This window comes from Lynx rufus, unplaced genomic scaffold (assembly GCF_022079265.1).
Source record: "Lynx rufus isolate CCGP_SWC_20201006 ecotype Redwood Valley unplaced genomic scaffold, mLynRuf1.p SCAF_7, whole genome shotgun sequence".
NCBI classification, from domain to species: domain Eukaryota; kingdom Metazoa; phylum Chordata; class Mammalia; order Carnivora; family Felidae; genus Lynx; species Lynx rufus.
The window spans coordinates 20,715,919-20,860,097 of record NW_025814889.1 but is presented as its reverse complement, the minus strand read 5'-3'; the positions used below and the strand labels follow the sequence as shown (position 1 = coordinate 20,860,097).

Here is a 144,179-nt window from a genome sequence, read left to right as displayed (position 1 = left end):
CCTCGTCCTCAGATTACATTGGGCAAGTCCGACAAAAGAAAACACAAGTTTTGATGCATAATGTTTAAGTTTTAGAAGATATTTATCAGAAAAAACAGCTCGGGCCATGTCAAGTTGAAGATACAGATAATAAAATATTCTTCCTACGTAACCCGTAGGGTGCAAACTGATTAAGCTTATGTTTTTTGGTTTTTGTTTTTCAAAAGCCCTGCTTGTGTGGGTATCACCACACCTTGTTTAACCACACCGATAAGCACCCTTGGAAACTCACTGTTTAACTCATCGAACTTTGGACTTTGCAGAAATGAACAAACTTCAGAATCTACTTCTTACTAACCCTGCTGGTGACTGTGTTTGGAAGCCATTTTCCCAAATTTGCTTTGTACCTAAACGCTGTCTGCAACTGGTAAGAAGAGTAAAATACTTCAGCTTATTAGTTGATAGATTCAACTAGTTACTAGTATACATGTCCCTTCGAAAAAACACGTGTTTCTAACAATTGGCTAAGAAAGGGAACGTCTAAATACAAAGACTGTTTTTCTAATGGGTTGTACTTATTTTTATTTATCTTAAAAAAGTTTTTAATGCGTATTTTTTTTTAATGCGTATTTATTTTTAAGAGAGGGAGAGAGAGAGAGAGCACAAGCAAGGGAGAGACAGAGAGAGAGAGAGGGAGACACAGAATCTGAAGCAAGTTCCAGACTCTTGAGCTGTCAGCGCAGAGCCTGACGCGGGACCCAAACTCACAGACTGCGAGATCATGACCTGAGCCGAAGTTGGACACTTAACCAACTAAGCCACCCAGGCGCTCCTATTTTTATTTACATAAAGATGTTCCTTTGGACAATATTCTGGCACAAATAAATAATAAAAGCGCACACATGCACGCATTAAATTTTAAACTTTTTCACATTGAGGTGAGGAATCATCGTTCTAATTGTTATTAACATAGTTATTGTAACATACGATGTGAATGTGAAACATTAAAGGTTTTAAAGCATTTTGTGTTATTTTTAAACAATGCAATAAAAATTCAAGCATACAGGGGCACCTGGGTGGCTCAGTCGGTTAAGTGGCCGACTTCGGCTCAGATCATGATCTCGGGGTCCGTGAGTTCGAGCCCCGCGTCGGGCTCTGTGCTGACAGCTCAGAGCCTGGAGCCTGCTTCGGATTCTGTGTCTCCCTCTCTCTCTCACCCTCCCCCGATCATGCTCTGTCTCTACCTGTCTCAAAAATAAATAAACGTTAAAAAAAAAATAAAAAAACATTCAAGCATACATAAAAAGAGGTATATGGGTGACTCTTCCTGCGTCCATCACTCAGCCTCAGCCACCACCAACCCCGTGGCGACCCCTGCCCATTCACACTCTCATCCACTTCCTCCGTCCTGTAGCATTTTGAAGCAAATCCCAGACATTATATAACCTCACCTATAAGCATCTCAGTGCTTATCTCTAAAGTAGAATGTCTACTCTCCTTGCAAGTAAACACACTATCATTATCACGTCTAAAACAATTAATAATCAGCCCTTAAAGTCATCGAATATCCCATCAATGATCAGATTTCCAAAGTTTCATATCTTTCATAATTTAATATTTAAAAAATCAAGATCTAAACGAAGTCCGTGCTTTGCAAGTGACCTGCTAGATCTTTTAAGTCTCTTATAAATTATTGGTCCTCCTCCATCTCCTTCTTCCCCCCCCCCTCCACCGCCCCCTTGCAATTTATTTTTCAAGAAACCGGGCTTTTTGTCCTAAAGAGTTTCCTCTCTCAGAATTTTGCTGATTATATCCAGGTGGGGGCCGGGGGGGGGGGGGGCGCGCATTTGGCATCTTTTTCTGCCCTCGATTTTCTGTAAATTGGTACTTGGAAGCTTGATCCATATGTATGATTTTTTTAAGTGGTTTCTTTGGTTTTCATCCCCTTTTATTCATTCAGTTGTTACTGAATACCTACTATGTGTCCATCATCACTGGTTGTCATGGAAACAAAGATGCCTCAGGAATTTAGATGAGAATGGAGGAAATGCATGCAAACAGAATTTGAATCAATGTGTTCCGTGTTTTTTAAAAAGTGTGAAATAGCTGCTCAAGAAGCCCCAAAGAGGTAACAAGTAGCTCATTCAGGAAGGCTTCTTGAGGAGGTGACTTTTGAACTAGGTTTTGAAAGATGAGTAGGAGTTTTCCAGGTAAAAAAACGTAGCAAAAGAGGAAGAGGAGGAAATTTCTAATCTAACACATCAGCACCGGTGAAGGTAGAAAATTGTATAAGAAAATAAGTACAACTCAAAGATCTACCTGGCCAAGGTAGGAACACTGAGGGCCGTGTTCCTGAACTGGATAAAATATCTTTAACTCGCTCCCCCTATTTCTACTTCAGGAAAATCAGCTGCTAGTTCCCGCCTCCTCAGTCTCTGGAGAAGTTTGTGGCTTTTACAGAGTTGATCTTGCCCAAGGGGAGAAGGAGCAGTGTATGCAAAAGATGCCAAGAGCAGCAGAGAGGAGATAAGAGATGAGAGGTCAGGGGATCTGAGCACTCACAGAAAACTCTGGGTGGTGCCCAGCCAGCCTGGCCTGTGGCTGGGGCCTTTGGCGTGAAGTGATGGCATAATATTTTGTACACGCGTTCTGAGTCAGTCTTTGGGAAGACGGTCAGGTGGGTGAAGTTTACTCTTGTCATTTCCTCAGCCCCCTTAGCACACTGTTCTCATCTCTTCTCGCTCCCTCCATCACCCAGCCCCATTAATATAAGAGCAGAGTCTGATTCACACCCGAATTAAAATAACAAATAGAAAAAATAAAACACCTACAAAAAAAAGATATGCGTATTCGAAAAACGGGGAAATAACAACCCCAAACTAAAATGAAGAAAAACCCAAGCTTCAGAAATCTATCAGAGTGATGTTCTCTTGAAAAAAACTTCTGTTGCTGAATCATTCGTGTGTGTGTGTGTGTGTGTGTGTGTGTGTGTGTGTGTGTTTTGGTAACTAATTGCAAATGTGACTTTATGTGAGCGAGAAGTCTGGATTCCATCCACAGTGGAAGTCCACAGTTCTCTGTGTAAATGCTCGAGATCAGCAGGGTATTACTTAATAATACAGGGCATTATTGGATAAGCATATCTGATAAATGTCTGGGACACTTTGGACAAGGTTTAAAGTCATTTTTTTCTGGGGAAAGACAGTCTACTAAAGATAGACAATGGACTGTATTCACTTTTTCAAATTTTCTAGTTATGTTTTGACTTTTGCATATGACTATAGGTTGCAATACTATGCATTACTATTTCAAGTCTATCTTACTCTACGGAGCACTTTATGAAAGCCAGCAATAATTTTCACTTCAGCCTGAAAGGTGGGTTTGTTAATTTAGAAAAAACCTAAGTAAATAATGTTTCATTTTGTGCCATAGCTCTCCTTGTCCTTGTCGTTTCCCACCAATACCCCCCTAGATAACCCAAAGATACTATGCGGACAACAGATGCTGTGACATAGCTCTTTTCTTTTTTCCCCTATGGTGTTCTGTTCTATTTATAAATATTGCTTCATCTACCTTTATTTTAGACAGTGACTTATGGAATAGTCATAGGAACTTGTCTATAGTCCCTCAGAACTAGAAACAGAGCACAGAACTCTCGCTCTTGACTTTTGACGCTGACTACTGGACCCTAGAACCTTCTGGAGTGCTAAGGGATGCTGATAGCTCTCATGGTCCAGCTGTCATTTCCAGACATACTCACATGTGAGTCTCAGGGAAACAGAGGCCCAGGGCATCCTTTACCCCAAACTTCTAAGAGGCTGTGGGACAAGCGATAGGAAGACTCTGGTCAGAAGTCTGGGTTCCGATCCTGGTTTTGTCACTAATTAGCAGAGAATCCTTCGGCAAGTTCCTCTTTCCGGGCCTTGCTGGGCCATGGACCCGATGGTCTTCAAAGGTTCTATCAGATCTCAGATCTCAGTTGTCAGGTACAGCAGACTGTTTCTCAAGATAATCGCTAAGTCTCTTCTACTTCCCGTTTCCTGACCTTTTAAAACAATAATTTACCTAATAATTATACTAAAATGCACACATTTTGACAAATGTATACACCTATGTGTAAACCACCACAAAGTATGAAACATTTCTCTCATCCCCAAAAGTTCCCTCATGCCCTTTTGTTGTCAGTCACCACCCTCCAGCCCCACGCAACCAGCGATGGCTTTCTGTCACTCTAGATCAGTTTGCCTTTTCTAGAATTTCACATAAAAAGAATCATGCATAATGTACTCTTTTGTGTCAGTTTTCTTTCACTCAGCATAACCACATCCTTTTTGCAATGCGCCTGGACCATTCTCGCATCAAGAGTGAAGTCTACTTCCCAGTCTCTTGAATCCATGCTGGCCCTCTGACTTGCCTTGACCGATAGCATACAGTGAAAGTAACGCTGTGTGGTCCCTTTCGCACCCTTGAAAGACAGCCGCCATGCGAAAATGCTTGCGCGAGGCCACTGAATTATGTGAGACCACATGGAGAGAGAGAGAGAGAGAGAGGCATGTGGAGAAGAACCGGACACGTGGATGAGGCCACCTTGGATCGCCAGCACCAGTTGGTGCCCCAGTAAAGACCACATGGAGCAGAGAAGAGCCGTCCTCACTGAATTCTCAACCCACAGAATCATGGGCAAATAAAATGGTCTTTGTTTAAGCCACTACATTTGGGGGCTGGCTTGAAACACAGCGATAGTTAATGGAAATGATGGAGACTGCTGCCCTGTTTTCTTTAAAGGTGCATCAGATTTCTTTCAGACTCTAGGACTATTTGCTAGCTATGCAAATATTTTACCTTTAATCGTTTCTACTTCTCTTCCCCCTTTTCTTTTTTTAAAATGTTTGTTTGTTTGTTTATGAGAAAGACAGCGCATGCACATGGGAGAGAGAGTGTGGGAAAGGGGCAGAGAGAGAGGGAGACAGAGAATCCCAAGCAGGCTCCATGCTGCAGAGCCCAACATGAGCACAGAGCCCAACATGGGGCTCCAACCCACAAACCATGAAATCATGACCTGAGCCAAAATCAAGAGTCAGATGCTTAACTGACTGAGCCACCCAGAAACCTTCTTTTATTCTTTTTTTTTTTAACTGGGGTATAATTGACATACAACGTTGTATTCGTTTCAGGTGTAGAACGTAATGATTCAATATTGGTGTATACTGTGAAATAAAATGATCACCATAATAAGCCTAGTTAACATCCATCACTACACACAGTTACAGATTTGTGTGTGTGTGTGTGTGTGTGTGTGTGTGTGATAAAAACTTCTAACATTTACTCTCTTAGCAAGTTTCAAATACCCCATACAGTATTATTAACTATAGTTGCTATGATGTACATTACATCCCCAGGACTTACTTATTTTATAGCTGGATGTTTGTACCTTTTGACCCCCTTCATCCCTTGCCCCCCACCCCCAACCTCTGGCAACTACCACTTTGTTCTCTATTATGAACTTGGGTTTTTTGGGTTTTGTTTTGTTTTTAGATTCCACAGATGAGCGCATACAATATTTGTTTTTCTCTGCGTGACCTATTTCACTTAGCATAATGTCCTCGAGGTCCATCCATGTTGCTGTCTTGCTCCCTTTTCGTGTTATTCTTCCCTCAAGTATCATAAACTGCACTAAATTCTAACTACCTAACCCTGTTACTTCGATGGACTGGAAAACTGTAGGGTGTTTTGTTGTTGGTGGTGTTTTAGATTTCACTTCTGCGGTGTTAAAAAAAATCTCAAATTCCTTCCCTCTTCCCTTCGGATCCACTGTCTGGCATTTGATTTACAGCATGTTCTAGAGAAAAGAATGCAGAGTTTGGGAGCTGAGAGCACTCACCTCATACCTAATGAGCTGTATGGTTCGGGGCAAGTTTGCAAGCTTCCTGCACCTGATTTTCTCCATGTAAAATATTTCATGGGCTGGTAGAGAGAAGATAAACTGCCAAAACAGATGGGAAAGTTATTTGAAAGCAAAAGGATTTTTCATTTCCATAACTCTGACAAGGCCCTCTGCAATGGTATTTGTATGCCCTCCAAGTGTCACGTTCTCTGTTATAGGATTAAACGTGCAAGATACATTCACCTACCTATCACCTGGAAGACAAGATCAACACTCTGCCTTACGGCTTCTTGTCAGGAGAAGCGAGAGATGTGCCCGTGTGTGTGTGTGTGTGTGTGTGTGTGTGTGTGTGTTTTACTTTGCTATTCGTCATATAATGTTCTGTCGTGGGCCACTATGACTTGTCAGGCAAAATCTGGTGAAGGAAACATTCTCCTGAAAGGGTGAAAGCTGAGGTTTACAGGAAGAGATGTATTGGTTTGTGGGGGACTTAACTATAAGGCTTAAGACTTTTAGAAGCCACCCCTAGCAAAGAAAGAATTAGGGGAGTCCCATCTCTCTCCCCAAATACAATTCTAAATCAAAAATCATATAAACCATAAAATAAAGGGAAAGAAGCCCCCAAAGTTTCTGATTTGCACCATGACAGTGAAGTTCGTAGTTTTGTTTGAAATAAATTCAATCTTTCTGGTTTTTCTTCTTTGTTTCATGGTGCCCTTGTTTTGGGGGCTGTATCAGCAGCAGCGGTATCACCTGTGACCTTGTTAGAAGGGCTCATTCTTGGGCCTTCCCCCTAATCCACTGGATCAGAAACTCAGGGTGTAGGACCTAGCAACCTGTGTTTTTTTTTAACAAGCTCTTGCGGGTGATTGCGAAGTGTTACAGTTTGAGAATCACTGCCTTATATACTTGAGTTGCCCACTGCACTGTATCTCACACTGGCTTTCATTCACACTTCCTGAGAGCTTTATAAAAATGCAAGTGTTGGAACTCTCCTCCCACTGATTCTAATTCATTGGTCAGGGGTAGGCCCGAGAAGCCAGTATTTGTTTAAGCCTCCCAGATGATTCTACCATGCTAACCAGGGTTGAGAGTCACTAGCATGTTGGGGACAGTTCCAACCCCTAGATTTGAGCAACCGGTAGAGGAAGGTGAGGAAAGATGGGGAGGACGGAGAGCTCTGCTTCCTCTGTTTAGGCTGAAGAGAATGAACAGGAATATAGGATAGCTCAGAAGAATGTTTAAGCGTGTTTGAACTACAACACATTTAAGTGCGAAGTAGGGAAGGCCATAGTTAGTAGTTAAGGCATAGTCTTCAGGGAACCTTTGGGCCAGTAAGCATTTTAGTCTGAATGAAAGGAAGAACATTTAGAGAAGATTGCTGCAAAAAAGCCGAGCTAGTACAAGTATGATAATATAGGCTTGAAATTCCTGCTGGTACTCGGTTACGCACTTAGAACCTTGTTATACGTTCATGTTCTGAGTCTCTATATTAACATTCAGTTTACTCCTTAAAAAACACAATTTGGGAAAGGAACGCCTGTGTTCTTAAAATTTTAATATTGCTATTCTCCATATCATGTTTTATTATATGCTACCATAAGACTGGTCTGGTCAGGTGCAGGCAGGCTAGGTGAAGGAAACATTCTCATAGAAGGGTGAAAGCTGATTGGATAGTAATTATCTTCACTTGTATAATAGCCGATTGAAGGAATCCAGGAAAGTCATTTTTAAACTATTAAAAAACGATAGCCATAAAAGGAAAATTTGAGAGACGGATTTTTTTTTCCTTTGGCCAAAAGTTAGGTTTTTAAAAGGACTTGATTTTTAAAAGATGTAGTGAAAGGATGGAAGGGGCTTGGAAGTGGAACAACATATAACAGGGGAGAGAAATTGGTCTGTTTTTTCCCCCACTGCTGTATCTGCAGCACCTGGAACAATGCCTGATACATAACATTCAAAAAATGTAGTATACTTGAACGAATGCATGAATGATCTCCCAGGATACTTCCAGTCTTGCTCACCAGGATGCCATGATTAGTTGATGCCTGAGGCACCGAAATTAGAAGATCCCAAACTTACTCTTTATGAAGAACTTTCCAACCCGTCCGCTATACTCTGACAGGTATTATAAACTTTCCTAGCCAAGGTGTGGTCCTTTCCTAATCAAAGTTCCAAAGAAAGGAGGTTGAGACGGTCTATTTCCTTAAAGGAACTGGCTATTCTTCTTCTCTTCACTCTCAAGCACTCCATTTTCATTTCCTTCAAAAAGAATCCATCAGTTATGAATCAGCAGCCTGGGGGGCCATTTTCTGAAAGGATGTTCAGGTACAAAAAGGATTTAGTCCAGGTATAAAAAGGATGTTCAGGTATAAAAAAGGGATTTAATTTTCATGTGAAACATATTCCCCACATGTGTACTGTACATGACCTAGACACTCCGGAACAGAAAAATATTTACGGAACGTTGACACGTATCTCCTGTTCTGAATGTCCCAAAGCCCCGTGTCGTGCTCAGCAGACAGGTGAGCATGTGCCGAGGGTTATGTAGGAAAAGAAAAGGACTTCCATGTTCCCCACAGATTTTCGGGAGGCTCCCCTCACTCGCACAACCAATCCCCAGAATGGAGGGAGAGCGCCCTGGAAGCGCGAGCTCAATTATTTTCTTGTTCTTCTTTGGAAAATGGAACGGCGGTATGACTCTCTCTTGGCTGTCCTTATCAATTGTCGTTCCACAACGGAAAGAGCGGGTTTGAAGACATGGATGCTCCTTGCGTGTCGGGCGGCTTTTGGTTTCGTGTTCCTCTTCCCGGTGTCTTTAAAAAAATGTGTCACGTCTGCTTCTTAATCACCGATGTCAGTAAATATTTACAAAGCCTCCAGTACTTTGCCAGGTACTGTACTAGGCTCTAGGGAAGAACAGGACACAGCAACCCCCAGCTCTCCTAGGTTTGTATCCGGTGGGGAGAGAACCCAATAAATATGTGAAATACACATTATCAGGTGGTTATAAATGCTGTGAGGAGAAAGAAAAGGAGGGGTATGGGAGATAAGCAGAAGTTGTAAATTTCTGGTGCTATCAAAAAATACTCTTACTTCCTTCCCTCTTTTGTCCTTGCAGGTGGCGGACCGGAAGCCCCTTTCTTGGGTCTAGTCGCCTCTCGCCTTCTCCCACCTGGCATTTGCAGTGGATGTTCATAAAAATCACACGATTATGGGATCCCCCCCCCCACAAAACTTTAACCTCCCACAGCCCTGCCCCCCCCCCCGCCCCGCCTCCCTCCACACCCTCACCCGGGGCTGTTTCTGGTCGGAGGCACCAGGGTGGGTTCAACAAAACAAACCATCCGTCCGTCCGTGTGAGCATCGCCCACCTCCACAGCTTTCCAATTCCATTATTTCTGAGACAGCAGAGGCCGTTTAAGGATTCAAAAAGCACTCGATTACATTAAAAAAACAAAACAAAACAATTAGAATAGCTAAAAAATAAAATATTAAAGGAGATCAAGTAAGTTAAGGCGGCCGGCAGCTCTTTCCTGCGGCCGACACTCAGGCTCCAATTCGAATGAAAAAGGTGGGGAGGAAAATGCAGATTTTTTCCTTTCTTTAATTGATATGGGGGGGAAAAATCGCCAGCGGTCCCCTGCGCGGTCCCCGCTGAGGGCGGCCGGGCGGCCATTCAGGAGAGGCCGTTTCGCAACAGCTCTTTTACTGCAGACAAAGCCTCCTTGTAAGTCCCTCTGCTGCCCCCGAATAACCACGTTCGGAGTAAGAAAAATAGAGCTGCTGCGCGCGTCAGGCAGCCAGACAATAGCGGCGGGCGGGCCGCTCCACGCCACAGGGCAAAACACCATCATCTTTGTTTCCACTGCGTCCCTAAGATGAAGTCTCCAGATACTATCGTAGCGACGCGGCCGCGGAGGGGGAAACGACCGCGGCCCGCCGACCTCATCCGTTCCCTTCTGGGGGCTGGGCCGCGGCGGCCACCTCTGGAAGCGGAGGCCCGCGCGCTTCGCCGTCGCTCCTCGGGGGCGGAGGAGGCAGCGCGGCGGCGTCGCTCGGCGCCGCGCCCACGCCGACGACCCGGCTCCCGCGCCCGGTGGCCGAGGCGGGAAGTAGCGCCGTCCGCGCGCGGAGGGAAACGCCGGGGCGGCGCGGGGTGAAGCGCCCAGGCACGCGACCCGATCGGCGGCCCGCGCGGTGACGCGGTCGTGGCGGTAGCTGCGGCCGCCCCTCCGCGCCCCCGGAACTCCGCGGCGGTCCCGCCTCCGCTCGTGGAAGTGGCCGCGGCGGGCCGCTCAGCGGCGGCCGGCTGCTCCCCCGAGGCCGGCGGCTGCGCCGGGGGCTCCGACCTCGGGGAGCCTCCGCGCGGCCTGAGTCCCGAGCTGTCCGGCCCCAGCCTGTGCGAGGCCAGGCCCCATCCGCCCCCTGGAGCTGGACGGCAGGTGCCGCAGGTCGGGCTCCGGAGCGTGCTGTGCGGAGCCGCCGGGCTGACCGACTGGCGGGAGTCGGCCTGGGGCCCCTCCCCAGACTCCACGGCTGGGCTCCCTGAGCCTTGGGCCCCTCCACGGTGAAGCAGGATGGTTGTGAGCATTCCAGGTGAGATAATGCAGGTAAACATACCCGACCCCTAGCACACATGGGAAGTTCTCCAAAACAGAGGCAAGAGGGACGTACCGTTAATACATGCAGCAACATGGATGGAGCTGAAAAACCTTGTGCAGTGGGGGGAAAGGTAAACACGAATGGCCTCAGTCTGTATAATTCTGTATGTGACATTCTAGAAGAGGCAAAACTGTGGCGACGGAAAGCAGTTGCCTGGGATGGAACAGAGGAGCGGATGGGAACTTTTGGGGGTGATGGAACAATCCCACATCTTCATAGGAATGAATGGTGGGTGTAAGACAGGTAGTTGGCGTTTATCGCGCCGTAGCCTCCAAATGGGTGAATTGTATTATATTCAAATTACACCTCAAGAGAGGGGGAGAAAAGAGTTAAAGTAGTGTCTAGGGAGAGTGGAGGAATAAGGGACACGTTGGCTTACAAAATCTGAGACCTAAAATGTGTGCTCTCTCTGAATTGAGGGACTCCTCCTCCCCTAAGAATCAGTGAACACCACCACTAGGAATAGGGTACCAGACCCAGTTTCTGCAACTCCCCAGATTTGCTCAGTACCCCCCGCCCCCGGCCCCCTTAGCCTCTTGCTCAAATGCAAAGGCCTGGCCTATGCTTCTGTGGCTTCTTGGGACAGCAGCCCTCTAGTTGAGAGTCAGGCTTCAGCACTGCCTCTCTCATGCCCGGGTTCTGATGGTAGGAAGTTCTGGCTCCTCCCATCAGTCCTAGATTCCGGTGAAAAACCTTGAGGTTCAGCATGCTCTTGCTTCCCAGGCAATAGCCTGCAGAGGTCATGTGGCATACCCAGGAGAGTGGGGGCATTAGAGCCCCATGAGGCAAACTTGCACCAAAAAGGACAGAAAGCAAGAAATAGGCAGCATGTAAACTCCTATTTTTCCATAGAAGATCTCAAGATAGGATGGCTTTGTATGGTTTGTCTGGAAGCCCTCCTTTGGGACTGAGCAGTCAACTGTACTTTCCTGTGAAGTTGTTTTCAGCCCAGTGATGTGCTGCCTTGTATTTGCTTTCTTTGCATTTCCCCCAGCCCTTGCTGCCCTGGGATTGTACCTCCTAATAAAATCTTAGCACTTAAACTTGGCCTCAGGCTCTGCTTTCTAGGTAATCCTTCAGCAGCATTTAGGCTTTAGGTCTGTGCTTTACTGAAAATTTCACAGCCACAGTAACAAACAAAATTGAGGTTATTTTTGGCTCTGGCTTACTGTCCTGTTAACCCTAAATTGCTTTAAAAGGCAACCAGTTAAGACCAATACTGAATACATAAATTTATATATACACGCCTCTGTTTGAAGTCCATAGAGATAAAAGTTTGCTTTTTCATTTAGTGGTTCCTTAATGTCTCAAGAGCAAATTCCTAGAGTACAGTCACTTATATGTTTTAAACATTTGGAGGCTTAAAAAACTTAAAATGCACGTAGGTGCAAAAGAAATATATATATATATATATATACACACACATACATACATGTATGTATATGTATATATGTATACACGTATGTATACACGTGTATATATATACCTACGTGTATGTGTATGTGTACATATATATAAACATGTTTTCCATCATGATCATAAAATTGTTCACTGGGGGTGTGTCTAGTTATATGTTTTTGGTTTATTCGTAAAGCCATGTTCTGTCTTTCCTAAAATTTTATGTAAAAGCCTTTAAAGCAGTTTTTTCAGGAATGCTTTCAAAACAGCTTTTCTTTGCATTATTTTAAATATTGAAGACTTCAATAAGTTTGCATTTTTAATGATAACAGCCACTTGCTTTTGGCCTGTTTATTGCAACTCTGTCAGACCTTTCTGTTTCCTCCGACCTGCCTTGCCAACCATCTGTAACTTGGTCAACAGTTATTTGAGATGGGACTGGCCAGGTTCATCCTTTAAAAAGGACATTTCTACCTTCTTGACCACAAAATTCTTACTTTCCTGGCCATTTAAATACTGTTACATAATCTACAAACACGTGGATCTGATGATCTGCTACCTATGTTGGCAAAGGTCATACCTGCAAATCTACGTTTCTCTAGGCACATTATTTTTTATTACTTCTTTTCATTGCTTATAATCTGGCCTATCAGAGTGTTAAAAGTTGTTTTAAAAAAATGTTCTGCCTTCATCTACATCATCATAGTGGATTGATTTTTGCAGAGAACACTTTGTCATCCTTTCACGTGAACACTTTTTAACCTTTGCATTTGAAAAATCTACAGTTTTATTTGACACTAACTTCAATGACAAGCAAGTAGGAGACCAGGCTGACGCGGAAGGCGTTTAAACACATTTTCACAAAACGAAAAATCATTTAAAAATACCTTTGGTTACAGATTGCAGTGTGAGAGGACATCCCATTAAGCAAATGGTGAGAGCTACTCTTTAAATCCTGTCACTTGATTCTTTTCAAATTTATGAGGGTAGATAATGTTCTAGCAAAAGCAAATGTACTGGCTTTATATGTACAAAGAGGTGTTGGCCCCTTCAGAATGGGCCACAAGCTTGCTGCAATTGCATTTCCATTAGTCAAACATTTAAAAAATTCTTTAGAAATTTGCCACAAGGGACGGAGTCACATTTTTTTAAATGACATCATCACATCAGTGATAGAAAAACTTCCTCCTCTAAGAGTAGATTTAATTGTTAGAAATACCCAAAAGTCATTTGAAACTATACCAACCTTATTAACGCTGTTTAGCAGGGGGAAATCCAACAAGAACGAATAGAAATAAGTGAACTTAGTAATACTTATAAAAAATTAAACTTTGAGAAAAGGAGAATTAAGGAAGGATTGAAGGAGAAATCAGTGAATTAGAAAACAACAAAAAACAATTATGGAATCAATTCTAAAAGTAATTTCTTAGGAAAAAAATAGGAAGAAAGAGAAATATCTGGCAAATCTATTTAATAAAGAGAAGATACAAATTTTTAAAAAGAGAAAGGAGATATAATAGCTATGGAAAAATGTTTGGTTTTGCTTTTTAATTATATGAGAATACTATGTATAGTTAGCTATGAGCTAATACATTTTTTTCTGGAAAAACATAAATCACCCAAACTGAATCAAGAAATAGAAGAAAATAAGTAGATCAGAATTGGAGAAGAAATCAAAAAAGGCTCAGCCCTGTAGGCAAATCATTGCAAATTTCGAAGGACTTTCTAAATGCATAAAGATGTAAAAATTTAACCCATTTTATGAAGCAAATATAATTATTGTAAAGCCTATCAAATATTACAAAAACACTCAAAAAATACAAACTCATATGAAATTCAATACCAAATTCTCCTTGAATATATGAGCAAATTAGGGGCACCTACCTGGCTGGTTCAGTTGGTAGAGTGTGCAACTCTTGATCTCAGGCTTGTGAGCTCAAGCCCCAGGTTGGGTGTAGAGATTACTTAAAAAAAATAAAATCTTAGGAAAAAAAAAGAAAGTTAAATAAATTCAATGAAGTTCATTTTTAACATGATCAGGTAGCTTTTATTCTAGAAATGCGAGGAATTTTAATAATAGGAAAATAATAGAAATAACATCATACATTTAGGTCACAGATGAAAAACATCCTATCTTAATAGATGATAAAAGTCTTAACACTTCTGATTAAAACAACAACAAAATTTTTAAAAACGTCTTAGTAAATACTAAATCGATAGCCAACATCATATCCTTTAATAAGGTTTTATAAAAATAATAAAGCTAATGGTAAGACATCCAAATTGTAAGGAAGAGGGGAAAATGTAGAGTTAACTCCTCAACCTCCCATTCCCACTCTTCATTCTCCCTCCCCGAGGTGACCTCTATTAACAGTTTCTTACATATCCTTCCAGAAAGTTTCCTGGCACATAAAAGTATCTGACCATCCCCTTTGAAAAAAAAAAACAGAATCATACTCTACATATTGTTCTGCACTTGCTATTTTCATTGTATAAAGTACCTTGGATATTTTTCCACATCAGCATATAGGTCTACCAAAATTTTTCATAAAGCTGGGCATTATTATGTGAATATGCCATAATTTTTCATTCACCTATTGGGGAACATTTTGTCTATTTTCTAGTTTTTCACAATTATATACAGTTACAGTGAGCGTTCTTAAATATCTATACCTGGGACGCCTGGGTGGCTCATTCGGTTAAGCGTCCGACTTGGGCTCAGGTCATGATCTCGCGGCTTGTGAGGTCGAGCCCCACATTGGTTTCTGCGCTGGCAGCTCAGAGCCTGGAGCCTGCTTTGGATTCTGTGTCTCCCTCTCTCTGCCTCTTCCCCAGCACGCGCTCTGTCTCTCTCTCTCTCTCTCTCTCTCTGTCTCTCAAAAATAAATAAACGTTAAAAAAAAAATCTGTGTCCATTGGTGATATAGGATTAATGCTTAGCAGTGGAATTGCTGGACCCATTTTTGGATAGATATCTCCAAATTAGCATCCAGAAAGGCTAGATTAATTTATAATTGCACTAAAAGTGTATGCAAAAATGTTGATAATTGTTGAAGCTAGGTAATGGGCACATGAGAGTTCATTTTAGTATTCAGTCTACTTTTATGTGTCTTTTAAATTTTCAGTACTTAATGATATGACAAGAGGTATGAAGATACCTGCTATTAATACTGTTCTTTAAAATTATGCTAAAATAGTTCTATAATAAGACATGAGACAGAAATAATAGGTAAAATATTGAAAAGCAGAAGAAAATTTACTTTTATTTGCAGATGATACTTTTGCCTAGAAAACTCAAGAGACTTGATTGAAAAGTTCTTATTAAAAATAGCTATTACCAGAGCGCTCGGGGGGCTCAGTCAGTTAAGCATCAGACTTTGGCTCAGGTCATGATCTTGGGGTTCGTCGGTTCAAGCCCTGTGTCGGGCGCTGTGCTGACAGCTCAGAGCCTGGAGCCTGCTTTGGATTCTATGTCTCCCTCTCTCTCTGCTCCTCCCCCACTCACGCTGTCTCTCTCTCAAAAAATAAGCATTAAAAAAATTTTTTTAAATAACTTTTAAAAGTTACAAATCAGTAACTTTTCCAGTGATCCAGCAATAACCTGTTGGGATATATGTACATTTTTTTAAAGACCCCATTTACATATAAATAGTATAGACAAGAACTAGAAGGGATCTATACCAAAAAAGAGAAAAAAAACCACAAAAACAAAAATATTTGAGTATATTGAGAAATCTATTATGCTTCTAGATAAATGTATCTATTCCTTGGGAGAAAAAAAATATCGATTAGATGGTCACTTCCTACTAAACAAATACATCCTAGATGGATTAAAGAGACAAATGTGAAATGAAGCTATAAATGAACTAAAAATCTAAGTGGATATTTAAGTGATTTTTTTTTTGATGGAAAAAGCTAACCACAAAACAATGAAGATATCATATAGATACATTTGCTTAAGCATTGAGAACTTCTATATGTCAAAAATGATAAAAGTACTAAATAATAAGTTGAGAAGTAGAAAGGTATTTGTCATAAACATCATAAAGTAGCAGTTAGTATTTGCACAAAGGTCCTTAAAAGCCTTTTCAAAGAAGAAAATCCCAACACTTTAGGCGACAGTAGCATCATTGTATTATGAGTTATGTGCTATGTATTACAGATTCAGATGGAACCACTTTGAGGAAGAAAGTTCATTTGAAAGAATCATCCCATTTTCAGAAAGCCAGGTTTTTGTTGTTTGTATGTTTTGTTTGTTTCCACGTCATTTCATGTGATGATAGTTGGATTACAAATGCTTTTTGCTCCAGTTTCTTTTTCAAAAGCATCCCTGTCTCCTCTGATAGATACTTTTACTGTCCCCATTTTCTAGAGTAGGAAGGGTTTATCTTTGTGGCTTTAAGTACAAATAGGCAGCAACTGAAATAGCAAGATAAACAAATCATTCAAAATAACGTCATCAGAGGAGAAGCCAAGGCGAGTGAACAGGACTTAAGAAAGGGGCAAAAGTTAAAAGTGCCTGCCAGTTACACGTGTGCTCAGGATTCTTACGTCCTGCCCCATCCTTAGCTGTCTCGGACCATGCCCAAGGGATATAGCCTGGCTTTCCGCAGTGCCTAAATGAGGACAGGTCCCGAAGGCCCAGGGCTGGAGAGAGACGAAGCCGTGTGGAATTAGCTGATGCCTGCATTTGTGCTAACACTTTACTGGGGCTTAAAACCGGGACTGTTCCAAGCATGTTCTGACCTCGTAATATGCAGGAGTTGTCTCCTGTAACCATCACCGAACAACCCCAGGATTTAGGTACTTCTATGATGTCCGGTTTTCACATTAAGAAACTGGAGTGCAGGAAAGTTAAGTAGCTTGCTAAAGTTCTCATAGCTAGAAAATGGTATTTGAACCCGGCAGTTGGAGCTGGAGCCCAAGCTCCGTGGCCAATGTAACCATGTAGAAAGCCCTTTCATCCACAGGAGCTCATTTGACCCTCACAACTTTGTGAGCTCAAGAAAAATTCTCCCCAGTTTACACTAAGGCCGTGGGAAGCCAGAAATGGGTTATTGGAATTAGTAATTTTTTTTTTTTTCCAGTGATCTTAAAGAAGCTGACAGCAGAGCTTGGATGGGCATGAGATAAGAAATGACTGCAGGGGAAACAAGCCTTAGAAGGCTTGGATCAGGGAAAGAAATGGCCTGAACTTTTAGAGGAAGCACAATCTGCATGGATGGGAAGGGGGCTGGGGACAGGCCAGGGGAGGTTATCCTGAGCCCAGCTAGCTCCGGAGCCATCAGGTTCATAAGGATTCGAGGTGATAAACTGGGAAAGAAATCACATCCATCATGTGGAACTCATCTACCCTTCCTGCAAGACTAGCTCCCTACTCCACGTCACCGTTTGTCTAAGAATCCTGTTGTTAATTTAGGTCTCTGTTTATGTACCTGGCCTTTGCCAGTTCAGGTAACAAGCTAGGAGTTGTGGAAATCGCCAAACAAAGCGTCCGTTGCACGATAGGATTTTCACCTAGGTTTTAAGTACAATCATGACCACAAAGTGTAGACAGATAGTTTTAGAATTTCCTTATATAAGCAAAATAGTATTGGTTAACTTCTGAACTTGTTGCTTGCTTTTTGATTACATTATTTTCTTTTTCCTGCAATGTTGTGAATACAAAGGAACTTGACAAGAAACATGCATGTTCTGAGAAACTTTAATGAAATAATCCAGTTAAATGCCCTGGAAGTCTATTTAAAAGCAGAAAAATAAAGAATTATTTTGCTATATGACTGTCACCTACTCACTTATCTGCCGGGGAGGCAGGGCAGGGGCAGGGGCACCTGGGTGATTCAGTCGGTTAAGCATCTGACTTCGGCTCAGGTCATGATCTCACAGTTCTTGAGTTCAAGACCTGTGTTGGGATCTGTGCTGACAGCTCAGAGCCTGGAGCCTGCTTCAGATTCTGTGTCTCCCTCTCTCTCTCTGCCCCTTCTGTGCCCTCTCTCTGTCTCTCTCTGTTTTAAAAAAGTAAACATTAAAAAAAATTTTTTTTAAGTATTTATCTGCTTGTGTTCAAGTCTGAATTGATAGGTATCAAAAAAGAGAAATACATACTCATTTCACAATATTCTTAAAGGCAATATGCACCATCACCTACAATGGAAATTCTTTTACCTACTGTAAATTACAGCATTAACCTAAAATTTAATGTAATGTTATATCAGTATCATAAGATTCATCATAAGAACATTGTCATTACATTTTCTTAAATAAATCTGCATCTAAATCGTCTCTCAAAAGTGAGTAAATTCCATGCGATAATTCCTTCTAACTTCTCTCTCCGACTCCAAACACACATTCTTGTATAATTTTTTGGCCATCAAAATCTTTCGGTGACCTATAGCAACCAAACAGGTTTCCAGTATTTGATCTCAAATAGTTAAAAATAAAAAATGGGGGATTGTTCAGGCTGAAATATTTGGCTATGCCTCAGGGGGGAAAAATAAAAGGTGCTCTTAATCCATGGTTCTAACAACATTGTTCTGATTTTTTTTTTTTTTTTTTTTTTTTATTGCTGGTGCTGGCATGAATGAAATGTAGGCTGATTCATCTAATGGGAATTTGAATGCTGGTGGAAAACTGTACAGAAAATCCAGGTGAGTTGAAGGAGAAAGAGAGCAGGGATCTGCGAGGAAAATTCAGTCAGAAAATGGGGACAGGCTCTGTGAATGCAGGAAACAAACGCAACCAGTTTGGACTCTAGTATTTGAAGCCTGCGAAAGGCCAGTGACCTAGGACACCAGGATGGGAGAAAAGCCGAGGGTGAAAAGTTTCTGAGCTGACTATTAAATAGATGTAACTCACAGGCTAGTGTGCCCATGTGGGATTTTAATTACTCAGACATCTGTTTAGCGAAGTGTACTACTAAATGGGGATCAAATACAGAGATCAAATTACGTGGGGAGGAGAGTGGAGATGAGAATCCACACTCAGAAAGGAGAGCTGTCGGCCAGGGAAAGACCAGTCCCGGCTTTACATCTCCCCAACAGAGAAGCGATTATTTTAGATGTGGGGCTGGTTAGCATCTTAGGTCATGAATTTAATTAAATAACCCTCGAGTGGCAGAAAACAGAACAAACCACCGTATTTAACTGTCAGTAAGACATGCTGCAAATAAATGGGCCAGATTCCTCTTCCTTCCCTCCTCCCACATTAGATTTGGTGTAGTTTCTTAAATTCACAACTCACCTCCCTTTCCCAATCTAGCCCTTCCTTCCCAGTGGCATCCAGTAAGCTCATCTAAGTAGATGGCTTGGGCCAGAGACAAGATTTGACTTCTAACGTTTTCATGATGAGATACTTGGGAAGGTGGAGAGGAGGGACGAGGATTAAGTCACCATTTGAGTTCCTTTCTTGGGCTCCCTGAAAATGGCTGATACTTCAGAGAAATATCCTGGAATCAAAAGACTCCACGGCCCTTTTGTTGGCAGTTAGCACCTTGGAAAGAAAAGAAGTTGAGGGAGGGAGACTCAAAACAAGTGGTTGGAGCAAGCAGAGAAGAGAGGAAGAGGAGGCATTCAGCTTTTAAAATGAATATTTAGGGGCGCCTGGGTGGCTCAGTCAGTTAAGCATCTGACTCTTGATTTCAGCTCCGGTCAAGGTCTCAGGTTCATGAGATTGAGCCCCATATCGGGCTCTCCCATCCTCTCTCTCTGCCCCTCCCCTGCTCTCTCTCTCTCTCAAAATAAATAAGCTTTTTTTTAAAAAATGAGTATTTAAAACCCACCCTTACTCAGCACTGCCCCTTGCAGTCCTCTGCACGGCTCCATCAGCAGCCCCCTTGCCTGTAGCTGAAGAAAGGGGATTATTTTTAGAGCCTTCACCCGAACTCTCCACTCAGCTGTCCTTCCCACCTCCCACCACTTTCTTCAGCGACGCCATAATTCTCCACGCAGCCAACTTAGAGACGCTGGTTTCCTCTAACGTGCATTTCTTCTGTTTGCAAATAACAGAAACCAGCTGGAGGGAACCTAAGTAAAAGTGTAAATTTACTGGAAGGATACTTAGGATCTCGTGGAATCCAGGGAAGAGTGGAACAACCACGCCTTCCTCTGGGAAGGTTGGCCCAGGAAGTCCACTGGTTCCTGCAAAGCACTGCCATCAGTGACTCAGCTGCCACCTGCCACTCACTGTCTCTCTGTCAAATCCGAAATTCCCTGGAGAGTTGGGGACACACACATACACACACACACACACACACACACACACACACACCGTATGTTTTCAGTCTTGGGCAGTTTAATAAACTCTGAAAATTATTCATTCCTTTGAAACCGGCCCTTTTTACTATCATTTTAAAGTCCTAAGAAGAGGGGTACCTGGGTGGTTCAGCCGGTGGAGCATCTGATTCAGGATTTCGGCTCAGGCCATGATCTCATCGTTCACGGGATCAAGCCCCACATTGGCAGCACGGAGCCTACTCGGGATTCTCTCTCTCTGCCCCTCCCCTGCTTGTTGTCTCTCTTTCTCTCCCTCTCTCGAAGTAAATAAAGATGAAAAAAAATAAATACATAAAGTTCCAGGAAGAACTAGTTGAGGCAGTGCTAACTTGAGTGACTGGACTACAGCCAGATTCCGATGCCCAGTGTGAGTGAAGTGACAGCCAGCAGCCCTGACAGGACCGAGCTCGAAGGGAGTCTATTCTTGCTCGGGCAGGCTACTTTTAAAGTGTCCTGGCCCAAGTCCCTGGTGCCAGCATCCAGGATGGCTCAAGGAACTCTGCAATAACTATTTATTGACCTCCTACTGGGTGCCAGGCAGCCGTGCTAAGTGATACGCTGGATACAAAGATGAGTGGTTCCTGCCTGACCTGATGGTGCTGAAACCCAGACCTGTATCTCTTGTGTGAACAGCCATCTAAAGACTGCTAAGAATAATTTACCCCATGAACAATGTTTTTTTTTAACTCCCTCCTTCCCTCACCCCACTCCCACCCCCAACGGTGTATGAGAAACCCAAAGATTTTGCCCAAGCAGTGAGGCCATCTCATTGTAAATGAGGTTAAGATTTCAATGCTCATGTTCAGAGCCTCCATTGGGCTAAATCCTATGAGAACTGAGGTGACTTTACAGGTGAGCACAGCCACGTGTCCTGTATTTGTATGATGGGATTCGGAGGGTATGTTGTCGGGCGGGTGTGGAATTACTTTTGGGAAATAGAGGACTGATGTTTTCTTCCCCATCTGAGTAGAAGCTTCTGATTAGCAGGAGCTGTTGAGGCCAAAGAGAAGCTAACCGTGGTTGTCTGTGCCAAGCGTCTGAAACGTTGGTTTGGGTTTAGACCTGAGAAAATTGGATGTTCTGCTTTGGTTCGATTCCAGTTTAAACCAGTTGCCTGAGTGTTCTTAAATTTGGTGGGGGGAGGGGGTTCAACTTAAGGTGTTAATTTTAAGATTCAGCAAATTATTAAGGCTCATTCTGGTTGCGGGTTGAGGATTTAACTCGGTCGTATTTGTGGTAAGGACATGAAAGGTCTGACCGGAAAATGGCGGCAGCTGGAGAAGGGAGGCCCTTGGCCTTGAAGAGGGAGCAATATATAGGTGGAACGCTAGAGTCCGTTATAGTTCATCCCTTGTGCTGTTCAGATCCAGTTGCTTCTTTTTTCTTTTTTATTGTTGACCCACAGTGTTACATTAGTTTCAGGTGTACAACATAGTGATTCGATCCCTGTATATATTATGCTGTGCTCACCATACCCCGCGATTACAATACCATTGCTACTACCTGTCACCATACCCCGCGATTACAATACCATTGGCTATATTCCGTATGCCCTGCCATTCGTCCCTGTGACTTCTTCATGCCATGACTGGAAGCCTGTATCTCCCACTCCCCTTCACCCATTTTGCCCATCCCCTCACCCTTCTCCCTTCTGGAGGCCATCAGTTTGTTCTCTGCATCTATAGGTCTGTTTCTGCTTCCTGTATGTTGCTTTGTTCATTTGTTTTTTAGATTCCACATGTAAGTGAAATTGTATGGTATTTGTCTTTCTCTGACTTATTTCATTTGTCGTAATACTCTACAGGGGGACCTGTAGGTTAAGCATCAGTCAGTTAAGCATCCAACTCTTAATCTCAGCCCGGGTCTTGATCTCTGGGTTGTGAACTCAAACTCTGCCTTGAGCTCCACACTGGTCATGGAGCCCACCTTTAAAAAAAAAAAAAAAAAAAAAGCATAATACTCTCTAGGTCCATCCATGTTGTCGTAATTGGCAAGACTTCATTCTTTTTAAGTTTAAAAAAATTTTTTTAAAGTTTATTTCAAAAGAGACAGGGGAAGAGGCAGAGAGAGACAGAGAGAGGGAGGGAGGAAGAGAACCCCAGGCATGCTCTACACTGACAGCAGAGAGCCGAATGTGGGACTTGAACTCATGAGCCATGAGATCATGACTTGAGCCAAAAATGCTTAACCGACTGAGCCACTCAGGTGCCCCAAGACTTCATTCTTTTTCACGACCAAATAATATTCCTCTGTGTGTGTGTGTGTGTGTGTGTGTGTGTGTGTACGTACACAATACCATATCTTTACCCATTCATATACTGATGGACACTTGGGCTGATTCCATATCTTGGCTGTTGTAAATAATGTTGTTATAAACATGGGATGCATATATCTTTTCAAATTAGTGTTCTCATTTTCTTTGGGTAAATACCTAGTGGAATTACTGGATCATATGGTAATTCTGTTTTTCATTTTTTGATCATGCTCTGTACCATTTTCCACAGTGGCTGCACCAGTTTATGTTCCCACCACAGTTCACGAGGGTTACTTTTCTCCACATCCTCACCAGTATTTGTTATTTTTTTGTCTTCTTGCTTCTGCTCATTCTGACAGACATAAGGTGGCATCTTATTGTGGTTTTGATTTGTATTTCCCTGATGATGAATGATGCTAAGTATCTTTTCATGTGCCACCAACTGCTTCTTAGAGCAAGTCCACCCACCTAATAACCAGGATTATAACCCAACTCCAAGGATTCTGGTTGGCCTGTATTGCCGGGGAAGCTTATAAAAAGGTTTGTGGGGAAACTACAGTTGCTACAGCGGCAGCGGGTCTCAAGCCTCCACTAATCGATACTTTATCTCCTTCTCCACCGCCCGTTCTAGATTTGCCTCAGTCAGGGCCCATGCTGGTCCAGGCATATTGCCTGAGTGACCCAGACCCTCATCTCCCAGTGGCTTCGGACCTGGTCACTATGCCCATCTTAGATCATGGCCTCTGTTCTTGTCTGTTTGCTGTTAAAACTGGGCACAGGAGCCTCGGGAGACTGCATTGGGTCATTTGTGTGCCAGACATTCTTCCCTCTCTGCATTCTGTGAGAGAGCTCCACTTCTGCTGATGATCACGACCAATGATCCGTGCTAGTGTAGTGATTCCTTTCCTGCTGGTTTCTTGGCATAAGGAGACTGAAGCGCTTTGAGCAGTAGCTGTATTGTAAAGTACAGTGGGACTCTGTGTCCACGATGAAGTATTACCCCTCTGGGAACAAGACCTTTTGTCCCACAGAGCCTAAGATGTGGGGGACAGAAAGCACAAACTTTCCAAGGGTACCACTGGGAATGCCACCTACTTTTCCCCATAGTTCCTGGACCCAGTCCACCTATTGGGAACTACATAATGGTTATTGATTTAGGGTGGCATCTCAACTTCAAGATGTATCATCTCCAAACTGGTGCCTCCCCTGTCTTTAGGAGGCCATTCCACCATTCTGTAATGCCAGTGGCTTAACAGTGATGCAGTATGGGACTAGACTAGTGTACTCTTTGGCCCAAGGCAGTATTGTATGGGATCTTGTGTCAGTAAATCAAACATTCTTAATTCCCAGTTGGTGATGTTGGCTGGGTCCTGTGGAGAGGAAAGGAAAACTCAGAATATATAATAACCCTAGTCAAGATGAATTCCTGCTTCCTCCAGGGTAGAACAGATCCATCATAGTCAGTTTACCTCCAAATGGTTGGTTGGTCACCTTGAGGGATTGTGCTGTATTGGGGAGTCAGCACTCGTTTCTGCAGTTGACAGGTTGGACATTTGTTAGTAGCAGCGGCCGGACCAAGCCCGGTGAGCCAAAGCCCTATTCGTAGCCACCACCCCCACCACGATGACTGCTCCACTGAAGTATCCGTTGTGCCAGAAATACAGCAGCTGATTATAGAGAGACTGGCAGATGGCCATGGCTGACTCACGGATGTTGTTTAATGTCTTTCTGATAGTGGCACTTTGCTATGCACGAACATGGGACACAGAATTCTTCAAACCTGGGTCCACACGTTATCCGTGATATTCTAATATTTCTCCTTCCAAGCCTCTGACCGAATTGCCACCCCACCTACCACTGTCTATGAGCCTGTGTATGTTCTTACCTCGAACTATTCTTGTTTCAAAGCGGACAACCGAGTGCCTCGCCAGAAATTTCTCCTCACCGCTCTCTTTCAGGGTCACCCCAAGTAGAGTTGCAGTGTGACAGTAGCTCTTCTTGGCTTGCACTCTTACGCTGAGCCAGCTCATCCAGGAACGAAGGTTGGCCTTTCTCCTCTTCCGTCAGCTGGCCATAACAGACACCCCCATGCAGCCGTAGTCGTGAGCTAGTTGTGACCCCGTAGCCGTGAATGCCGGAGCAGTAGCGGTGGACGACGCGGAGTTGCGGGCCAACAACTGGAAAAGCCTACGTGTGCCCTCTGGCCCTCCTGCTCATGCGTGGCCCTGCGTCTTCCACTCCCACTTTGTGACGGATTCTTGCTGCTGGGCCTGGCAGAACCCAGCTCATGATGATCTCTGCTTGCAGAGTTACTTGACGTCCCGTGGTCATTTGGTCTGTCTCAATCAGGGCCATTCATCTAGAAGAACTTCTTTTCACATGCTGTAAAGTTCTTTGCTACAGAGGATGTGTCCTTGCTCCAAAGTCCCGGGGGCCTATGCTGCACTTCTTCTGGGATTACCAGTAACCGGGCACACTTTCCCAGCACAGGTCCCTCTAATACCACGGGGCCTGCTGAGTGATGGGGCAGGTCTCCTTGCAGCGGGGCCTCGACCTGCTGCAGTGCTCTGTCACCCAGTAAAAGGGCCGGGGCAGTATTTTGAAATGCGGGGGGAAATAGCTACTGAGTAGACTTAGTGAGGTATTTCAGGTTCCATCCTCATAGCGACCAGCCTGTCCTCTGTCAGTTGGTTCCTGATCTGAGAAACTGGGTAAGTGTCTGTGACCAAGCTGCCCTAAGCCTACTGACCATCCTTTTTGGTTTTTTTTCTATCTATATTTTACAAATTGATACTTTTTATTGACTGCCTCTGGAAACACTGAGTTCTGTTAACTGTGCTGATGTCTATGCATGGGATCCCTGGTTGCCATTCCAGTTTTGCAACCCCTTGCGATAATTGCACACACCTTGCTTCTGACGGTTAAGTATTCACCTGGCCTCTGTTATTTCGGGATCCCATCATCCCTGTTGAGGAGCACAGTTTTATAACAGAGTCTTCACCAGTCAACCGTGGCATATGGAAGAGCATTACCACTGAGATTCTCGCGGGTTGTGACCCTCTTAACAACGCATGTCTTACCACTATGGTAAATGGCGTGTCCTCTGGGCTTCTCTTAGGACAGAGTCAGCTGGTGGGTTTTCCAGCCCTGTATAGGTACACCCTCTGACACGCCCACCCCAAGGCATTTGGTATCTTCGGCCGTGGCCAGTGCAACATTTCTACTTCACTTGGTATGTGATGTTGCTTTCTCCGAGCTTCCAAGAGCCGTGCTAGCACTTAGGATCCTTGCCAGGGAGATAAATCCTGTATTCTGGGAGAGTATTCTCATTACCAACAAACTCCCTCACCCAACAGTAGTCGGTCTTCTTCATGATTGTACTGCTAGGTATGAAAATGAGCCACGTTTTTGCCTTTGGTGTACAAAAAGGTCCTACAATGATCCCTTCGATAAAGGCTATTTGGTTAGGAGTCACCCATTATATCCCAGCCCAGGTTCCGGGATGAAGAAAGGGGAACAGAGCCCCAGCAGGGTTGCTTTCCAGAGGTCTGCCATATTGCAATAACGATGTAATACTCTGGATCCAATTTTTAAAATCAAGATTAAAATGCTATATGGGTTGGGGCGCCGGGATGGCTCAGTTGGTTGAGCATCTGACTTCGGCTCAGGTCATGATCTCACCGTTTGTGAGTTCGAGCCCCGCGTCAGGCTCTGTGCTAACAGCTCAGAGCCTGGAGCCTGCTTCAGATTCTGTCTCTCCTTCTCTCTCTGCCCCTCCCCCGCTTGTGCTCTATGTCTCTCAAAAATAAATAAATTAAAAAAAATTTTTTAAATGCTATATGGATTATTACAAAACATACCTTCATTTTGTATATGTATATCCCCTATTTGTTCTTTTGGTTTTTATAAATGCCAAAATAATGGCTTAATTAGTATCTCTGCTAACTTAAATTGCATATTTTACTGTAGAACATAGTTTTCTGTGTGGAAAGTGGGAAGTGAGGGAAGTAGTAAGCCCGAATGTTTCCAGGCTTTGTAACTAGAGATTTACATTTATAGAGATAAACTTTCACTCCTTGGTTTTTTTTGAAATGAATTGCTTCATACAATAGCATTGTTTATTTTGGCTTGTCTTCTAAACCCCATTTACAAAAGTGAAAAGAATAGTAGCAAATATGATCTACTGAGCACTGATATGCACAGTTGTGCAGGTTGTGTACTACACAGGGCACCAGCACATCTAAGGGGATGTGGTTCACATCATAGAAATGGATTTGCATATTTATTAAGAGAATTTTCCAGCAGATGGCAGTAAAGTGTCTTGGTCTAAAAATCAGAATATTACAACAATTTCTGCCAGATGAAAGTAAAGTATCTTGAGGACCATGCACCTTTTTCTGTTACACAAAGACACCATATAGGTGGTGGCGTCACCGCTTACTACATGCCGGGCCCTGTGCTCATTCACCCTGTTTAATCCTCGGGATCCTATAAAATGGGTACCATTGGTAACTTGCTGAAGGCCACTGAGTTAGGGTGTAGCAGTTTCGAAATTCTGATGTGGGTCTCTAACTCCAGAGCCTGTGCTCTGCGTGATGGCATTTCAGGACACTAAGGTGTAGGGACTTGAAGAGACGTGGCCAGAGAGCTGTGCTGCCCTGATGCCCAGCCAGCCGCTGCTGCTACTTTGTGCTTTCGGCAGTGCTGGGGGCCCCTGGGGCCGGAAGACAGCAGGGCACGTTTCGTCCAAGAGAAAGGACATACTTGAGTTAGTGAAGGGAAAAGTGGGAGAACCACGACATTCTCTTGGAATTTTAATTCCTTGTGTAGGATTTAAACTACCTGCTGCAGAGGACAGAGAGCTTGATACAGGTTATCACAGTAGTTCTCAAAGGATTGGACTTGTTTATATCCAAAAATACTTTGATACTTATCAAATACTTATCAGTATACATTTTGTATTTTAGTATAAATTTTAGCAGAAGTGCATTACCACAAGTTCTAGATACGTGGGAAAAATTACAGGCTTTATTTAATGTATAAGTATCTACACAAACCCACCTTGCAAAATGATATCTTTTTAGTGTAATATTCTTGACCCAGTGTTATAAAAGTGATAAGCCATAAATAGCATTCAATTTAAAATCTGTATACCATTCACAAACTCATAGCTTCAGGTTTGGAGAGGAAAAAGACGTACATTAAACTTCATGGTATGTTTCATAGAATCAGTTATGAAAAACAAGGTCTTTTAAGAAAACCAAAAAATATAAAAGATAAAATCTCTGTAGCAAATACTAGTCAATCATTAATAAAGGGAGCCCATTTATAAATACTTTATATTGATCCTTAATTTAGCAGGAGACCTTTTCCCTACACCCACTGAAATCAAAAAAAAGCATGGATAGTATGAATACACTTTTCGAAATTTGTTTTATCTGTACAAAGGCTCAGAGAGGTATCTGGAACTATGTCCACTTGTTAATGACAATTATTTTCTGGGATGTGAGATTTGGAATGATATTTTTGCTTTTTCCTTTCCTCTATTGCCTAATTTTTTTTAAAAAGATTACTTACTCATATGCAATAAAACTTACCATTCTCTAAAGCAGTATCACGGAATATTGTCTAATTGTATGTCCTACGAAGTCTTCTTAAAAACAAAAGGATTCATATTACTAGAAAACTAATTGCATAGACAAATTGTATTTTGAAAGCCCGGAGTCCCTTAACCAACTGGTAAATACAACAGCTGTAGTAGTGAGTGTCATTTAATCTTTTTAATCTCTGAAACAGAATAGCCACAAATCAATATTTTCTAGACAGTGAATTTTGTGGTAAAATAAGCCACAGTATACACAGGCCTCAACACTCGCCAGCACCTGACTTAAAGAGTTGGTGATTTGAAAACCGACAAATCCTTCATTCTTTCAAGGTCACTTTTTGACCTTGACATCTTGGAGTGGAGATGACCTCCCCGAGGAATTTAAGGTCAGGGTTTATGTTGTGCAGGACCTCAAATCAAGATTAGAAATGAGCAGATCTTTAATCCTTTCTTTCAGGGGGTAGTTTTGAGAGGAAAAGATTAGAAGAAAAGGTCAAAACCAACTGGAATTAAAATAAAAACTTGAAAAAAAAAAACCAAAAAACCACAGGTCGACCTCCTGTAAATATGAGGTTGTCATTTGCTTTTACATGAAATATGCCTGTGTCTCATGCCTATTTTACTTCCTGCCTCTGGGCAAATGTGTTTATACTAGTAAACTCCACGAGGGCAGGCAATGTAGTTTTTTTTGAATCATAAATCATCTGGCGTCAACTCTGCTTACCTAAAAGTATGGGGCCTGGTGTGCCCAGTTGCCAGCCAAAATGTGTAATCTGTTATTGGCTGTCAAGTTCCCCTTAAGTCACATGTCAATTTGCGCAGAACGGAACAGTTTACAATATTGTTACATGCGTCATTGCAGGTTAATTCATAAGCATCTTATGAGTAAGCTGAGCAAGACTATCACCCCTTCCTATTTAACAGATATGACTAGAACCCAGATTTTCAACATCTCTTTTCAGCACCACTGATCATGCACCTATTTTCACAACAGCCAAACTGTATGAACAATAGATTTCAACCAATAATAAGATTCAAGCAGTCCATTCCTGACCTGAAGTCCTAAAACTAAAGTGCCAGTCGTATAAGCTAAACGAAATATCCTAATGATAGTTGAATTTTAAATAAACTGCAGCAGAGAGAGCAGTGAGACAGGGTTGCTCTGCCCAGAGACTAGGAATTGACAAAATTCAAACCAGGGGCTAAAATATTAAAGAGAATACCACCAATGAGAGGTATTCTTTTGCTCTGGCACAAATAGAAAATATTTTTTTTTTTTAGTTTTTAAAAAGCCTCATGATCGTGGGGCACCTGGGTGGCTCAGTGGGTTAAGCCTCTGACTCTTGCTTTTGGCTCAGCTCATGATCTCACAGTCCTGAGATGGAGCCTTGTGCTGGGCTCTGTGCTGGGGGTGGAGGCTGCTTGAGACTCTCTCTCGCTCTCCACCTGCCCCTCCCCAGCTTGCACATGTGCGCTCTCTCTCAAAAAAAAGTCTCATAATAGACTTCTCTAAAAATAAAGCAAGCTTAATTTTAAGTGTTTTATAGTAAGAAACATTTCACAGCATGTATTTTCCAGATTGCGTACGATAAAATTATAGCACGTATCCAAACACTACTAACTGTGTTATTTCTTTGATAAGTATGAAATGATGTATGAAGTGAAAACCGACATCAACACACAGTGGCAGGAAGTACGTGATAGGAAATTCACCGTTCCCATAACTGCTGAGGGGGTTTCATCCCAGACCCGCTGGTTTTTGTCATTACCAACATGGCCATCAAAGAAAAATGGTATTAATGAAGAAAGATGAGAACTACCTTTATGTTCTCAGGTGGTCGACAGGTTCACAGGAGAAGCTGGTCAGGCATGAAGGAGAGAAAGGAAACCTACACAACTGAGAATAAAAATTATTTTCTTATGCAATAAATCAAAGAAAGAAAGTAGACCCCAGAAAGTATTAAAAAGTCAAACTGCAAGCAATCCTAGGATGATATAAGGCGAAGAGAAATGGGCCCATCGTGGGTATGATGGAGTTTATAAAGACGCAACAGGGGCTCCTGGGGGGCTCAGTCAGTTAAGCGACCGGCTTCGGCTCAGGTCATGATCTCGCAGTTTGTGAGTTCAAGCCCCACGTCCGGCTCGCTGCCATCAGCACAGAGCCTGCTTCGGATTCTCTGTCCCCTTCTCTCTGCCCCTCCCCTTCTTGCACTCTTTCAGAAAGGAATAAACAATTTTTAAAAATTAAAAAAAAAAAAAAGATGCAACAAAGTTATGCCCTGTTAGGAAATGATGACAGATGAATCCAGAAAATACCAAAATTAAATGGGTAGGTTCTTTTTGGGGGGCGGGGGGAAAGAATCCAAGATGGAAAGCTGAAAGCTGGCCAGGTTGGGAACACGGTGGCCCAAGGGCTGTCTGGTTATCATTCACCTCCTCTGCAGGCCTCCAGGGTAGATCGCTGTAACGAATCTCCTTTTAGATCAAAAGACAGACTGACAGAGACACGCACACAGACACACACACTGACACGCCAACTAACCAAGACTCTTAAGCCTACTTACGTATTCCCCAAGTTCAGAATTAACACTGCGGGAAACATGCAGAGGACAATTATAATGTTTTTAAAATTTTATTGAAACCCCCTGTCACCCCCTTTCAGCTCCCTAAGTGAAAATGCATGCAAAGTCCAAGCCTGGAGGTATTCTTTTTAAACTATTTCTTAAATCCCTGGAAATGTGATTTTTAAAACTTGGGGGGAAAGTGAAGCTAGGACAGGGTATACTAAGGACCCATTTTACTTGCCTGCTTCCTTGTTTATTCACGAGCAGGGCTGGACTCAGAAACCCTTCAATGAAATGGGAAACATGTCTGCAGTGGAATAATGCTTAATATGGACTTCCTCCAGCCCCATGACAGGTAAAGGAACTGTTTCAGTGAGGCGAAAAAAGAGCTTAGAAAATTTGGCATCAAGAGGAGGAGAGTTTCCTAAGTTGTTAGGAAAACCTGACAGGTTATCCATAGATTTCAAGTGTTTGGTTAATGCATTTAGGTAAAGAGCATCAGAGTCTCTTCAAGTGCCTTCTACTTCTGTCATCAGTTTCCTCTTTTGACATCTCCCTTCAATGTCCTCCTGAGGAATCTGCAAGGCCACTTTCCTTGCCTGTGTCTGGGAGGAACTGGCCAGGATAGCTAAGAGTTTTCAGCATCATTTTTCACCTATATCTAGTTTGGAGGTATGTGTGTTTAGGGGCCGGGGATGGTTAATGGAAAAATAACAAATGCCTTAGCACCCTTTAATGTCTTTCTACAGTTCACCCTTAGAGCAAGTCCTAAGCAAGTGACCAATAGTCATTCCTCATTCAGGCCACTAATTTTTTTTTACATAAATTTAGAAAAGATTATCCAAAGGTATTTCACACTGAATAAATCTAGAATGCACTCAGTTCATATATTTGGCAAGAACGTCATCAGCTACCGTTCATAATGCCCTGTTGTGAATGAGAGTACGAAAACAGAACTTTGCTTAATTGGCAAGTGGTTGATAGCTGTCCACTCTCTGTAGAAGTGCATCAGAATATCCAGGGGAGTAATACCTGAAAAAGAAAGTTTTCTATTAGATACTTGTGAAAGGATTCATCACAGTAGGCACAAAAGATTCAATGTAAGATATTTATCTAAACTAATTCTATCAGTGAAACCTCAACCATACCCTGAATAATTAAGCTCCAGTAATGCTTTGGGCGTAAGATGAGGGACTGTGAAGGAAGAAAACACCAACCCACAAGACTGAGGGGCTATTAGTGCACAGAACTATTTTCAAAGCAAGATACCTGGATCCAGTGATAGCATCTTCTTATAGAGACTGTTATTATGTTAAATGATTGATGTTGCCTTAGTGAGGACAGCTAATAGGTTTTCTCGTAAGTTACACAATACAGTCTGTCGTTACTGATCATTGTCTGCATTCTGATTGCCTGACAGATTATTCTCACTGTATGTTTTAATCAGATATGGTGACCCGTAAAGACAAAAATTCCTGGGTTTATAATTCACATTAAAGAACTATTTAATAAGTGGTTTACAAATATCCTATCATACATACTTAGGAAATTGGTCATTTTCATTGATTTGGGGCATCTGTAGTACTAAAGTTTATATTTGCCAATTGAACATTTTGTAAAATACATACTATGAAAGTATTAAATATATTGATTAATGCATTATGGTATGCTTCGTATCTGTGGAAAGAATTTACGTGCACATAAAAGTATGTAAAATAAAATTTGGCAGGCATTCTAGAATAACCAGATTAAAAAAAAATAAGTAAATGTAATTCAAAACTTTCCAAAACACTCAAAATAATTAAACCTCCTAAGGTGTTCTCTCCAGATAAAATCTGATGTTCAAGATTTGCTTTGTCCTCGTTATCTTCTATCTTCAGAGGCGTGACTTAAAAACTCACAATTTATATTACACTAATTTCTTCTACAATTTGTCCAGTTAAGGTGGACAAGACAGAACAGTATTTTCTCAACAGTGTATTTATAGGCATAATTAAACAGACACATGCATACATAAAAAATTATCCTCAAAAATGTTTCTTCTCTCAAGGCATCCTGGCCTTGAAAAAAATTGTCCTTCAACAGTGGGTCTCTTTGAAGTACTCTTACACTGGGGAAGTCACAACTGTTTCGGAGTTAGTCACAAATTTTAAAACAGGCCTCACCTTCCTAGGCCTGATAAACAGGTCAGACACAAGATAGGTACTTTTTATATTAATGGTAAGAAGTAGATTTAGAAAACCAAAACTTAAAAAATGGTGCTGTTTCATATGGTAGCCACTAGGTACATGTGGCTATTGAGCATTAGAAATGTGGCTGGTGTGGGGCACCTGGGTGGCTCCGTCGGTTAAGCATCCAACTCTTGATTTCGGCTCAGGTCGTGATCTCATGAATCGAGATCTCATGGTTCTGAGATCAAGCCCCACATTGGACTCTGCATTGAGCATGGAGCCTGCTTGGGATTCTCTCTCTCCCTGTGTCTCTGTCCCCCAGCCCCCTCCCCTGCTTGCTCGTGGGCATGCATGCTCTTTCTCTTACTCTATCTCAAAATAAGTAAAGAAATTTTTTAAAAATATGGCTAGCATGACCGAGGACCTGAATTTTTATATTTAATCGTAAAAGCTGATACTCCGGTTATTTTATGTGAAACTTTCAGGTGTCTTTGAAACAACTTATGAATCTACTTTTTCAACTGTAAGCTTTATATAACCTAAATACAGCTAAGTACATCTAATAAAATTTAGCATCTGAATTGAGATGCACTGGAAGTGATAAAATAACCCACCAGATTTCAAAAACTTAGCATGAAAAATGAAATAGCTCATTCATAATTTTTTATATTGATTATAATATAGTCTAGTCTAGGCAAACATCCCAAAGACAGAGGAGTTCCAAAAATACCTTCCTGCGGTGGAATGGGCCAGGATTAGAACTCAGGCCTTCCAACATCTAGCCCTGAGCTGCTTCCTTCTCATCCCACCAACTACCTTCATTAGAGATTTTTAAATACGGCAGTACGAAACAAATGCTTAGGCTAATAACAGCTGGAAGAACGTATCCATTGATAATCTGTATCATAAGGAATAATTAGTTCTAAAATAGTCACCCAATGATTCTTGAGAATTAGACGATTACAAAAATAAAACCATTCCAAGTTTATATTTGTCCATTTTCATAGACAATGTTTCAAAAATTTCTACAGAACACCTTTAAGTTCTATAGAACCTAATTCTTTACAAAATATAACAAACATGAAGAAGCTAATTAGAATTCTTCATGGTAATTAGCCAATTTTTAAAAATGTTTGAGAGGGAGAATGCAGGCTGGGGAGGGGCAGAGAGAGGGGGACAGAGAGAAAAACCCAAGCAGGCTCCACGCTCAGTATGGACAGAGCCTGATGCGGGGCTGAATCCCACAACCACGAGATCACGTCCCGAGCCGAAATCAGGAGTTGGATGCTTAGCCAACTGAGCCACCCAGGTGCCCCGATAATTGCCTAATTTTTAAAATGGAATCCCAGATCACAGATTTGAGGTTAATATTGTGAGGTTAAAATTTTACAATGGTATTATAAGCTAAATAGAATGGGAGGTTAAAATTTTATGGTGGTATTTTGACAAAGCACCAGATTACATTCTAATATGACAGAGTTTTCATTTTCCCTTAGTGCTCTGGAAAGTGACTCCAGAAAGGAGTAAAAAGAAGACTGCTATTCAAGAAAGTACCTTACTTTTGGTTAATTCTAATAGGTCATTCCATTTTGGGCCCTTTAGTTTCTTTTTTCCTTCATCTTTCTATAATTTTGTTTATGTATTCAGTACAACACCCAGTGCTCATCACAAGTGCCCTCCTTAGTACCCATCGCCCATCTAGCCCGTCTCCCACCCACCTCCCTCCATCAACCCTCAGTTTGTTCTGTCGTTAAGAGTCTCTTATGGTTAGGGGCGCCTGGGTGGCTCAGTCGGTTGAGCAACTGACTTCGGCTCAGGTCATGATCTCACAGTTTATGAGCTCAAGCCCGCATTGGGCTCTGTGTTGACAGCTCGGAGCTTCAGACTCTGTCTGCCCTTCTCTCTCTGCCCCTCCCCTCCTTGTGCTCTGTCTCTGTCTCTCAAAAATAAATAAATGTAATTAAAAAAAAAAAGAGTCTCTTGTGGTTTGTTTCCCTCTCTTCTCTCCCCCCACCTTCCCATATGTTCATCTGTTTTGTTTCTTAAATTCCACATGAGTGAAATCGTATGGTATTTGTTTTCGCTTAGCATGATAAATTCTAGCTCCATCCACGTCACTGCAAATGGCAAGATTTCATTCTTTTTGATGGCTGAGTAATATTCCATTGCATATTACCGCCATACACCACATCTTCTTTATCCAAAACTTAAAGAATGTATGCAAATTATTTTTATTTTCTTTTCCTGGTAAAAGATATTCATATTTCATTCATTTAATGGTTACACACATATTTTGTTTGTTATATTAGCTTTTTGTATATTATTTTATTTGTATATTATATATAGTAGAGATACATTTATGATATACTACTCCTTTGATATACTTTTTTAAATAGTAATATTTTTAAAGCTAGCTTACTGGAACTCTTTTAGTCAAGCAGTCATAAAGCTCACAAAAGTACCTGAATTGTACCCCTGGAAAGAACTTACTGGAAGAATATATATGAAAAGAAGACAAATTTTAATCTTAAAATTATTTTGTGATTTTACAATGGTGTTACCACATATTGATATTAAATAGGAGGAAGTATATTAAACATTGGTTTAAACATTGCAAATTTATATTCTCTAATATTAAGTAGAGAAAATAAGAAATGAAAGTAGGATTAGACAAATACAGATAAATGTGTAGACAAATATTAGACAAATACAGATAAATACAGATAAACATTCTTGAATGTTTATGGGCATTTTTCAAAACTCAGTTGTTTAAATCATTCTATCTTTTCTTGGTAACTTTGCTCTTATTTATTTTGGTATTAGTGGTATAGTACTTTCGACTTAAAAGGACTGAGGCTTAGGTTTAATGCTCTACAAATCAATCTTATTAAAACAATTAATCTTGAAGAGAACTAACCGCTACATTACTATGAGGCACCTGCAAATCACAAACATGATTTTTTTTTCAAATATAGATAGTAACTTTCTTTTTACCACTCAACATCTCTTTCCTATTTGTTAGACTCCTATTAATATAAATGTGAGCCTAAGGCAGAAAAATAATATGCAGGAAACCATGAAAATCAGAATCCATAGGCCCTTTCTAAATCAAGTTCACATTAAAGACTGTTAATTTAACTTGGACTCTGCATTTGGGTGCTCTTTAATAAAGCATTTGTTAGTATAGATATGTCTCAAATGACATTCCAGTTTGACTTGGAGATGTGTGTGTGTCAATCAGAACATTATTAAATTTGAGGGGGAAAAACAGATCAAGGTAGAATTAAAGGTACACGTTGGTCTTCTGTAGTAATTCCAAGACCACGTGTTGACACGGTGGATATAGAATCCAGACCTCAAAACAGAAAGCCCACATTATAATTTTGAACTTCTCAAAGTCCGTTTTTCCCACCTTACTATCTCCTCCGGGTAACAGCTGTTAATACTGTTGATGTATTCTTGGAGCAGAGAGCCGGGTCCTGCCTTTATCTCTTGAACCTTTTTCAGTCCACCACTTGTTACAAAAAGTCGTCGAGCTTTGCTGTCATGTGGCAGTACCTTGAAAAGTCAAGCACGTAAAATTGTCAGCTTTCCTTTTCCAAGTGGGATTATTGCTAGTGAAAAGAAAGAATATAGCTGAGGAAATGTAAAAGAGAATTTACGTGCAATATATCTGTAACATAATGAACGTAAGTTTGCTGCCGGTTAGAAGTAAAATGTAGTCTTTTTAGAAATGTATCAGTTCCTAGGAGTCTAGTGCTCTGGTATCGTTTGCTTAAGAAGACACGGGGGCACCTGAGTGGCTCAGTCGGTTAAGCGTCCGACTCTTGACTTCAGTCCAGGTCATGATCTCACGGTTTGTGAGTTCAAGCCCCACAGCGCAGGACCTGCTTGGGGTTCTCTCTCTCTCTTTCTCTCTCTCCCTCTCGCTCTCAAAAATAAACAGATAAACTTAAAAAAGAAAAGAACACAAAATTCTGGCTGAAGCAAATACTCCCAAAGGCACATTTTTGTAGGAGTATATGCTATGTGGTACTTGTCTTTATTTTAACGTCCACAAATCCCATTGGTTTAGTGGATTTTGAACTCAGTTTTATTTTGAACTCAGTTCAGGTCAGTCTTCATTTTCTTAGCAAGTTCAATAAAACTAGAATACCTCACTCAGTCGCCTTCAAGACTAGACCATAAAATAAAACGTTCAGAGATCATGTCAGCTGTTCCTTCTCAAGAGCTGATGACCCTGTAGATGGGCCACTCAGCAACCCACTCCCTTCCCCTTTTAGTTGATCAAAATCGCTGCTCAGTTGGGGCGCCTGGGTGGCGCAGTCGGTTAAGCGTCCGACTTCAGCCAGGTCACGATCTCGCGGTCTGTGAGTTCGAGCCCCGCGTCAGGCTCTGGGCTGATGGCTCAGAGCCTGGAGCCTGTTTCCGATTCTGTGTCTCCTTCTCTCTCTGCCCCTCCCCCGTTCATGCTCTGTCTCTCTCTGTCCCAAAAATAAATAAACGTTGAAAAAAAAAATTTAAAAAAAAAAAAAAATCGCTGCTCAGTTTCTTAACTAGTACCCGGGCCGGGGGGGACGGATTTGGCTTATTTTTTAGAAGCGGAAGCAGAACATAAGTGTTGGACACACACCACCATATCCCGAGGAATGTGAAACCTTCTGCTGTCCAGTGACTCAGGTGCTTGAGGGTCAGCCAAGCTGTTGGAGATCATGGAAGACAGAGAGAGAACTGAAGGCTGTTAAAAGATAGTAGTGTCTTTCAGATGAATACCTTAAACTAGACCTAAGCAGGTACAGGACCTAGTTTAAAAGTTGTAACAATATATAGTTTTCGTTCGTCATTGTTTGGAGAAATCTAGTATGCGAAGAGTAGTACCTCCTTTACGTTAGCTTTGTAACCATTCAGAGGAATTTGGCCCCCATCTATGTGCATTAGTTTATGAAAGTCAACCTTAAGCACTTCTGTGTTTTATTTCTTAAAAAATCGTGTGGCTTTCAGTGGCGGCAGGGGGGGTGAGTGTTTAATATGTGCCTGAGATTAAGCTAAACTCTTTACGTATAACATCTCATTTAATCTTTACAATGACCTTATAAAACAGGAACTCTTATTACCCCCTGTTTTATGGGTAAGCCTACTAAGGTTTAGGGAGGTCAAGAGTTTGCTACAGATATTACATCTGGTAAATGGGAAATCCGGGCCCTCCAGCTCCAGAGCCTGAGCTCATAACCACTCTGGGATGCTACTTCCAGAGACCCCGTTTTCTTAAATGAAATCTCCTGAGCACCATTTAATCAGTTCTTTACAGCCTGAGTTACCATCCTGGCCATCGATGGCCGTGGGAACACCATCATTCTTTCTCGGCCTTTGCTAGCAGCAGTCAGTCAGTCCTGCTGGCTAAGCCCACGTCCAGCAGCTTGACCTTTCTACCTTACTACTTTTAATCCGCAGTGATCTAAGAAATATGGTGGCTATATTTGTTAAAAACGTTCGTAAAATGAGTCAATAAACTCTAAATGACGCTCTGAAAGCATCTCCAGAAGAGTGCACGGACTTTGTCATACGTGGCTCAGAGACCTTTTTATTTTTCTTTAGAAGATTTTTGCGGTGTTCCCCGATGAGTGAGACCAACAGACACCAGGATAATTGCTAAATTACCTATCACTATAAACTGTCTGTATTATGGGGTTTTTATATGTTGACGTACTGTCTTCTCCCCAAGAACACTAAAAAGGACAGTAGAGGCTGTGAGGAAAATGTGAAGGAGGAAGTATGAATTATTTGTGTGTGAATCTTTTTTGACTTATGTGAATGTTATTAACCTGTGTTGCCTTCCCTGTCGCGATAGTCAGTGAGAACTAAGGAGTAAAGCCCTGCCCCCATCTCTCGGAAGGAGACATTGACCCAACGGGGGAAAAAGAAATTAACAAGTCATTGAAATGTTCTTCCCCCACTTTCAGAAAAGAGAGCATCTCTTACCTTACTGAACTGTCCAACCACGTGCTTCAGGATATTGGGGGGCGCATCATACAGAAACGGCTCAAGGGCCGGTAAATAGGTGCATTTTTGTAGGATACTCTTTATGGCTTTCTTACTCTATTGAAATGCAAAGCAAAATACAGACCAAAGTAATAATCAAAGCTTGACCAAAATTCATGGCTCATGTTCCTAGAATTTGAAAATACAGTGAATTTCCAGTCCAACCTGCAGGTGTTTCATTGTTTAAGATGGGTGTCAGAAAAATTTCTATCTGGCATGGGTTTCACCTACCTGCCGGTTGCCTTCATGTTAAATTTTAGAATGTGCGGTGTATTACTGATCTCTTAAAATAACCTATGAGCAAAGTAAAATTAAGCATAAAGCTATAGACTCTAAATTAATATGTATTATATCTTATTCGTGTAAAACTTTGTATATGTTAAGCCATGAGATCACCAATATGTCCTATTCCTTCCAACCAACAAGTAGAAAACACTCAGTTCATCGTAGAAAGTGATTATCAAACATTCTGTGTTCTCTAAAAGGTCTCATGACTTCTAGGTATATAGTCAGAAAGGTTCTATGTGCATAATTCAGTGAACATTTGCAGATGTGAAACTGCCCCATTCACAAAGATCGACCCGACCATACGGGAGAGGTCCCCTCAGCAGCAGGGAGGGTATTATCCACAAGCTCAAGAACAGGTACTTCCCCCCTGTCCCCAGCACTTTGTATTTCACAGTGACACAAGTGTGGCTGAAGAAGGGTCCTGATGTGACTGTAGCGCATCCCTGAGGCCAGCTCTAAGGCCACGGCTGGTTGTGATTCTGTTTCCTTGTATTAAAGCCTGCCCCCTTCACTTTGGAAGGCTCCCCAGTCAGGTTGGCCCACAGCTGTTTCCCCCTGGAATCCCACACCTGCTTGTATGTGGTTTTGTGCTTCCTTCCTCTGATCGCCCATTCTCCCTCAGGCCTTAGCCAACCTGGTCTTCTGCGATCCTACTACTGAATGTTTAACAGTGCTTTTGAAATGTCAAGGAGCGTTCTGATTCTCACATCATGAATTTTACAGTTGGCAAAATTGTAAACTCAGGAAAAACTTTCATCACATTTGTGCTATCAGTAAAGGTCCTGTTAATTTTATGGTTTCCCAGAACCCCGGGCTAAGCAGTTCTGCATAATTTCTCTCTCCATACGTTTGTCCTCAAACGTTGTTTCATAAACTAGATGAAATAAAGCAAGGAAGGTAAGAAACGCAACCCAACTGTCTTCCACAAGTAAGTTGGGACTAAACTTTCAGTCCCCGACACACCTAGTTATATCTTTGTGAGCCGTCTTAGGATCATGGTGACCTTAGCAGGCTGACAAATTTAACTTAACCGCTACTGGTGATAAGGTCTACTAATCGTGTAACACAGATCACAACCATGGTGATATACTATCGAGTTATTAACTGAGAATTCTAGAAAAGAGTCTAATGATCCTAGAAATTCACTGAACTTTACTACCCTTTGTCAAGAAGTATACTTGATTTATGACTCCATACTTCTAGAAAGTATATTAATTAATATTTTATTAACTTGTCAATTTCTGGGCTTTAGATTTTTTAACAACCCTTATTGAAATATAACATATACTGTAAATTCACTCATTTTAAGTACATAATTCAATGGATTTTTAGTAAATTTACAGAGCGGTACAACTCTCACCACAACCTAATTTTTAGAACATCTTTATCATTCCAGCAAGGAACTTCATTCCATTTGTAGTGACTCCCTCACCAGCCCTGGGCAACTTCTAACCTACTTCCTGTCTATAAATTTTATTTTTCTGGACAATTCATGTAAGTGGAATCATAAAATCTGTGAACTTTGGAGTCTGGTGTCTTTCACTAAGTGTAATGTTTTTGGGGTTCATCCATGTGATAGCATTACTATTTTGAGAAATTGCCAGACTGGTTTTCAATGTGACTGCAACATTTTACATTTCCACCAGTAATGTAAGAAGGTTCGAAGGTTCGAGACTCTCCAAATAATGATCAACACTTGGTACTGTCTTATCAATTGTAGCCGTTCTTGTGGGTGTGAATTAATAGCTCATTATGGTTTTGACTTGCATTTCTGTAGTGACTAATGAGGTTGAACGTTGTTTCACATACTGATTGGTCATTTGTTGGTAAAATGTTTATTCAGATCTTTTGCCCATTGTTTAAGTGGGTCATTTGTCTTCTTATTTTTGAGTTGTAAGAGCCCTTTATGTATTTTGAATACAGGTATTTTCTTGAATGTATTATTTGCAAATTATTTTTTCAAGTCTGTGGCTTGTTGTTTTTTTTTTTTTAATTTTCTTAATGGTGTCTTTGAAAGCGTACAAGCTTTCCATTTTGATAAAAACCACAAGATGAATGTTTTTGTTTATCACTTGTGTTTAGGTGTCATTTCTAAGAAATTAATGCCTAAACCAAGGTTTCTTCTAAGAGTTTTGTACTCTTATATGTAGATCTATGATCCATTTTTAGTTAATTCTGGTATATGGTATGAGATAGGGGTCCAAATTAATATTTTATGTTTGAGGATATAATAATTGTCTCAGTGCCATTTGCTGAAAAGACTTAATCCTTTTCACATTAAATTGCCTTGGAACCTTTGTGAAAAATCAATTGACCGTAAAAGGGTCTATTTCAGATTTTCAGAATTCAGTTACATTGATATATGTACCATATGTCTTGATTACCATACTATCTTGATTGTTGTAGCTTTGTAGTAAGTTTTCAAATTGGGCAGTATAAGTCTCTTTACAAGATTGTTTTGACTAGTCTGGTCCTTTGCATTTCCATATGAATTTTAGGATCAGTTTCTCAAGTTCAGGGGAGAGGGGAAGCCAGTTGGGATTATGACAGAGATTGTATTGAATATATAGATCAATTTGGGCAGTGTTTCCATCTGAACAACATCGAATCTTCCAGTGCATGAACATGGAAGGTCTCTCTCCATTTATTCCGACCTTCTTTAACTTTTTTCAGCAACGTTTGGTAGTTTTCAGTGTAGAAATCTATACTTCTCTTATTAAATTTATGCCTAAGTATTTTATTCTTTTTGATACTACTGTGAATGAAACTATTGTCTTAATTTCATATATTTTTAAGTTTATTTATAATCCCTATACCCATCGTGGACCTTGAACCCATGACCCCGAGATCAACAGTCGCCCGCTCCACCGACTGAGTCAGCTAGGCACCCCTCATATTTAAATTGTTTATTACCAGCGTGTGTGTGTGTGTGTGTGTGTGTGTGTGTGTGTGTGTGTATTCCTTAGGATTTTCTACACACAAGATCATGTCATATGTTGGGTTTAAAATTGATTAGCCTTTAGAAAATATGCCTAATGGGGGCACCTGGGTGGCTCAGTCGGTTAAGCGCCCGACTTCGGCTCAGGTCATGATCTCATAGCTCGTGAGTTCAAGCCCTGCATCGGGCTCTGTGCTGACAGCTCAGAGCCTGGAGCCTGCTTCGGATTCTGTGTCTCCTTCTCTCTCTGCCCCTCCCCCATTCACACTCTGTCTCTCTCTCCACTTCAAAAATAAATTTTAAAAAAAATTTAAAAAGATTAAAAAAGAAAATATGCCTTATGTTTGGTTATTTATGGCAGTGAACAAAATAAAATAGTTCTTACAACTTCATACTCTGAATTATAGAGAATGTATATGGTGTAAACAAACTCTTTTATTTCAGTAAATCAAGTAATTTATTACTTTGAAATAATACTAGATTATGGATTTTTCTAATTGTCACTGTATTTAGTAGCTAGTGTTTGTCCTTAAATATACATAATATATGATGATATCAGAGAAGGAGTCATGAACTGTCTATTTAGGGCAACTTGGGTTTGAGCCAGGTTTTCCTATAAAGTAGCATACCATGTACAGGTCTATATTCATTCATTTTTCTGTCATCTCTAAAAGCTGACTCTGTCCACATTAATAAAAACTATTGTAAAACCCACAGTAAGCGACTAGCAATACTACTTTTTAATCTCTTCACAATACACATAAGAATAGTAATTAACAAGATGAAATTGTCAATACTTGATACGACTTCAGTTGTTTTTCACAGAAAACAAAAGAAATAACAAAAATTATTGTTGCTCTCCTTAATGGATGATCATTAATGAAAACTGCCTAAAATGAATAATGTTTCTTATTCAAAAATTAATTTTGTTCTGAAAGCACTGTAGCCCAAAGAGTCACAGTTATTAAAAGGAAGGGGGAACATAAATCTTCATGACCTTGTGTTAGGCAAAGTCTTTTTAGACTGGGCTCCAAAAGGGCGAGCAACAACAGAAAAAACAAACCGAACCCCATTAAAACACTGTCAATAAACTGATGACCACCCATAGAATGGAAGAAAATACTTGTAAATCATACCTCTGATAAGAATTTGTATTTGAGATATATAAAGAACTCCTACTCAGTAATAAAAAGGTAACAGCCCAAATTAAAAATGGGCCAAGTGTCTGATTAGACATTTCTCCCAAGAAGATATACAAATGGCCAATAAGCACATCAAAAGAGTTTTCAGCATCATTAGCCATCAGGGAAATGCAGATCAAAACCACACTGAGATACCAATTCACACCTACCAGGAGAGCTATAATGAAGAAACAAAGGTAATAACCAGTCTCAACAAGAATGTGGAAAAATTGGAACCCCATACACTGCTGGTGGGAATATAGGAAATGGTGCAGCCACATTGGAAGGCAGTTTGGCCGTTCCTCAAAGTGTTAAAAAGAGTTATGATATGACCTCGCAGATGCCACTCCTAGGTTTATACCCAAGAGAAATGAAAACATACATCCACACACAAACTTGTACAATATGTTCACAGCAGCATTATTCATGATAATAAAAGAGTAGAAGCAACCCAAATGTCCATTAACTGGTGAATGGGTAAACAACATGTAGTATGGTGATGCAGTGGAATATTATTTGACAATGAAAAGGAACGAAATATTGGTATGTGCTACAATATGGAGGAACCTTGAAAGTTACGCTAAGTGACAGGAAGCCAGGCACCAAAGACCACATACAATGTATGATTCCATTAAAATTTTTTTAACATTTACTTACTATTGAGAAACAGAGAGAGACAGAGCATGAACATGGGAGGGACAGTGAGAGGGGGAAGACACAGAAGCCGAAGCAGGATCCAGGCCCTGAGCTGTCAGCACAGAGCCCGACGCCGGGCTCGAACTCACAAACAGCGAGGTCATGACCTGAGCCAAAGTCAGATGCTTAACCGACTGAGCCACCCAGGCGCCCCTGTGTAATTCCATTTAAATGAAGTGTCCAGAAGAGGCAAATCTCCAAAGACAGAAAGTAAATTAATGGTTGCCTGGAGCTAAGCAGGGAGGGTATGGAGTGACTGCTAAGGGGGGGGAATGAAAACGTTCTAAAATTCGATTGTGGGGACGATTGCATCTGTGAATGTACTAAAACCATTGAACTGTATACTTTAAGTGGGTGAATTATATGGCATATGAACTATATTTCAATAAAGCTGCTAAAAAACGAAGGGAGACGACTGTGATGGGAAGAACACAATAATTAAGTCATGTTAGAAATACTTTCGTAACGAAGGTAATCGAATGAACCTACTCAGATGCCAACCTAAGATGGACCATTTCAGTATGATGCCCCTAAATCAAAACAAATGAAAAGGCAACTGTGTGAACAGTTTCAAAATGTATGTAGGTGAGCTTGTTAGATAAAAGTTAGATTATTTTTTTCAGCTTTTAACACGGCATTTGAAATAACTTCGGTGCAGGCAGATAGAAGGCTCTGTGTGAAAACATGCGAGCAATTCCAAGGGACTGCTCATTGGTTCTCCTGGATCAGAACCAATTAGAGAATGCTTACAGAAGCTGACCTGCCTTTGGGACAAAATGAACTTTAACGTGGCCTTTAATGTGAAAGCTGCCACAGAGTAACAAATGAGAAATACCATTAGACGGTTCCTAAAGCTCTTGGATACATTTTTCCCTACTGAGATAATGTCAAATCAAACAGACTTGGACTTTCATTGTAAAGCCCTTAAAACAACCAAGGTTAGAATCCAAGAAACCTTGGGGAAGCAAAAATAATAACCAAGTCCCTACAATAAGAAAATATTTGGATGGACTTAAAAAGCCTTGGAAAGATTGCTGACAGGATAATGATTGATAAAGATCGCACTTTTTAATTTAATACCCACTGTATTTCCTGAAAATAAATATTGTATCAAACATAGACAAAAGGAACCTTAACTTCTATTAGTAAACCTGAATGTTTGAATAAAACTAATTTTGTTAAACTTACACACAATAAAAACAATCTTATTTCAAAAGGTGAAGTTCTCAAACTTATTTTACTCTAGTGATATTTATACAACCTAACATGATAACGATTCATTAAAAACCAAGTTATATAAACTTAGTAGCATATAAAAAGTATACAGTGCTAAGACACTATTTATAAGGGTTTCTCAAACTATAATTGCTCTTGACTCCACGATTAATTATTCAGTCTATAGCTAACATATGCCTTTATTTCTAAAACTTAAAGGAAAATATTATTTTATTATTTTATAAATAATAATTTATAAATTATAATATAAATATATATTAATATAATATATAAATATAAGTAAATAATAATAATTTATAAATAAATAATTTATATTATTTTATTATTATATTATTACATTTCGGGCACAGCTTGTACCTGGGGAGACCCTGCTAGGGGAGGCCGTAGTCTTTGGACCGCTAGAGGTCAGGGTGGGAAGGGTAAGAAATGAGGAGGGAGGTGGGGGGGGGAGGGGGGAGTGGAGGTGCGAATGAGAGAAAAGAGGGAGGAAGAAAAGGCAAGCATGGTGATGGGTTAAAAAAATATGAGGCAAAAAGAGAACTACATACATAAGTTGAAGTGATACATATGTAAATCAGCTGTACTTGGACAACTCAAACCTGGAAAGGCGATTGTGGTTTCTCACCAGAAAGCCAAAGAATCACAGAACTGTTAGCCAGGGAAAGGCCTTGGCATATTGTCAGTCTTCCTCTCTACCAAACACTGCCAGCCAGCATCTACTCGACGCTGGAGAAATGTAAGGGAAGCCCTGAATCTGTTAGATCATTGCTGTGATCTGGAAAGTCTTACAGAAATTGAAAAACCGTTCGTCTTAGAAGTAAACTTCCCTCAATGAATCTGTAGTGAAATAACGTGTCAATATAACCAAACAAACATAAATTCACTTTTATAAGTTTATAAAGCCAACAAGTGATTCTGTAACTTTCAGAACCCCTCAGCTGTATAGTTCAAGTAAATTTCCTGCCTTGTTACACCATCTAAAGTTGCTTCAGCAAACGTGCTTTCCGATTTGTTAATTTATTGTTTTAACTAAAATTTAAATGGAATTTAACTTACTATCGTTAGTTTATTTTGAATTATTATCTTTTCTGTGCACTTTCCTCAGTCCAAGTCAATTCTGCAAACTGCTTTCAGAAAAGTATAGGGACTATCCTGGGAAACATTTTTTCTTTCTTTGAAATTCTAAAACTATTAACCCATCCTAATGAAACTCATGCTTTGTGAATCTTTCTAGTAGCTGGTAATATTTTTTCAGAAAGCTTGTCTTTTTTAAAAATACTTGATTTAGGGCACCTGGGTGGCTCAGTTGGTTAAGTGTCCAACTTTGGCTCAGGTCATGATCTCACAGTTTGTGGGTTTGAGCCCCGCATCAGACTCTGTGCTGACAGCTCGGAGCCTGGAGCCTGCTTCGGATTCTGTGTCTCCCTCTCTCTCTCTCAAAAAAAAAAATTAAAAAAAATTTTAATGCATGATATATAAATGTTTAACTTAGTGCATCTTATGGACATGTTTCTTTTAAGGAACAAACATAAAACATATAATTAAAAGATCAAGCAGACTTGGAGTTAGAAGAGGTAGATCATGGCTTCAGGAATACCCTCTGACCACTTGTATTATACCTTTGGAAAGCACCTTAAATTCTTTTAGACTCAATTTTTTAATGTTAACCGGACCAAAGTTCTAACCAATTCCACCTCCAGAATCCTATTATTCAATTCCGATTCCATAAGAAAAGTCAACGTGAATGCAGAATGCAAAACCCAGTCATTTACTTTACAAACCACACTGCACCTATTAATAAAATCAGCATGATCCCTAATGATAACTTAACACCTTTAAAATGACATTATTTTTAAGAATGGGTCAGGTCTAGCAAATTTTCATCCAGCTGTTAAAAAAGGAAGCGCTTACTTTTGTCTGAAGATCCTCTGAACTCTCTGTGGACATGTACAGCGAAAGCAGAACGGGCAGGGTGTTTGTGACGGCAACGGCCCGCGCGTGCTCCGGGGTATGTCTCCCAATCTGTCCTAGGGCCCAGGCGGCCGCAGCCTTAATGTGATCTTCTGGTTCTTCGGACAGGCAGACCGACAACTGGGGCACAGCCTGCAGCGTCCATCAAAAGAGCGAGTGGTATGAATCCAGAGCGGGATTAAAGAGCCTCCCGTGTCTCCCAAACATGAGAAGGCATCATTTTGGCCTTGATCCTTTTTTTCCTCAACGGTTCGATAAATGAGCACATCACAGGGGCTGTCATTTTTCAAGTCGATAAAATGACTAGAACTAATTTACCTTAATTATCTGTAACAATCCAACTAAACTAAGAACATCTCTGCTAGCGTTTCCTCCCCAAATAGGCATTTAACCAAACAACAGATGTCCCAGGCTAGCATATTACGGGCAAAACCAGATTCCACTGTGACAAAATAAAAGTGCTCAGGGTTCTGAAACCTTTTATTGGCCTTTGTTTAAAAAGTTAATTTAGAATCCTTTAAAAAAAAATCACCTTTCACCAAGTATAATAGATCTGACAACAAAATAACTACTATAGATCCAAAATTACAAGAACGAGCCAGAATTCCATTTAAGTAACATTTAGATGAAGTACCTTCACTAAAAACTTTCCTGAATACTAAATAATTTTCACTTATTTTGGCTAACTTTTAAACGACAGTTTTTTCCATTTTAACATGATTAAATGTCAAAGTAGAAATGATTACTTTTTTTTAATTTTTTTTTAACGTTTTATTTATTTTTGAGACAGAGAGAGACAGAGCATGAATGGGGGAGGGGCAGAGAGAGAGGGAGACACAGAATCTGAAACGGGCTCCAGGCTCTGAGCTGTGAGCACAGAGCCCGACGCGGGGCTCGAACCCACGGACCGTGAGATCGTGACCTGAGCTGAAGTCGGCCGCTTAACCGACTGAGCCACCCAGGCGCTCCTGATTACTTCTGTTATACAGATAGCATGTGCTTATATTTTGCTCAGGCTTCAGTTTTATCTCGATACGCAAAGCAGAATTAACTAACGGGTCTCAAAGACACCATAGTTTATATACCCAAGGAAGACTCAAATAACCAAATCAATTTATAATTCCAAATTCTGTACAGGCATAACTTCCTAACTCATTTGAGACTATAATAATTATCACCTCAGGGCGCCTGGGTGGCTCAGTCGGTTATGCATCTGACACTTGATTTTGGCTCAGGTCACGATCTCACGGTTCATGGGTTCAAACCCCGCATCAGGCTCCGCACTGACAAGTGCAGATCCTGTTTGGGATTCTGTCTCCCTCTCTCTGCCCCTCTCCTGCTGGTGCGTGTACTCTCTCTCTCTCTATCTCTCTCTCTCTCTTTCAAAATAAATAAATAAAACTTAAAAAAAAATAGTCATAAAAAAAGGATAATTATCACCTTAAATTTAGTATCATAAAAGCCAATCTTGTCACATGGTCAGGCTACCATAGCAAAGACCAAATAATCATGTATACTTTCTTTTTGTCTGCCTGTATTTATTTATTTTTTTAAAAGTTCATTTATGTATTTTGAGAGAGAGAGAGGGTGAGTGTATGAGCAGGAGAGGGGCAGAGAGAGAGAGAATCCCAAGCAGGCTCTGCCCTGTCAGCACAGAGTCCGATGCGGCGCTTGAACTCACAAATCACGATCTGAGCTGAAACCAAGAGCCAGGCGCTTAACCAACTGAGCCACCCAGGCGTCCCTCGTCTGCCTTTAAATTTGGTTATTAGTAAGACCAATTTCCTGAAGAAACCTGCCATATCTCTTCACTGGCTTCCTTCTTACAACTAAAAATGTGCATCTGCCAATACGAAAAAGGTCAGATCTGTCTGCAGAGTGAGGAACCTTTCCAGAAACCCCATACTTCTGGGATACATCACGAATGAAGCAGCAAGAGGGAGAGAGGGCACCTTCTCCCCATCCCCCCAAATTCTGACTTACTGGCCTCGGTTGTTATGAATGTGCTTTGAAAATTACCAAGTGTTATTTGAATGGGAGTTGTTACTAGGCCCTGTACCGCGGAGGAAAAGGCAAGGATAACGCGGCTCCGGGTGGTTTGCCTCAAACTGCGGCTGCCTCCACCCCGCTCTTCACTGACTGAAAGGCAAACTAGGTGGGAGAGGACAGCGGTGACCCTAGACCAAAGGAGGGGAGCGCCTCCTGGTTAGTTTGGGGAAGAAACACGGGGAGCAAAAGTAACGGCTTCTTTCATGCTTTCCTATGTGCAAGCTTCCTGACTCTGCGCAAAGAACTGCAAATCGAAAATCCCAATAATATCCCCACGGTGACCCCTCAGAAAGCGGTACCACCGCTCTGGTCGCTATCACAGTCTTTGGTAATAGAAGAACAAAAGGAAAAGCGCAGGATAAAAAGGGAGGGGAGCAAAGAATTATCAAGGAATAGGTAGAAAATAAAGATCTGAGGTTCCTCTTTATTCTGAGGATTAGCAAGGGATAAAAAAAAAAAAATCCGCACTTCTGTTTAACATACAGCAGCAGGTTTTCTATGCTGATAAGAAACCCACACCCTAGAGGGTTGCCAGAGACACTGTAAGCATACAGCTTTTGAAGCGTTCTTTGGGAGATCGGTATTTATTCATTCAAGAAGTATTTTTCGAGCACCTACTACGTGCCAAGGCGACACTCCGTGGTGGGTCAATACCAAGCTGAGATCGGGCCAAATCCCGAGAGCAAGGAAACAAAAACATTACTATCTGATGTGTGCTGTGAATTGCCTACCTCTGAGAAGAGAAATTAGTTCACGAAAGCTGACGGAGAGAAGACGGGTAAAGAAGGGAAGACCTAGCCTTGTCATCTCCTACCCAAGTGACGGGAAACAGGATAATGTGGAGACGTCAGAGAATAATGAAGACGACCACCAGGAATGTTGCTTATAACAGTTGTTTTATACATAAATCAAAGTGTGCTTTAAGTGTCTGTAAATGTGTAGTCAATCCTTCAAGATCCAAATACACTTAATATTTTTTCAAGCTTATTTGTTTTTGAGAGAGAAAGAGCGCTCAGGGGAGGGGCAGAGAGAGAGGGAGAGAGGGAATCCCAAGCAGGCTCCACACTGTCAGTGCAGAGCCTGCCACGGGGCTCAAACTCACAGACCGTGAGATCATGACCCGAGCCGAAACCAAGAGTCAGACGCTTAACCGACTGAGCCACCCAGGGGCCCAGTACACTGACTATTTAAACGCACAAAATACCAATACTCAGAGGCGTTGATAGTTGGTTGCTACTAAACACTGGCTAAAATTGTAAACTCCTGCAGAGTAAACTTTATCTCAAGTGTTGCTTTGGGACACTTATTCATGAGCCTCGAAAACATTTGTTCAGGTAGTTCTTTTACTCCGGTCAGTTATACTTTATACTCTGTGGGAGAGCATGTGTCTGTGGCTCGGTGTTAGAACACGTCCCTGCAGTAACTAGACGAAATGACACAAGCACAGACCTTGGAGACGATCACCGCCATCGCCAGGTTCTCAGAATGAGCTGCGACATAGCCGAGCATCATGATGCCAGGCAGTCTTATGTTTCCTTTGCAGGACCCGATACAGTCAGTCACAGCAGCCACTCCTCCTGTGTTAACTATCAGCTGGGAAAGCTAGGAGACAAGGAGAGCCAATCACCGTGACCGTGGAGCGTAAGGTGATCTGTAAATATGACTTTAGTCTATTTTTTTAGGGAGGACCTAAAAGACATCTAGTGAAATTTGAAGTATTTAGTGAGATTATTGTATTCATTAAGGAAACGTACAAGTACAATAATCCCGCAGTATCAAAAGTGCAGACAGACTCGTGGTGAGGAGCCACTCGGTGGCTTCAATTTTTCATGCATCGATAGCACACCTTTCATCCTGATTTTAATGGATGTCAAAATTCCTCACCTAGACACTAAGCCTAGGGCTAGTTCATAACTAGCTAACTACGGAAACCCCCAGTCACAATGCGGGAGTCTGGAGCACATTAATCACCGGAAGCCAAAAGACAATGTCAGACTGGAAATATTCTAGCCTAATTATCCCCCCTTTGCTAGCAATGATCACTGGCTGATTGCCAGTCTTCAATCTTGAAACATCTCAACCAGATGAAGATGTTAGGTGACAAAAAGAATGAGGACTTGAACTAAGTTTAGTGAAATGAAATTGATGAGTCAAAATATACACGGGAGAAAATACAACGTGAGAATCTACCCGGACTTGCTTCGTCTTTACTCCCTCAGCATCTGAGAACTCAAGCAGTTAGTAGAGGGGTGATTCGAGGCTGTGGGCCTGGCGGTCTCTTCACACCCAGAGGCACACTGTCTCTCACTACTCCCAGCTGACCTAGAATGGCCTGGATGTCAAAAGCCCACGGCCCCCACAATTTAGAAGTGGAAAGCAGGAAATTATTAAAAAACTGAGATTTTAGGCTCAAACTCCATTGACATAACCCAGTGGTTCTCACCTAGGGGCACTTTTTTGTCCCCTGGGAAACATCTGGCAATCTCTGGAGACATTTTTGTCGTGATGGGGGTAGGGGTACTACTGGCATCTAGTGGGGAGAGGCCAGGAAGGCCGCTAAACATCCATCCTATGGGGTACAGGACAGGCCCCCGCAACAAAGAATCACCCCGTCCAACGTGTCCATAGAGCCGAGGATGAGAAGCCCTCACCCAACCAGATCGTGTGGCACAGCACTCGGGCCCTGTAAACAAACTGATGTTTTACATAAAAACAAACTACGTGTTCCTGTAGCTTAAAACCCTAAAAAAAAATATATATATATATAATATATAATATTATAATAAATATAAATAAATAAATAAATAGATATATTATTATATTATATTATATTATATTATATTATATATATGTATATATATACATATATATATATTTTTTTTTACCTCCGGTGTATGTTTTGCAATCTCTCTAATTAAAGTAGAAGCATTTTTCTTCACGTAGTCATCTTTGTCCTTCAGGCAGGTGAGTACAACTGGGAAAATCTCTGCCTCAACCACCATTTCTGCCAGGTCCACGGAGTGCTTCGCAATCTGACTGAGAGCCGAAAGGACCTGACGCTGTGGAGCGAAACCCAAAATAAAACAAAACGTGACACAGAGCTTGTTGCAGAGTTCCGATCTGAACAGCTTTACACTCAAATTCCTGGATAAAAGGGAAAAGACAACTACATTTCTAATATAACCTTAGATTTAGGAGTCTTGAGACAATCAATTCCTATTCTCTTATACCTAAATACTCCATTTCTTAAATTCCCTAATCTCCAAGTTAAATGTCTTCATCCTTCTGTGGACTATTTAAGTCTCTTTATCCATGCAGATGATCAAAGAATATGACCTTTGGATGAATAATATTTCTGAATTAACACTCACATTATTAATTTATGACACGGGCGGTAATGTAGGACAAAAATGATCAAGCCGAAGTAACATCTTATTTGGGCATCATGCTGATACCGTTTCAAAGAACTTTCCAGGACTGAGTTAACATTAACTAAGATTTTAAAATCTTATAGAAAATAACTACTAGAATATGAAAGTATAGTTAGTGACTATTCACTGAAAATTAGATCGTAGAAAGCTGTAAAAAAAAAGACATGGAAATAAATCTTGATACAATGAAGGAAACTAAAAACAAAATGACTGAGATAAACACGGCAATTTTCATAAGAAACTTAAACATAATAGTGGTGGGCTAGAAAACCTTTGGGCCCTGCCCACCCTGAGATTCAGTCGTTGTGTAATTAATTCCTTATTTAATAGTGTTCATACTGATGCTACGTGCAGTCTACAGCATTGTACGGATTTTAACCAGATATGTCTATCGTCTAATCTCTACAGCAGAAGGTCCACATATTAAAAGACCAAATACATAACATACCCATATCTGTTTTCAATAACGTCCTAATTATTTTTAAATGTATAATATTAAGCTCCTCCCATTTCCATTTTCTTAGGGAATCAGAAGCCTGATTTGTCTGTTTGTTTGTTTGAACTTTATTTTCAAGTACCTTTAATTTGGAATCGGGATTCAGGATCATCTGGGCTAAGTGAGCGATGGCCCCCACGTCCACTACGGTCTGTGCTAACTCGGGAGAATGCTTTGAAATATCACTGAGGGCCGAAGCAGCAATCCTTTTCAAAGCAATTTCTGGCTCCTGGATACAGAGTACTAACAGAGGAACTGCTCCCGCATCCACCACAGCTTGTGACAGTTCTGTGGGTCCAAGAAAAGTAATTAAGTGAGGATGGGTGACTGACCCTTGTGCAAGCCATTTTTCACCCTGACAGATACAGCAAAGAAAAAAGGGGAGGGTGTACTTCACTGTGTCGACATCTGCATTTCAAATCAGCCTTCCCGGTTTCATAAACCATGTGGACCAATCCTGAGCTGAAAAGAATACAGGTCAATAGATGGACCTCCATTTACATGAACACATTTGAGGTAGATTAGGCTGAAATGGCTTGTTATTCTTTTTTTTTTTTTTTTAAGAGAGTAAGCAGATGTCAGCTGTTTAAGCTCTGACAATTCTTCACTTCTCAATAGGCAAGCATTTTATGCATGGTTTACAATAACAGAGAAAATTAAAGTACCAAAAATTTACCAACCACACTAATTAGGCAGTATTTTGTGCTATTTACATGAGTAAACATTAACATGAATCTTGTGCCAATAATGTCAATTTTTAAATTCCTTTCATCTTACAGTACTTTTTAAAAGAATTTAACTTGTTCAAAATTAAAAGATGCATTTTCACTGTACGTGTAAAATGAGATCTACAACTGAACATGCTTTAATACATAAATGTTTATGTTTACACAAAGGAAAGCATTTCTCTTAACCATTTTGCATGTCAGAAGTAAAACCTTTTGAATATACATGCTGATTTACTTGTGTGTCCAAGAAAAACAGCTGTACAAATAGCCCATCTTAAATTATAGAGTGAGGGAAACAAGCAGGCAGACCCATATAATATATAATATATAATATACAATATACAATATACAATATATAATATATATGTAAAAAATGTCTTTTGAGAAGTATAAAACACCATACATAGTTACGGATTCTCCTCTTGTCGTATTCATGGCCTCTCTTACTGAATCACATATACCCATTTCTATAATCTCTTCCTTTCAGATTATGTTCTCATTTTCCCAGATTTGTAGTGCCTTGGTAATTTATGTCTTAATAGCCAAGCTAAGATACCTATTTAGCATATCACTTAAAGTCTTTCATTAAGAAAAAAAACACACGGTGTTTAATTTCTCAAAAGATTGGTAATATCACATTTTCTAAAAGGAAATAATGTCAGAAAATACAGGTTACGGTGTCCAATATTTGTTTTCCTTCAATTATTATAATTATCCTAGAAGTTCCAATATTATATAAATGATGCATTCCTTCTCTCATTAGATGAGTATCAATGGAAGGTTATTATGTGCCAGACACACATCAACTCTGGTGCACATGACCCACTTCTACAAATTAACACTACATTGATTAGCAAACATGTTTCCATTTTAAAAATCTAACATGAAATATGAAATACAATGGGAAGTTAATATGTAATCTCAAGAACGAGAGGCAGATAAGAGGAAGATGGTTAAAAAAAAAAAAAAAAAGGACAACAGCAATAGACTGAAATATCAACCTCCCGATATAACAGATTCCCCAGAAGCTTCTCTGGGATTCTACTGCAATTACCTGAAGACCAATGGAGACAGCAGGTGAAATAGGTGATTACTGTTATCTGTCGCACCCGGGGAAAATTGAAAGAAAAAGTAAAGTGTGATACCGTATGTGATTTATGTATAGAATTTTTGTATTAAGTTAATTAGTAACATGTTACTTAATTCGATTCAGTCCAAATAATCCAGGTGCTGTAGTAATGTCAACTTTATGTGTACATATTTAAGAGCACCTGGAATGTATACACAGTCCCGCCTTGGGATGATTTGGCTTAAGAGTTTGCAACCTGATGATGGTGTGAAGGCGATATACGTTCAGCAGAAACCGTGCTTTGAATTCTGAGTTCGGAGCTTTTCCCAGGCCATCGATACCTACACAGGCGCTAGGCTGTCTGCTGATGCTGGGCAGGGACGGCGAAGCCTCAGCTCCCGGGGCAGCCGCGCCGTCACCAGGCGGAACAACCGATACACTCACAACCGCGCTGCACCCACGCGACCCTTCTGTGTTCCGCCTTCCGTGCGGTGCTCGCTAACTTACGGGAGACAGCACTCCGTTGCAAAGTAGCCTCTGCGTCTGATGATTTTGCCCAACCGGAGGCGAATGTACGTGTTCGGAGCACGTTTAAGGTCGGCGAGGCTAAGCTGTAGGTTAGGTGTGTCAAACGCGTTTCCGGGGGCGTCTGGGTGGCTCAGTCGGTTAAGCGGCCGACTTCGGCTCAGGTCACGATCTCGCGGTCTGCGGGATCGAGCCCCGCGTCGGGCTCTGTGCTGACAGCTCAGAGCCTGGAGCCTGTTTCGGATTCTGTGCCTCCCTCTTTCTCTGACCCTCCCCTGTTCGTGCTCTCTCTCTCTCTCTCTCTGTCTCAAAAATAAGTAAATGTTGAAAACAAATTAAAAAATAAATAAATAAACTGCGTTTTCGACTTAGGATCTTTTCGGTTCACAATGGATTTGTCAGGACATAACCCTGTTGTAAGTTGAGAAGGTCTGTAATGGGCTGCACGTTTTGTTTTGAGACAACAGAAGGATCAGTTCATCTATGTGAATGTTCACTTTTCTTTTTTTAATGTTTCCTAAGAGTAACAATATGCGGTAAAGCGTTAATAAACACTGAGGTTCTTTTTTAAAAAGTCGATTATCTTTGTAATTCCCATGCATTTTATCCTTTTCTTTTTCCTTATCCTTTTCAGAGTGCCATACCCTCCTTTTCCTGAACTCTATCGTGTTAATAGTAAATGTTAATAATAATAATAAATAAAAGTCTATAATGTTAATAATAAAGCAAACTCTGTTCTTCTGACTTGTTACCCAATCCCAACCAAAGCTGTTCTCTTTTTTTAGTTTTAGGTGGTTTTTTTTGTTTTTGTTTTTTTCTGAGAGAGAGAGAGAGAGAGAGGGCCTGAGTTGGGGAGGGGCCAAGAGAGATGAGGGACAGAGGATCTGAAGTGGGCTCTGTGCTAAAGATTCTTAACCAACTGAGCCACCCCGGCGCCCCCCAAGCTGTTCTCTATTCTGTCCAGAACAGTGACGTTAAATGTGAGGAAGGCCAGGGATGGCCCTGGAGAAACACTTCCTGTGAAGGTAGCAAGCTTCCCACAACATGGATGGAGCCGACTAAGCCTGTCCTTGAGACTTCATATACGCCACGTCTCCAAATGGATATGGTCCTATACAAACTGGGATCGGACACACGTCGTTATTTGCGAATGCTATCATTCTACCACCTTCATATACACAAGGGATAAGGCAGTGCCTAGACAGGTAAGAACACAGTAGGCCGGGGGGCACCTGGGTGGCTCAGTTTGTCAGTTCGAGCCCCGCGTCAGGCTCTGCGTTGGCAGTGAGGAGCCTGCTTGGGATTCTGTCTCTCTGCCCCTCCCATGCTCACTCTCCGTCTCTCTCAAAGAAACAAACATCAAAAAAACACAGTAGGCCTAGAGGATGCACACTGTACCATATTACACATACTACAGACGATTTCATCCTGCCTCTGTCACTACTCTTTTTCCTATGGCGTATCCTTCTCCTTTCCCTACTCCTGCTGTCTCTGGCCTTTCTGTGCCAGTCACTGTTGGTGTCCACCCAGTAGCCTTTGTCAGCCGGGGCCTGAGGAGAAGTCAACTAGAAGCATCTGTGAAAGGTTTTTCTCTGTCATAAATGGATACACAGAAGGAGGAAACACCGACTCTTTGCTGGACACGGGCAAGTGTGTGAATGACATCTGGAACTCCTATATCCATCTTGCAACTATAACGGAAGAAATCACCAATATTCTGAGGATGGCTGAGCACAAAAATGAAAAACATCTGGGTCCTCCATGATACTGTTCGGCTGCATAACCAACCCCGGAACTGCCCTGACTCTGAACTTGTGTGCCACGTAAACTAAAAAATGTCCTTATCGGTTAGGCCGTTTGTACTTGATATTCTGTAGCTTAGAGCCAAAAACATCCTGGCATAATCCCGTCCTCTCTCCTCCTCGGTAAATGTACATATTTTCCTCTCTTCCTCTGGTCGTCAGGTGTTCATGAAGTGCTCACTGAGTGAGAGAAACTTGGCCGGATCTTGGGGAAGCAGAATAAGCCACTGTTCTGTCCTAGCAGACTTAGCTCGGGGCGAATGCACGAACAGACCCCTGCAAGTGCGGAACTAGGAGTCAAGTCTGTGGCGTGGCTGGGGAAAATGTACACGGGGGCTCCCAGGCCATGCCTCCCACATCACTTCCTTCTCCCCTTTTCTTCTGTCCTGTGCTTTTCTACCCTGAAAAGAGCAGCCTTTGTAACCAATGCACAGCGCATTCTGGTACATTTAAAAATCACTTCCCATAGGAGAAATTTCATGGGTTCATTTTTAAGTCTAATTTGAAAATGAACTTTGGTTCAATTAATCATCCTACTTACAAAATCAAAGATTGATACATATAGCCTCAGGTGCTCATTAAAGGTTTGACCAGAAGAAAAGCAGCGAGTCAAGAAATTTATCTTAGTGCCTGAGAATAGCCTCATTTAAAATTTTAACTAAACCTTCAAAACTTAGTTTTTAAAAAGTAAATCGTCTACTAGGCAATAACATTCACCATAATCATTACCGTTAGATAACAAGCGAGATTGGAAGCAGTTATACAAAGAAAGATGCAGAGGGACACCTGGGTGGCTTGGTTGGTTAAGCGTCTAACACTTGGTTTTGACTCAGGTCGTGATCTCACAGTTCGTGGAATCACGTCCCGCGTCAGGCTCCTTCTGACAGCGTGGAGCCTGCTTGGGCTTCTCCCTCTCTCTCTCTCCTTCTCTCACTGCCTCTCCCCCACTTGCACATGTTCTCTCTCTTAAAAGATAAATAAACTTTAAAAAAAAAAAAGGATCATGGAAAAACTGAGAGGCAGAAGTGTGACCCACACTGGCATTCCCACACTGGCAGCACAGAGCCCGATGCCAAAGATGCTTAACCAACTGAGCCACCCAGGCGCCCCTCGTGGTCATTTCTAGTAACATGTATATGTGTGGCTGATGTGCATACAATTCTTTAAATATTAACAACATGAAATTTGGGGGTGAGAACTCCTTGCTTCTTACACAGTTGCTTTTTCTTAAGAATTGCATTCCGTGCTGTTCTCAGGATCTGGGGTTTTGTTTCTTCTTTTTCCTAACGAAATAAAGGCTGAACTTGTAGTCCTCTCTCACTGACAGATGTGAAGTGTTACAACTTAAGTGGGTCAAAATCTTTTTTAGAAGATTATTCATTTATTATTTCTGAGAGCGAGAGAGAGGGAGAGAGCGCGCACACAAGTGGGGGAGGAGCAGAGAGAGAGGGAGACACGGAATCCCAAGCAGGCTCCAGGCTCCGAGCTGTCAGCAGAGAGCCCGACATGGGGCTCGAACTCGTGAACTGAGAGATCATGACCTGAGCTGAAGCCGGACGCCTAGCTGACTGAGCCACCCAGTCGCCCCTGGATGAAAATCTTTCATTTAGAAAAATCAAAAAAAGCTTAGTACACTTTAATATTAAAACAAAAAGGGACACAGCATAAAGGGAGGACTTCCAAGGATGACAACATTTGTAAAATTAGTGCTGTCTCGAGCTGGCCGAACGGAAGAGTAGAAATGGCTTTATGTTGTGGCCAGAAGAGGACAGGAACGCCCGTCAGTGTATATAACAGGCATGGCTGTTACAGGTCAAATAGAGAAATCGGGGAGAAGTGCTCACAGTGGCCTCAACCCCTCAACTCGTCTCAATTGCGGCGGCTGGTTGTTTGTTTAGATCTGGGGTGGTAAACTCACGTGTCCACAGGGCCCAGGAAGGTAACTAAAAGAAATGAAGTCAGAGGGGTGAGAAAAACACGGGGAGGGGAGGCAGCAGGAAAGTGGAAAAGGCTATGCACTGACTACAAGCAGCGGCGATCCCTTAGCCTCCGCCCAGCGTTGCCACGTAGGGATAAAGGCCTCCTGTTGTCAGATCTCGGGATTTTTCGAGAGAGGCCAGAAATCTGATCGTTAACGTGAAACCGCCTGGTTTTTAAGTATTGGCAACTTTTTCTTTTCTTTTTTTTTCCCCCCACTCTGTGAGACAATCTGGTGAAGGCCAAACAAAACACATCCATCCGTGGGCCCGCTGCAGCCTGCAACCATCATTTCACAACCCTGGGCTTCAACTTTGCACCCTCTAAGACGATCTGTGGGGGGCTTCCTGGATGTGGAAAGGTAATGTGGTTTCTACCTTTGATTCTTGAAGTCGTATCTTGGAGTCATAAAAGAACCGCTGGAAATGAGGTGAAATGAAAATTTCAGAGGTGAATTCCAAGAAATTGATGAAACCCTAAAAGCTGGCCTGCAAAAAAAGAATTAATCTAAGTATATGTCATGATACTTAACTAATTTTCTGCTCTTAATGCGGATACAGGAGAGAAGAGTTTGAGCAAAATTAAGCGTTCTATCAGGTGAAGTCATAAAAAGGACTCAAGAGGCAGAGGCAGTCCAGAAGGAAAAAATAAATGTATTTATTTAGCACACTAATTGAGAAATTATTAGGCAAACACCTCAGGGACACTAATTTCTTTTAACTGTATTGCTTTTTAAATTACTTTGCAAACACCACTTTTAAATCACTGTTTCTAGGGGCGCCTGGGTGGCGCAGTCGGTTAAGCGTCCGACCTCAGCCAGGTCACGATCTCGCGGTCCGTGAGTTCGAGCCCCGCGTCGGGCTCTGGGCTGACGGCTCAGAGCCTGGAGCCTGTTTCCGATTCTGTGTCTCCCTCTCTCTCTGACCCTCCCCCGTTCATGCTCTGTCTCTCTCTGTCTCAAAAATAAATAAACGTTAAAAAAAATTTTTTTTTTAAATCACCGTTTCTAAACCCTACAAAAAGTTCCATTTTGTTTCATTAAAAAAAAAAAAAGAAAGTCATGGATCATTTCTTTGCACTTAGGTGGCTGTGTTTATCCATTTAAAGAGAGGAGGGGTTTTTTTTGCATCTGGCTCTAAAATGTATCATCATCTCTTCAAAACCTTTTTTTTTTTTTTAAATAAAACAGGTTAAAAATACATTTAAAATTTGGCCACCACTTATGTTAATCTTATGTTGTAATAATCAGCCACCCCCCATTTTTCATAATTTGGTAAAATTATAGTAAAAGCAAATACGGTGTGGGAAAATTGCCAGAGCTGGTTATCTACTGACTCTACTCCAGTATGATTTGAGGAACGTCACTTCCAAAGTAAAATAAATTTCTCCTGGTTTTGGTCTAGCCCAGCTAATCCACCGCTTACTTAGTTATCTACTGCTATGTAACAAATCACACCAGCTCAGCTGCTTAAAGGGGAAACATCTACTGTGGCCTAGTTTCTGTAGGTGGGGAATCAGGGAGTGGCATAACTGGGTGGTTCAGGCTGGGGCCTTTCACCAGGCTGCAGTCAAGAAGTCAGCTAGGCCGGCCTCCAGTTATTCGGGGCTTGATTGGGTCTAGAGGAGCTGCTTCTAAGCACACTCGTGGGAAGGTTGGAAGAAGCCTTCATCGGTTCCTCCCCATTTCTGGGGCCTTTGCAGAGGCTGCTTGGGAGGAGGCCTCTCCCAGAGCGAATGATCCAAAAGGGAGAATCCAAGACAAGATGGTAGCCTTTCATGATCTGACCGTCACTTCTGCTGTGGCTCACCGGCAAAACGTGGGAGGAGGCAACGCAAGGAGGTGAACAGGAGGAGGTGGGCATCATTGAGGGCTGGGGGTGGGGGGCCTCATGGAGGCTGGATTTATTCCTCATCAGTGCATCTGAGAGAGACGACATCCCTCCATAGGGAACAAGGCTCATGATAACTATGATTCTGAGCTGAGAGACAGACATCTCGCATTGCAGGTGGGAGGGAGAGAAAGGTGCAGAGGGAATTTGCATGTTTTTATGAAAAGGTCTAACATATGATTTTTCTTTATCTTCCCCACCGCACAGATGATATTTTTCCCACTCTCATTATTTCCACACCACTTCTTTCCAATCTTCAGAGCCACTGGTCTAAACTGTACACATGGGTTGAGTGTTTGAGAGATGAAGGGTTAACACACATACACATGCTTTGAAGGTTAAATAATTCTGGCTCCTTTAAAAAGTCAAGTGAGTCAAATAAGCCATTGATCTGGAGTTAATGGTGCCGTAGAAAGAAATTACAATCAGCTGGGATGGATGGCACACTTACAGGGCTCCAACATAACCAGCAGCTTCAAAATAAGGCAAGGAAAAGGACCGGAGACAAGAGAAAGAGAACGTGGGAAACAAGACAGACTCGGGTATGGCCTTGGAAGTTAATAGGTAACATAAGATTTAAAGGAATTTTTAAAACCCCCATTTTGGCAATTTTTAGTGTTTGACTTATAACTACTTCACAGCTAGGACTCAGCCGAGTGGAAGAAGGCAAACACTCCATACAGAGGGGGTTTGTAGTGCTCTGTCCGTGAAGAAACTGATCTTAAATTACTTAGATATTTTACAAAATACACTTTTTGTATCTAGAAATGGATTCATTCGTTTCCCAGCCGTTGGATAGGTACGTACTGTTGCAGGCACGGTCGTAGTTTCACTCTGCCTACAATTTTGCATCCTGCATCACCAAGAGAAAACTGACACGGAAAGTGTGCATCTTGTTATCCAGACTTCACTGGCGTTCTTTCTTTGCTGCAGCCCAGTTTTAGGTAAGCGCCTGCCTTCGAGGAGCTCGGGCTGACAGAGGAGGCCAGAGAGCAAAGGGCTGCTGGGGTGCTGGTGGACTCTCTCCAAGAACGCGCAAAGAGGAGGTAGCAGAGGGACACAAATGAGATACTGGGTGATTAGAAGGTTGCCTCGGTGCTTTTGTGAAAGTGGTCCCTGGTCCGTAGCTCTTGGTGTGGCTCCCTCTGGGTGGTTCCTAGAAGCTGCCCGTGGGTGCCCACTGCTCACTTTTATTCCTGAGGATCGATGCAGCCCAGCACTTTTAATCATTGCATAATATCCCACCGAGGAAATACATGCCATCACTTACTTAACTATCCCCCTGCTTTGGGACATTTGTTCTGCTTGATTTGGGTTTGGGTTTGGGCCATTACAAAGCCCAGTGTGGTGAGCCCCTCTTTGTGCATTAAGGTTACTGATTGGTTATCTATTGCCGTGTAACAAATGACCCAAACTCAACAGCTTCAAACAACATCATCCACTATGCCCCATTCTCTGTGGGTCAGGAACCCAGAAGCAGCCTAGCCGAGTGGTTATGGCTCCAAGTTACTCAGAAAGTTGCTGCCACTCTGTCAGCTGGGGTCACAGTCATTTGAGGGCACAACTGGGGGAGGATCCGCTTCCGAGCTCACCCAGCGGAGTGTGTTTTTTGGGAAGCTCCAGCTTCTAGCTGGTTGTCGGAGACCTCAGCTCCTCACCATGTGGCCCTTTCCCTAGGCTGGCTGTCCAAGTGTCTTTGGGTCACAGCAGCTGGCTTTCCCCCGAACAAGTAATAGGATACAGAAAGGGAGAGAGACCCTGGAAAGAAGCCTCAATCTTTTATAGCTGGTCAGCTATTCTCAGAAGTAACCTACCATCACTTCCACCATATTCCAGTGGTCACACGGACCAATCCCACAGACCAATCTCCCAGCAGGAGAGAACTACATGCATAGGTATGTGCGTTCATGTGCGTATTTACCTATGAGAGTGGCCCAGGGGTGCAATTACTGGGGGGAAGAGTGTTGACATTTTTTCGGGTTCTTGATATTTTTGGCTTCACCACGTGAAACTGCTGTTTTTGTTCCGTCAGAACCAATTGAATATAGGCAGTTTCATCCAGGTCAACCTAATACAAGCCAACCTCGAATGCACCGCAATCTTGTTTATTTTACAGGTATGTGTCTCCACCACCCTGTCTCACCACGTGGGAGACTGGCCATCTGGCCACTCATTTTATAAAGTACATTGTAGTCCTTACATCGAGTAAGTGACTGCTCAAAGTCGAATCGTCATTTACTTCTCCCCAAGTGGTATTTTTAGTTCCAAATTCCCAACTTACTGCATACTACAGTGTAGTTACACTGATTAAAAAACATGAAAATTATGGATGACTTTTTAAGACCACAGCATTGCCACTATATTGCCTTTTAACAACCACAAAGCAGAGGCACGCTAATTCTAAGTCAGCACTGTCCAACAGGGATGCGGACCATGTATATAATTTAAAATTTTCTAGTAGCCACATTTAAAAAGCAAAAAAAAGAAGTAGGTGAAATTAATTTTAAAGAAAGACATTATTTAACCCAATATATCCAAAACATTATCATTTCAGCATGTGGTCAGCATTTTAAAACTTTAACAAGATATTTCACATTGTTGTTTTTTTTTTCCATATCAAGTCTTGGAAATCTAGTGTGTATTTTGCACTTATGATACATCTCAGTTCAACTACTAAATTTTCACTAGAAATACTCGATCTGGGGGCGCCTGGGTGGCTCAGTCGGTTAAGCGGCCGACTTCGGCTCAGGTCATGATCTCGCAGTCCGTGAGTTCGAGCCCCGCGTCGGGCTCTGTGCTGACGGCTCAGAGCCTGGAGCCTGTTTCGGATTCTGTGTCTCCCTCTCTCTGACCCTCCCCCATTCATGCTCTGTCTCTCTCTGTCTCAAAAATAAATAAACATTAAAAAAAAAAGAAAGAAAGAAACACCCGATCTGTATTTAGATTTCAAAAATTTACAGATGAAAAAGATTTATATACCCAAGTTGTTTCAGTCATGCCTAAAATATTCCCAGTACTTGAACTGGTTATCAATTTTTTAATTTATATTAATTAGAAGTAGATAAAAATTTAGTTCCTCAGATGCCCTAGCCACAATTCAAGTGTGCAATAGTAGCCTGTGACTAATGCACTACAATATTGGTAAAACTATAGTTTAAAATCAAAGGATGGGGCGCCTGGGTGGCTCAGTCAGTTAAACATCTGACTTTGGCTCAGGCCGTGATCTCATGGTTCGTGAGTTTGAGCCCTGCACTGGGCTTTGCACTGACAGCATGGAGCCTGCTTGGGATTCTCTCTCTCCCTCTCTCTCTGCTCCTCCCCTGCTCTCACACACACACACACACACACACACACACACACACACACACACAATCTCCCTCTCTCTCTCTCTTTCTCTCAAAATAAATAAACTTAAAAATCAAGTCAAATCAAAGGAGATATAGAGAAATGGCCAGTAATAGAATTATCACACAAATAGTTAAACAACTGCAGTTAATAGCTTTCCAAGGCCAGAGGTCCTACCTCGCGCAAAATGCTTTGGTGCAATTAACTTATACTACATCTTTATAGCAAGCTGCTTCATTTATCTAAAGGCACAGATGAGAGCAAAGTGGGCTAAAAAGTTAACTGTGCAAAATCAGCCAGACAACGTGGTAATTATACAGTAACTATTTTCCCTGTAGACAATGGATTTTAAAATTTATGGTAAGATAAGATAATGAACATAACTTATTCAAAGTAGAACTTTTTTTTTTTTAAAGTAGGCTTCACATCCAGCACAGAGCTGAATGTGGGGCTTGAACTCACCACCCTGAGGTCAAGGATCGGATACTTAACTGACTGAGCCACCAGGTGCCCCTCAAAGTACAATTCTTATACTAACAAAGCTCTGAGCCTTTAATAAGTGAACTCTTGTAGATGTTTGTGAAATGCTTAATTGCAGTACTTGCAAATATCAAATACACTATGACTAATGTACTTCTAGAGATTCAAATGTAAATAAAAGAGTGTTTTTACCCTCAATATCTAAAAGGTGTTAGAGGTTTTATGCACTAGTGATTGGAAAATAAACCAAGTTCGAAAAACAATTTTGTTCAAACCCAAAAAATAAGTTCTGATATCCTGTTCAAACTGGTAAGATACAAATACCCTTCTCTCTATCCACTCAGCACGCAATTTTATGACATTTCTTGTGCAGGTATTTGCAACCGATAGAAAACAAAGCCTCAGACTAAAAGAATATTAGGTGGAATCAGGTAGAGGAAGTATTCTGGTGGGTAGAGGGCTTTCCTTTCTCCTGAAACTGTACTATCAATGTTACCTTTTTCTTATTTCTATGCCCAAAGTCTGTCCAGTGCTTATCTGGATGTAACAATGTTCTTAAGAAGGATATAAACATTGCCCTTCCTGCAATGGTACAAAAAGCATAACTCGTAATTCTTTTCCTTGGTCCAACTTAGAATCACCCAGTGTATTATCTGTACTCTTAAGACCGTATTGTACATTTCTGTCCAACGTGCCCAGCTGTCTGCATGACCTTTATGCTCATCTATATCAATATTTCTATCTTATCATAAGCTCCTACAGGTAAGATATTAGCTGACTTACTTTACTTTGTATAGTCAGGAAGACGTGCTAACATTCCGCATAAGTGACTCAGATACTTTTCGATGATTATAGTGATGGTGATGGTGATAAAGAAATGTTTGCTAGCCTCATATATGAAGTTATAGGTCTCAGTGACTCAGGAATCTGAGATTACAGAATTATATGGTATTGTTGTATATTCTGAATTCTTAAAAAAATGCACAAAAAATCTCAGAAGGTTTTATCAACCAAGAGTTTATAACTTCAAAAATTACAATAAACAAAAATACAGGAGAATTCACAACCTATTTTTTCTTTTACTAGCACACACACTAACCCTAGAAGTGACTAACAAATTAGGTAACTACTGAGTAAACTTATAATTAAAGTGTTATTTTAACACATTTGGCCTCCGTGCCAAAAGAAAATACACAAGACATTTGTTTTTGCTTTATCTTTTCTCACGACCACTTAAATAAATAGAAAAGTTATTTGTGGAAATCAATGTTAGGATCAAAATAGTTGTAACATGTAATGCATATAATCCCATATACATCATTTGCCTCCATGCGTATATGTTCCTCAACCCCTCCAAGATAAAATAAGTTGTAAAAAGAAAAAGTACAGAAATCAACATTATTATCTACAGGCACCAGTAAAGACAGTTGTCTATAGGGTTTTTAAAATAACTTTTAAAAATTTAAATCCAACGTAGTTTACATACAGTGTGATAATGGTTTCAGGGGAATTTAGTGACCCATCACTTACAAGTGCTCATCCCAGCAAGTGCCCTCCTTCATGCCCATCACCCATTTACCCATCCCTCCACCCAACAACCCCGCCAGCGGCCCTCAGTTTGTTCTCTGTATTTACGAGTCTCTTATCGTTTGCCTCCCTCTGTTTTTATCTTATTTTTTCTGCCTTTCTCTATACTCATCTGTTGTGTTTCTTAATAAGCCAGTCAGAGAAAGACACAGCGTATGATCCACTCATATGTGGAACTTAAGAAACAAAACAGGTGAACATAAAATAATTTTTAGTTACCAGGCTTTAGTCCCCTTCGCCCCACCACCACCCCCCCCCCCCTCACGGTACAAAGTCCCTAGTTGTCTCAGAGATGTGTCCCTAACGTGGAGTTTTCAAAGGTAAATTACTGCTGCCTGAGCCTGTTCCACAGGATTTAGCCTACGGGTATTTACAGAAGGGTGACATGAGCGGCATTTGCAAAACTTTTCGATTTTTAAAATTCTTTTCTCTCTTTATCATTTCGTCATTCTGCACAAGACGGAAAAGAATCAGGCTGGCCAGCTTGGTCTGGATTCCTCCCTCATATCATCTGCTTAGGAAATAGGGGATAATCTACTAAACGTTTCCGTGGTGCCCAAACCAGCCAGTTCCTGTCAGCGCTGCTCCTCTGGCCGCCGCAGTCCCCTCCCCTGACGGCCACTGAGCTGGCATGGAAATCTGTCATCTGATTTAGCCCTGTGGACGTCAGTCAAGTCTATCGGAGAAAGAGGAGTCACACATGTGGAAACCAGCCATCGGGGGATTAAAAACAGAGGTACCTGGCAAGACTTTCAGCTACAACAAGGAGCTGACGATGAAGAGTGATGGGCTCTCATATGCTTCCTCACGCCATAAAAAGGAAGAAGAATCTCTGAAAGGTTTTGAGTAATTGCCACGCGGTTCCACCATCGATTGCTGTCTGGCCAGAATAAATCCTTCACCTCTCTCCTTCAGTTGCCTCATCTAGATAATTCAGGAATTATGTGAATCCTTCAAGTGTTCTAGAACACCTAACCAAATGTACTCTGTTCCTCTTGGCCAGGCCTGAGAACAAAGTTTGCTCTGAGATGGCGGGAGTTTACGGGAGACGGCCTATGTATCTAAAGCTCCCAAAATAAACACTCACCACTTACTTTTGAGCCCAAATGGGGAAAACCATTCCTATAAAACGCTTGCAGGGCTCCTCCTTCCTCACCCTTGCAGCCAGGCTGTTGCTCTCACCTCGGTCCCACGTGCCACCCTCACTGCTGCCACACCCCGGACACGAGGTCACGGGAAGCTCTCCTCCACGAAGCTGCTGAGCAGTGAGGAGGCCAGAGAGAGGCCGCCAGGGGGGAGCAGGGAAGCCGGGCCTGCCTGGGGGCCTGCGGGGAGCATGGCCAAGTGCCCTTTTGGGCCCTTCCGTGTAGAAGCCCTGCCCCTCAAGAGACCCGTGGTTCTTTCCTCCTCACCCCTCACGCTCCCCGTCCACACAGGCTGTGTGCCTCACTCCTTGTATCTCCCAAAGCAAGACTGGTCCTTGGAAACAGCGAGAGGGTGACGCTGATGAGGAAAATGTGTTAGCGGAACAATGCTGCAGAGTGGGAGAGACTAGCAAGAAGGAAGAAGAACCAATCTGAGAAGAATTTACCTCCGCTTTTACTAAAGAGCAGGAAAAAATATAAAGAAATAACTTACCTTCAAAGTGAGAGGTACATGGATCAGGTGTATTCAATAACTGGTGATTCAACCACAGAAATTTAATGACAGGATTTATTCAGAATTAAAAACGAAAACACCATTTCAGGTTGTTCATCCCAGTTCCCTTTGAATTATCTGTAAAATGCTTCCAAATCTACACATAGAAGCGCTTTCGGAAACTGTATTTTTCAATTTGAAAAAGTCAGATGATGCCTGTTTGACTAATTGTGTGCTGACTTTATTTTTGTTTCCTAGACACAAAGCGTTTTCCTTCTATTGCCCTTAAAGGTACACTTTGTTTCTCTTGTGTCTCCATGTAAGGTGTATATTTCCTGAACTGCCTAATAAAACATTTTACCGCTAATACTAAGAATAAAACACTGAATGAACGCCCTCCCGTCAATCTAACATATTCTATTTTTAGGAGATCATTGAAAAAGAAATCAGGTTATTTAGAGGTACACCATCTATTTTCACTGATTCAGGATGTGAATGATGACTTATTTTATTGCCTACTGGGTAACAATTCCCTTTCCTTCTGAGAAATCTATGCAGTAATCTCTTCTGGGAGCTTCTGGGTCCCAGGCCCCTAACTACTGTGAAATACTGAAATTATAGTGGGAATGCCATGTGGGAGCCAGATTATAGCAAGAAATTGGAATGGAATCCCTAAGACAGATCCTATTTATGAACTATAATCATTTAGCCTCAGACTCAACAAAAGGGAGAGATGAAAAAGTTGTCTATAGGCACCTGCCTGAGAGTGTTATCTGTCTGGCTGTCCCTCAAAGCTCCTTTGTATCACGTTTTCAAATACTCATGTTAGAATCCGTTTGCCATAAGTTCCTCTGAACAAACAAACCAAAACAAAAAAAACAAAAAACACAACATAAAACAAAAAACAAAACCCCAAACCTAAATATACTCATATAGTTCCCCCATGATAACCAGCTTCTAATTTAAAACACTGCCTTAGTTTCTTCAGTCAACATATATTAAAAAAATAGTCCTAATGAGAATCTATTTGGAAAACCAAAATCCATCTATGGGGAGGAAATGATTTTAACATACGAATTCAGAATCATTTTAGGCATGACAATAGTTTTTCTTTCTTATTTTTGTATAATTTTCTTTCCTTTTTCTCTCTAATAGTGTCAGCATTTTAAGAACCAAATTAAACATCACCATGGGAGAGCCTCTTCCTGTTTCTGTTTTGAATTTCTTTTTCGGTGCTCTTTTAAGAAATATTTAGTGAAGCTGTTTACGGGCAGTGGTTAATACGGGCTTTGGAGGCAGACAGATGTAGACTCAAATTCTGGTTCCACAATTACCGTAACTTCAGGTATCCTTTCTAAGTCATATTTCCTTCCTCTAACAGGGAAAGTAACACCTACCCTACGGGTAGCTGTAATCAAAAACAAGATAACGTATCTGGAAGACACTGCACAGAGCCGGGCACACAGTAATTACTCAATAAGTGATAGCCATTATTTTATGCATGCATACACATTGAAAAATCTGGAAAACAAAGAAAATGTATCTTGAATCCTATCACCCTAGTAACACAAACATGTATTTCTTTGTAATTTGTGTCCACATAAAAACTTACTTTTATATTATTATAACTGCAGTACATAATTTTATATTTTTTTTACATTACAATCATGTTTCCATGTTACCACGTAGGATTCATAATTACCTTTTTAATTTGCCAAAGGAAATTCCATTAGGGAAACTACCCTAATTTAACCACTAAATTCCTGCCAAATATTTGAGGTTTTTTGATATTACAAATACTACTACAATAACATTAACATGAATATAACTTTTGCATTCTGTGGAATTCTTTCCTTAGGATGAATTCCCAAAGCAGGCTTTTTAGAGTAACCACAAACTCTTTCATGGCTTAGATTAATCTTGCCAAACTGCTTTGCACAGGTTTGTACAATTCGTAGTATCTCCACCAATGGGCATAAACATCATATCCTCTCCAACCTTCAGTATTAATACTAATATCTTAGATTTATTGAATATTTACCATGTGCCAAGTACTGACCCAAGTGTTTTGCATATATTATCTCATTGTGCTCACAACAGATCTCTGAAGTACCTACTTTTAGGTACCCTCTTCTGCAGATGAGGAAGTTAAGGTTCAGGAAACTTAAAAGCCATGTCCAAGGTCATGCAGAAACTAAATGGTAGATCTTGGACTCAAACTCAGATCCTGTCTAATGCCACAGTGCTCTTGACCATTTGGCTGTAATTCTGATTTACTCTTTTCCCCTCCCTAAGTAATAATAACTGGGAAAAGACATGTTCATTGATGTTTTAATATGCAGTTCTCTGACTACTAGAGAAGTTGGTCATTTTTACATATGTTTCAGACTGTGTTTTCTTGTTGTATTATTTGTTCATATTATTTAGCATCTTCTGGAAAGTGGTGGGGGCAATTTTATTCCCCATATAATCTTCACCCATCGGGTCTGTCAGCATAAACTTCACACAAGAGGTCCAGGCCCCTTCTTGATGATGTCATTAAGCTGTCAGTTTATGAGAGAAAGTACTTCTCTTTCCCCTCCTTCCTGCCCAATATGGGCTCAATACACATATGTTCTAGAAAGTTGTCATGTCCATATCTTTTCAACATTACTCATTCACACAATGTGTCCCCCACCTAGTTTGGAGCACCCCTATCATCAGAGAGAGTAAAGATTCAAAATCCCCTGAAGGATGACAAACTAAAATTTTTTCACTGAACCAATTTACCAAGGTCTTTGAGAATCTGTCAATCTCTCACTCTCCTCATTCCCCGCTCCTTCTTTCCATCCTCACACTGCTCTTCAGCTGACTGAAGTAAAGACTGAAATGGGTAGGTTTTTCGTGAATTTATGATCTGAACAACTTGGCCATCATTCAAAACCTATCTCCCATAATGTATGGAAACATCATTAAAACTGCAAAACCCGATTTCCCTAAAAAAATCGAAATGTTAGTAATCCTGTTTTCAAATATGCTCCGTTACCTGCGTTATGTCTTGCGATATAACCCAGTGCCCAGGCTGCAGCTTCCTTGACTCCAGGGTCAAAATCTTCCAGGCATATCACCAGTGTGTCCAGGGCTCCGCAATCCACGATCGCCTGAGCTAGTTGAGGAGAATGCTTCCCCACTGCTCGTAGCACAAAGGCGGCTGCTTTCTTGTAAAAACGCTACGATGATAAAGCAGATAAAACTCAGAGTGAATGAAGCACTTATTAAACCAAAAGTTAAAATAGACGGAAACCAACATAAAATCACATTAAATAAAGCTCAACAGCTTTTGAATACAACAGATAAAAAACATCCTGCAAAGTCACTCTTTTGGTGTTCCCCGATTGCTTTTTGTTCAGTGCTAAACTGAAACAACGTTAAGTCTTAAATTTCGTTTCAAATGTTTTATCCTGCAACATGCATTTGGAAATTGTATAAAACGTAAACATTGTATTTCCTACCAATGCCTAAAATGATGAGATTTTCTGTATCTGCATTACACTGAAAAGTAGTTGTTTGACCCAGGGGAACTCTCAGATTGTTAGCATGTGCAACAAAAATGTCCGCTGACAAATTCATTTCCTTTACTTGCCCTCAGTCTCTAAGCGTGGTAGGCCTTTCATGACCTCAACTAATCTTTCTGGTGTCCCAAGTTATCCTGAAATAACAACCGTGGTCTGGGATGCACTTACCAATCATTTGATAAACATAAAGGTGAAACACTCGTGATACATTTTAAAACTTTTCCTGGTAAATAAACTAGCCAAACAAGAGGATGTGTGATTTATCCTCCTCTGAGGATATATCCTCCTCTGTATTTTAGTGATAAATACAAATGACTTGGTATTATGTGAATTTTAAGTAATGCTTCATATTTGTAATATTTTCTATATAAAATTTTATCAGATTAAGAAATCATAAAATAAAACTGAAACACAAGGCTAACATTTTTCTTCATATAGCTAAAAAATTTAAATGTATAGGAAGTATGTGGCTGTAACACTCACTGTTGTTTCATGGTTAGCATGACACATTAATGGTCTCTTTCTTCTATGAATAGAACCCAGGTAATCCCCTGTTTTGGATTCCAAGTTTCTATTTCTTTACGGTGACTACTGAAAGTGACCAGGTGACTACAGCACCTGTTTTGAAAGCCTGCTATTTACTTAAGCTAAAAGATTAAGATAAAATAAAAATGATAGGAGAGAGAAAATATACCAAGTATACTTTAACATATTATCTTTCAAATATTGGCCTATGTTGATGATATAAGAAATATGCTATGTTAGGGGCGCCTGGGTGGCTCAGTCGGTTAAGCGTCCGACTTCAGCTCAGGTCACGATCTCACGGTCCGTGAGTTCGAGCCCCCCGTCGGGCTCTGGGCTGATGGCTCAGAGCCTGGAGCCTGTTTCCGATTCTGTGTCTCCCTCTCTCTCTGCCCCTCCCCCATTCATGCTCTGTCTCTCTCTGTCTCAAAAATAAATAAACGTTAAAAAATTAAAAAAAAAAAAAAAGAAATATGCTATGTTAATAAGGATGTTTTGACTTCATATCTTTCTTTAGTTTCTTAAAGGTTAACATAGAGAGAGATTAAAATGTGTTATAAAGTCCAACTTTATGTCAGTGACTGATTGTAAAATAGATTATCGATTATAAAATAATACATTATACTTAATTAATAGATTTATTAGGGCATCGATAGTCACTGCTAACCACAGTGCCTATAATTCACGCCTTCTGATCTCATTTCCCCTTTCTCCTAATTTCCGCTTCTCCAAATTCCTCTCTCTTCTCTCCCATTCCTCACCAAAAGAATTGCCTTAAAAAAAAAAAAAAAAAAGCTACACCAGAGGACTTTGTACCTCATAAAGAAGAGATTAAACCCTGTGAGAAGTGAGTTAAAGGACTGGTAGGTGAAGTGAATACTGCTTCACATTCTCACTTTCTCCTCACCTCTGCCCTGGCACTTTTTTGTCGCTTTACAGCTAGTGCACATTCATTCGCATCTAGAAAACTTCTACTGAGGACCTTCTTTGTGGGATACCAAAACACAGACCCTGCCCCAAAAGAAGGAGCCAAGAATCCAGGAAGAACAAAGTCTAACAGTGTTTGATGACAGTAGGAACACCTGTAGGAAAAACAAAATTTCTGAGACTCCTTGTAGAGATAAGACAAGCAGGAAATGAGTCTCCAGTCTCTAAAAAATAAGGCAAAAATGTGAACAATTGGGATTTATTTTTTATTGTGATAAAATACACATATTATTTGCCATGTGAACCATTTTAAAGTGTAAAGCTCAGTGGCATTTTGCACAGTCACAGTGTTGTGCAAACATCACCATCTAGTTCCAGAATATTTTCCTCGGCCCAACAAGAAATCTCATACACGTTAAGGAGCCACTCCTCATTCCCCTGTCCCCACAGCCCCTGGCAACTGCTAATCTGCTTCTGTCTCTATGCATTTGCATATTCTGGATATTTCCTATAAACGGAGTCATGCAATACGTAGCCTTTTGTGTCTGGCTTCCTTCTCTTAGAGCAAAGGTTTATCCATGTTCTAGCCTGTATCGATACCTCATCCCTTTTTATGACGGATAATATTCCATTATATGGATGTACAACATTTTGTTCATCTAGTCATTCTTTTGTTCTAGTGAATAACGCTGCTATCAACATTTGTGTACAAGTTTTGTTTGAACACCTGTTTTCAATTTTTTTTGGAAATCTAACTAGGAGTAGAATTGCTGGGTCATGTGGTAATTGGGTTTAACTTGACTGCTTGACTGCTTTCTATAGCAGCTGCGCCATTTTACACTCCTATCAGTGATGTGTGAGGGTTCCGATTTCTCCAAATCTTCACTAACACTTGTTCTGTTCTTTTCCTTTTTTTTTTTTTTATGGCCATCTTCATAGGTAAAGTGATATCTTGCCGTGGTTCTGATTTCCATTTCCTAATGACTCATGTTACTGAGCATCCTTTCATGTTGGTTGGCGACGGTATGTCTTCTTTGGATAGATGTCTGTTCAAGTCTTTTGCCCATCTTTAAATTGGATGGTTTGTTTTGGTTATACGCATAGGAATTGAATCTTAAAAATGTGTCAAGAAATATATATCCTGGGGCACCTGGGTGGCTCAGTCCATTAAGCATCTGACTCTGGATTTTTGGCTCAGGTCATGATCTCACAGTTGTTGATTTCAGAGCCCTGCATCAAGCTCTATACTGACAGCATGGAGCCTGCTTGGGATTCTCTCTCTCTCTCTCTCTCTCTCTCTCTCTCTCTCTCTCTCTCTGCCCCTCCCCTGCTCATGTTCTCTCCCTCTCTCTCTGTCTCTCAAAATAAAGAAATAAACTTTAAAAAAAGAAAAATATATCCTTAGGTTATAAGAAACTAACAAAATGGAATAAACATACCAAGACCCTACCTATAGAAAAATCCTTAACTATTATCAGGTGGCAGAGTACAGAACAAGATAGGAGGGAAAACATTGTGGCACTCGTAGATGACCCTGAAAAGGACTGACATGCTTGCATACTTGCTATAAAATGCTTTATCAAACCTTCCATTACACATATCCTCCTTCATTTTGTATGCTTCTATCCCCCTGCTTCCAAGCTGTCTCTTACAGTGTCCACTAACTAGATTTCATCTGCATGTAAGGATTGCTGCAAACAACTTTCCATTTGCCTAGGGGGCCATGCACCTAAGACTGATCCTACAAATTGAAGACTCCCATACACAGAAATACTGCCTTATATACAATTCATTTAAAAACTGTGTAATCTGTTTTCTTATATTAACAGTAATGGGAGAAAAACTGCCCATCACTTCCAAAGTAAAATACCCTAAAGGTATTATTTATGTGCAGTTCAAAGAATTGAAGGTTATATTAACGTCCTAAAATTCTAATGCCCACAAGCTTGCAACTGTGCCCAAACTAGCAGATCTTTTAAATCTAAAAAAAAATACGCATAACTTATTTTTTTTAAGTCTTACATTCTGTTCTGCCAATGAATAAACAAGCTGTGGAAGAATGTCGCCCTTCACGACTGCTTCTGCTAGGTCACCATTATAATTAGCCAGTCTCCCAAGAGCCAATGCAGCAGTCTGTTGAATTGTTGGGACCACATCCAGAAGAAGAGGCCTCAGCAAAGACATTACACCTGAGTTAAGTTATGAAAGAACAGAAGTCAGCAAAACTTAAATGAAAAAGCAAACATACAATTCAGCATTTGTGCAGATAAGAAAATTATGGGGAAAAAATCAGTAAAAACACACAAAAATTTTTCAACTAAAAACGAATGGGATATTTAGAGGCCTCTAACTGGCCAAGACAGAAAGTAATACAACCTCTAATTATCAAAGCAGCAGCACAGCATGAAAACAAGAAAGGCTTTGGACTTAGGTTAAGAGTTTGAATCCCTGATTTGGCAAATGGTAGCGATGTGACCCAGTAGGACTGTCATGAGGAATGTAGAGAAAGACTGTGGAGTATGTAGTCTGATGCCTACCTAGCACATGGTAGGGGGGTGGGGAGGGGCGGGGGGACAGGTGTCCCCCAGCCTTTGTAAATTCTATCTTTTAGGGCTCAGTTCAGGTCCTTTCATCTCTGTGTAGTTTTCCTCTCCCCCCCTCCCCCCCCCCCATTCCAACTGTTGGGTCTTTTCTGTGATTTCAACTAAACTTGAATGTATTTCAGAAATTTTATCAGGATATATCTCAGAGCCAGGAGAGCTAGGGGGACCACTTGGCTGGGGCCTCACACTCATGAGGGGATGCAAATTCAGATTTCTGATATTACTCTAAAGAAACAAATTCTTTGAGATAAGGAAGTATTTTGTATTACTAGCTCTCATAATATTTACTCTAGGGTTGAATACACAGTACGTATGTCATCATCACAGCAATCATAGTAAAAGTTAGCTTGTATTTATCCAGCACTTATTATATGCACACATTGTTTTAAGGATTTGTTTCCATTCACTGAATTCTCATAAAAAGTCTATGAAGTTGGCCCTATTAGTATGTCTATTTTACAGATGAGGAAATGAAGGCTGAGAAAGGTTAAGAAATCATCACAAAATTAATAAATGGTGGAGCAAGGTTAGAAATTCAGGCTTTCTTCATTGATAATTGCTGAATAAACGTGCACTGAAAGTTGAGGAGGTGAAGAAAGAGACATAAAAAATAATTGCATTTTGGTCATCTGATTGGATATTCCAACTCTTCATATTACCTTTGCCTTACTGTAAAATACCCAAAATAGGTAACTGCTATTTGGGCTTTAATGATGCCGTTTTCTTTTTTTTGTTGTTGTTTTTTGTTTTTACATTTATTTATTTTTGAGAAATGGAGTGAGACAAAGCGTGAGCAGGGGAGGGGCAGAGAGAGAGGGAGACACAGAATCTGAAGCAGGCTCCAGGCTCTGAGCAAGAGGTCAGCACAGAGCCTGATGCGGGGCTCGAACCCACCAACTGTGAGATCATGACCTGAGCCGAAAGTCGGACGCTCAACCGACCGAGCCACCCAGGCGCCCCGAAGCTGTTTTCATCTAAGGTTACAAGAAAGGTAATGACAGAGTTCAAACTGGAACAAAATGCCCCTTGACTTTGTAAACTTTACTTAATTTGCAGCAGGCGATTTAACTTGATTTTAATTACATCTTTTCTTTTAAAAACATACCACAGTGATCTAGAAAAGCAAATATTCTCCATATTCTTTTATAATGTTATATATATATCCAGAAACACTTGAAATAGAATAAAAGTAAAACATTCATGATAACACTTAGGATTAGACCAAATTAAGATAAGTAGTACTACCAAATAACATAAGCAGAGAATAATGGCACTGATCACATATACATGTCATGATGTGATCCGTGACTTTTCAGTTTCCACTTTCATTTCGTGATCACTTTTCTGGCTAGGGTGGCTTGGTGAGGTCATCCTGGATGAGACCACAGTTGCAAGTTTGAGTCCTACTCAGGCTAGTTAACTTTGCGGGCACACAGCACGTCTACTCATGCCTCGGTCATAGTTCACGTTCAACAAATCAACATGTCTATGCTCATAGGTGTTGCTAATACTATTAGCTATGCTTTCTATAGAGGGGCGCCTGGGTGGCTCAGTCGGTTAAGCGTCCAACTTCGGCTCAGGTCATGATCTCTCGGGTTGTGAGTTCGAGCCCCGCGGCGGGCTCCGTGCTGACCGCTCAGAGCCTGGAGCCTGCTTCAGATTCCGTGCCTCCCTCTCTCTCTGCTCCTCCCCCGCTCATGCTGTCTCTGTCTCTCAAAAATTAATAAGCATTCATTTAAAAAAATTTATACTTTCTATAGAGGTGATTTCTGAAATATCTCACAACAAGAAGTTTAAAGTGCAGAAAAAGTATTAGGACTACCAAATGCTAACATGGGTTCTTTCTAGAAAGTTGGATTTAAAACAATTTGTTGACCTCCTCTTTGTAGTTGCTTTCCTACCTTTTTTTTTTTTTTTTTTTGGTTTTTTAATTGTGGTAAAATCTACATGACATAAAAATTACCATTTTAACCATTTTTAGTGTGCAGTTTAGTGTAATCACCACCACTGTCTAGGAACTCCCAAGCCGTTTTCCACAGAAGCTACACCACTTTACATTCCCATCAGCAAAGTACAAGGATTCAACTCTTTCTACATCCTTACCTATACTTGTTTTGTTTTTTGTTTTCAAATAATAGCCATCCTAACAGGTGTGAAGTGTGCTTCAGTGCAGTTTTGATTTTCATTTCCCTAGCACTGATGACGGTGAGTGTCTTTTTATGTGCTTATATTGGTCATTGTACATGTTCTCTGTTGAAATGTCTATTCAAGTCATGTGCCCGTTTTTAAATTGGGCTGGTTGTAGTTGTTGAATATAACTTGATTTTTTAATAACAAATATGCATGGTTTTCAGTAAAATAAGGCCATACTCTAAAAAAAAAAGCTAAATTTGTTAACATATATTTGAGGTTTCATAATAAATACAGTAACAAGGCCAAAAAATATAAAGTGTGTGTATGCTTTAGAATAGTTTTAAAAGAATCACAATTATGTTTCATGTTATTTTTTTCCTGATGATTCTGGTTATTTCCTTTTTTCCTCCTCCTTGGATATATATATGTGAAGGCAGTGGCTTATTGTCTTTTGAAATATAATTGGAAAATCTATACTGGCTTATTCATCCTAGAGATTTTGAATTAAATCTGGAGAACTTTGAACTTTTATGTTGAAAAATTAAAGAATGAATTCATCTATCTGGGCCTATAATATTTCATTTAGTTGTGCTTATTATTATAGTATTTAGCTACTGTACCATAAGTCTCCCCATTTCAGAAATTTTCAGTTTTTAGTTTTAGCAGTAAAATATTTTACCCCCTACAGGTATTTCAGCCGCCCATATATTCAAAAGAATTGTTTGCTTTGTGTATTTTCTCCTCCGTCCTTCTACCACAGCTGGCCCAGGAAAAATAAAATCAATAAACTGACACACCATTCCTTTCCTTCTATCCCTGTATTTAATATCCAAGTTAGGCTTCTATGCGGATGCCTCTGCTCTATCACTCTTTTCCTATATTCCTTGGTTCAGACAGTAGCACAATGGGACTTTTGAAAATTTTTACATCGATACACCTATAAAAGTTTAAAATATCTTTGTTTGAATAAGGTCATTTTTGTTAGAGAAAATATTGCCCCAAATTTCTAGTCCTTGAATTGCCTCTTAGTGCCTCATAATCATCAGTCCCCAGGGACATGTTTTTATCCCTTACGCAGCTTAAGCATGGAAACTTCGTTATTCTAATTACAGGTCTGTCCTAAAAACACAGATAATGATGCAAGAGGAACTAAGGAAGGAGGTAATAAGGGAGGGAGAAAGGAGAAAAGAAGCACATACAACATAAAAAGAAATTTTTCCTTACCTTCCTTTCCATTAGGAATCCATGGTGATTGGTCCTTGGTGAATGAATGCATGAAAATTTAGAACGCATAAATTACAGCAGTTTGAATAATGGCTGCAATCTCTGATAAGCAAGGTCTCTAGTGACAGCTAATGACCTCCCTGAGGTCTCTACTGAAGGAGCCAACAAGTACTATCTAATATTAAAAATAATTCACATATTATACTCTAACCTCTATAAAACGATTCTGTCTCCTCTATAAAAGCTGATTAAACGGTGTGAAATGTTTCTAAAATTTATAGGATAAATCTTTACAATCCCTCCCCTCCCAACTTTATCGCTTTGAGTTTCTTTTCTATTTTTCTTGTTCTAGTGCCATACTGTCTGAGCAATTAGACATTGCTTCTAATACCTACATTGCAAATCCAGTTATGCGAAAACAACAACAAAGACAACTTTGCTGACTGCCCACAGTCATTGGTTCAAAACATGGACCAGGGTTTACCGCCGGCAAGTGCTAGGATTACACATATGAGCAAAGACAGCTCCTCCTCTCAAGGAACTAATAATCTAGGGGAGCACATGGTAAACTAGACTCAAAATAATCACAGCTCTTTTTTTTTTTTAATTCCTTTTAACACAACACAGGCCTAATGACTTTGACTTTGCACACCAATTACAGATGTAAACCGGGACGGAAATGTCAGACCAAAAAAAAAAAAAAAAATCCCATTCTCTTATTAAATGTATATAATGTATATACATATCTGCTGTGCCTTATAAAGATATTTAACATCCCAACTTTGTTCCTTTAAAAACAAGTACCTGCAAACTGGGCCTTTGGGTCCATTGTTAAGCCCTAGTAAAGATTTCTGGTTACCCTAGTTACCTCTCACCTTCTTTGTGCTGCTTTTCAATTTTAAAAAATTTTATTTTTTTATTGTGGTAAAATATACATAACAAAATTGATCATTTTAACCATTCTTAGGTGTACAATTAAGTGTTAGGTACAATTGTGCCACCATCATCACTATCATTTCCAGAACTTTTTATCATCCCCTAACAAACACTCTCTAACTTCCCCTTTCCCCCTACCTCTAGGCTCCTGGTAACCTCTATTCTTCTTTCCGTGTCTTATTTGAGCTATTTTAGGTATCTCATATAGGTGGAACCATACAAATATTTGTCCTTTTCTGTCTGACTTTTTTCACATAGCATAATGCTTTCAAGGTTCGGCCATGTTGCACCATGTTTTGGAATTTCTTTCCTTTTTAAGACTGGATAATATTCCATTGGATGTATAGACCTCATTTTGTTTATCTGTGCATCTGTTGACAGACATTTGGGTTGCTTCCACCTTTTGGTTATTTGAATAATGCTGCTATGAATGTGGATGTACAAGTTTCCATTTGAGTCTCTGCTCTCAATTCTTTTATGTGTGTGTGTATAGTGTGTGCGTGTACACATACATATAAATATATGTGTATATTTCTGTACATATACACATATCTATCTATCTATCTAAGTACAGTTGCTGGACCAAGTGGTAACTCTATGTTTAACTTTTTGAGGAACTATCAACTGTTTTCCATGGTAACTTTCTATGCACCATTTTATATTCCTACCAACGAAGAGTTCCAGTTTTCCACATTCTCACCAACACTTGATATTTGTAGTTGTTGTTGTTTATAATAACCATCCTAATGGACATGAAATGGTATCTTGCTGTGGTTTGATTTGTATTTCCCAAATGAATAGTGATGTTGAGCATCTTTTCATGTGCTTAGTGTCCACTTGTATGTCTTCTTTGGAGAAATGTAACCTATGTAAGCCTTTTACCCATTTTTAAGTGGATTTTTTTGTTATTGTTGAATTGTCGGAGTTCTTTATAGATTCTGAATATTAATCTCTTATCAGATATGTGCTTTGTAAATATTTTCTCCCATTCTATGAACTGTCTCTTCACTCTCTTGATGGTGTCCTTTGATGCCCTTGTTTTTTTAGACTTAAAGTGAAATGATTTCTACCATATATATTCTTTACTTTCCAACTTTACTCAAAATTACCATAAGCACAAAATGTTAAACGTTATAAATTTTACAAAGCTTTAAACATTTAAATTCCAACAGTAATCTAAAACATCTTCCTACATGACCATTTACTATGAAACTGCTGCTATAGTTCACTTAAGTTTTAGAAGTGATTTCTACATGCAATTAACGAATACACAGTAAAGCCTTCACCTTAGACTGTCAACGTTTCCATCTGACTGGGGCATTCTGTTTGGGGTCCAATAAGAATGGAGAAGAAGCTTCATGCTTTAGAAATAGGACTCTCTTGCCCTGCTTGTTACATGACTGCCTATGTCAAGCCAGGTAGTTAAAAGTATGTATCTAGAGGGAGATTGTTTGGGTTCAAATCTGGGCTCTGCCATTTCTCAGTCCTCAACAAGGTTACTGAACATCTCTGTGTTTCAGTTGCCTCATGTAAAATGGTGACAAACTTCATAAAGTTGTTGTGAGAATTAAAATGGGTCAAAGATTCTAAAGTGCTAGACAGATTAGTTGGGATAGAATAAACACCAGTAAATGCTTAATAAATAAAAGTGTAAAAGGAATCAATTCCCTATGTTGACCATGTTTTTCATCAACATGTTATTATTATTCATGCATATGACTCATTAATTAATCAATTCCTTTCATTGTGAAGAAATATTTAAAGTTCTGTGGCCCCACAGATTGAGCTTTTCTACTATGTGTTTTAGAATTACTATGGAATGAATGATTATTCACCATTAATTCAAGAAATATCTATTAAGAGAGGTGCCTGGCTGGCTCAGTCGGTTAAGCCTCCAACTTTGGCTCAGGTCATGATCTCCTGATTCATGAGTTCAAGCCCCACATCAGGCTCTCTGCTGACAGCTCAGAGCCTGGAGCCTATTTCAGATTCTGTGTCTCCATCTCTCTCTGCTCCTCCCCCACTCATGCTCTGTCTCTTTCTCTGTCAAAAATAAACATTAAAAAAAAAAAAAAAAGAACATGCAAGGTATTGAAAACAGAATTGTCCTTGACTTCAAGGAAGCAATACAAGGGTCATGAGAAGTAAACAAATAAAACATTATGATATATGCAACTAAAAAAGAAATAGAGGGGGAGCCTGGGTGGCTCAGTCGGTTAAGCATCTGACCTCGGCTCAGGTCTGATCTCACCATTCGTGAGTTCGAGCCCCACCTAGGGCTCTGTGCTGATAGCTCAGAGCCTGGAGCCTGCTTTGGCTTCTGTGTTTCCCTCTCTCTCTCTGATCCTCTCCTGCTCACACTCTGTCTCTGTCTCTCTCTCTCAAAAATAAATAAACATTAAAAAAACGTTTATTTATTTTTGAGACAGAGAGAGACAGAGCATGAACGGGGGGAGGGGCAGAGAGAGAGGGAGACACAGAATCAGAAACAGGCTCCAGGCTCTGAGCCATCAGCCCAGAGCCTGACGCGGGGCTCGAACTCACGGACCGCAAGATCGTGACCTGGCTGAAGTCGGATGCTTAACCAACTGCGCCACCCAGGCGCCCCAAAAAAAATTTTTAAGAGAAATAGAGGGTGCTCTGCAGAAATATAGTGGAGCATCTAACCCTGGCCTTGAGGAAGGCAACCCAAGGAAAGGGACATCTACATGGAGGTCTGAAGGCTCTCAGGCAGATCACAGATTTTTTGCTGAAATAACCGGAGGGAGTGGGGAAGGGAAGGACTGGAGAGTTTTCTACCCAGAAGGAACTATATAAATGAAGCTCAGAACCAAGAGAGTTAGGGGGCACTTGGTGGCCCAGTCGGCTAAGTGTCCAATTTCAGCTCAGGTCATGATCTCAATGTTTGTGAGTTTGAGCCCCAAGTCAGACTCTGAGCTAACAGCTCAGAACCTGGAGCCTGCTTTGGATTCTGTATCTCCCTCTCTCTCTGCCTCTCCCCTGCTCTTGCTTTCTCTCAAAAATAAATAAACATTTAAAAAAGAACCAAGAGTTTGATATGTTGACAAAACTTGGAATGCAGTATGACCATAGTACAAGAGGGAGCAAAGAAAGGGTTGGGAAAAGAGGCCTAAGAGATTAACAGAGACAAAAGTACTTAAGAGCCCAATAAACTATTTTAACTGTTTTGAATTTAATCTGAACATTAGCGTCAGTGTTTTTGTACTTTGTAACGAAGGATCACCAATCACACTGGGGAGAATGGATGAAAGGAGACAAGATGGGAGGCAGGAAGACCACTTAGGAAGCTACTGTATGAGTCTAGGCCAGATGTGAAGACAGCCTGAAGAATAGTAATGGCAAAGGGAGAGAGAAAAGTGACTATCTAAAGAGATATCATCTAATATCTAATATCTAAAGAGATATTAACCAGACAGATTATTGTGAAGAAGAGGGAAGAGTCAGTGATACTTCCAAGTTTCTGGCTTGGACAAAGGATGCATGATTGTCTCAGACTGTTGAAGAGGCCATGATAAATTCATACTGGCCTGAAACGTTGCGTGGGAGGGCTGATCTGGCAAGAGACAAAGCTGGAAAACTTGATTGGGGCCAGGTCAAATTTGGCTGTAGATCAAAATAAGATTTTGTGATGTTATTCTAAGTGAAATGGAAAGCCATGGAGAGCTTATTGTTTATACCACTTACACGCAGGGAAGCAAATAAATGAGAATGAAGACATTGAATAATTCCAAGGTCTAACATGGATGGCTGGGCAAGCTGTGTACTGCACAAATCCAGGGGATGCCAGTCACATTAATCATGATACAAAAGGCACTTCTAAAGTTGTGCAAAGCACAGCAGCCATCCTTGATGTAGCATGTTCCATGGTTCTCTCATTGGTTTTATGTGAATAAATGTCTTATCTTCTCAATAAAATAATAAACATCTGTAGAGCAGTTTGTTTTCCTTTTTTAGGATTTCCACAATCAGATTTTTAAATGCCATACACCAAGAGCTCTTATTTTATTAATTTCTTTACATCCAAGTTAGTTAGCTTATAGTGCAACAATGATTTCAGGAGTAGATTCCTTAATGTCTCTTACCCATTTAGCCCATCCCCCCTCCCACAACCCCTCCAGCAACCCTGTTTGTTCTTCATATTTAAGAGTCGCAGAGTTCGTTTTATACTTCTTTTCTATTTATCAAATTACCTGGCACAGGTCTGAATATACAACTAACCCTTATTGAAGCGCTTGTGATCTTGACTCTACTACAATTTTACTACACTAAGCACTACCTACTCTATCACAGAGTAAGTCTAATTACACTTACTGATTTTTGCAATTTTACATGTTTTTACTTCTGCAAGTTATTACATGTACATGACTATATTTTTACTCAAGCAATTTCCATCACACTGATGCATTTGATAACATGTTCTCATTTTCCTTCACTGGTCATTTTTTACTTGAAAATATTGAAGCGTTCCTCCCTTGATTTTTTTTTTTTTAGAGCTAAGAATTTTCAGGCCTTGATTTGGTTTCTCCCAGTCTCTGTGATTATATACCACTGACTACTATTCCTTCATTTGATTAAGAAATCATAAAATTTCAGGGGCGCCTGGGTGGCTCAGTCAGTTAAGCGTCACACTTTGGCTCAGGTCATGATCTCACAGTTTGTGGGTTTGAGTCCCACATGAGGCTCTCTGCTGTCAGCACAGAGCCCACTTTGGATCCCCCGTCCCCTTTTCTCTCTGACCCTCCCTCGCTTACACTCTCCCTCTCTCAAAAAATAAACACTTAAAAAAGAAATCATAAATTTCAGTACCATATCTCTTTGCCCTGTTTTCTGTGAAATACTTCTTTGCGGCTACAACTATAAAATCAATTATGATTTTAAATGTTATATCCCTTACAACACACAGAGAGGCCTGTAACTTATTTAAAGGGTCAGAATGAATTGTGAAATGTATGGATAGTCTTTTTGCACAGAATTCATCTGTAATGATAAGTAATTCAAGAAAAAGCTATGTTCTTCTTTTTAATGTACTCTCATAACTACAGTATCCTCTGAATTTTGTTTGGTGAGTCACTGTTCATTCAGGTGTTTGTGAGTGAAGGGCTCCCACATCCGGTATGTCATTAAGTGGGGAGGGGTGAGAAGAAGCTGGGACCAAGACCACTGACTCCCACAGGCAGCTAGCAGCTCTTCTAAGAGGGCGCAAAGCACACTTTACCATGTACCAGGGACTCCCCTAAGAAATTTACAAATATTAACCCATGGGGCGCCCGGGGGGCTCAGTCGGTTAAGCGTCCGACTTCGGCTCAGGTCATGATCTCATGGTTTGTGAGTTCGAGCTCCACGTCGGGCTCTGTGCTGACAGCTCAGAGCCTGGAGCCTGCTTCAGATTCTGTGTCTCCCTCTCTGCCTCTCCTCTGCTCATTCTCTCTCAAAAATGAATAAGTTTTTAAAAAATTAAAAAAAAAAATATTAACCCATCAGTCATTATTACAATTCTATGAGGCATATACTATTTTATAGCTCTAGTGTCTATGCTCTCCTGTTTCTCCTCCCCAATATCAATCACAGCCCATTTGCCAATGAAAACTGACCTATATGTCATACCAAAGGGTATAATCTGTTGCATTCATTCCACCATTAACACATCTGTAGCTCTCTTCCCTGATGACTGTATTAAACCAAGATTTCATTCATTCTTCCAGTGCCAACTCTTTGACTCTTAACTGGGTCATGGCCACCACTGTCTATATGAGAGATCTGAACTGAGTAAGTACACAGAGCATAAAAGTTATGGCAAGTTCAATTCATAATACGTGAGATAAAATGATTGGAATTAACAGGTTTATAATTACATGAAAAAATATCAAATGGGCTTTTAATATAGTTTTCTTTTTTTTTTAACGTTTATTTATTTTTGAGACAGGGAGAGACAGAGCATGAATGGGGGAGGGCCAGAGAGAGGGAGACACAGAATCTGAAGCAGGCTCCAGGCTCTGAGCTGTCAGCACAGAGCCCGACGCGGGGCTTGAACTCACGGACCGCGAGATCATGACCTGAGCCGAAGTCGGCCGTTTAACCGACTGAGCCACCCAGGCGCCCCATATAGTTTTCCAATGAACATGCGAATTCCATGTATCCAAACCTCTATTTTCAGCTAAGGTCACTCTCTTGAGTCCCAGAGCCATATATATCCAAATTGCTTACTACAGGCATGGACACATAGATATCCCTGACACTTCAACTTCACCACTATTACAGAAATCACCATTTCCTTCTGCTTTTTGTACCCCTTCTCCATTAAGGAATGGCAACCAGAAGACTGTGAGTCACCTTGAACTCCTCTCCCTCCGGACCCGCCCCTGCCCCTCCCACGAAGTCACAAATCCTACAGATCTGTCATGCAGCATGGGTGCTAAAGCAAAAATGGGCACATGGTCTTCCTGATCCTGTTTTAATCCCCTCCAGTCTACTCTCCACGCTGCTGTGAAAATCGTCTCTCTAAAACCCCAAATTGGGGCGCCTGGGTGGCTCAGTCGGTTAGGCCTCCGACTTCGGCTCAGGTCATGATCTCGTGGTCTGTGAATCCGAGCCCCGCGCCGGGCTCTGTGCTGACAGCTCAGAGCCTGGAGCCTGCTTCGGATTCTGTGTCTCCCTCTCTCTCTGCCCCTCCATCACTCACACTCTCTCTCTCAAAAATAAACAAACATTAAAAAAATGTTTTTAAATAAATAAACACTTTAAAAACACACACACAAAATAGATCCCTTTGTTCCTCTAATGAAAGCCCTTCAGTGGCTTGCTACCAATTTCAGGATAAAGCCAAACTTTGGATGAGGTCCTTTATAATTAGGCCTGTTTTCCTCTGCAGCCACGGACTTTCCTCTCCCGGCCGTATTATCTCAAGAAGCTCCTGCCAGATCTAAACATTTGTCTTTTCCATCAAGCACCACCTTTTCTCTTGCCTCTGTGCCTTTGCACATAACATTCCCTCTACCTGAGCACAGTTTTCCTCTCTCCCCTCTTCATCTGGCTGTCCTAGGAAACTCAGCTGGATAATATCTCCTTCTAGAAGTCTTCCGTGAAAGCACCCTTCATTTCAAAAGCTTGAGTTACATACCCTTCATAGGTGCTCCGTATGTCTATATATTGGACACTTATCAAATAGCATTTATATATCTCTCCTGTAGCAAATACGCTCCTTAAAAGTATCGTCTCTGCCTTCTATTTTTGCATGGCCAGCATCTAAGCATGCACCTGGCCCTTGGATACTCAATAAATGTTGAACGATGAATGAGCAAGCTGCAAAATTTAATGTGCAACTTTCTCTTTTTAGGCCAATTTTAGTTAAAAACAAAATAAGCTTCTGTTTGGAGTCACTTTTTAAAAGGTTTAGAGGTAAATAGTGGTGATGGCTGCATAACATTAGGAATGTAATTAATGTCGCTGAATTGTGTGGTTCAAATGGCAAGTTTTGCTACATTTTACCACAGTTTTTAAAAATTAACAATGTACCGGAGTGCCTGTCTGGCTCAGTCAAAAGAGCAAACAACTCTTGATCTCAAGGTTGTGAGTTCAAGCCCCATGGTGAGTATAGAGCTTAAATAAAAAACGCTTTTAAAAATTAACAATGTACCGAAACCCACTGAATTTTACACTTAAATGGGTGAATTGTATGGTATGTAAATTGTACCTCAAGTGATTTTTAGAAACTATTTTTAAAATGAAAAAAATGGATTCTAAAAGATATGGATGAACATATATATAATATACAAATATATATAGTATATATATATATATATAATATATATGTTCATATATATATAATATATATGTTCATGGTTTTTTTTTTTAAGTTTATTTATTTAGACAGAGAAAGTGTGTGCATGTCAGCAAGGGAGGGGCAGAGAGAGAGGAAGAAAGAGAATCCTAAGCAGATTCTGTACTGTTAGAGCAGAGCCTGAGATGGGGCTCAAACCTACAAATTGTGAGATCATGACCTAAGCCAAAATCAAGTTGGATGCTCAACCGACTGAGCCACCCAGGAGCCCCATGTTCATAGTTTGTTTTTGAAATAGATGGGTTATTTAAACTGTTCCCTCGCCCCGCATCACCCCATATAGATATAATTCTATTCTAATTTGAAAGTCTTCTGGAGTGCTGCATACACTGGATTAGTCTTGTCTTCTTTCGTCAATGTGTTTCCTCTTTTAAATTTGTACCTTTGATACCCACTTGCCTGCAGAAAATTGGAATGTCCATCAATGGGGTCAGTAGAGAATAAATAGGTTATAAAAGAATGGTCTGTTCCAAGAAGTTTCGTGGGTAATATTTGGAGAGGGCTCTTTGGAAGGTAATCAGCTCAGAAGTCTATCTTTAGATAAACTGTTGTATTTTATTCATACTCCACTTACTTGACAATTTTTTGAGATAGTTTACTATAAAAGATACAGATACAAAGATAACGATTAAGAGGCATGAAGTAGAGAGATGGGGACTATTTGTCAGAAACATAGGGTGGAATAGCTGCTGCAACTGAACTCTAAATGTATCACTGAGTTTCCTGGCAGCAAAAGCAAAACTGGAACTACTTTGTAAAATGAGGCAGGAACAAATTTTTTTTTTCCTGAAATTTCATACGTAGGCCTAGCTTGACGCGTAATAGTTAATAAAGATTGGTTGAATAAAAGAGTGCATCTTTACGTTAAAAAAAAACCTTTAACAACAAAATGGACAATGTCTTCAGTGGGATTTAGATTTAAAGAGGCTATGGGGAACTCGAAGTATCTATTTTTAAATAAGCCCTCAAAAAAAAAAAAAAGGCATACTATTAGAATAATTCTACAAAGACATTTCTATGGAAAACCAATGTAAGCTACTCTATGGGTATAAATTAATGGTGATTCTAATGACACAGAGATAGAACTTAGAATATACAGAAAAGTGGACAGAGATAATTTCCTTGAAGACACATGCACACATACATAATTCACCTGGACGTAGAACCTGAATAAGTAGTAACTTTAAAAATGAGGCACCCTTACGACAGAAAATGGGGTATGTGGCAAAACCAAGATTTCACCTGAGAATTAGGGAAGTCTGACATGTTCAGAGGAGCCGTTCCCACCCACCACAATGCAAGACCCAATTTTTCTCAAGGTGTGGCCCTGGGGTTCTCCTAGAGCCAGTTCATCTCAGTAGAAACCCCGGAAGATCTGACCTCAGTGAACATGGAGTAAAAGTCCTTCACACAAAGCATGGCCAAATAAAAAAAACAAAGGCAAGTGTTAAATACATGCTCACATTGACCAGCCGACAAGTACCAAGTGCCTGCCTCTTCAAGTGCTCCACCTCCCCGTGTTGTCCGAAGGCCCAGGGGAGCAGGCAGTCCAAGGCAGCCAACCACCTCGGGCTCTGGTGAAGTCTTTCCTTTGCGCTCTCCCTCTCCCCGATCCCAGCAGGGACTCACTCAGTCTAACAGCTCTCCGAAGTGCTATCTCGGTTTGCAACCTCCAGTGGATTACTCACTTTTCCTGGGGTGCTTTTAAAGAGCTTCTGGCTTGATAAGGCTTCCCTTAGAAGCCCAAGGAAGCCGAAAGGTCCTCTAGCATTCTGAGTCCAGCATAAGCCCTAAATCCAACTCCCACTCCCTCAGACTTCTAGGTACTTCTCAATTAAAGTTACTCCTCTGCGTCTGGCCTCCAGTCAAGCTCCCATAATGGTCTTCTAGGAGACCTCAAAGCCAATTACACACAATTACTAGACAGCCATTGGTACCCAAAGGCCTAAACAGATGACTTGTTTTAACAGTGGTTAGGAACTCCTAGAACCAGCCAGAAATAGCTTACTAATACCTACAAGGTACGCAGAAAGAGTGCAATGTCAGGCAACAATTAAGAAACATGTACTAGTCTCAGTTTGGCCAGGACTGACTTTGTCTGTGATGAAGGCAATTATCCGACCATTTGGGGGCTTAAGTATCCACACTCAAGAGTCGTACTTTACCTACCTGACCTGTTGTAACAACAAACTTTTTAAGAGATGTGAAAACACTTAGAAAAATAATTATTCTTTCTTTCATTCTATTTAAATATGTGGAACCTCTGCTCTACGCTCAGCATTATGCTAGGCATGGAATTTACATTTTGTGGAGAAAACAGAAACTAAATCAATCGTGATGAGTATCGTGATGAGTATCATTAAAGAGAAATATTAGGAGCAAGGAAAGCATAAATCAAGAGACTTAACTTACTGTAAGGGCTCAAGGAAGGTTTCCCTGAGGAATCAACATCTAAACAGAGCCACGAAGAATGAGCAGAAATTAATTAGGCGAAGAAGTATAGGAAAAGTTCTAGTCAGAGGAGCAAAAGCCATGAAAAAACATTGAAATGTAAAGAGGAGTTAGGAAATATTTAAATAACTTTTCAAAAACATTAATTTGTCACATAAAATTTCCCCACACAAACTTGCCATTTCTAAGCCCCACTCTTATAGGATCATCCATAGCCTGGATTTTTTTTTTTTTTAAATCATCCAGTTTTTCCTAAGAAAACTATGATATCCTAGCCCTAGTTATATTATTTTCTACTTATGTACCAGTGGTTACATAACAAAGCAGATAAATGTCCATGAAGGAACAAGGGTTTGGAACACAGAATAAAATTTGGGATAATCTTGTTTTTAGGATATTATTGTGTATTATTAACACATATTATTAAGTGCACACAAGTTCAGAATTTTTATAGTTCCTGAAATGTTTTCCACTTAAGCAAACAAACAAACAAAACACAAAAAACCACTATCCCTATCCTTTAAGAAAAGATCAGTGCTTTAATTATCATGCATTCACATTTCTAAGACTCCTTTTATATTCATGAAATTTAAATAGCATGATTAGTTAAGGGGTTTTGTTTTGTTTTGTTTTTTTCTTTTTGTTTTTTGTTTTTGAAGTCGCTCTACTCATTATCTTTTCAGTTTCAATATCCTTTGGAACAGAGAATCATGGTACTTGTACCTACCAGGCTGTTTTAAACACATTACAAATGCTTACTACAGGCTTTTCCTTCTCAGCAAATTGAGATGCTAAATCATTAATCTGAACATTTTCGCCTGGCCCCAGACATAGGAAATTTAAAATCATTTTGTGTCAACACATAAGACTTACTTCCTTGAATTCTAAACCCATCAAATTGCCTAAATTTGCAAATTAGCTTCAGGCAGATGCCTGTTTAAAGTGTCAAGCAGTTCTCCATTCCTGCTCTACTGAAAACGTGCATAACTCCTGATTAGGAATGTTTATTGTTTTGCAATAGGTTATATGTTAAATATTACAAAGTATTACTTTAAACTTTACCCCCAATTTTTCTTACATAAATACCTGCTTCAGAAATAGTTCATATAGCTAAGCAGGTTAAAAAGAATTTTCTTGGGAGTTTTTATATTAGCTTACCATGAAAGACAGAATTTCTAAGCAACCTAAGAGTGGCCTGATATTCCCAAATGCCACAAAATATGTTTCTTATATTTTGCAACTAAACAATCACCTCCATTTGCTGAAATTCAACAACTGGTGGAAGTAACAGTGTATTATCTCTACTATCCACAATGTGTTACATGTGTTACTGCTTATTCAAGAAGGGGGGGGAAGTATCAAAATTCATTTTTAAATAGCTGTACAGATGTATTATTGGTTCTAAGTACAGAGTTGGCGGGTACATAAAGAGATTTTATAACAAACATTAAACTTTGTAATGTTTTCACCTATGTTTCTGATTTAGAAGGAACAAAATCTCAGTAAGGAAAAAGTAACTCTAGGTTATAGACACATTGTATACCATTTTTTCTAGCAACAATTTTGTTTAGAAATCAAAATCATTTTTTGTCCAAATACTCTGAAGATGACACCTTGCAGCCCTTTGTTTGCTCTGGTAATTAACTTGGGACATAATATTCTTATTAGCACATCAGAGATGTAATGAAAAAGATCAGAGATTTAAATGAAACAAAACTCCATTGATAGTTTTTACCTTTAAAGTTCCTTCCACAGTGAATGAATTCAAAAATTCTCAACAAGTGAATACTGATTTATCGTGATGTCTATATGGGAAATATTTTTCACCTTATCTTGGATCCATGATACATATTTAGTAAAGCAGTTCATTAAAGGAGAAAAGTGAGAAGACAAAAGAAAACAAAACCCTCTCAGGTATGCAGAGAGTATGTGAAAGTCAGGAATAAAATGCATTGGTATTTTATTCTACCAAAATGAAGTCACTTGACTGGAAAAAAAAAAAAAAGCTTGGTAAGTGATGCATATATATTGTGGCTCTTTCGAAAGTATTTTAAAATCCATGTTGATTTTTTTTTTTTAAGAACAAACCATCTGAATGGTTTATAGACCAGTAAGTGCTCATAACAAAAGCTTACAGATTATGATTATTTTAATTAAAAGAATAAATATATTGGAATATCCATTAACTGTCTTAATGTAAAATTATTAAAGGAGTGCTTAAGTTGAATCTACGTAACATGAAATATGTTAAAAATATTTTTCCTCAAGAAAAACAATCTTAGCATTCTATCAACATTGCAGACAACTTCAAAACAGTTATATTCCTTTTGTATTCCATTCCTTCATAAGCCAGACCATGAGTGGAAATAGGTGGCTATTTAAGATGTCATATCTAAGTCACTTATACTTTGATGATCACTTAGCCTAATGATTAAATTCCATAACATATTCTACATTGTACACATACAGGAAGAGATAACCTGGCACTGTTATACTAAAATGTGATGCTCTGTATCTTAAGTGTTATTTATACCCCTGTATTTCAGTATCAAATTTTTAAAATAATGCCAGTCATTTTCCCTTTCAAAAAATGTTTTAGTTTAGCTAAAATATGGTATACACATAGTTCAGAAATTACATATGTGTAAAAAGTAAGTGCCCATTCACAAAAGCAACTGAGTAGGACTGAGAGGGAGGAAAAACTAAAACTTAAGTGCATTTAAAAATATAATATGCTCTTATAAACTTATATTAGTCAATATATATGAAATACTGTGCCCAACACTGCTATGGGTACTTTGAGGAGTACATACTCTTGCTCATAAGCACACACACACACACACACACACACACACACACACACACACGCAGAAGACAATCCACATGAAACAAACACAGAACAAAAGATTACCAACTTTGACATTTTCAAAAGGAGAACAGATTAGTGGTTGTCCAGGGTTAGGGACAAGAAGAACGTGGGTGTGGTTCTAAAAGGGCAAAAAAAAAAATGATCCTGGCAGTAAGAAAGTGTTCTCTATCTGGATGGATACACACGGGATAAAACTATAGAACTAAATGCACACACACACACACACACACACACACACACAAATAAGTACAAGCAAAACTGGGAAAAAACGAATAAAACTGATGGACTTTTGTCAGTGCCAACTGTCCTACCATACACACTTCTGAGGCACAGGGGAGCTCTATGATTTCTTACAACTGCATGTAAATCCACAATTATCCCAAAACAAAGAGTTTTAAAACATGATTATCAAATACACTTTCTCTATTCCAAATACAACCCCTTCCCCTACAAAAACATACACGGAATAAACACCCAAATCCCTCTCAGGGACAGAAGAAACTGCCGTCTAGGTGCAACAGTCATTCCCCTCAAAGAAGCCAGAGTAAACGTTATGTCTAACCACTCTTGCCTTGTCAATGCATTCTTAAAGTTCTTTTAATTCCGTGTTCATTTGAATGAATTTTAAAGATCACGTCCTATAAATTGAACGCTTCTTACAACACAGTAGCGATAAAATGCTACCTTAGTTTGAGTTCAGATGGTGGTGGAATCGTCCTTAATCCACCATTACCTTCTCCATCTGCTTATGTTAATTGATAAGAAGCAAACCTCCCTCTCCCCCCCCCCACCCCCTTCCTCTTTCTAGAGGTTGCCTGAGCTCGGGCTGGGGGGGGGTGTGGAATGACAGCACCACAAGGACCTCTCAAAGCTAACACTCTGCCTACTTGGAATGTCTTGGAAATTATTCAAGCAAACCTCTGCTCTGTCACTAATGCAAGACGAGAAATAATGTGTCCACGGCTCTGGAATTCCTTTGGTGTGAGGAAGTCGAAGGTGATCAAAGGCAGGGTGACAGGCAACGGCACCCGCCTAAAATGGGTCTGATTAAGGCGGATTCCCATTCGTGTAAAATGACTTCCAGGCAGTTCGTACGGCCTTGACTTTCAGCCTGACACTTGCCTGGTTGTGAGAAAGATGCAAGGGGGGGACGCCGGGCCCCTCTCGCGCCCGTCTGGAGGCTCTGCCCTCTCGGCCTCACGCCCAGAAAGACCCGCTAAGAGAACGAATCCCTCCACCTACAGCGTGCGCGGTGGGCTGTTGGAACTTAGGGACGCCGCCCTCCCGTCCCCACCCTGCTCCTCTCCCAAAGCTCAGCCGGCAGGGGAGCGGGGCGACGGGGGAGCCCGGGGTTGAGGCAGGCGGCCGGGGACACTGGCCGACGAGGGGCCCGGGATCCGGGGTGAGGGGAGGGAGGCCAGGGGGCACCGCGGGGACCAGGACCTCGAGGTGCAGGGGCGAGGCCGGGGGCGCGGAGCGACGCGCGGTCAGGGCGCGGGCTCACCCGCGTTCTGCAGGGTCTCGATGTTTTGGGGTCTGGTCGCCAGCTCCGCCACCATCTGCACGAACTGGGTCCGGGCTTTCTGGTACTGCTCGAACACTGCGGGGGTGGGGGGAGAGACACGGTGCAGCCGCCGTCCCCGCCGTCCCCGCCGCCAGCCCCGTCGGGGCGCCCCGGGCCCTACCTTGCAACACCTGCCTCTGACTCATGGCGACAAGCCCGGCGGCGACGCGGCCGGTCCGCGCCCGGCCTGCGAGGACGCCGAGGGGGCGACCGCCGCGACGCCTCGGCCTCCGACGGGAGCCGGGTCTCTCTGTGTACCCGCGTCTCCCGGGCAACCGACCGGAACCGGAACGCGACCGTCTCGCGGCAACGGCCGGCCCGGGCGTGACGTCACAGCCGCGGTCCCGGGCGCCGGCGGCCAGCCCCGGGGGAACTGCGCCTGCAGGGGCCCCGGGGGGCCGAGCCGCAGTCGCCCAGTCGCCGTGGCAGTCGTGCACCGTGGATGTCGCTGTGCTGCGGGCCACGGGCGTCCGCCAGGAGTGCGGGCGTCGGTGCTCACCGAACCCCCAGCCGCGAAGCTTCCAGACTGCGGCGCCGACTGGGTCCCGGTTGGGGGTGGGGGGGAGCCCCCAAGAGAACCCCGAGAGGCCGGAAAGCTACGCCAGGGGAGTCGTCTTGGCTTAGACGGTCAAGAGACGTCTCACGTGTGACCTTGTGTCATCTGATGCAGACATTGTCAGTGCAACCTTAAAGCCGGATGGTTTTCCCCTTTAATCCAGCTTTCATATCACCTGGCATTTCTGGCTTCAGGATTCCCGGAGGGTCGAGACCAACCATGCTCGTAACTTTAATTATACTGCTTTAAAAGTATGTGATGAGCAACTCCTAGAGATTCAATGAGAAAAGCAGACGGGAAAACAGTAGGATAAATGTCCTGTCTTCCGTGACTTTCTCCTAGTTACTACTAAGTTTGCGGTTTCCTCACTTTTGTGACTTTTAAACGTTTGTCTTTGTCTTTTAAATTTAGCCTTCATTTTGTTGCCTGAATGACATCTCCAAAAGAAAGAGAGAGAGAATCTTCACCTGGGAAGTCTTGATTCTAATTATCTTAACCAGACTTCCCTAGCTTGTAGAACTTTAATTTTTTTTTTTTACCCAGTTTCTTTTAACAAAAATTAAGCACTTAGCCTTGTCACTGGTTTCTAGCTTGCCTGAAAAGTGTATAGGAAATGTTTCAATGACAGGTGTCAATTTTAAATGTTTCTCCATCCGAAACTACAATTTCTCCAGGTGCCAATGGAATAGATAGCCACAGCTGCTGCTGAGTAGTGACAAGGCAGGAAACTTCCTGATATCTCATCCATAGAAGGGAGTAGGCAGACTTAGCTGTTCTCATATTTGGGGTGCGTCCTCTATAATCTTTAAGATCTCACCCTGACTTGGGTTTTCTGACGCAGTCCTGATATTTAGTGGAGCCGCAGGTAGTTAGGGAAAGGACCAGTAATAAGAGAGAAGAGTAAGTGTGTTCACTCGGGTCTCTGCTCTGCCCCGAGCAGGTGGAGGTCTTTTGCTCCGCAAGTTCAGAAGTCAGTGATACTCACAATCCCTTCACCTAACTCCAAAGTCATCAGTTTCACAATGATCTCCACACTTCTCCAAGGAAAGAGGTCCTTTAAAATTAAAGTTTTTGTATGTTCCCATTTAGAGACATAGGGGAAAACAGATTGAGCAAATAATTAAAATGGCAAATAAAACCTTCACTGTAATTTTGTTTTCAGTTCCTTGTTGCATTATGAAAAAAAAAATCCCCGTAAAACTAAAAGGTTCCATATTTGGTTTCAGTCCTTAAATAATTCAAACTCCTAAGCTACCAAAGCTGCCATTTTTAGTAATTGTTTTAGTATGATTTCTACTTTAAAAGTGTTGAGATAGGAACTTGATAGTGAAAAAAAATGTTTAAGTCTTATACTACGTATACAAGTCTACTTCTGGAATGCTACAAAGTTTAAAAGCTTCAGTTCAAATGGTACATAAATTATTTTTAACTATAGGTTCTGAATATCTGTCATTAACAGTGTCTCTGGGTTAAACTGTATTGTTTCTAATAAAACATAGTATAGGATTCCTAGTTTATATCTGAAATTGGACACATTAAAGAAGTAGATCTTCGCTCTTTATTCTAGATTTTTTTGAAAAACAGTCTTTAAAATTAAATGGAGAAATGTAACAGAATGATTATAATATACATATAAATGAAGTATCAGCAATTCAAATATAAAATATGGCAGCAGGTTACTTTTACTGACAAGAAAGCCAATCTATATTTTCTGACCCACTTTTCAACTTACTTCAAAATAAAACACCTTCTGTTTTTCAAAGCTAATTGAATGCCCCATGATCACATACACACCTGTAACAGTTAAGTAATGAGAAAGAAAACTGTTCAAAAGGATAGTTCAGGTTTTAAAAAAGTGCTATTTAAGATGACTGTTCTTAAAGTACCATCTGACCTTAAATACAGATATACACTGTACTTGATCTATTAAACTATACATTTGATTGAGGATGAAACATGTTCTCTGAAGAAATTGCAAAAGTGTTTCTATGAAAGATTTTTTTGGAAGCCTGTGGCTCCTTTTGTAAAAAGCTAGTCATGTGTAACTTTAAATTCACTTTTGCATTTAATTTTTTTACTTATGAAAATTAGACTTAAAAACACATTATAAAGCCAGTTTAAATATCCTGTTCTTTTTCTCTAAAATCTGCTTAGGGAATTCAGAAAAATCCCACTATCATGGGAATATATTCCACCCATGCCTAAAAGAAATTTTGCTAATTTTAGCATACATATATTTTTTTTTCTTCAGCTCCTAGCCGAATTTTAAAAGTTAAGGCTTTATATGTGCTAATTAGATATTAACATCCACATTTAAAAAATTGTGGAGGTGAATCAAGTGTGTGTGTTCCTCTACCAAGCCAAACACATATTAAGTATCAATGTGTGCCAGACAATTGCTAATAACAGAATGTGCCTGTCTCCTAGCACATGAAATCAGGTAGGAGAAAGACATGTAAACAAAGTGTTAATTCATTCAACAAGTATACATTGCAGCCTGCCCCTGTTTTAAGAGCGGTAATTGCTCTAAACCACATAAGTGCTTTGGAAGCAAAGACAAGGGACTTAGAGGAACCTGGGTGAAGAAATGAGAATATCTACATCACCTAAATAATAAAAGCCTTCTTGTCTTTAAGAAAAATTAACTGGGTTTTATCTAGACAGGAAATCTCCCTCTCCCCTCCCTCAAAGGATTAAAACACTGTTAGCATTGAAGTAGGCATTCACTTGGCAATTGCATGTAATCATTCAAGTTATAGAATACAATAATCATTTTCCCAACAAGTCTAAAATTACTGAAATAACTCCATATTTGCATACTTGAATTAAAAATAAAGGCACTACATACCCCATAACCAAATTAGGGGACTCAAAGTATTATCTATAATGATGAAAGCAAACATATGACTCTGAAATGTTTCTCCGGCAGTCTTTTGGGGGGAAACATCAGGATTTTACACTTAGGTCTCAACAGACCTTCCATTGTGCCATTAGGTTTGTCGGCAGTGCAAAAGAGACTCGGTCACTCCTATCCAGGAGGAGAAGATTAACATTTCTATGCTTATGTAGTATTTGTCTTACCTATTCTTTGCTTTTCAAGCCTTTTCAAGTCAATTCTTTACATTTTAAACTTTAAAGTGTTTACGTTTCAGGGTTAAGGTCAGTAAAATATTAAGATGACAGTGGTTGAACTGGCCCAAAGGATACACCTGCACATGTCTTTCTTTTCCAGTAATTCAATGGATGCTGAGACTGGACTCATCTTTTCCACTCCCAAAGTAAACCGTGGTTAGGGGGATTCCACACACGAATAATTTCGCTTCCAAAGGCAGCATATAGCACAGTGATTGATACTAAAAATGGATGTAGCCTTCTGACATAGGCACTGGGACACGCATAAAAGTGTGTGTGTGTGTGTGTGTGTGTGTGTGTGTGTGTGTGTGTGTGTGTCTTTAAAGAACTGAGTTTTCTTTAAAAATTGTACCCAAACCCCGCATCACCAGATAGAGATCTCTGGGCTCCTAGACACAGATGTTAACCACTCTCTCAACACTTCCCATGCCCCCCACCTCTTTAAAACCTTGGCGTTGTTGGACTTGTCTCAGGGAAGGTAGGTACTGTTCCTTTCCCATCTTTTTATTAGTACAGGATACAAGAGACAAAAATGGAAGGGAAGGTGTCACATAGGAAACGACCCCTGGAGCCCACCACGCCTGCATCCGGTCCAAGACCTGGGAGGACTCAGTCCCCGCACGCCTCAGGTGCGGGTCCAGCGCCACAGCTGCGCGGGGCTCCGCCAACTCCGAGCCCAAAGTTCTCGGCCGGCTCCGCAAAGCTGGACGCAGGCGGGTCTCGGCGCCGGGTGGACACGGGGTCCCCGGCTCGACGGCGCTGGCCCCGGCCGGCAACTGTGTTCAGTGCGGAGGGGGGTGTTGGGGCCCGAGGGGAAGGGAAGAACGTAGGACTCCCAGACGTCCTCAGCTTTTCCTTTAGTCCACAAGTTCTCAAACTCCAACGAGCACCTCCGCGCAGTTTCTAATGAGGGAGGGGCGCCGGGAGTCGGTTGGGGCCGGGGTCAGGCGGTAGTTTGGAAACCCTCGAGGGCCCCGCCGCCAGGCCACGGGCTAGGCCGAAAAGGGGGAGTCAGGGTCGGGGGCGCAGGCAGGAAGAAGAGGCGGGGGCGCGCGGCCCGAAGGCGCGAGTGCGGAAGCGCGGCGCACGCTCGGCCCGGCGGCCTCCCTCCCGCGGGGCCTCCCCGAGCTGGCTGTGCGCTCTGCCGCTGCGAAGCCGAAGGGTGCGAGCGAGGTGGGGTGCGGGGGTGGGGGGAAGTCCCACTCTCCGTGCATCCTCACAGCCCCGAGGCCCGCCGGCCTGGGGATGGTGAGGGAAGGGGCCGCGGGTCCCGCACAGCCGGCGTCTGCTGGGGGGCGGGTTGCAGGAAAAAGAAGGCCTCTATCCTTTCGTTTTGCTTTCCCGGGCCAGGCCTCCAGCAAGAACCGCACCGCCACGCGGGCTCTCGCGGAGAGGTCCCGGCCCGAGCCTCCCCGCGCCACAGCTGACCCGTGGGCCCGGCAAAGGTGCGGCCAAGTCTCAGGGGCCAGCCCGGAGCGGGCGGAGACGAGGACCCCGGGAGCCGAGGTCCCGCAGCGCTGGCGCAGCCAGAAATACTCGCCGCGGCCGCTCCGGTCGGCCCTGCTTCCCCCTGACTTTGTCCAGCCAGGAGTTATAAAGAGAGCCCCGTTAGCGGGGGGAAAGCCAGGAGGTTCAGACTCTCTTTGCCGGGGTGGGGAGGGAACCCCGCACCACCTTACACCAGCCAGCTCCCTAGACCCCGCGGCACAGGCCAGATCCCAGAGGCGGGGTGAAAAGCCAAAAGCTCACTTAAAAAAAAAAAAAAAAGCCATACCTCACTGCGCATGTGCGAACCTCAATTTTTTTTTTTAAATTTTTGACGTCATTTTGTTACATCAACTCCCAACCCAAAACTTCTTGCTCAATGACTACTCTGAATAACAACTGACTTTATGCTCTGACCCCTAGGAAACAGTGCAAAAGTAATGAGAGAAGAATTTCAAGGTTTCTTTTACAAAAACGGCATAGGCTGTTTATCCACTCTGCATGTGGGTTTCCCCCACCGAGATTATCAGAGCCGAAAGTGAGCTCCGCTAAAATGTAGACTAGGATGCAAGGCGCGGCGGCACAGCATATCTAAAACCGGTATTTTAGAGGAAACATCTGAATATTGCTAAAGCTGGATTACTTTAATTTGCCTCCTACTCCAACGTTACCCCATATTTATTTTTTGGGGGGGGTGAAGAATAAAGGTTCTCATATGGATAAAACATTAATGACTACCTATATGAAGAAAATACTAATACCATTCCCATTAGCAAGAATGGAAATGATTATAAAGTAATGCTTTTTCTTCTAGGAGTGTTTCCTCCCCCCACCCCCACCCCCACCCCACCCCCCCTCTCTGGTGAAAGACTACGTAGTTGCTTTTCATTTTAATTGTAAGTCAAGAGTAAAGTTCTTAGAAGTTCGAATAAACTTAGAAATATATAAATAATGCCAGTATCTTTATGGCCAAATCCCAAATGGAAACAAACTTACTAACAAACTCTTGGCTTGAAGAATGCCTTACGATACTATGGACACCAAATGGGGACAGTGAAGATAGAGGCTTCTGTTGCACAATTGGATAGAAAAACATTGATTCTCTTTAAAAACAATGTGGTGCTTGTGTGTGATTTAAATGTGTGGCAAGAATTTAAGAGTGATATCAAGTAACTAGTATCAGTTATCTTTGTGGGAAAGGATATTCCCAGAGCCCATTGCAGACCATGGTAATATAACAGACTTGTATTGCACTAGAGTCTCTCTTCAAGTTTGGAGAGCCTATATGAATTGTGTATATTAAAGTTCATGAAATGCATTCTCTTACATCTATTTTAAAGGATGCTTATATTATTCTGTTGTAAACTTACTTTGTTGTAATGAATTTCCTTAGAGGTATTCTCCAAAGTGATAAGAATTTTAATAGGTGCATAATTTGAGTAGAATGAACATTTAGTAAAAGTGATTGGGGTCCAGTGCATCTCATAACCTCTTTCTCCATAGAACATGATGGGATGGTTTGAAGAGAACCCAAGTGAAAATATTTTAAGAAAATTGTCACGAGGCATATTTAGAAAGAAACAGCTGGTAAACACATTTTCCCAAGCTTACTCTGACCGAGTTCTTCAGTTACATTAGAAAACAAACTGTAATGAATCATGTTCAAAGCAAAAACACTGTCCTGAGTTAATTACTGATAACATTAATTTTCTGATTCATGAACAACTAGATGCTTTCTAAACATCACTTTATCTTCCCAGTACGAGTCACACTTAAGTATTTTGGAAGTGTGTTTATTAAACTTGGGGTTTTCTTTTTCTTTTTCAGAAGGTTGGAAAGGAGTCAAAATTGCGTGGTAAGATTCTATAGAAATGTAACCGATTCCAATAAATAGTCCTCTGTACGGAAGTACATTATGGAAATGACGTGGTTGTCAGACCTAATTGCTTGGCTTTTGAGTCCTCATAGAAGAAATTCTACAGCCTTAGGGGTGTAGACTCAAAAGCAGCAGCATTTCTGGTTTCAGTTTAAATAAAACAATGAAATCCATCATTATTCAAGTCAATAGCGATAATTCACATGAATATGAATGCACTTTGATCTTATCCTTCAATTCATTGAAAGACACAGTCGTAATGAAAAAGGGAGATAATCTCTTTAACTTGGTCCAAAGCAAGTTGTTGGAGCTTTTCTTTCTTGAAAGACCGTAGAAGGGAACTTTTCACTAAAGCCTTGCTTTCCTATTTTTAAGGTGGTGGTGGGGTGTTTGGGCAAGCTACAGGTCATTATGTTGCCTCCAGGAACCAAGTAGTGCTAACTTTCTTCTTTGAAGTAAACTGCCTTATTTAATGAACTTGACATTTTGTGAAGCTTGAAAGTGAACCCCTTTTAAAATATCATACCTAAGAGTCATTTTAGGATGCGTGTTGATTTGAGTTTACCATCAGATATGATTAATTAAGACATATTAGCTGCTTTCACTGTGTTTTAAAGCTGACTTAAATGAAAAAGGATATTTCAAGATGCATTGCCTTGGTAGATTTGCAACATCCAATACTAGCCCCTTTAATGTTCCTGTTGAACTGTGCAGGAAGCTAATGTCTTGCCTGTGCTGTATGAAAGTATGAAAGGCACTTTAAAATTTCATCTTGCATATGGCTATTTAAACCAATTTTCAGACACCTTTAGTGGGAAAATAGCAAAGTTACAAGTTCTTATATACAATTTATCATTGTTCTTAGAATTCTGGAAACGTCTGTCAGATAATTTTAGCACAATCGACCAGACTTGAAATAAAATTAGGTAAAAACATGCATGAATGAGAATATCTGGTTTCCACTAACTTGGAAAATGTTTAGCTTTTCACTGATTTCATTAAAGGTACCCAAGCTGTATAGTAGGTAGGTATCTATCTATCTATCTATCTATCTATATTTATATATATATTTTAAAGCAAGGGTTGTTGAACTTCTGGGATCCTCTAGAAACTTAAATACTTGTTGAGCTATGTTAAAAGGACTCTGGAGCACACAAAGATTTACAAGACAGGTGTTGTCCTCTAGGTGCTTTAAACTTAGAAATTTCAGCATATCTGTGATTTACGTGACATTTTCATCCTTGAAGAACTAATTTAATGGCTATTTAAAGCAGGGACAGTTTTCCAGAGTGAAGAAATGTGGCAATGCACGTATTTCCCAAGTTACCCTATTAGCTAAGTGAAAGATTATGCTGGATACTTTGCCGATTTTTCTTCAGTAAAAACCTGTATAAAACACTAACAAGGTTCTGTTGAATTTAAATCAGTGTCCTAGAACCACAGTTGTTAGAAAAGGCAGAAAGATTCCTGAGGGTTAAGGTCAATCATTTTCTTTCTGCATCAGACCACTCAGTCTACACTGCCAAGGGCTGATGTGGTTCATCAAATGAAATGAAATGAAATGAAGGGGGGGGGCGGGGAAGTGTTCCATCCACTTATGCGTGACAAGAACGAGTATTTGGCTGTAATGTTGGCGCAAACGCAAAATATTCGTGGTAGTCCAGGAAGACGGAAGGTTGTAACGTTTTCCTGTGGCTCTCACCCAGAGGAAAGCCACCGTTACCGAGAGCAGATGCAACCAGAAGCTCTTCTTTGTGTCCACGTTGCCAGACAGGGAGTGGGCGTCTTGCCTTGACTTCTTTCTTCACCGCCGTCCTTATCTCTGATGTCAAGAAAAGCTTTCTGTTGGACCGGCCCACTGGCAAAGCGTGTCGGCTCAAGTTGGAGACCAGGGCACCTGGGGCTGGGACTCAGCAGAGCGCCCCTATCTCGGGGGCTCAGGTGCCTGTTCAGCGAGGCGCGCGCCGCAGCGTGCTCTCCAAGCCGCCCCTATTGTCTGTGGTGGGGGCAGGGCCAAGCCGGGGAGCAGTCTTCCGAGAGGAGCTGAGGGTCCCGGAGGCTGAGGACCCGGGGCGGGGGCGAGGGATGTCGACGAGGGCAGCCCCCGGAGTTGCGAACGCTCGACCCCGAAGTGGGAGAGGAGGCAGCCGAACCAGCGGCGGCTGCGGCGGCCCTGGCTGCAAATCGCCGTCGTGTGGTTGCTACTGGCAACCGAGCCTCTGCCTCGCGCGCAGCCCCGCAGCCCCTGGAAGGAAGGTGGCGAGGGGAAGCGGCTGCGGCGCAGCGGCCACGCCGGCTCGGCGGCCCACCGGGCTCTCTCGCTCCCGCCCGCGCCCCCGCGCTCCCTTCGGGCTTTGACCGCAGCTGTGCGGCACGAAGGGCCGAAGGACTCTTCCGTTGGGGGTGTCGCCGCCTCGCAAGCGTCAAATTACTGGCGCCCTCTGTGAACGCAACATGGCAGCTCCGGCTCGAAGACTGGGTTCATTCAGTCCGCCGGGGAGGCGGGGGCCGCGGACTCGGCGGAGCGCCCGCCGGCCCGGGTCCAGGCCGGGAGCCAGTCCTGCTCGCGCCCCCGACTCCGAGCCGGGCCGAGCAAAGGGCTGCGGCGCGCGCGGACTCGCCGCGCGGTCAGCCCCCGGCCCTTTGTTCTCCTCTCGGTAGGCACCTCACGCTTCGGGGGCTTTTGAATGGAAACCCTCGAAGACCCGGCGACCCTGGGCGGGACACCAGGGCCGCCTGGCGCCCTACAGATTTGTCCAGCTTTCCCTGTCCCCGAAGGTGCTCCGGGCAGGGCTGGAAGCGCCAGTGCGGGGTCCCAGAGGAGCCGCCTCTCGTCGGGCGGGTTCCTTCCCGCTAGGCCGAGGCTCCTCCCGCCCGAGAGGTGTGAGGCGGGAGGCCGGGGCAGGGGTACGGGCCGGCGACCTAGACCATGCCCGTCACGCCCGCGAGGCCGCGGGATTCTCCGCGCTGGGGAGAGAGGAGAGCTGCGGGCGCCCGCAGTCGCCCCAGTCTCTGAAAAACGGGGAGAACCCCTCCCCCCCTTTCGGTGCGCGCCGGGCTCCGTCACGCTCCACCCCGGCCTTTGGGCGCGGGTGGAGGCCGCCGTCGCCCGGAGGAGACGTCCGCCGCCCCGGGGGTCGAGGGGGCGAGCCGAGCGGTCCGCCGGGAGTGGGGGAGGGGGTTCAACGCCCCCCAGGGGGGAAGGCTAGGGGGGAATTTTGAACGTTTGAAAACCGCGGCGTAAAAATGACCCTGCCACGTAGACAAGCCAGTTGTGACGTTCGGCACAACGTGCTACTGAAATACCAAAATCCGCCACCAAATGGCGGCTCCTGCAGTCTGCTGCGCTGATAAAGAGGACTCGCCCGGCGTCGCCCATTTTAGGCCGCTTTCACTTCGCCGCCGTCCCCCCCGACTCCCCTTCCCCAGCCGTTCCTTTCTCTCCCGGATTTTGGGTGCCAGTGGGAGTGCCAGGCCAGATGAGCGTCGCCACCCTGGGGACCCGGCAGGCGCAGGCTCTGTCGGAAACCGGCGGCGTCCCCGCGTCTTTCGGAGGCGACCTCCCCTGCCTCGGACCGCCAGCCGCCCCGCCCGGGGGCGTGAGGCTGCCAAACCTCTCGGGTGCGCCTGGCCCCGAGACCTATTTGGGCGTCGCCTGTGGGTCTCCAGGTGTGGGCCTTTGCCCGGATCTTGAGATTCCTGTCGCGAAGCCACCCCCTCTTTGACACTGCCACCCGGCTAAATGTCCTTCCCAGGGGATTGGAGCCGTTCTTCCCAATAAACGAGCTCAGCTGGCGGACCCTCTCCCATCGGCCTTTCCAGTCAACCGCCCTCGAAGCGCGGCCTGGGGGAACCTTCGAGAGGGCAACGCTGTGCTTTCTTAATAATTCAGTTTGCAGTCTATCCGATAAAATCTCAAACTGCAAGGACCCCTCGTTTTTGAAGGAGAAAGGGCACAGGATTTGAAGCCGGAGCAGGAGTCGGGGGCAAAGCGAGGCGGCTATCTGGAACGGCACCGCAAGAATGCGCGTCGGTGGGCTTTGCAGCCTCCCCGGACGTGGGTCCGTTTCCTACCCGCGCTGAGCTCGAGGCCCGGGGGCCGGTCGCCGTGCCTCCGCGGACGGGCAGACCTGCTGATGTCTCGCCCGGTGGGCAAGCCTGCGGCAGGAAGGTGGCCGCCCTGGGAGGCCACGCGCACCCCGCCGTCGCCTCCCCTTGCCGCGGGTTCCGACTTTGGAGGGACGACTTCCTTTCGTCACCTCCCGAGCCCGCAGGGCCTGAGAATCTTGCTTTCAAATTTGGCGGGATCCGAGTCTGCCGAACCCAGGGCGGCGCGAGGCGAGCGGCGCACGCGCAAAATGGCCTCCCGGCGCCCCGCGGCCCTGGCTCACGCGCAGGGCCTGGCGGAGCCCCCGCGGCGCCGTGGTAACCGCGGTCTGCACGGTAGCTCTTAACGCTCCTCCGAGAGCGGCCGGTTAAAAAATAAGGACGGGGAGCATGGCGGTTTCCTCCTTAACGTGTCCTGTTGGTAAAGGCTCCCTGACCGGGAAGACAGCGCGGCCGGGAAGGGGAGGTCGTTTTTCTCCAGGCGGTCGCCCTGTGCCTTTTCCACCGGGCACCAGAATATAAGAAGCCATTTCTTTCTTGTCTTTCTTTTTCTTTCTTTCTTTCTTTTTTTTTTTTTTAAGCCGTTGCTCTTTCCAGCCTAATCACCCTCGCCCCCGCTTTTTCTTCCGAGCGGCGCACTGCGCTCCTGTCTTCGGCTTTGTTTGAGTGTCTTCCACTGTTGGGGGGCATTGAGACCAGACACTGTAGTTCCTGGACAGATTTCTCTATCTCCAGTAACATCTTTATCCATCTCGGTAACGTCCTCATTCCTTCCATCCCAATTTTCGACGCGTTTCCCGAGGACCCTGGTCCGAGTCTTCCAAGTCTCTGCTCTCGATCTGAGTTCTGGCTAAGTTAGAGGGACAGAACTGAGAGCACCAAATAGGCACCGACCTTGAAATCATGTATTCTGTGAAGTTTGGATTTTATGATGACCCAACAATCAGAGCAAGAAGTCATCGTTTTCCTGAAATGTAGGTGACTCCAAGGGAACGACACCTGCTATTTTTGAAAGTTCCTTCTCACAGTGTCTGGAAGGTATATTTTAAGAGAATAATGGGAATAATTTAACTCATTGGGAGTTCTGTTGAATGCTTACTATTTATTTAGAGGGTTAAATGAGATTTCGGGATGAGTCTTCCACATGCACTTGAACTTATTCAGAAAATTCAAAAGGATCCTAGAATAGCCTTTGCAGTGATAAATGACTTTTGATGTCGTCGACTTGATGAAGACGAGGTTGAGAGTGAAGTCTTCATGTGAGACCTCTAGAAATTGCACACTAAGAAAAAGAAACTGGTGCAAATAAAGGAAATCCGTTTCAAGAACCAAAAGAAGAAAAAAACGTTAAAAAAATTAACTGCGGAAACAGGAAACACTCGACTGTGTAAACATTTTCGGAGACTTTCATAATCAAAACTGGGCGATCTTGAGATTTGCAAGGAGACCCACAGGCTCAAGGTATTCGCGGGGGTATTTCCCAAATCTGACTTACTAGGAGGTTCTAATATGTGATACTTTCTCTTCCTTGTAAAGGACTCGTCTATCTGAATCGTGGTCCCAGTTTAATACAAGGTTTTATTTGGGAGGAGTCAGAATGTTTTTAGAGCGATCTTAGAAACAATCACCTGTTGTGCTATTTATCTTATACTTGAAGAAACATCCTCAAGTGAAATGACGCTCTCTAACCCAAAAGCTTTATGTTGAAGCTGCCTTCTGCACTCTGCACATCAGATGTCTTGGAAGTACATACTGTTGTTAAATAGGATCATCTTAAATGTAATTTCATCAAGACCTTAGCTGTGGATAAAGTGTGAGGAGGACTGTATGAGGGAAACAATCCTAGTATTTCAGAATATGATGTAGCCCCCATTTCTTAGAAGCACTAGACTAAATCAGAATTCCCAACAATCATTCCAGGGGCAATGAGAAAAACATATATATTTACCAAACCTTTAAACTAGAAAAGAAATGAAAAAAAGAAAAAAGACCCATCATCCCAAGATTCTAAGAGACTGGGTCCCATGTGCAGATTTTTTCTAAAATTAAACTTCCATCCTCTCAAAAGATTGCCTTAGGTATTAAAAAAAATTTTTTTTTCATTTCTTGTTGGCCATTGGAAAGTAGTATTTCACATGGGTTCTATGTTGATTTCACGAAACTTTATCTTGATAGGCCTATACCATGTGTCTTCTGAAACTCCAATGCCAAACTATTAGGAAAAGAGTAAGAGGAGAAGGATGTAGGGAAGCCCCTGTGAGCTTACTCTGTATGTCGCATTGTACCTCCAGAAATCCTAACATTTGCCCGTATGAATATTGAAACGAAGCAATATGGTTGGTAGGTTAAGTCAACTGAAGGGCAGCTTTCCACCCCCCCTGCCCCCCCACTCAGTGCAATTAACGGCCGGCAATTTTAAAAGCAAAAAGTACTTGCAAAGTGGTATGCATGTGTAAAGCAAGATAGATCGCTATTTACACAACAGTAGTAAGCCAGCCTCATTCTCTTTTTGCATTTAAGCTAAAATCTGTGAAATCAATTTAGGCATTTTTTGTGGAATATTTTGTTAGCACTAACTTTGTGGTATAGAATCCTAGAATACTTTTACAGAAACAAAAGCCAAACTTAAATCCGACTTTTCACGTACCCTGCTTTTACTGCTTAGAGTCACAAAGTTAGCAGTTTTGATATGGGTTGGAAGATTGAAATGTTTTAAAGTGGTAGCTTAGCAAAAGTTTTCAATCTTAATTGTCAGAACTGTGAAAGCTGGTTATGGGGGAATGCAAAACGTAATCTTCTGTTTTATTAAAAGAGACATTTTAGTTGAAATACCCTTTAACGCTTAAGCAATTTTCAAAGGGAATGGGAAAATCCTTTCAAGCAAAATAAATGCATGTTTTCAAGAATGGTAAAACAGTGTTAAGGAAGCCATAAATGCAATATCTGATATTTTAATAAGGAATTCCAAAAATAAGTCCATCATAAAAAGGTTGAGATGTAAAGTCTTTGGGTTCTGTGTTGAGTTCACAACTTGATTTTGTGTAAGTCAAGCGACAGGTCCACTAGCATTTGAAGTTTTTTTAGTCTTTGAAAAATATTTTTTCATTCTTTATATACATGATCATCCAAAGTAAAAATATCATTTGAAATTTCCATTAACTAACTTTGCTTTCTTAGATAACATCATGAAAAACTTGAGAAGCCTAGAAAAACGAGTTAAATTCACCAAAATTGGCAAACATGGGTAACTTTTACTTCAAAGATTGTAGAGTAAATAAACAGATACATCTTTCAACTGGGCTTTCAAGCTATTATACAACAAAGCATGTACTTAGCAACATCACTATTTAAGACAGCAATTGATTCTCTTTAGTTTTTTTACCTGTTGTAATCCACAATAGGGTTTCCAAAACTTCTGCACATTGTGCTTTTCATATCAAATTTTATTAAAGTCTTAGCTATTTTCTAAATGAATATCCTTTTTATTGGAATTTCCCCATTACAAATGAAATTTAATTTTACATCTATAATTAGAAACAACACTTACAATGGGACTGTACAAATTTAGGTCAAAATAAAAATATATGTATTTCGTGGTTTCATAAAACTTCATTTACTGTATCTTTAAAGAAAGCAGAAATAACAGCAATATATGTAAAAGTAATGATTTAATGACTATAAGCAAGACAAAGCAATAGAATTGTGCTTCTTTTGCAGACTGGGGACAATGAAATGTTTAGCTACAATTTTCCCATACAAACATGAAACGATATTCATATAGAATAAACACCCTCACAAATAACTGATGGGTGATGAACACACACCAAGTTCGACCAAAGCAAAACACAAACTGAAAACTGTTGGGATTATTCATATTTTAAATTCAACATGTTCACTCTGTTTAAAAATTAATACCTGGAGAAGCTAAAAATAAATTGCTTCTATTTCAAGACAATAGAGAGAGGACATACGTCATTGTTCATAGCTGTAAATGCAACTCTTAACTTTGAAATTCCTGCTATCCAACATATTAAAATCATTTCAGATAAAATGCCTTCTTCCAGCAATTTCCTGGTTTACTTAAAAATTTGTTTTAGAATTATAGTGATGGATACGCATTTTAAAAACACATTCATTCCATCAAAAGCAATAGGAAATGAAGACACTATTTCCAAATTCCTTAGTTAAAAGTTTTTCTTTACTGCAACAATTTAAAAAGTAAATATGTATTACTAGAGAAAATCAGTATTATAATTTGCCAATTGCTTCCAATGAAATAGAATTTAGAATGAGAAATCCACATTAAAAATATTCTATGCTGATAAGGCTCAAACAGAGGGTATCTGCAAAGGTCGAACCAGTTGGGAGAATTTTAACAACCATTTCTGAATGCATGAAACACAATATTTTCTTTATAGTATTTATAAATATATCATACAATACTGTTTCCTGTTATGTCATATACCAATATGGCATTGTACAACAAGCATAATGCCATCTGATTCTTACAAAAGCGAATCATTTAAACAAGTCAGTAAAATAAACGGTAGTACCCGCTTTTAGGCATACAGATTGTAAAACTGAAGTTTACTTTCCTTTGATCGGTTTTGTGTAGCAACAGAGAAGTAAAAATCAAACAGGAATCAAAATGGCTAAATATGCAAGAAGTCGTTATTCACAGTGACATGGCTACATAGAATGCATTATTCTATGCATATTCTTTCCATTTGTTGAATTTCAAGATAAAAAGCACTTGTTTTCTACAGGTTCACAAAACAGCATAATAACAAGAACAATCAAGGAGAATGTAATGTAGGCGTTAGTTGAGATTAACAAACTATGGCCCAATGTTTATATCCACTGCAGAGTATTTTCAAATCCGAACCATGGTTACAGAAACCATTTCCCATCTTTCCTAACACACAGGAAAACATCTTGCCTGCCTTCTCAGAAACCAATTTGTAGGAACAATCTTTCTTTTCGATTAACGTCCATATGAATACCACATCTAGTCCATCTTTTATAGCCAAATTTAATGTCACTACAAAAGAAAGCAAATTGGACGATAGTCACATGTATTAGCATCTCTAAAGCTGTAATGGCATGAAGATATCTATATAAATCAGGGACTTAAAATTTTTTTTTCCTTAACAGTCTCAGGCATCAACCAGAAGAAGTTGCTGACGACCCATTTACTGACGATTTTCGAGGTCTATTGGCAAAGGAAGATTGGTGGTTACCGCTGGGGCTGCTGCTGGTTCCGTTCATAGTACTGGAAATGTGAGGAAACTGAGGGTGAGGGGACTGAACTGGAGTGCTGGGGCTAGGCAAACAAGAAGAGGTGGAGGGGATACCTCCTGCTGGGCTGTTGGCCTTGTCACTCCCAGAGTCACTTTCCAGTTCTCCAGCATTTGTCAGTCCATCTCTCTGGTGACTGATCTTCATTCTTTTACAAGTAGGTCGAACTCTGTATTTCAAAGGAAGCGGACCATTCTACAAAGTTAAAAGGAAAAAAAAAAAAAATCAGTCCTCTTTAAATACGGTTTACCACAATAATCTTCAAGTATTAGATATGCTACTTACCCTTCTCCAGGTATAAATGTAGGCAATATCCATTAGTGTATAGTAATCCTTTAAAGGTTCCTCTTCATACATGACATCGATCTATTGAAAAATGATACTTCAATTATTAAGTACTATAAAGAACAAAGGTAAATCCAGATTTTCTTTGTCATCTAAATACAATCCAAAAATGCTTCAAAAGACATTCTCTCCAAACACTTGGACAAAGAAAGACTCCCCCTTGAAACTTTAAAAGGAAAAGAGGAGAAATATTTCCTGAAATTATGAAGGAATTTATATTCATAGCATAAAACAAAATTCAGACTAAACACTTTAAGAGATAGTTCCAATTAAGTCCTGTATTTAAAAAAATCCACATTAAATGCACCAAGACTATAAGGCAGATACCTGGAAAGTATTAGGTATGTCCATTTTACTTCTGAGAAACTTTCTTAGGTGCATCACAGTCATTGCTGCTGGGCAACGTAAATATCTCTTATCATTCACCTAAGAATACAGTTAGAAAAGTTATTTCTTAAAATTCTTTTCAGCTAAGAAAAAAGTTTTAATTAGATTGCCTCAATATGATAAAAGGTATGAATACTAAAGCTGAGACTGACTATATTTTCAACTACACTTTGAGTTTACTATTATTGATACTAAATAAACAGATTCCTGACATAGTAAGAAAACTTTAAATAAAACAAAGCATTAAGCATTAATTCTTTAAAGCATTTTGTAAGAATAGTAACTACATACAAAATAAATTCTATCTAGTTACTATCAGATATAAATCACTCTTAAACATCAAATATGATCATTTTCTCCCATTTGACAGCATCATCTGGCCCTAGCATATTCTAAAGCACAGCATACACCCTCATAAAATCTAGAAGCCAAATGCTGTTTCTTCTATAGTTTTTTGTGACATGAAACATACCTCCTCCTTAGGTTTCTCCTTGTCTTTGTTTACTTTCCGATCCAATCTAAGAAACATAACTTTATTAGTGGAACAATGTACCCATGAAAGGATTAGCATAAAACCCATTTCCTACGAAATTTACCTGTTCTGGTCGAAGAATTCAATGGATAAGCTTATTATCTCATCATCAGTTATAATTCTTTTATCTTCATCTGCAACTTCTCCTCTATCTTCGTTAGAGCCATTGGCAGCTATGAAGACATTTTGAAACTCAATTTTAGAAAATTAAATATGTAATTAAAATATTACGTAGGAAGATAGAAGTGGTACTTTAAATTAAACTCAATTTTAATAAATTACTGAATAATAAGTTCTCCCTCCAAGTAAAATGTCTTTTCCCTTCTAAAGATTTTACCATCAGCTGAAGGATGAGCTGCATAAAAATCCCTTCTTCTTTTCATTTCATCTAGAGGAGGAAAAAGAAAGTCTTAAACATTTGTTATAGTAGATAAAACAGATAAATACTTTGTAAAAACTCATTTGTAACCAAGTTACTCACTTTTGAAAAGCCCTGGAACTAATTTGTATACAATATCTTGGAGAGTTTTATCTGACCTGAAAAAGAATTAGAAAAGTAAATTCTTAATTATAATGGCAAAAACCTTAGATGCTCATATCAGTTACTATACATTCTTCGTTTTCTTTCTCCTATAGTATTTTACTTGATTGTGAGAGTCTCCATCAGTAAGATAACAATTATGAGAATAAAATTTCTTTATGTAGTAGTACTCTTCAATCAATAGAAAAATACTTTTATTTTATATTCATTAATTCTTCACATCTCATGGAGTCAAGAGAAGTGTGCCTTTCAAGTTATTAAATTAGCTAACAGGAAAGAGAATAAAGAGAAAAGAATGGAAGTATTTTAAACACACTCATTCCTGCTTGTCATAAAGTCAATAAAGCAATGCAGAAATGGAGAACGAATTCAGATTTTTAAAGATGTGTAAATAAAAACCTTAAAATCCAGTTGAACAGTTCTCAACTTTGTCTAAAGTTAGTCATCATTAAAATGGCAAGAAATGAGCAACCTCCACAAAGCATACACATCAGGTGAAGATTCAACGGTAAATTTTGTGTGAAGAAATAAAACAGGATAGCCTTCACTAAATTATGCAATTCCAGTAACAATTACAGACTAATTTTAAACATTTTCTTACCTTATATTCAGTAGTGGTCTGGTTTTGTGAACTTGGACATCACAGATAGGACAATACTTGCTGGTCTCCAAGTAACGTACAATACATGTTTTACAGACTAGACGTAGAAAAATGAAGTTTTGTAAGTTTAGAGATTAGATGCTAAGCATTAAAATCAGGGTGAAAAATGGAAAACTAGTAGTAAGAAAATGCTAAACGCCAAAAGGTATTTCCAATTAAATAAACTTCATCAATATCCTGAGAACACTTGTTCACTGCATACTTGTACTTATAAAATGTTTAAAATACGCATTAACAAAAATTCACCAAATCCAAGAGTAGAAAACAACTCCATCACTTTGTACCAACATTCTCAAGGACTGAGGGAATTGTTATAGTTTTCAAACATCAGAAAGAAATGTGAAAGTACACATGACACTAAAAAAGGTCTAAAACTTTGTACTTACAGGAATGTAGACATTCTATTATGGTTGTGGCATCAATGAAGTACCCTCCACAAAGCACACACATTAGGTGGGGATTTAGCTCAGTGATCTTGATTCTGGTTGTTCGATGCATTTCTGCTTGATAAAAGATCCTGCAAGACACAGAAATATTGGCTATAATCCACAGAAAGAGAAACGAGATTATCTCCCAACTTCTAGTAACCGTACACTCTGAAGTGCTGTGGAGTTCATAAAACTCGTTTAAAACTGTACAGCTGGGCTGTCCCAACGTTTTCTACAGAAGGAATTTACTAATCAGACCTAAATCAATTACAGTGAAATGATGAAAGAGGATTCAACTAAAATAACTTCTGGTCCCTCAGGTCATTCCAGGAGGGAGAAGAAAAGGTCCGGGGTGGGGGCTGGGAGCTGAGAGTATTCGGGTCTCTTTCTTCCATTTGTCCTCTAGCCTAGCAGCCCCAAGGCTGCTGCAGACGCCACACAGTCCCCGCAGATATTTACCAACCGCCAGGGCTTGTTCCAGGTCTCCAAATTTATTGTAAAACTTCCTTATGGATCTTCAGCTGAAAATCCGTGAGCATGCCCTGGCTTCCCAGGGGTTCTTGTTGTTTTAGGCGGTTCCAGCAACCAGAACCTGGCACGTTTTCACGCGATACAAAGGGAAAACAAATTCTGCCCTATCTGCATCCCTGGCATTTCCGGAGCTGGGTGCTGGGGCCGCAGAAGCACCTCCAGTCGGCCTCGGGCTGGGGCCTGAGCGCGCGGACGCCCGGGGGCCGGGATGCGAGGGGCGGATCCGGCGGCGCCCGCGGCTCCGTCTCGCTCCGGATTCGGAACTCGCCTCTGTCGGGGTTTCCATAGCAACTTACACTTACACTTGGCATCCGGCCACCGCTGCAACTCCGCGCGGAGCCGGGCCGAGCCCGGAGCTTCGGCAGGCGTGCGGGGCGGCTGGGCGGCGGGGCGGAGGCGGCGGCGGGCGCGGGGGAGGGGCCGGCGCGGCGCGGGGGCGGGGCTGGCGCGGGGGCGGGGTGGGGTGCGGGCGGCGCGGCTCGGGGGTGGGGCAGCCCCACGAGGCCCGCGGCGCTGGGGAGCAGGATCCCAGCCCGCGGCAACCCGGCGGGCAGCCTGGGGGGCCCCGGAGCGCGCGAGTGGTGGAGGAAAAATGCAAACCGAACTCCCGGCCATTTCGGACACTCTTGGGGGCCTCTTTCCAAGTCGACTCGGTGCGAAGAACTTCTTTCAGATCTTGACTCGGTCTCTCCTGTTAGCAATCACTAGGTCAAAAATTTCACGAAGGGATCATTTGAGAATTGCCAACTGTGCACTTAGCCCAAAATCGTCAGGGCTCAAATTGCAGAGATGTTTATTGAACTGAACCTCTTTAAAGCTTTCTTCTCTAATATGAAGTTCTCCTGCAGATTAGATTAGCGATACAAAGTTTGGCTAAGGCTAAAAAGTGAAATCTGTACTACAAGAAGACAAGGAGGGGGCAAAGCCGTGTGTTTTATTTGAACTATGCTGGAGGCAAGAAAAACTACTTTAATCGGTACGGTAGTGACAATATGTAAAGAATCATGTGACCAGCCCATTCCCAACGCTAAATCAACACCTTGTCAACCCAGAGCAACGATAGGAGAGAAAAACAAATGTCATTTTCTCAGCCTAACCTCCATACAAATCCCCACACGATGAAATAATATTCCCAAAAGATACCATATATTACAGAAAAGTCACGGTGGGGAATTGTCAGCAACAATATACCAGCGGACAATCAGGAAAGTCAATTATTTCGTGTAGTGCTCTTGAAAAATATATTTCTTACCCCCACTTCATTCATTTCAGAACCTAAAATAGGACCACGTTTCTAGACCTGTGTGGAGTACATTCTCAAAACTGCTCTGAATAGAAATCTAGGAACTTGTGAAACTTGAAGATGCATCTGAGGTTTTAATTCCTAGGGAATTTTAATGCAGAAGAAGGAAATACCAATCAACATACCTCAATGGCTGAAACTAACAGCTTTAGAGTACTAAAAAAAAAAAAAAAAAAAAAAAGGCAAAAACAAAACAAAGCCTCTTTTATGAAAGTGATCACAGTAGCAACCAGTGACTTCAACCAGAAAACTTCATGTGTGATTCCTCAGTTATCTTTGGATTACTTGTTTACAAGAATATTGTCAACATGTTGTTAAAATAAATCTAATTGGGGTTGCAGAGGAGTTGTGGGTGGAGCACTGTCCCAAAAGAGTAGCAATATTTAAATCCATTGTACTTGATTAAAGACAAACCTTAATTCTTAAAGCAAACTCTCCTTGTGAAACCACAGGACCTTTCCTAGAAAGATAACAAGGTGATACTTAGGTCTCCTTGTGATAGCATATCACACTAATGTCACCGAACATGAAGTTTGAGAAGGGACTTCAATAAAAACAGATGCCTTTATTTCTCTGCTGTACAGAAAGCACCAAACACAAATACTAACATACAGAACAGTTAAACCTCAGTGGAGGGAAATCTGCTGGTTGGCTTTTAACAGGTAAGTCACAATCACCTGGTTTGGCCACAGTCCTATCGCCATTTATAATGCCAGTAAATATCACTTCATTACTTACATAAAAATCAGTTCTTTATCTTTGTATACCACTTGAGAGTACTGGCAATGTAATGATGATTTCCAAAATGTTTGACATGCTTGATAGGTTTAGGAAACAAACAATCCCTTGCACCTTAGAAATGAAAGCCTCCTAGGTTCCAATACAGAAACTGCCAGGCAGGCAAGCAAAAAATGCACCACACAGTAGTAAAAATACTCAATAGTTAAAACTTGCCTTTGTACCATACTCAGTGGGGGCTGTCAGTTTAGTTGGGAGGCCTAACACCATGTCAAAATGAAGCAAAACAGAAGCAAGCTCTTATGTTAACAATCAGCTTGACTATTGCAATCTAAGAAATGCAAATGAACTCCAAAACCCCAGTTGGGGTTCACAGCCCAGAAGTATGGGTAAAGTTTGGGTTAACTTGACTCTGAGGGAGAGCTTTGCCGAGTTGGGTACTTAACACCCATCCATCCCGGAACTTGGTGGTAGAGTATTAATGGATTTATCAAGTACAATTAAATACTCAATTTTCTTACAAAAGCACGTGTGTGTATCCACATGCACACGCAATGACTTTTATATGGCTTCAAAGACACTGTTACTATGCATGTAATTTGCACAGGTAAGTAATTTCAAACACCTTTGCACTCTGGGGCAAATGTATGGGAATGAACTCAGATACTTAAAAGTTTATAAATCTGCTCATGAACCCAATCTCTAAGGGATTCTGACCAGTCTACTTAAAATAAAATTCAAATACTAACAGTCACATGAAGTATATACTGTCAAAGATTTGCATCCTTAACTTTCAAGTCTTTACTGTAGCTCATAATGGGTTTCCAGAACTTGGGGGTTAATGTTCCTATGAAATATATGCAGAACCACTCACAACATTCTAGGTACCACCCACCTACAGTAGGATTTGGAGAAATATGCCCAGAATTTTGCCTACTTTAAGAGAAGGGGTTAAATACATGCTTCTCTTTTAAATATTGGACCGTGACCACTAAGCCCACTAAATCCTTTTATTGCAATTGGAAATGATCAAAGTCTCTCTACTTGTTTACTTCCAATTATTAACTGTAAATTTCTGGGGGAAAACACCATCCTCTATCGCTGTCAAACCCAAAAGGCTGTGTAAACACACGTAGTCAACTTTTTAGTGCTCCTTTTCCAAAGCATCTCTTCACCACATGACCTATGCTGACATTCAGCAAAACCTATAAAATGTAGTGGACTTAAGTCACGGTTCTAAGTGCATCCCATAGGAGAGGCTGAGAGAAAAATTGCAGTGACCGAGGTGGGGGGCGGGGGGGGGGGAGAGAAAAAGAAGGAGGGGGGCGAAAAGAAGAAAGGAAACCTCTTGCAAGACTAACGTCCAGTCACCATCATCACCCCAAAAAAAGCTCCAAATTTGAAATGCCCACTTCCCAGTGCGCGCGTCCCAAGTAATGTTTCGAGAACTCATCTAAGACTCGCAACAAATAACACCTTGAAAACTTTACCATTTTAAACACAAATGCAGGAGACCTTGGAAACAACTGGGAACCGCCATCTTACAAGCCATCCAATTTCACACAAGTGTCCCTCCAACTTAAGTTAATAACATTTTTGTTCGGGCTCTCTCCAGTTTAACATCCACCTCGGCGGGGTCGCTGCCCCCCACGCAACCCGTCCCTATAAAATGAGGGCATTCTCTGGACGTTCAAACCCCTCAAAAGCCCTTTCTTCGGGAGAAGAGGGAAGCCACTTGACCCGAGCAGCTCCCGATTTCAGGAACCCGTCCCCGTTTCATCCAAATCTACCTCTCAACAAAGGGCGCCGTGGCGGGGAGAGCCGCGGAGGCTGGAAATAGAAGTGTTCTTCTCGGGGGCCATGTGCGTCGCGAGGGTGTAGAGGGGCGCTCGGGGGAGAAAGGAACTAAAACGTGGGGCCGCGCGCGGCGCGTCCGGGGCTGGAGCGGGCGGCGGCTGGAGCGGCGCCGAGCCCGGCTGGCGGCGGCGGCGGCGGCGGCGGCGGCGCGGCGCGGGCTGCGGGTCGGTCCCGGCGCCGCGGGAGTCGGCGGGCGGCGGCGGGCGCGCGCTCGCGGGCGCGGGCGGCGCGCGGGGCCGGGCGGCGCGCGGGGCCGGCGGGCGGCGGCGGCGGCGGCGGCGGCGGCGGGCGGCGGCGCGGGGCTCGGCGCCCACGCTGTCAGCGCCCTCCCGGCCGGCGCGGGAGAGGCGCGGGGGGGGGGGGCCGCTCCCCATCCACCCGCGGCCGGCCCGAGCCCCGCGCGGCCCCCGCCGCCCCCCGGCCCCGTCCCGGAGGCGCCTCGCCTCCTACGTACCCGGAAAAAGCAGCCGGCGAGAGGCGATCGAAGCGGGCGGAAAAGACAATGAAAGTTAAAAGTCGTTCAGCAGAAAATGAATGTGAGCCAAGCGGCCATCTTGAAGCGAGCTGCAGACGCCGCTGTCAATGGGCAACGAGCGCAGCCGAGAGGAGCCGCGGCCGCCGCGCTCGGCTCATGCTGCCTCCCGAGCCCGGCCTCCTCCTCCTCCTCCTCCGCCTCGGCCTCCTCCTCCTCCGCGGCCTCCTCCTCCTCCTCCTCCTCCTCCTCCTCGGCCTCCAACGCCTCCTCCTCCTGGGCCTCCTCCTCCTCCTCCTCCTCCTCCTCCTCCTCGGCCGCCGCCGCCTCCTCCCGCTCCGCACTCGGGGGAGGGAGCGCGCGGAGGGGGCGCGATCAGTATTATTCTGCGGGGCTGGGAGGTGTTTCTAATCCGGATCGGGGCTCCCTCGCCAACATCCCCATTGTCTCGCCCCGATCTCTGCCTTTAATACTACGATTATTATTTCATAGTTGCTGTGGGGGGAGGAGGGCGAGTGGGGGGCGCCGTGTGTGTGCGTGCGGAGAGGCGGGGGGAGGGGAGGAAGGATGAGGAGGGGGGAGGGGAGGGTGGAAAAAAAAAATGCACCGCTGAAGGCAGAGTGGAAACTGACACCGGCTCCAAAATGGCTCAGAGTCCGCCCGCCCCCTCCCCCCGCCGCCCCCCCACCGGGTCACGTGCTCCCCTCATTCCTTAAGGGCGGCCTGGGAATTAGTGTCGGTGTAGTCGGGCCCGCGGCCGCCCCCTCCCCTCCGAGCGGCGCGACCCGGCCCCCTCCCCCTCGCTCAGCGCGGCGGCGGCGGCGGCGGCGGCGCTGGCGCGGCTGCGGAGACATTTCTCCACAGCGCCACACGCGCCACCCTGCTCCCGGCGCGGGCATCGCTTCGGCCCCGCACGCAGCTCAGCTCACCCCACCCCCCCACCCCCCCGTTATTTCTTTCTTTCTGCCGCCCGCCTCCACCCGCGGCGCACACGTCCACTGGCTCCCGCCAAGGAAAGCGCCGGGCCACCTCCCCCGGCCCGGCCCCGCCAGCCCAACGGGCTGCGGCCCAGACTCCGGCGCCGCGGCGCGGAACCTGCGCCCGAGTTGGGCTCGCGGAAACAACAGCGCCCGCCCCTGTCTTCCCGCGGCCGCGCCGGCCCCCTTCCCCGCCCGCCGGCGGCCGAGGCTGGGCGCGCGCGCGGGCAGCGGCTCGCTCCGGCCAGGGGCTCCGCGCGGGGGCTGGCCGGGCCGGGCCTCGGGAGCCCCGCGGGCGAGGGTCCGACTGCGGGCCAGTCCCCCCCGCCCCCGCCCCCGCCCCGGCTCAGGTAACGGGACCGGCCCGCTCCCGCCGCGGGGCGACCACGTCCGCTCCCCAAGTCCCGAAACGGGGTCTTCCACAAACCCCGGAGATCGCATGCTTTCCCACTGTGTTTAACTTTAATCCGGAGAAAAGGCGATCGTTAAAAGTTAACGCTAATCGTATGTATGTCTTCAAAGTAATAATTAACACAAACTCAAATCCAAACAAACTCTCACCACTCTTTTTGTGGGAACAACTTATTTATTCAGAGTGTCATACTGTCTACTTCCTTTTGTGAGACTTGAAAAAGACCAAATGGGATCAATGCACAGTTTATGCTAAAGATGTCTGAAATAGGCAGAATTTCCCTCAACTCTTTTACACGTGTAAAAAAGTGTCAAAATTGACGAGCGGCATAAATCCAAAAGGCAACGTCTTTTTTTTTCTACTTAAGAGAAGGACATCCAGCTCGCACAAACGGTGGTTCGGTCGACGACAAGGCGTTCCTGGTCTTCCTCGACACCCGGGCGGATCGTTAACTTTCCCAAGTTACAACTGAGTTGCTCTTTCCAGACTTTTCGAAGCATCTTTAAGTTTCCCCACCAAGTCCTAAAAGACGTTTATAATGCCACGTTTTTAGGATAAAACACAAGACACAAGTATCCAAGTTTGAGAAAGATGCAAGAAAAAAAGTCGGGGCACTTTCTAAACGAGTTTAAAATTCACGAGGGTTTTAACCTTTGGCAAGCCACTATCGATCAAAAGAAGGTTCCCCTCTGAAATAGCTCATCTTCAAATGGGCCACTCTCCCCTCGCATTTGAAATACAATTTCTAACCGAATCCTCTTAACAGGCAAGATAGGTCAGAACTAAATTTCTCCAGTTACCTAACAAAAATTACGCTGTATTCACACTTTCTGAGAAAGTTTAAAGTTTGATTAATGGTTGCATTAAAACAATTCCACAGGAGATGCCTTTTGAAAAATTCAAAATTCATCAAAATTTCAAGTGATGCTCTTCATTGTTTTAAGTGGTAAGAAATAAATTCGTTACCATGTCCAGTAATCAACGTAGTTTTGAATGTTTCCAGTCTTACATTGGCAATATGAAAGAGTTTTAGAACTTTATGTATACTTCCTCTTTATAAAAAGTCATTTAAAACCATTTAAAGATTGTTTGAAAGTTTAATTCCTGAAAGTAAAGAAGACATTTTCAAAGACATGCCCTTAATTTTGCTTTGTCTTATTGGATCAAACTAATCACAATAGAAGGAATTCACACTCAACACTACAATTCAGAAATTGTTCTTAACCAGAGGGAACAGCAAATATAAACCAATTCTGTTAGGAATGTCTTAATTTCAAAAGTGAAGCCTACTTTAAAATACTGCTTTTGAAGCCCTTTCCCATTAAATCCTTAACCAACCTTCACTGTCTCCTGACAGATGGTTAGTTTTTCTTTTGAACTTTCCATAAGCATAATTCTCAAACATCTATAAACCAACAGGCATATTCACAGATCCTAATACTGTACCTGTAATTGTTCCATGTTGCAACTAAAACTAATCTCTGGGTGGGATCGGGAATCAGTGTTCTATGGAAGAAAAAAAAAAAACGCTGTTTATGTAAATCAAGGGCATTTTAAATTTCATTACACATTTAAATTTTAGACAAGGCATATGTGTAAATACCTCTACATTTAAGGTCACCAAATATGCAGGTCTGTACATCTTATGAAGTTGATTGGTCTAAAAGAGCGCAACACATACACTTCAGTCTTTTTTTTTTTTTTCAAGTTCCTTAAATCCCCCCAGAAAACAGTTTGTCCAACTTTACCTTTATCTGATATTCCAAACGCCAAGAAACATCAGTTATATGAGGAAGAGATCTGCCTATACTAAAAAATACAATGATAATTTTGTACATAATATCTACAGAAAGACTTTGAGTATTTCTCTCTACCAAGAATGGTGTCTACCTCCCCACCTCACACACACACAATTTCAATCTCCTCTGAATTCAAAAATTGTTAAACCTTATTTTCAAGTTCTGAAGAGTCAAAGAGCATTGAAAAAATTATCTCAATAAACTTTACCTTTAAAAAAACATTAGCTTAACTTCAATTGTTTCACTTGCCCTTTGGCCCCTTTTCTTTTGGTCAAGATCCCTGTCTTTTTGCCCTGTTTTGTTTCACACCAGACTCTCCATTCATACCTGCAAGTGAAAAGTGGCTCAGCTTGACACCTTATACAGTACCTACCTTCCCAGTAGGATTTCTAGGGAATTCTTATTATTCTGGAGGGGGAAAGAAAGAAAGAAAACACATCTTTGCAAAGAGAAGAAAAATAGTAACTATTAATTTAAAAAACTTTAAATAAGTAACCTGATATTCCGTGCAAAACAGTTCTATTCGCTCTCTATCAAATTTACAGTCTTCTAGATAAGTGCTAGAGGGGGGGAGAAAAGCCAAAGTTTAAAAAGTGAAATTGGAGTCTTAAAGATACTATTTGAAAACAAATGAATATTTAAATAAATCCTGTACCTTAGAGTTGACTTGTCAGCTCTTTGCTTTCCTGCCTCCAGTATGTAAGTTGCAGCTGCTGTGTGACAATGTTTTAAAACCACAGGGTCGATATGTTTCAAGTCTGGGTGATCTAAAATAAATTAATTGCTAGTGATGGCTGTGATAATAAATTCTTTATAGTCATGTTTCTAAAATGGGTATTTTAATTTGGGTAAAAATCCCCTTTAACAAGATAACAAAAAGAATTCAACTCTAAAGACTGGCAATTATAAGTAAATGAGATGAACAACAAGGTCAATGGAAAACAATAATGAGCATACATCAATAATTCTGTTACCGGTCTCAATTGCCTTCTTTTATTTTGCCTTACTTTTTCACTGTGTGTGTGTTTTTTTTTACAACTGTACAACCCCAAAGGAAAAAAAAAATAACTAAAAAGTGGTCAATACAACGCTGGATGCAGCATATTCAGAGGAAAATAAGAAGACAAATATTTTACATGGTGTAAACTTAAGAATGAATAAACTGTCCCTCTAAAATGTATTAATTTTAGGATAACTGGCTCCAAGGACATTAATACATCAAGAGCGGGACACGGGTTCAGAATATAAAATACAATTTTCAAAATATTTTCCGATTTTGACAGCTATCCTTTTTTTTTTTTTTTGAGATTAACCCAGGTGGTGGTTACTATTTTCGTTTAAAGAACTTCCACTTTCATACTTTTTGTACAAGGGTTTAGATCATGAAACTACAGAAAAAACAAAATTTGAATTGTTGGGATATTTATATTTAAGAAAATTATCTAAAAGCGATGTCTTAAAATACGCTTTCAATCCATACAGACACGGCACTCGCAATCACTGACCGGACCACTTGAAAGAGACTCGTCTCCTGGTAACTGGTGCGGAACAAAACATTATGCACCATATTTTAAAGTTCTAGGCGTGGGACCTGTGCAAAACATACTTAACTGGGGTGTTGCAGTGATCACAGGGGCTTGAGGTATTCTCTAGATTGGAAAATGTCAACACTATGTGACCTAGTAATTCTTTGGAAACAGAGCCTTTAAAACCTTTGCCAGCCTAGCACTGAACGCTTGAATTGCAGGGAGCTACCCTGATGAAGTCCAAGTGTCAACTAGCCTTTGCCTCAGACCAGGCTGCAAACCTTAGATGTTTAGGCCACAAACAAGACTCGAACACGGGCTTTACAAAGGAACAAAGAGACTGGGAGGAGAAATCAGACCAGAAACGTGTAGCCGGCTGTGTGCAGGTGCCAACTGGGGACAGAACAATGGTCAGGGTCCGCTCCGGGTTCACATCCCCACACTCCGTCCGGAGCGAAGGGCAAAGCCCGGAGACTTCCTCTTCCCGGGGTTTTCCCCCTCTCGCTCGGTCTCGCTCCTCTTCTCCGAGCGCCCCTCCACCCAGGCCGATCTAGCTCAGAGCCGAGCGGCTTACCTAACACGGCCTCGTCCGCCTGGGCGTCCAGCAGGCTCTGGAAAGCCGCCCGGAGGAGAAGCGTGAAGGCGTTGGAGTCGAAGGAGCCAGGATCGGCCAGCATCTGGAAGCCTTTCTGCACATACTCCGAGAGCTCCATTGTGAGCGCGCCGTGACCTTCGACACGCGCACCACGTGACACGCGCCGCGCGCTCAGCTGATGCGGCCGCGCGCGCACGCGGCTCCGGGCGGCGGCGCGGGCTGCGGGCCTCCCGGCCCGGGGCCTCCCCGGCCGCCTCCCCGGCTCGCGCCTCGGCCAGCGCGCCTAGCCGCCCACCCTCCGTCGCCCGCCGCCCCTGCCGTTCCCGGCGCCGTGGCTTCCGTCCAGCCCTTCCTTCTGGGCCAGCCGCGCGAGCTGCCGCGCCTCAGGGAGAGGGGCGGCCCCGGGCGCTTTGTGGACGCGCTCGGTGCTTTCTCTTCCCCTCGGTGCTCACCTAGGTCTGTCACCAGCTCCTGCGGGGCTCCGCCGGAGCGTTCCTGGAAAGACCCCCTGGGGGGGAAGTGGAGGGAGAGGTGGGGATTCCGGCCCCCCGCTCCCCCACCACCACCACCCCCCCGAAAACTACGCCTCCCTTGCTCCTCGCTCAGCGCGAAAGCCTGCGGGAAGCTCCCATTTAGAGCAACTGGTTGTGTTTTTTTCTGGTTTGGGGGGGTTTTTGTACTCAAACAGCTTAACCTCCCAGCGTTGCCCTTTTGTGAGTGAGGCTGTAGACCTCAAGTTACATAATTCTTGTTTATTTTTCCTTTTTCATTGTCAGTCCTGGAATATGGCAGTGGATTCCTTCCTGCGTGTGTGTGTGTGTGTCTGTGTGTACACACATGTTCATGCGTACAGTGCGCGTGTGGTCCTACTGTACTTCCATAATTGAGGGATTCATAAATTATCCGCAAACATTTGACAGAATTATTGGAATTGTATATGCCGCTGCAAATGACGACCCTCCCCCCCCCAAAGCAAACGGACACAAGTTTTGTGCTGCTGTGCTTATGACATCTCTGTGGTTTTAATGAAAGAGTCTTCACATATCAGGCAGTTATCTTAATAAAATACAGGTAGGACTGGCAAGGGTTTTATTAGAAGTGATTCCTGGCTCAGCTATCCATAACTTAAAAAACTCAAATATTGTCCAAAGTTTTCAACTTTGCCTTTGTATTTCGACGGAGTTGGAGAACAAAAATGATTCTTTGGGGGGAAAAATAAGAAGCAAAGTAGATTACGCATTTTTGATCACAAGAATTTAAAAAGAAAAGTTAAAAAGCAAGTTCTTTATGGTGGAGGGAGGGGGGCGGGGATAAGGAGCAAGAAAGGTGTTTTAGCCTCCAGGAGCGATTATTTGAAACAGACTCCAGGTGAGACACTTCTGTGGGAATAATTTAGTGCTTATTTTGGGGGGAGAAAAGTTTCTAATAAATATAATAAACATTTAAACTTGCAGCAATACGTAGAAAGCACCTGGTTTCACAACAGGACACAAATGGAATAATTTAGCATCAGTTGAAAAATTTCCAGGTATCTGATTTACATAGGGGATACTTTACAGGGCAGAGTTGTGTAAGTGTTAAGATTAACAACACCCGAGATCATTACATTTATTACATGTGTATTTTATGACCTTGTGTAACATTGATTGTTAATATTCTAATAGAATTTGAGTTGATTATTGTAATCATACTCAATGTTGTGTCAAAAAGAAAGCGTTAATGCCTGACTGTAGATTTTTAAATGTTGTTTTAAAAGAGAAAAATACATACAATAAATGGTTGTGAATTTGAGAGTATAAAAGTTAGGAAATTCACAGGGATTGTTTCCAAAATAGCTGTCATGTTACTCTTATACTATGTAATTACTTTCTCTTACAAGGCATTTGTCCTCTTTTGCCTAGATATACTTGTGTTAGGCCCAAGTGATGAGTACATTTACGGCTCACACAAAAATTTTAATTATATGTTTTTTGATACTAGAAAAGCTGAATTTTTCTACCATAGGTATATTTATTTCAACTTCCTTTGAAGGAAGCACAGGATTAAGAATTTGTTTAAATGTACATAGAATATGTATGTTCTTGGCAAGTAAGCCATTGAAATACACCAAAGTGTGAACATTAGAAAGCATGATTGTACAGATACAGACTCTATTGTTTGCAGCAATAAAATCAATGCATTTTATAGTGTTAGAAAAACTATGATGAACACATTCTGAAAGTGTAAAAAAAAACCAAAAATTTTTGCTTTGATTACTGCAAAGAGCATTGGAGCTTTCACTGGACTTGAAAAAATTCTGCAGGCTCAAAGCCAACAGACTGAACTGTGCCTCAAAGTGCTTATTAAATAACAATTATGTGCAGCTGAGAATAACAAAATAAATACTCAAAAATCTTAATTTAATAATGGATTTTTCCTTCTAAATCACAAATATTAAGAAAGACACTGCTGATAAATTTCTTTTGAGAATTTAGAGATTATTCAAAGAATTAGAAAGTATCATTTAAAACAGTGTTTTAGAGTATTTTAAAATACATTGTATCCTTTGGGCTGTTAATTTTTTTTGTTTGTTTGTTTAAGAAACCAATTTAATATTGGCCTCTGCATTCTGACTACAATTAAAATGTGCTGGGGTGTTTACAAGATCTGTGTGGTCAGCTTTTCTCAAAGGCCTCATTGGTACATTTGTTAATTTCATGAAACAAAATATTTTCTAGCATTCTTTTTTTTTTTTTTTCTAGATTGTATAAGGACTGTTGCTTTTATGCAAAGAAAGTTGAAAGGAAGTATTCCTTTAGAATGAAAAGTTTAGCGATGGTCCAGGGGGAGTGAAAACAGCCAATATGCCAAAGTACTCAAGAGAAACCAGAAGTGTTAACTATGTGTTCCAGTGAGATTCTATTTTATCTTTGCCCATGGCATACCTGCTTATTTTCTAGAGAGAAGGAAGTTAAAAACCCTTAAAAATTACCTATAGACAAGAGACCATCTCTCTGCCCCCAACACTCATTCTTTGATGGTTAGTGATTGTAAACCCTTGAGATACCTATTAATGAAAATAGGATTTGTTATTTTAACCAAAAATGGAGAGTAGACAGAAATATCTAACTGAGTTATACATGGCATTTGAGAGGATAGGTCAAAATTATTTCAATGAAGTTTATAAAATCTATATGCATTCTCTTATTAAATATCTTAACTTGGTAAGACACAGATTGGGACTTGGGATTTGAATGGTCAAGTTTTTGTACATTCATGATCACAGAGTTCAGTGATTTCAAACTGAGTCTTATGGGACATATGTTGTCAAAAGACCACACTGAAAATTCACAGGGGGCGACAAAACTTTTATTTTCAAATTAAACATCTAATCCAATCCCTAACAAATTTATAAATAATTGTTGCTACAACAATTAATGTAGACAAATATAACTTTTTCCCTCCCTCACATCATACAGTCTATCATATATATATATATGGACTTTTAGATAAAACTCAAATTCATTTCAATAGAATTAGTGCCTTAATATGTGAAGGAAAGTGAAATGCCACTCACATTAAAGACACTGGGACCAGTCGTACAGTGCCCATGCTTACTTATGGTTTTGCATGAATGTGTTGGATTTTTTTCCTCCAAAACTTCTATTCAAAATATTTAAGTAGTACAATTCCTATTTAAGCAATATTTTCATCATTTAGTATCATTTTGAAATATTTGTTTTTCAGATAGTTGTATCAGGAAAATATCAAATATAAATCCTCAAAATGTGATATAATAATAGGCAAACTTAAATATTTTAAGCCTAAGTTTTAACAGGTTAAATTATTACACTAGTAAGAAATTAAGTTTCTTGAAAAGATAAAGCATTTCTTGAAGTTAAGAAACTTATGATTTTGTTAAACTTCGCAAACAGGGAATTCTATAGTCAAGATACTGTGAAAACGGAAGAATATTCTTGAATTTCTGAAGTGAAATTTGGAAACTATCATCAAGATTTCCACGCCACGATTTTGTTAGCTACTTGAGTCAGAACAAGATAACTCTGTAACATTAAAGGAATGTACACAAGAATCAAATGATAATTTTTAATATCAAATCTTTGTATCTAACCAGTCTATAATTTTGAAAAAAATGTTATGCTCACTAGAAAAACCATGTCTTTCTAGGGCTCCTTTAAGAAGTTTGAGCCTTTATTCTGAAGCAAAGCACTAATGTGTCATGGAAATATCTGAGTCGTACTGACTAAAATTGTGGTCTTCAGCTAGGAAGGACTGAGGAATTGATTTTTTTTTTTTTGAGGAAAATAAATACAGTTGGCCAAGAGATGAAGGCAACTTTTAATTTAAAGGTAAGACAATTAGAAAGAAACAAAGCAATCATACTCAATATTACATTTAAAGAACAGATTGAATTGTGTGTCTTAGAATTCTCTAATAGACAAATAAAAACTAACAACGTACCTTTAAATTCAGTAAGTGATTTAAATGATTACAATTTACTTATCTTTTGTATGGATTAAGACAGGCAAGTTTACTCCTTACATCACATAATTTATATCTACTTCACCACTGAAGTGATACGAAAATTGGGAGCTGGTGAATGATCCAAAAAATTCTGTCAAACAGACGATTTAGATAATAAGCACAGTTTGCCAATCAACAGCAGGTTGGGCTTTTTTCCCTCTACTTTGATTATAAAGATCACCACTTTAATTTCCTAGTTCATTGATCTGGTTTCAGCCAGAATGACCCATGGCTTAGCTATAAGAGAATGAAAATGAAGGAGGGACATGTTGAAAGAAGTTCACTTTGATGAATATATCTAATTAATTATTTCCTATGTATATAGTCTGTTCTTTAAATTGTTAGTACATTTTAAAAGAGAGATTGAATGTTTTCAGAAGGAAAGAAGGGGGAAAAAAGGAAGGTAAGAGAAAAAAGAGGAAGGAAGGAAAATTTTTCCCTTCATGAAAAGAAATATCATGGAAAGCTTATTTACTGTTTATTTTCTCTGTCATAGTCCATTACAGCAAGATTGTCTTAGCTACACTGAATTCAACTGAGCCTCACAGTAATGCTCAGAATTACTGTGCCCAGAACTTAATCAGTTTCAAGATATCCTATATTTAGACTACAACAACAGAGAATATCTAATAGATTATCTTTCTTTTTGGTTCTGGTTTTGGGATCTATTCTAATAGTATTTTCTCATACTTAAGAAATTGATGTTTGGACCAGTTCCATGAATTCTGAGCACACACACACACACACACACACACAAAGGAACAAGAGGTACTACTTTATGGAATAGTACTGTTTAAAGCCAATAGTTTTTATTTTTTTTTTAATGTTTACTTTTGAGAAGGGGGGAGGAGCAGAGAGAAAGGAGGACAGAGGATCCCAAGCGGGCTCTGTGCAAACAGCAGAGAACCTGATGTGAGGCTGGAACCCACAAACAGTGAGATCAGGACCTGAGCCGAAATGAGTCTGACGTTTAACCAACTGAGCCACCCAGGTGCCCTTAAAGCCAGTAATTTTTTTTAAAGTTTGTGTTTTAAGGGGTGCCTGGGCGGCTCAGTTGGTTAACCATCTGACTCCCGAATTTTGCTCAGGGCATGATCTTGTGGTTCATGAGTTTGAGCCCCACATCAGGCTCTGAGCTGGCAACTTGAAGCCTGCTTGGTATTCTGTCTTCCTTTCTTTCTGCCCCTGCCGGCTTGTGTATGCTCTCTTGCGCTCTCTCTCTCTCTCTCTCTCTCTCTCTCTTGAAAATAAATAAATAAACATTTAAAAAAAGTTTGTATTTTAAAAGCATGTTTTTTACATATCTAATTTTGAAATTTAAGTAATGTACAAATATCCATATTTATTTGTGTAAAGGAGCATAATTTTAAAAACAAAAATTATCATCACTTACCAAACAAATCACTTCAGAACCAGTTATGTATATAAGAATGCACGATCTGAATTAAATGCACTAAAAACGCTAAAAAAATATACAAAATGTGTTTTTAATTCACTTAAATTAAGCATTTAAACCAGAACTAATATTTTAAAAGAGCTCACCTGGGCGAAGAAAGGCCTAGTAAAAGTGTTTTAATATTTTTGAAATACATACGATATTTTAAACAATACTGGTGAAGAATTTAACATTTTAATTATGGTTGTTATGAATATGTTATTTTCAAGAGAGTACATATTTTCTCTCCCTTGCCAGAATAAAACATAGACTTGAAAACATTTTACACAAAATTCAGTCTAGAAATCCTTTTTTTTTTTTTTTTAATTTTTTTTTCAACGTTTATTTATTTTTGGGACAGAGAGAGACAGAGCATGAACAGGGGAGGGGCAGAGAGAGAGGGAGACACAGAATCGGAAACAGGCTCCAGGCTCTGAGCCATCAGCCCAGAGCCCGACGCGGGGCTCGAACTCACGGACCGCGAGATCGTGACCTGGCTGAAGTCGGACGCTTAACCGACTGCGCCACCCAGGCGCCCCAGTCTAGAAATCCTTTAAAGAAAATCTTAGTAGTATCATTGTCTTCAACACTCTCACGTATTTTTTGCATAGGTAGAAGTATTCCGAAAATACTTTAGTTTATGCATTACTGATTTTAACACCATGGTAAATGCTCAGAAAGTGATTTTATAGACGACTATGAAAACAAGTACCTACAAACTAGATGAAACCTTTCCATTCCTCAGTTTTTTTCCTCCTTAAGCATTTAATTGTTTTATGAAGTTTAAAACATAAATATAGTTGTTCTTACTCTTTCAAGTGTTATTTTCACAATCACATCTCTTTTATGTAAGCATTTTATCTGTATTTTACGAGAAGGGACTAGGGGCAAGATTTAAAAAAAATCACTTTAATGTCATAAAATACTAAGAAAATAACAACTAACAGCAGAGTGAAAGGGAGACTTGTATTAATATAGTCAATTCAGTCCATGTAATTAGAAACTTGGACTTGGGTTACTATTATCTGGGTGATTACTCAATTATTTTTTTAATTTTTTAATTTTTTTTTTTTTTTTATTTTGTGCAAAGGAAACAGGCCTGGATCATTTGGAGCAACAGCATTCTAAGTCAAAATTAATCAGATAATCAGCAATGTTTATTTGACTTGTAGTGCTCTGTAAATTCCAGACCAAGAAATGAGGAGAAACTCGTAAGGAATAATAATGTAGATGGAAATACACCGGCAAATGAGGCCTATGAAGACTTGACATTTTCATATGCTTTCCTTAAAATTTGAAGGTGACAGAAAATTTTAAATGAGATCCAACTACAATATGTAGGTGAGTAGTTGACAGAGGTTTAAGATACCTTTTGTTTTTGTTAAAACAGTTATTGAATTAAAATATTTGTGAATTGAAATCAATCATTTTATAAGACCAACGGTATCAATAAAGAGATACATATTTTCGGGGCGCCTGGGTGGCGCAGTCGGTTAAGCGTCCGACTTCAGCCAGGTCACGATCTCGCGGTCCGTGAGTTCGAGCCCCGCGTTGGGCTCTGGGCTGATGGCTCAGAGCCTGGAGCCTGTTTCCGATTCTGTGTCTCCCTCTCTCTCTGCCCCTCCCCAATTCATGCTCTGTCTCTCTCTGTCCCAAAAATAAATAAAAACGTTGAAAAAAAAAAAAGAGATACATATTTTGTTTTAGAAATTTTTATAGGCAATATGTATTCTTTACATAAAACTCCTGTCAACAGTGTATACTGGAAAAACTGATTTTATACTTGCCAATTATAATAGAAAGAAAACAATACATGTTGTAGTTTTGAACTTTGCCTTAAATTTTTTGTAACAAAATGGACATAAGTGAAAATCTAAATTTCAGATGTTTGTGAGATACTTAACTGATGATTAATACGTTCTTAGAAACCTAAAAGCACTTTTAAACTAATAACTTCTAAGTTAATTTTAATTTGATTTTGCTTGCATTCTGTTTCCAAAACTTGCTATGATCAATATTTGTCTATTTGTAGAGACTATGACGTTCCATGATGACTAATGCTCAGGTTGAGTCATAATGATAGTCTGTTATATTAAAATCAAGAGCGACTATAGGAAAGTAGTCATTTTGCAAGCAAACATCCTGTCAAATAATGGCGGGTGGTGGGGGAGTTTAGGTCCTAAAGTAACAGACTTAAATCTTTAGCTAAACCTTAACTATCCTTCCAATGACACAAAAGGCATAAAGACAATCTAATTGTGTTTGTCTTCAGGTTGTTCTTTTAGCTCTCCTTTACTAAAGTTTCAGAAAATAGTACAAAAACATGGTTAGATTTGAACATGATTCCTGAGATGTTTTTCAAAAAACTCTTTACGTTGACGGGCGCCTAGGTGGCTCAGTCAGTTAAGCATCTGACTCTTGGTTTCAGCTCAGGTCATGATCTCACAGCTCGTGGGTTCGAGCCCCGCATCAGGCTCTGCGCTGACAGCCCCAAGCCTGCTTGGGATTCTCTCTCCCCCTCCCTCTCTCTGCACCTCCCCCACTCATGCTGACTCTGTCTCTCTCAAAATAAATAAGTAAACTTAAAAAAAAAGCATTAAAAAAACACCTTTACATTGAAAAGTCATCAGAATCTCAAGCATAGTTTTATATTATGCAAAATTTTAAGTAATCCTCCCAGCTAAATATAATAATAGAAGAGTAGATAATGCTACATTGTGTATTGCAATAATATTGCACCATTCTCTGAGTGAAAATAGTTTTCACTCTCTCTTTTTCCTTAATATATCTGAATAATTATATGAATAGTTATTTAGGAACCACAAGAGTTTAAATGGCAAATTTAAGGATTAGAGTTTATCTCTAGTTTCAAGTGGAATATAAATTTTTAAATGACATACTTGACTAGAATAACAAGATTTTGTGGAAAGGAATATAAAAAAAATCTTTTGTGGGTATTTATCCAAGAGATGTATTCTATTTTTTAATAGGTAGATTTTCATAACTTTGCTTACGAAGTTTTTTTTCATCTTAAGATAGGATCACTATTAAAGTTGTATAAGCACGTTACAATGTCTTAACGTACGAAGAACATGATATTTGAACCTTTATGGTTGTTACTTCTTTACTTATACTTTACATGATAGGTAGTCAAGAATATTTGTTGAATGAATGAAGGTGGTATGGGGCATGACATCATAGAAAATTTAGCTCAAATCCTTATCCCACCTGCTTCTAGTTCCATGACCTTGGACTTATTTTCTCTAAGTCTCATTTTCCTCAGATGTACAATGGAAGTAATAATGGCATCTCTCTCATATGGCTCTTGAAAAGCATTCAGAGCCTGGCCTTAGCATGTGCTTAATCCTGCAATTATAACCAAATAATGTAATTCTGTAATTGTTTTGTTTTTACTGGCACAGGTTTTTTTTTTTTTTTTTCATTCAGATTTACAGCTGTTGTGCACATGATAGAACCATTTGAGGACCCCAAGTACATAAACCCCTGCTTAGAAAATTAAATAAAAACCTTCTGGGCTGCCTAGCACTTCTTTGCCTTCATGGATTCTGAAGTGAATCTGACAAAGCTCTTTTAATAGCAACAGTCATAAGATACCCTTAAAGACCTTGATGACAATAATCATCTTACCCCTCATCTGTTGACCCCCGCCCTCCCCCCCCTCCCCCACTCCGACCCCAGGAAATTTCAGAATCCAGACCAGTGTTCATTATGGTCAGGTGATCTGTGAACACCTCCCTCTTAAGAAGGCCTAGGGGGCATTCCCTCTCTTCCCACTGGTTCTTACTCTAGTTTTTGTTGAATCATAGCCATTGGTTAGTAGTTCTGTGGAAAGTCTGGGAGAAAAATCAAGATGGCTTCACATTTTCCTCTGGAACACTTCTTATCTAATTTCAAGGAGTGGCTGTCTCATACTCTAGTTAGAGGGAGCCATAACTTGTGATCCTTTGGCTCTGCTTGGAACACCTTCTATAAATGCCACAGGCTTCATAAGGCATTGAGAAGATAAGCACATTTAGAACAATAAGAAAAAAAGAATGCTTACCTACCGTGGAATGGAGAACACACAATTTGGAATGTGGAGGTTTAACTTCTACAACACTAAAGTACTCAACAATTCAATGAGTTTTGGCAAATTTAGGCAGTCATGCAACCACACCACACTGAAGATATAGAGATTGCCACAACCCTAAGAATTTCCCCTCTTCCCCTTTGTGGTCATTATCCTGCCCTACCCCCGATCCCAGGCGACCATTGATTTACTTCATCACACTATAGTTTTGTCCTTTCTGGAATATCACAAATAGAATAATTCAGTTTGAGTTTATGTGTTTGGCTTCACTTACCAAGTAAAATATTTTTGAGATTCACCTATGTTGATGCATGTATCGGCAGTTCATTCCTTCTTATTGCTGGATAATGTTTCATTGTATGAATATATCACAGTTTATTTACCCACTCACCACTTGATGGACATTTACATTCTTTCTAGTTTGGGGAGATTATGAATAATCTAGAGATTATGAATAATATAGAGAATAAAGCCTCTGTAAAGATTAAGATGCTGATTTTGTATAGACATACGCTTTTATTTCTCTTGAATAGCTATCAAAGTGCAGAACTGCTGGGTTATATGATACGTGGATGTTTAACTTTATAAGAAGCTGTCAAACTGTTTCCCATCAGAGTGATGTCCCATTGCGTCATTCCCACTGGCATTGTATGGGAGACTCAGTTGCTTTACGTCCTCTTTCAGTGTGGTATTGTGAGTTATTTTATTTTATTTCTAATTTTTTTCAAGATTTTATTTTTTATTCGGTAATCTCTATACCCAGTGTGGACTTGAACTTGCAACCCCGAGATCAAGAGTTACATGCTCTACTGACTGAGCCAGCCAGGCGCCCCAGTGTTATGAGTTATTTTAGACATCTTAACAGGTGTGCAGTGGTATGTGATTGTGGTTTTAATTTGCATTTACTTAATGACTAATGATGTTAAGCGTCTTTTCATGTGCCTATTTGCCATCTGTATATCTTTATTAGTGACGTGTGAATTCAAATCTTTTGCCCATTTTCATAGGGTTGTTTGTTTTCTTTTCATTGGGTTTGAGAGTTCTTTATATATTCTGGATACACATCCTATATTAGATATGTTTTTGCAAATATTTCCATGTGCATTTCGTGTGTAGTCTTTTCATTTTCCTAAGAGTGTCTTTCAGGCAGCAGAAGTTTAAAGTTTTTTTAAATGTTCATTGATTTTTGAGAGAGACAGAGAGACAGAGAGCGAGCGGGGAAGGGGCAGAGAGAGACAGAGACACAGAATCCAAAGCAAGCTCCAGGCTCTGAGCTGTCAGCATCGAACCTGATGAGGGGCTCAAACCCATGATCTGTGAGATCATGACCTGAGCCAAAGTTAAGACGCTTAACTGACTGAGCCACCCAGGCACCTCCAGAGAACAGAAGTTTTAAGTTTTAAGTCCAATTTTTCTTTTACTGACCGTGCTTTTGGTGTCACAAAGGTTTTCACCAATGTTTTCTTCGGTAGTTTTACAGTTTTAGATGTTACGTTTAGGTTTGTGATCCATGTTGAGTCAATTTTTATATATTGTGTGAGATATGAATTAAATTGGGTCTTCTTGCATATGGCTATTCAATTATTTTGTCCTATTTGTTGACAGACTGTCTCCGTTGAATTGCCTTTCCACTCTTGTCAAAATTCAATTGATATATATGTGGGCCTATCTGGATCTTTCATGACACGTTGACCTATGTGTCTAACCTTTCCCCAATACCAACACAGTCTTGGTTATGGTAGCTTTATAAAAATAAGTCTTAAAATCAGATAGTGTGAGTCTTCCAACTTTGTTCTTATTTTTCAAAATTGTTTTAGCCATTCTGTTTGCTTTTTCCACGTACATTTTAGAATCTGCTTACTTATCTCTACAAGAAAGACTGCTGCATTTTGATTGAGATCATATTGAACCTATAGATGAATTTAGAGGAGAAATGACAATATTAAGTTTTCCAATCCATGAGTATGGCGTGTCTCTACTTTTATTTACGTCTCCTTTGATTTCTCTCATCACTGTTTTACAGTTAAGCATGAAGATTTGGTACATATTTGATTAGATTTATATCTAAATAATTTATCTTTTTTGGTGCTATTTTAAATGATACTCTTAAAAAGTCCACTTTCTAATTGCTCATTGTGAATATGTAAAAATACAACTGATTTTGCATATTAGCCTTATATCCCATTACCTTGCTACACTCCCTAATTAGTTCTGGTAGATCTTTTATAGATTATATTTGTAATTTTTCATGTAGACAATCATATCTTCTGTAAATAGAGGTAATTTTTATTTCTTCATTCCAAATCTGTATGTCTAATTCATTTTCATGCCTTATTGCCCTGGCTGGGACCTCCAGTATGATATCGGATAGGAGTGGTGAACGTGGTCTTCATTACTTTGTTCCTCATCTTCAGGGAAAGCATTTCGTCTTTCACCATTAACTATGATGTTAATTGTGAATTTTCCACAGATATCTTTTCTTAGGTCGAGGAACATAGGAACATCCCTTATTTTCCTAGCTTGCTGAGAGTTTGGGTTTTTTTAATCATGAATAGTTGTTGAATGTTTTCAAAGCCTTTTTCTGTATCTATTGAGATGACCATATAGTCTTTCTTCTCTCTTCTGTTGATATGTTGAATTACATTATATTACAAAATTACATTACATTACAAAAATCAACCGATTTTTAAATTCTGAGACAAAATTGCATTTGTGAGGTAAAGCCCACTTGGTCTTGACATATTATCTGTTTTATACATTGCTGGGTATAAATTTCCTAATATTTTATTGAGGGTTGTGTGTATGTTCATGAGGCATATGGATCTACAGTTTTCTTTTCCTCTAATGTCTGTCTCTTTTTGGTATCAGGATAATGCTGCCCTCTCTCCTTTCATTTTCTGGAAGAGTTTGTAAAGAGTTCGCATTTTTGTCTGTAAATATTTAGTGGAATTCACTGGGGAAGCTATTTGGGACTGCAGTTTTCTTCGCTTTAAGGGCTTGAGCCATGAATTTATTTTTAAAATGGGTGTAATAGTATTCAGATTGTTTACTTTTTCTTGAAAAAACCATCACTTGTCTTTTCATTTTCTTAACATTGTCCTTCAAAGAACAAAGGATTTTATATTAGTTATATTACTTAATACAATAGACAATAGCAAGTAGTTATAAGTTCTTGAGCAGCGTGGAACAGTGAAACAACAGTGTTTTAGGAAGATGAGTAGGAGTCACACAGGATCAAAGGAGACGGGAGTTAAGGAAACTATCTAGCAGCTGGAGGTGAGGGCAGAGGTAGCGGCAATGAAAATGAAGAGGAATGTGAAAATTTGGATGTCACTTTCAAGAAGGAATTGACAGAACTTAGCATATGTTTGGAAATAGGTAAAGATGGAAGGGCAGTCAAAAACGAACCCAAGATTCTATCTCAAGAGATGAGAAGAATGTCAATAATGCTGACTGAGTTGACTTGATGGAAACGGTAGTCATTTTAGAGGTCAAGGTCATGTTTCATGTTGGGAAATACTAAGAGTGAAATGAGCCGCTATGGAAATTGTCAGCAAAAATAGTATGAGAAGGTGTGACTATAGAAGAGATTCCTTAATTAGTGAGGCTAACAGGTGCCTTAGAACGATGAAGAGTCAGAGTAAGTTGCCATATAAGATACAGGATGCTCAGTTAAATTAAAATTTCCAATGAATAATGAATGCTTTTTCTTGGTATCAGTTTGTCCCGAATATTGCATTGGACATACTTATATTAAAAAAACTTATCCGTTGTTTATCTTAAATTCAAATTTTACTGAGCGTCCTTTATTTTTCTTGCCAAGTCTGACAATCCTGGGGTTTGAGAACTTTGATTTCATTGTGGACATTGGCTCCAAGGACCTCAAAGAAGAAAGATTATAAAAATAGGGGATTACAGGGTGCCTGGCTGGCTCGGTTGGTAGAGAATCTGACTTTTGATCTTGGGGCCATGAGTTTGAGCCCCATGTTGGGTGTAGAGATTACTTAAAAAAATAATAAAAAGTAAAAAAATAAATAAAAATAGAGGACCACAGAACCTTTGGAGGAATCTAAAGATTCTAATCAGTATAGGTTGAGGACCAGGCTGTCGGTTATTACAAAGAATTCATATTCTCCAAGTCATATGCCAATTTTCAAATTTTAGACTTAAATATAAATGTTAACCGCATGTAAGTTTTGCTTTCAGTAATATTAAAAATCACTTATAGCCAAGGGAATGGACACACTAAACAATATTAAAACGCATTTCAAAACAACTAAATGCCATTTCTTTTAAAAATTGTAACTCATACTGATAAGCTTATCATAAAAAGATACTTTGAAAAACAGAAATACCATAAAATTGACAGTAACGGCTTTAAAGGAATTTGTCTCATGGGGTAAATAATATTATAGACTACAACTCCAGCCACGGCAACTCTCCCAGGTAAATGCTAGGACTCCCTTTCCCAAGTGAGGAAACTGAGGCGAAGGGGGTTGTAGTCTCCTACTTGAGGTAACACAGTACGGTGGCTTTATACTGTGTCAGTTTAGCCAAGCTGGAATCCCCCAAACTTCCTGACTGGTATGGTTCCCATTTAAAGTTGGCCACGAGCAATCTGTGCAAGATTTGGGATGTAGAAGTGAAGCGGCAGCATTCACCCTCAAAGCATGCTGTTGTTCATCTCCTGGCTCATCTCGCTGGCTTGAGGCCGCAGCTCCCTCAGCTCCTGCCAATCTCCTCCTTCAGTGGCTCTCAGTCCCGGGCCAGATTAGATGCAGTGAGAGACACCATAAAGCCAACATGCTGTGTTGCCATAAGCAGGTGTGCTTGCTTTCCGTCCCTTCGTGTCCAGCTGTCCTTACTAACAGTCTGCCCTGCTGCTCTGTGGGGACTCCGGACCCACCACGGAACCTGTTATAGGCTCCTATTCATGTTCCCAGGACAGCGACTTCCTCCGACCCTCCAACTATCCCTTCCTTTACAGGTTGTTACTGTGACATCTTCTCCCACAATAGTGTAAGTTCTAAAAAAAATATTTTTTAGTGTTTATTTTTGAGGCGGGAGGGGAGAGAGAGAGAGAAGGGGAGAGGAAGAGAGAGGGGACCGAGGATTCCAAGTGGGCTCTGTGCTGACAGCAGAGAGCCCGATGCAGGGCTGCAACTCGTGAAACGTGGGGCTCGAACTCACGGACCATGAGATCATGACCTGGGCTGAAGTCAGACTCTTAGCCAACTGAGCCACCCGCGCACCCCACAATTGTGTAAGTTCTAATCTCAGTGATGAATTCCTTATTCCACGTCCCATCTAGTGGTTCTGCTTCCCTGATTGAACTATCAGCTGTTACAGATAGTAAGCAAATTGCTGAGTATCTTCTCAAGTCCATCTCTCTGGCTCCCGGATGCCTGTCAGTCTCCTTCTCATATTGGAAAATAGCAACTAAGATTTTATTTGGATGACACTCATTATCAAGCATGGCTTATTGTTATAGATGGCATGATTATCTTGCTGAAATTGGTAGGTTTCATAGCAATTCGAACCTCTTTCCTGTTTCCTAACACATTCTATTTTGGATTACAGTCATTGTGTAAATATCCTCTCTGGTACTGAATGCTAAATTTCTTTAAGGTCCCCAACCCCTATTTATCCCCTAATAGCTTCTGCCAGAGTAGTTTGCAGACAGTATGTACTTAAATCTGACTTTTAATATGCAAAGCTTAGTTTCTCAACAATATGCAAAATAGTCCCGCGTCGGAATATAAATATACACTTGGGGACACTAGGTGCATGTTATAATATGTAGAAGAAATGTTTCAGTTAAATTGGAATGTATAGAAAGATGAACAATCTTCAGTAGAAATTGGATCGTTGTCCAAAGGGTTAGAATATTCTTATAACGAGCTCAGGCTCAGCTTCAGAATGAAAGGCAGAATCTTACCTTCCCTTGAACATTGTAGGCTCAGGGTAGAGATTTTTGTTACATGCTACTGAAAAGATATTATCTCATGGCAGACAGAATAGTGTATCCACCAGTTTTCTTAGTCGTTGGAAACATATGCTGATTGCCTTATGCAGTAAAAGGCTTCTTAAAAGTATAATAGGTTGCTCTCAGACTCTCTGGGAAGATCAGAAAATGAGGCTTTTTAGCAGTGAAACCAGTCCTCTGGGGACAAAAATGTGTTTTCTTAATGTCTGTGCTATTTACAAGTAATGCTTATGGACATAACACATTTTTACACTTTATATTATTAACATTTTTTTCATAACTTAAACTCTAGGCAGTCAACAAAATGATAAATCAAACCCGGACTTGTGGCGTTTGACAATTTCCGTGGTGTGAATAGTCCCTCCATGTCTGATTTCAAGCCCCTCATGTGATGTCGCTTTACAAGGAATTGGGAAGAAATGTATCACACAGATATAATATAAATAACCTTCAGTCCATAGAAAACAGTAACATATAGAAGGATTATTAGGAAGTAACGAGTTTTGAATACTTATCTTTGTTTTGTATATAATTTCTTTATTTATAAGTTTACGTAATTTGGGGTGCCTGAGCGGCTTAGTCCCTTAGGCATCTGACTCTTGACTTCAGCTCAAGGGGTGATCTCATAGTCCGTGGGATCAAGCCCCATGTTGGGGCTCTGCGCTGATAGAGCTGGCTCTCTCTCTCAAAATCAATAAATAAACGTTAACAAAATAAGGTGACTGGCTCACAAAATTCCAGTAACCTAGCAATCGCGTTTTACAAGCTGATACAGCTGGCACTGGCACACCATTGCTTTGGGGCCACCCAGCCAGGAAAGAGCACCCCGAATCACCCACAGCATTGCTCCATGAAAGATGGCCCTGCACACGGCAGGATAGCTGGGCACGGGCCTGTCAGTAGCTGGGCACAGGACAGTTCTGCAAGAACTCCTCCCAGGACTTTGTATTGGTAGAAGCAGCTGATTGATAGCTCTCGCCGTGGTGCAAGGAATCCAGAAAAAAAGAACTACGATATTTCACATTTTTCAGCTTAGTTGGTGGTAGGCTCTGCCTCATATAATGAAGGGTTCTACAAATATAGAAAAAGAGTTCAGATATTGGGTACAAAAGGAAGAGCAAGCCTCTGCTCAATTCTACAGTTCACCCCGTTGACTGCCTAATAACAGCATGTAATTTTCTTCCCACACTTAAAACTTCCAAAAACGGAAGGAAGCAAGGGAAAAAAGGAAGGAGGGAGAGGCCGAAGAAGAATCTTAGAAGAAAAGAAATGATTCTCATTAACATGACAAGTAAGCCCCAGGACAATGGGAAATGCCTTCACCTCCTTCCCCAAAGTGGTCAACCCAGTCCCTTTAGTAATGGCATCCAGTTCCAAGTCAGGATCCCAGGATGATGTACGTTCCTTCTCTGGTTTCATCACCATCCCATCTCCATATTCTGCAACCCATGGACCAAGTTGCAAAATTAATCACCAGATTAATTTAAAGCCTATATAAAATAGTGGGAGAAAAAGACCTGGGGAGATCTAAGAAAACATAGTCAAAATCTACAGATCTATACCTGACTTAGGAAAGAAGAAACTAATCCTTTGCATATCATGAATCACCAGGCAAGGGAAGATGTTATCATTTTCTACCTCTACTACATGTTCCATATTCCCTTTGCCTTCGGTTGGTTAAGATTCTTTTTTTTTTTTTTAGTTTATTTATTTATTTTGAGAGAGAGAGAGAGAGAGAGAGAGAGAGAGAGAATCCCAAGCAGGCTCTGCACTGACAGTGCAGAGCCCGATACAGGGCTCGAACTCACAAACTGTGAAATCATGACCTGAGTTGAAATCAAAAGTCAGACACTTAACGGACTAAGCCACCTAGGTGCCCCAGCTGGTTAAGATTCTTAACCCAAAGGAACTCCAACCAACAGTCTTGAAAGATCTGAGCCCTTAGTTGTTCCGCATATTTGGGGTTTTATTTTCACCACTGCTAAGGTCATATTAGAAGGTGATGTGATGTATCCTTAAGAGTCAGTGCATATTCTTCCTTTTATCTCATGGCAACCTTATTTTGCCTTAGTAGTCAGGAGTATTCACCCCATAACACAGTGTAATGCTTTTCCTTTTGAACCGTTATCCAGTGGCATAAAGAAGCCCAAGTTGGCCATGTGGCACTCTCAGCTTATAAATCAAGGGCAACTATGGTTTATCTCTAATGGAAACATTCTTTCCTTGGGTACTACGACCGCTATGCCAGAGTCCAGTGTCACTGTGATAGTAAGCAAACATTTTTCAGGTGGATCATTAGGGGTCATATTGAAAGATTCTACTCTAACTTCCTCTTCTTGGTTCCCAAATCCATCTATTCTAGCTGTGGGAGAATTAGTTGCTGGTTAAAAAACATTTGTTATATCCCGTAAGAGAGGACAACAATCTGTCAAGTGTATGTTTTATTATTCTCCTATTCAATTGGGCCAGCTACTTTTGAGTGAGGTCTGCAAGATAAGTGAATCCCATGGATATCAATTCACGGTCTTACTTCTTTTCCTGTGAAGGAGATTAAATTTTTGATGATATGCTTCCTTTTTCAAGACATCTATCAGCTTCACTGACAATACATGTTAGTCAAACAGTGATTAAAAAAAATCATCGTCCCTACAACTGTTAGGGTTGTCATGATGTTCCTTATCTCTGTTATTCCCTCAGGGGTGGGGACTGCTTTTTGGCAACTTGTTGGTATAGAGAAGTACACAGGGCATGCTACAACAGCTCTCCATGTGGCCCTCCCTGCCATCATAGCTCCTGTGACAGGAGTGACAAGGAGTCAGCACGGACCTTCTTTCAGATTTTAAGTTCATCTATTCCCAAGCAGCTGGAATAATGCTTAATAAGTATTCGTTGAATAGGGGCACCTAGGTGGCTCAGTTGGTTAAGCATCTGAGATTTGGTTTCAGCTCAGGTCGTGATCTCATGGTTGGTGAGTTCGAACCCCATGTCGGGTTCTGTGCTGACAGCTCCCCTCCCCTGCTCTCTCTCTCTCTCTCTCTCTCTCAAAAATAAATAAACACTTAAAAAATAAGTATTTAGGGGCGCCTGGGTGGCGCAGTCGGTTAAGCGTCCGACTTCAGCCAGGTCACGATCTCGCGGTCCGTGAGTTCGAGTCCCGCGTCAGGCTCTGGGCTGATGGCTCAGAGCCTGGAGCCTGTTTCCGATTCTGTGTCTCCCTCTCTCTCTGCCCCTCCCCCGTTCATGCTCTGTCTCTCTCTGTCCCAAAAATAAATAAACGTTGACAAAAAAAATTAAAAAAAAATAAGTATTTATTCAATAAATAAAAATGAGAAATAGTATTTCGATCTGAGTTTGTATCGCAGAGGCCAAGTGGTACTTTGAACTCATATTGTATTTAGTTCCTCTGTGCTAAGAGCACCTCCATTCTGCTTCCACATACACCTTGCCCAGGTGGTACTACACTGGGACCTTGGTCCTCCCTTTATGTGTTCAGTGGGGAATGAAATCAAGAGCACGCTTTAACCAATCCACCCCCAGGCTACACAGAACAGCAGTACAATGTTTCTTCATTTGTTTTTTAATGTTGACACTACTCTCACCAAGGACCATGTTCTGGACCCTCTAAGGGGACACAGTTAGGAGGTGGGAGAACAGCCTCTGCATGACCCATTCACACCAACATTTTTATTTCCCTACTATATAGATGTCTTCTTTGACATTATATCAAGGAATTTCAGGTATATGAACTTTATTTATCCAGGTTTCAGGCAACCAGTTGGGCAATCCATTC

At 41.2% G+C, this 144,179-nt stretch overlaps 3 protein-coding genes across 9 annotated transcripts; all 3 read right to left on the bottom strand.

The window, feature by feature from the left end:
• Window positions 1–31,581: 31,581 nt before the first annotated feature.
• SPAG6 (sperm associated antigen 6) lies at window positions 31,582–94,942 on the bottom strand. 3 transcript variants are annotated; one of them, XM_047066762.1, is made up of 11 exons: window positions 94,918–94,942; window positions 94,737–94,832; window positions 75,181–75,347; window positions 71,181–71,364; window positions 53,198–53,403; window positions 52,074–52,247; window positions 50,638–50,790; window positions 47,080–47,271; window positions 38,770–38,886; window positions 36,203–36,348; window positions 31,582–31,651 (listed from the first exon to the last, which is right to left on the bottom strand). In XM_047066762.1, the coding sequence occupies exons 1-11, from the start codon at window positions 94,940–94,942 to the stop codon at window positions 31,582–31,584; spliced, it is 1,530 nt and encodes a 509-aa protein (XP_046922718.1). The 3 variants fall into 3 exon arrangements, with proteins under 3 accessions (XP_046922718.1, XP_046922719.1, XP_046922720.1); XM_047066763.1 differs by lacking the exons at window positions 94,737–94,832; window positions 94,918–94,942 and adding an exon at window positions 79,119–79,170; XM_047066764.1 differs by lacking the exon at window positions 36,203–36,348 and having other exon boundaries at window positions 31,628–31,651.
• A 14,241-nt stretch (window positions 94,943–109,183) lies between these two features.
• BMI1 (BMI1 proto-oncogene, polycomb ring finger) lies at window positions 109,184–119,209 on the bottom strand. 5 transcript variants are annotated; one of them, XM_047065883.1, is made up of 11 exons: window positions 119,028–119,209; window positions 114,103–114,233; window positions 113,657–113,753; window positions 112,996–113,051; window positions 112,852–112,902; window positions 112,579–112,687; window positions 112,455–112,500; window positions 111,923–112,021; window positions 111,536–111,616; window positions 111,307–111,445; window positions 111,134–111,224 (listed from the first exon to the last, which is right to left on the bottom strand). In XM_047065883.1, the coding sequence occupies exons 2-11, from the start codon at window positions 114,212–114,214 to the stop codon at window positions 111,217–111,219; spliced, it is 798 nt and encodes a 265-aa protein (XP_046921839.1). In that variant the 5' UTR covers window positions 114,215–114,233; window positions 119,028–119,209; the 3' UTR covers window positions 111,134–111,216. The 5 variants fall into 5 exon arrangements, with proteins under 5 accessions (XP_046921835.1, XP_046921838.1, XP_046921837.1 ...); XM_047065879.1 differs by having other exon boundaries at window positions 109,184–111,445; window positions 119,028–119,208; XM_047065882.1 differs by lacking the exon at window positions 119,028–119,209 and adding an exon at window positions 118,507–118,525 and having other exon boundaries at window positions 109,184–111,445.
• A 1,379-nt stretch (window positions 119,210–120,588) lies between these two features.
• COMMD3 (COMM domain containing 3) lies at window positions 120,589–124,489 on the bottom strand. Its single transcript, XM_047065885.1, has 8 exons — window positions 124,334–124,489; window positions 122,889–123,000; window positions 122,730–122,793; window positions 122,607–122,641; window positions 122,183–122,243; window positions 122,038–122,094; window positions 121,881–121,940; window positions 120,589–120,956 (listed from the first exon to the last, which is right to left on the bottom strand). The coding sequence occupies exons 1-8, from the start codon at window positions 124,470–124,472 to the stop codon at window positions 120,897–120,899; spliced, it is 588 nt and encodes a 195-aa protein (XP_046921841.1). The 5' UTR covers window positions 124,473–124,489; the 3' UTR covers window positions 120,589–120,896.
• Between the last annotated feature and the right edge of the window lie 19,690 nt (window positions 124,490–144,179).

Coding starts and splice junctions, on each gene's coding strand:
- SPAG6 (XM_047066762.1), bottom strand. CDS start 94,942: ATGAGTCAGAGGCAGGTGTTGCAAG. Junction 71,365..75,180: donor ATTCATTGGCAGAACAGAAT/GTAAGACTTAAA, acceptor TTATCATCGTAG/CGTTTTTACAAGAAAGCAGC. Junction 53,404..71,180: donor TATCGCAAGACATAACGCAG/GTAACGGAGCAT, acceptor TTGGACCCACAG/AACTGTCACAAGCTGTGGTG.
- BMI1 (XM_047065879.1), bottom strand. CDS start 114,214: ATGCATCGAACAACCAGAATCAAGATCACTGAGCTAAATCCCCACCTA. Junction 112,688..112,851: donor AGCTCATCCTTCAGCTGATG/GTAAAATCTTTA, acceptor ATGTCTTCATAG/CTGCCAATGGCTCTAACGAA. Junction 112,501..112,578: donor GAATTCTTCGACCAGAACAG/GTAAATTTCGTA, acceptor TATGTTTCTTAG/ATTGGATCGGAAAGTAAACA.
- COMMD3 (XM_047065885.1), bottom strand. CDS start 124,472: ATGGAGCTCTCGGAGTATGTGCAGAAAGGCTTCCAGATGCTGGCCGAT. Junction 122,244..122,606: donor CTAGAAATCCTACTGGGAAG/GTAGGTACTGTA, acceptor TGTATTTTTTAG/TATAGGCAGATCTCTTCCTC. Junction 120,957..121,880: donor GCAACATGGAACAATTACAG/GTACAGTATTAG, acceptor AACGTCTTTTAG/GACTTGGTGGGGAAACTTAA.